At 42.1% G+C, this 140,710-nt stretch overlaps 5 protein-coding genes and 1 long non-coding RNA gene across 8 annotated transcripts; 5 read left to right on the forward strand and 1 right to left on the reverse strand.

Annotated features, from left to right (window-relative positions):
* The first annotated feature begins 3,735 nt into the window (after positions 1-3,735).
* Positions 3,736-20,015, forward strand: LOC115164516 (DNA-directed RNA polymerase III subunit RPC4). The gene is made up of 9 exons (XM_029717072.1): positions 3,736-3,901; positions 14,713-14,881; positions 14,984-15,027; positions 17,789-17,946; positions 18,073-18,197; positions 18,300-18,468; positions 18,558-18,808; positions 18,897-19,049; positions 19,364-20,015. Exons 2-9 carry the CDS (start codon positions 14,714-14,716, stop codon positions 19,481-19,483), a joined length of 1,188 nt encoding a protein of 395 aa, XP_029572932.1. The 5' UTR covers positions 3,736-3,901; position 14,713; the 3' UTR covers positions 19,484-20,015.
* A 3,070-nt stretch (positions 20,016-23,085) lies between these two features.
* LOC115164517 (glycerol-3-phosphate acyltransferase 4) lies at positions 23,086-65,011 on the forward strand. Its single transcript, XM_029717073.1, has 13 exons — positions 23,086-23,249; positions 27,951-28,634; positions 35,537-35,606; positions 35,722-36,022; positions 51,111-51,185; positions 51,311-51,400; positions 54,631-54,724; positions 54,956-55,071; positions 55,657-55,712; positions 55,847-55,932; positions 58,174-58,302; positions 61,038-61,117; positions 63,162-65,011. The coding sequence occupies exons 2-13, from the start codon at positions 28,461-28,463 to the stop codon at positions 63,268-63,270; spliced, it is 1,380 nt and encodes a 459-aa protein (XP_029572933.1). The 5' UTR covers positions 23,086-23,249; positions 27,951-28,460; the 3' UTR covers positions 63,271-65,011.
* A 3,844-nt stretch (positions 65,012-68,855) lies between these two features.
* On the forward strand, positions 68,856-93,146 carry LOC115164518 (type I inositol 1,4,5-trisphosphate 5-phosphatase). Of its 3 annotated transcripts, none has more exons than XM_029717076.1 (16): positions 68,856-69,342; positions 76,206-76,247; positions 76,594-76,694; positions 77,009-77,096; positions 83,524-83,587; positions 84,216-84,319; positions 84,577-84,629; positions 87,115-87,234; positions 87,449-87,533; positions 87,661-87,756; positions 87,854-87,928; positions 88,983-89,056; positions 89,149-89,260; positions 89,378-89,446; positions 89,582-89,639; positions 90,406-93,146. In XM_029717076.1, the coding sequence occupies exons 1-15, from the start codon at positions 69,283-69,285 to the stop codon at positions 89,621-89,623; spliced, it is 1,185 nt and encodes a 394-aa protein (XP_029572936.1). In that variant the 5' UTR covers positions 68,856-69,282; the 3' UTR covers positions 89,624-89,639; positions 90,406-93,146. The 3 variants fall into 3 exon arrangements, with proteins under 3 accessions (XP_029572936.1, XP_029572937.1, XP_029572935.1); XM_029717077.1 differs by having other exon boundaries at positions 90,410-93,146; XM_029717075.1 differs by having other exon boundaries at positions 89,582-93,146.
* Positions 93,147-96,838: 3,692 nt separating this feature from the next.
* On the forward strand, positions 96,839-98,053 carry LOC115164519 (uncharacterized). The gene is made up of 2 exons (XR_003869939.1): positions 96,839-96,895; positions 97,662-98,053. It is a non-coding gene; the product is annotated as an uncharacterized LOC115164519 (long non-coding RNA).
* A 10,583-nt stretch (positions 98,054-108,636) lies between these two features.
* LOC115164520 (homeobox protein Nkx-6.3-like) lies at positions 108,637-111,937 on the reverse strand. Its single transcript, XM_029717078.1, has 3 exons — positions 110,786-111,937; positions 109,818-109,987; positions 108,637-109,676 (listed from the first exon to the last, which is right to left on the reverse strand). The coding sequence occupies exons 1-3, from the start codon at positions 111,189-111,191 to the stop codon at positions 109,446-109,448; spliced, it is 807 nt and encodes a 268-aa protein (XP_029572938.1). The 5' UTR covers positions 111,192-111,937; the 3' UTR covers positions 108,637-109,445.
* A 2,866-nt stretch (positions 111,938-114,803) lies between these two features.
* On the forward strand, positions 114,804-118,192 carry LOC115164521 (E3 ubiquitin-protein ligase NEURL3). Its single transcript, XM_029717079.1, has 4 exons — positions 114,804-114,920; positions 116,052-116,552; positions 117,040-117,225; positions 117,604-118,192. Exons 1-4 carry the CDS (start codon positions 114,860-114,862, stop codon positions 117,756-117,758), a joined length of 903 nt encoding a protein of 300 aa, XP_029572939.1. The 5' UTR covers positions 114,804-114,859; the 3' UTR covers positions 117,759-118,192.
* The last annotated feature ends 22,518 nt before the right edge of the window (positions 118,193-140,710 follow it).

A 140,710-nucleotide genomic window follows, 5' to 3' on the forward strand; every position in this document is an offset into this window, starting at 1 on the left:
GGTGTGCTTTTTTGGTAAAGCTTTTTTGAAATCTGACACATCGGTTGCATTAAGGAGAAGTGTATCTATAATCCTATGCATAACACTTGTATTTTCATCAACATTTATGATGAGTATTTCTGTAAATTGATGTGGCTCTCTGCAAAATCACCGGCTGTTTTGGAAGCAAAACATTACTGAACATAACGCGCCAATGTAAACTGAGATTTTTGGATATAAATATGAACTTTATCGAACAAAACATACATGTATTGTGTAACATGAAGTCATATGAGTGTCATCTGATGAAGATCATCAAAGGTTAGTGATTCATTTTATCTCTTTCTGCTTTTTTTTGACTCCTCTCTTTGGCTGGAAAATGGCTGTGTTTTTTTGTGTATAGGCGCTGACCTAACATAATCATATGGTTTGCTTTCGCTGTAAAGCCTTTTTGAAATCAGACACTGTGGCTGGATTAACAAGAAGTAATGCTTTAAAATGGTGTGTAATACTTGTATGTTTGAGGAATTTTAATTATGAGATTTTTGTTGTTTTGAATTTGGCGCCCTGCACTAACGGGATTCAAGCCATAAGAAGTTTTAACCAACACAAAAACATCCTGTGGCGTTCTGCATTAGCATCGAACAGCCCCCGTGATATGCAACTTTTCAGGGAAGTTAGAAACCAATATACTCAGGCAGTTAGAAAAGCCAAGGCTAGCTTTTTCAAGCAGAAATTTGCTTCCTGCAACACAAACTAAAAAAAGTTCTGGGACACTGTAAAGTCCATGGAGAATAAGAACACCTCCTCCCAGCTGCCCACTGCACTGAGGATAGGAAACTCTGTCACCTCTGATAAATCCACTATAATTGAGAATTTCAATAAGCATTTTAATACGGCTGGCCATGCTTTCCACCTGGCTACCCCTACCGCGGTTAACAGCACTGCACCCCCCACAGCTACTCGCCCAAGCCTTCCCCATTTCTCCTTCTCCCAATTCCAGTCAGCTGATGTTCTGAAAGAGCTGCAAAATCTGGACCCCTACAAATCAGCCAGGCTAGACAATCTGGACCCTTTCTTTCTAAAATTATCTGCCGAAATTGTTGCAACCCCTATTACTAGCCTGTTCAACCTCTCTTTGGTGTCGTCTGAGATTCCAAAAGATTGGAAAGCAGCTGTTGTCATCCCCCTCTTCAAAGGAGGGGACACTCTTGACCCAAACTGCTACAGACCTATATCTATCCTACCCTGCCTTTCTAAGGTCTTTGAATGCCAAGTCAACAAACAGATTACCGACCATTTCGAATCCCACCGCACCTTCTCCGCTATGCAATCTGGTTTCAGAGCTGGTCATGGGTGCACCTCAGCCACGCTCAAGGTCCTAAACGATATCATAACCGCCATCGATAAGAAACAATACTGTGCTGCCGTATTCATTGACCTGGCCAAGGCTTTCGACTCTGTCAATCACCACATCCTCATCGGCAGAGTCAATAGCCTTGGTTTCTCAAATGATTGCCTCGCCTGGTTCACCAACTACTTCTCTGATAGAGTTCAATGTGTCAAATCGGATGGCCTGTTGTCCGGGCCTCTGGTGGTCTCTATGGGGGTGCCACAGGGTTCAATTCTTGGGCCAACTCTTTTCTCTGTATACATCAATGATGTCGCTCTTGCTGCTGGTGAGTCTCTGATCCACCTCTACGCAGACGACACCATTCTGTATACTTCTGGCCCTTCTTTGGACAATGTGTTAACAACCCTCCAGATGAGCTTCAATGCCATACAACTCTCCTTCCGTGGCCTCCAACTGCTCTTAAATACAAGTAAAACTAAATGCATGCTCTTCAACCGATCGCTGCCTGCACCTGCCCGCCCGTCCAGCATCACTACTCTGGACGGTTCTGACTTAGAATATGTGGACAACTACAAATACCTAGGTGTCTGGTTAGACTGTAAGCTCTCCTTCCAGACTCACATCAAACATCTCCAATCCAAAGTTAAATCTAGAATTGGCTTCCTATTTCGCAACAAAGCATCCTTCACTCATGCTGCCAAACACACCCTCGTAAAACTGACCATCCTACCGATCCTCGACTTCGGCGATGTCATTTACAAAATAGCCTCCAGTACTCTACTCAATAAACTGGATGCAGTCTATCACAGTGCCATCCGTTTTGTCTCCAAAGCCCCATATACTACCCACCACTGCGACCTGTACGCTCTCGTTGGCTGGCCCTCGTTTCATACTCGTCGCCAAACCCACTGGCTCCAGGTCATCTACAAGACCCTGCTAGGTAAAGTCCCCCCTTATCTCCGCTCACTGGTCACCATAGCAGCACCCACCTGTAGCACACGCTCCAGCAGGTATATCTCTCTGGTCACCCCCAAAGCCAATTCCTCCTTTGGCCGTCTCTCCTTCCAGTTCTCTGCTGCCAATGACTGGAACGAACTACAAAAATCTCTGAAACTGGAAACACTTATCTCCCTCACTAGCTTTAAGCACCAGCTGTTAGAGCAGCTCACAGATCCCTACACCTGTACATAGCCCATCTATAATTTAGTCCATACAACTCCCTCTTCCCCTACTGTATTTATTTTGCTCCTTTGCACCCCATTATTTATATTTCTACTTTGCACTTTCTTCCACTGCAAATCTACCATTCCAGTGTTTTACTTGCTATATTGTATTTACTTTGCCACCATGGCCTTTTTTGCCTTTACCTCCCTTATCTCACCTCATTTGCTCACATTGTATATAGACTTATTTTTCTACTGTATTATTGACTGTATGTTTGTTTTACTCCATGTGTAACTCTGTGTTGTTGTTGTTGTATGTGCAGTAGAAAGGAGAAAGGATTATCTACGCATTACGAGCAGCTCATTTTATATACACAAGATGCAACACCACAGACCAATCCAAACTCATCTCTCGGCATGTCCAGCCCACTCATTATCTCAGCCAATCATTGCTAGCGGGAAGGTTCCTGCTTTCTCTGTGACTAAACCAACTAGGCTCGTAATTTAACCATTTTATTTGTATTTACAGATGACATACAAGTTTGATATTAAGGCACATGAAAGTTCACATGTTCGAGAAGGCCTTTCTGCCCAAAAAAACACATTTTCATTTAAAAAAATGTTTTATGTTCAAAAGGCTCTCCTGTGAAGTCTTGACTAGCGACATATGCCTAGTTTCCTGAATTGGGTCACATTTTAGAGGGATAGTTCATCCAAATTAGTGATATATTTACATGTTGGTTTCTTGTAGACAACGAGAGACTGCAATCCATCATAATGCTACAGTATCATTAATATTAGCATTTTCTAATGAAAAACCAATCTAATTCAATGTCCCCCAGTTAGCATACTCTAAATAATGCTAACTGGGACAACTTCAAACCAAGTCATCGGGTTTTGAGTGTGCATTCAATTTTAAAAGAATTGTGACTACACCTGACGTGTGATTTTTAAACATTTGTATCTCACCTAGGTCATGGGCCTAAGCCATATGACAATATGTAGAATTGCACGAAATTATCTTTAAAACTGATTTTTTTTATGGTGGGACCTCTAAACCCCCCGGCTAGGGGTGGTGTCAATGACATTCACAATTGAAAATATCACTCCAAGCAACGGGATTTTCAAAAGTTAGCAGCATTGGTGATTGATTTACACACTCCAGTACAGTAGGTGGCGACATACACCTCCAACCAACGGCCATAATATTATTGAAGTAGAAGAAGAATTCCGCGCACGTGATCCGCGAAAAACACAAGTATGTCAGGTCTAGCAGTCATGTCGCTGTACTGCAGATAACGCTGACCAATGACGTAAGATATCGCCACGGTTTTGCTTATTGAAGGGGTGCAGTCAATTTAAACGCAATTCTCTTGGTTTGGTGAACATCAAAAGAAGCAATCAGGTAATTTGAATAAGGCAACAATATCGAAAACGCATTGTCAGAGTCCTAGCTAGCTAGATAATGTAACCAGCATGCATTGCTGACATGTGTTGACAGTAACTCCTTGATTATACCAATGGCCTAACAAAAAGGCCCTGTAAAACTTGAAGATTTTGGTATCAAAGACAAACATTAACGGCGCGCTCTGTATTAGCGCAATATATACTTTTAAGGAGCCTAACTTCACCCTTACTCCTCAAGGTCCAAATACCTTGTACGTTAGAGGTAGACTGGCTCTGGCAGCCAAATACTTCATATAAACGTAAATCGATTATTTCAATTGCGATACGGTTCTAGAAACATAACGCCAAAGGCGGTGCATGAGTTTCAAGTTTGGGGGAGTACATTTTCACCATAAAAATAAAGCATTCCATGTATCATCGCATTTGCTGACTTATGTAAGATAGCCTACTATTCGTAATGTGATGAATAGATTGGATCGTCATGATTTAGGCTAATAATATAACTCAATCACTGTTAGCAAAAAAGACCGTTAAATGCATGGCTCAGTGCATGCCTTCATAAAGTATTCATATCCCTTGCCTTATTCCACATTTTGTTGTTACAGCATGAATTCCAAATGGATTAAATGAAAAAAATCCCCTCACCCATCTACACAATACCCTATAATGACAAAGTGAAAAAATGTTTTGCAGATGTATTGAAAATAAAATACAGAAATATCGAATTTTAATAAGTATTCACACACCTGAGTCAATTTGTAGATGCACCTTTGGCTGTGATTACAGCTATGAGTCTTTCTGGATAAATCTCCAACAGCTTTCCACACATGGATTGTGTTGCAATTCTTCAAGCTCTGTCAAATTGGTTGTTGATCATTGCTAGACAACCATTTTCAGGTCTTGCCATAGATTTTCAAGTAGATTTAAATCAAAACTGTAACTCGGCCACTCAGGAACATTCACTGTTTTCTTGGCAAGCAACTCCAGTGTAGATTTGGCCTTGTGTGTTAGGTAATTGTCCTGCTGAAAGATGAATTCATCTCCCAGTGTCTGATGGAAAGCACCTGTATCTTTGTTGTGACTGGGTGTATTGATGCACCATCCAAAGTGTAATTACACTGAACAAAAATATAACCTTAACATGCAACTATTTCAAAGATGTTACAATTCATATAAGGAAATCAGTCAATTGAAATAAATTCATTAGGCCCTAATCTATAGATTTCAAATGACTGGGAATACAAATATGCATCTGTTGGCCACAGATACCTTAAACTAAGTAGGGGTGTGGATCAGAAAACCAGTCATTATTTGGTGTGACCACCATATGCTTCATACAGTGCAACATATCTCCTTCGTATAGAGTTGGTCAGGTTCTTGATTGTGGAATGTTGTTCCACTCCTCTTAAATGGCTGTGCGAAGTTGCTGAATATAGTCCGGAACTGGAACACGCTGTCGTACACGTTGATCCAGAGCATCCCAAACATGTTCAATCAATGACATTTTTGGTGAGTATGCAGGCCATGGATGAACTGGGACATTTTCAGCTTCCAGGAATTGTGTACAGATCCTTGCGACATGGGGTGAAACATGAGGTGATGTCGGCGGATGAATGGCACGACATTGGGCCTCAGGATCTCTTCACGGTATCTCTGTGCATTCAAATTGCCATGGGAAAAAAATGCAATTGTGTTCGTTGTCTGTAGCTTATGCCTGCCCATACCATAACCCCACCGCCACCATGGGCCACTGTTCACAACGTTGACATCAGCAAACCGCTCTCCCACACAACGCCATACACCCTGTCTGCCATCTGCCCAGTACAGTTGAAACCGGGATTCATCCGTGAAGGGCACACTTCTCCAGCGTGCCAGTGGCCATCGATGGTGAGCATTTGCCCACTGAAGTCGGTTACGACGCCGAACTGCAGTCAGGTCAAGACCCTGGTGAGGATGAAGAGCACGCAGATGAGCTTTCCTGAGATGGTTTCTGGCAGTTTGCGAAGAAATGTTTTGGTTGTGCAAACCCACAATTTCAGCAGCTGTCAGGGTGGCTTGTCTCAAACGATTCCGCAGGTGAAGAAGTCGGATGTGGAGGTCCTGGTCTGTCGGGGTTACACGTGGTCTGCGGTTGTGAGGCCGGTTGTACGTATTACCATATTCTCTAAAATGACGTTGGAGGCAGCATATTGTAGAGAAATTAACATTACATTCTCTGGCAACCGCTGTGGTGGACATTCCTGCAGTCAGCATGCCAATTGCACGCTCCCTCACAGAGACATCTATGGCATTGTGGTGTTTGACAAAACTTCACATTTTAGGGGCTTTTATTGTCCCCAGCACAAGGTGCACCTGGGTAATGATCAATGTTCCCACTAAGCGCGCAGCTCACCAGGGACTGCCACGTAGAGCAAAGAAGCAGGAGATTGAACTTCACTCAAATTTCTCGAGTTTTCCCCGTTACTTAACACTATCAACGTTTCACTTTACTGTGGGAATTGTGATCGAATCAACGCAATATCAGCCACTTTAAATGCAACCTACCGAAAGAAAATGGACTATGCAAGACTAAGTGTAAAACTAACAATGCAAGAGCTTTTGTTGTAGGCAGAGTGCATTGGAGTAGGATTCTATTGCATTGACAGGCACGGCTCAGGCCCGTACTCTACACAGACCGGTGCGCCATAACCAATCGGAGCTGCAGTAGGCCTATATGCAAATAGACCATTGCCATATATGGATTTGTGCCATTCACTTTGAACTGGACTATTTTACAGCATGAGCGGTCGTGATTATGCGCTTGTTTTGAGATCAAAGCAAGAGCTGTATGTAGTCATGTGTGCACATTTGTTCATATTCTTTGCTATTTAATGAGTTATTAGCCCAGTTATAGCTAATTTGTAGTCAGCAATGTGGGAGTGATTGCTTCCTACAAGAGCACAAAACATGTACAATCTAGCCATCTTTGAAAAGCATGTCAGTTAAAGAGCTTTTTTGTCTTAAAGGGGCAGTGTTAAAATCAAATCAAATTGTATTTGTCACATGCGCCGAATACAACAGGTGTAGACCTTAACGTGAAATGCTTACTTACAAGCCCTTAACCAACAATGTAGTTCAATAAATAGTTAATAAAATATTTACTAAATAAACTAAAGTAAAAAATTAAATCAATCAATAGGTAACACAAGAAATGTACATAACAATAACGAGGCTATATACAGGGGGTACTGGTACGAGTCAATGTGCGGGGGTACAGGTTAATCGAGGTAATTTGTAAAGTGACTATGCATAGATAATAAACAGCGAGTAGCAGCGGACACACACACACACACACACACACACACACACACACACACACACACAATTAAAAAATAACAATAACGAGGTTATAAACAGGGGATACCTGTTCTCTTGCCATAACTGATTTGACAGAGAAATATCAGGTAGATAGGATAGCCAGCTGCAGCCATAACCAAGCTATGCTAGATAGCTTCTGTCAGCTTGGCTAAACACAAGGTCAGCGCAGGCTTTAGCCTAAGCATAGAACTGAATTAGCTGACCATCTTGAGATGGCGAGTCACACCATACCCAAACCGGACGCGCACCATCGTGCGCAAATTGATTTTGTCCCTCCTCACCAAACGTGATCACGACACGCAGGTTGAAATGTCAAAACAAACTCTGAACCAATTATATTCATTTGGGGACAGGTCGAAAAGCATTAAACATTTATGCCAATTTTGCTAGCTAGCTTGCAGTTGCTAGCTAATTTGTCGTGGGATATAAACACTGAGTTGTTATTTTACCTGAAATGCACAGGGTCCTCTACTCCGATAATTAATCCACACATAAAACGGTCAACCGAATCGTTTCTAGTCATCTCTTCTCCTTCAGGCTCTTTCTTCTTTGGACTTTATATGGTGATTGGCATCTAACTTTCATAAAGGTGTATTACCACGATCGACCAACCTCCGTTCATCTTTCAATCATCCACGTGCCATCTCCTCATTGGTTATCTGCTTCTATAAACCAATGAGGAGATGGGAGAGGCAGGACTTGCACTGCGTTCAGCTTCACAAATAGAACTGACTTCTATTTTAGCGCTTGGCAACGCAGACGCTCGTGCACGAGCAGTGTGGGTGCAATGATTGACTAACATGTATGTGTACATTTATTTTGCAACGCTCACGCAAGCGACGTGAGCGGTGTGGTCAGCATGTCAGGGTCCTCAGCTTCTAAACTTTGTTCTTTCCATTGCAAAGCTAGCTTCGCTTACCTTGCTGTACACACTACTGCCCTGGTGTGTATCTTTGCCATTCAATCACAACAAACATCAAACCACACCCCCAAGACAACTCTTGTTTGCCTGCAGCCTTGGCCTTTCTTAATGAACATTGATGGAAAAACGAGGCCAAATCAGGAAGTGCATTCGCCCTTTAACAAAACTCGCCCGGCCAGAACATACTATGGTCTATAGGCGCTAAAGATAGTAGCGTCTATGAATGGGTTACATGCATATACACTCCCCGTCATATTTATACTCCAACATTTTGGATGTCAGATACAATGTTTAATATGAGGCAACAGTATAGAACAGTGTTTCCCAACCCTGGTCCTCGAGTTGCCCCAACAGTACACATTTGTATTGTAACCCTGGACAAGCACACCTGATTCAACTTGTCAACTAATCATCAAGCCCTCAATGAGTTGAAGTTCTTTTCTTTTTTTTCCCATAAGTATTTGGACAAATTCACTTAGTGTATTAAAAGTTTAGTATTTTGTCTCCTATTCTTAGCATGCAATGACTACATCAAGCTTGTGACTCTACAAACTTGTTGGATGCATTTGCAGTTTGTTTTAATTGTTTCGGATTATGTTTTGCTCAATAGGAACTGAATGGTAAATAATGTATTATCATTTTGGAGTCACTTTTATTGTAAATAAGAATAGAAGATACTTCTGAACACTTCTACATTAATTTGGATGCTACCACAGTGGTTGGCTTATGATTTTCTGAAGCAGCGGTGTCAAAGTTGGCGTGGGAGGGTGGTGGGCATGGCTAATGGCACAGTCTCCGACCAAAATTTGAGGTCCCCTCTTGGCCGCAGAGGTATAATGTTGCCCTTTTAAAGTACATTTCCTTCAAATCAACACGTTTTGCATGTTTTTAAATTATGTCAGCAAAAAAATATATATTTATATATACAGTGCATTCGTAAAGTATTCAAAAGGCGAAATCCATTAAAGCCAAGATAATGGAATTCATTGCCCTTGACAATCAACCGTTCTCTGTCGTGGGTGATGTTGGCTTTCGCCGACTGGTCGAACACCGGTACACACTACCAAGTGCACTATTTCAGATGTTTCCCTACCGGAGTTACACTGTAATAGCGTCACTGCTATTAGCTTCACAACATACATACTATGGAACGCCGTTTGGGTCTTTGCGTGTCAAAAAAGATACAGTAGCACTGTCAAAGCTGTACAAAAAAGTCTGCAAACACCGCCCACGAGAACGATGTGTTTACAATAACGCATTGGTAATAAAGCATCATTTGTTTGACTGCAATTTCTGGGGTAGCTAGCTTTAGCTTGGTACCTAGCTAGCACCATTACAACCAGCCTGAAACAGTGACCAGTAGAAACTGCAGTCATTTTCATTATTCTTAGCAATGATTTAGGAATCCTTGTAAGTATTAGCTAGGTTGCAACTTGTTGTTCGCCTATTGAAATTGAACTTCAGTTCATGAAAAAAATAGCTAGCCAGCTACTTAACCCTGTTGCCCAAAACTAACATTATAAGCAGCCACCTAGCTTGGTCTGGCTAGTGAGGCTCGACCGGACCGGGTTATGTATTGTGAAGCTAGCCACAATAAGGATTACGCACAATAGTGGAATTTGCGGTTTGCCTTCAAAATATGTCATTGACAGTGATGCAAATGAGTACAAATAGTAGAATTATGCCATACTTTTATTTTGAAGGCTAACCCCAAAGTCCACTACTGTGGCTAATCCTTATTGTGGCTAGCTTCACATAGATGGGTCTGACCACCATTAATGAAATAAGAACTGTCTTATAAATGTGGGTTATTTTAGATGACGCCTAGCTATATAGCTAACTATAGCTATTGAAACAGATTGTTGTGTATTTGATGTGTGTTTTTTGACACGCAAAGACCCAAACGGCGTTCCATAGAAATCATGGTTGAAAATGAAATAACTGAACAACGAAACATTACAGCAAGTAAGTGAAAGAAATAGGTTTTGATTTATGTTTTACTGGTAATGGGAACATATGTAAATGCCAACAAATTAACTTTTTGGTGTGTGTGTAACCTTTTATTTAACTAGGCAAGTCAGTTAAGAATAAATTATTATTTATAATGACGGCCCGGACGACGCTGGGCCAATTGTGTGCCACCCTAAGGGACTCCCAATCACGGCCGGATGTGATACAGCCTGGATTCGAACCAGGGACTGTAGTGACATCTTTTCCACTGAGATGCAGTGCCTTAGACCGTTGCGTCCATTTGTGTGTGTGTGTTAACTATTTAACTGTACTAGAATGCTTAAAAGGCCGGTAAAATTTTAAATAGCGGTTATCGGTATCAGGTTTTTTTGGCAAGGAAAATATTGGACATAGGTATCGGCCAAAAATGTCATATTGGTGCATCACTAATTCAGACCCTTTACTCAGTACTTTGTTGAAGCACCTTTGGCACTGATTACAGCCTCGAGTCTTCTTTGGGTATGACGCTACAAGCTTGGCACACCTGTATTTGGGGAGTTTCTCACATTCTTCTCTGCAGATACTCTCAAGCTCTGTCAGGTTGGTTGGGGAGCGTCACTGCACAGCTATTTTCAGGTCTCTCCAGAGATGTTCGATTGGGTTCAAGTCCGGGCTCTGGCTGGGCCACTCAAGGACATTCAGAGACGTGTCCCGAAGCCACTCCTGCGATGTCTTTGCTGTATGCTTAGGGTCGTTGTCCTGTTGGAAGGTGAACCTTCGCCCCAGTCTGAGTTCCTGAGCGCTCTGGAGCAGGTTTTCATCAAAGATCTCTCTGTACTTTGCTCCGTTCATCTTCCCCTCGATCCTGACTAGTCTCTCAGTCCATGCCGCTGAAAAACATCCCACAGCAAGATGCTGCCATCACCCTGCTTCACTGTAGGGATGGTGCCAAGTTTCCTCCAGACGTGACACTTGCCATTCAGGCCAAAGAGTTGAATCTTGGTTTCATCAGACCAGATAATCTTGTTTCTCATGGTCTGAAAGTCCTTTTGGTGCCTTTTGGCAAACTCCAAGTGGGCTGTCAGGTTCCTTTTTATTGAGGAGTGGCTTCTGTCTGGTCACTCAACCATAAAGGCCTGATTGGTGTGCAGAGATGGTTGCCTTTCTGGAAGGTTCTCCCATCTCCACAGAGAAACTCTGGAGCTCTGTCAGAGTGACCATCAGGTTCTTTTTCACCTCCCTGACCAAGGCCCTTCTCTCTCGATTGCTCAGTTTGGCTGGGTGGCCAGCTCTAGGAAGAGTCTTGGTGGTTCCAAACTTCTTCCATTTATAAAATGATGGCGGCCACTGTGTTCTTGGTGACCTTCAATACTGCAGAAGTTTTTTTTTATACCCTGCCCCAGATCTGTGCCTCGACACAATCCTGTCTCGGAGCTCTACGGACAATTCCTTCGACCTCAGATGTTGCTCCACTTTTATCAAGGGGCCCAATGTGTGCCATGAAAACGCACCCCACACCCAGGGGCGAAAATCTGATATCAACTTTGGAGGGGACAATTACATTACATTTTCTCAAGAGCAATTCCTGAGAGGGACACCAAAATTAGTGCTGTAACACATAGCCTACATTGTAATATGGTAAATGTATATTGAGGAACCAAAGAAGTAAGGTGTTTGCCATACTCCTAACTACCGGTACCCAAAACTACACAACTAATCACAACAGCAATACCATTGCCTATAACAAATCTTAGTTCAGTCACCAGTTTAAGTTGAGAGTGGGGGTATCCATGGCATTTTCCAATTATGTTCCTATTTTACAAGTCAAAAAAATGGAGAACCTTTCATAATGTTGCCAAACAAAGACTCAACAAACTTACCTGAGACTCCCTGTCTCTGCCAGTCTGTCCCTGCATATCTGTCCCCAACTCTGCTGTCTGTGTGCCATCTGTTGCCTGCTCTGCCTAATGACATCATTGTGAAACATTTCCATTAGAATTTCATTTCTTTCTTATGAACATTTTATCAACTAGTCTGCGATATTAGGCTACTAGGGTTCTTACTTTGCGTTTTGGTGTACTGAAAAATACTCTGATGTCCGTCTTTTATTTTTCTGCCATTTTTCTGCCATTTTTCTACCTGGCTGACTGGCTGGCTACACACACAGTGTGTAGGTTATTTACAGTAGGAGATGGGCTTCTATCATCTTATCTTTTATCATTCTATTTGGGCTTCGATCTAAAAGGTAGCTAGCAAATGTGAAATGGATTAAAATGACAAGAGTTGACAGCTGTATGAGTTCACCATTTACACAACATATGCTGCAACCTTTTGTAATTTTAATAGTTTGTTTCATATTGGCTGGCTTCCAACAATAGCTGAATTTGCAAAGCTAGCGAGCACCAATTCCGTTTCAGTGGTGTTTGCTATAATCTTTGCTACCCGGGTTAAATAAAGGTGAAATAAAATAAATAAATAAAAGTTCCCTTGCGACAATTTAGCTTTTGCAACGAGACCATTAAATATATTTAAGACAATGGTAGAAGAGAGTGTAGTTCTGTTCAGTTTGGACTTCAGTTTATCGCTAACCTTATCGCAGGGACTTTGAAGCACTAACTTACATCATCTGCATGCTGATCTTGGAATAAATTGACGATAGCAAAGATTCCATCTTTGACGAGGCCACATAAATGGAATAGGTACTAGCTAGCTTAATAGTTCATATTTGCGTGCTAGCTCTGCATATTCAGCTAGTGTGTGTGCGCGATTGACTGGATTAACCTCACTTCAGTTACGTTCATTGAGTGCCTTTCAGACAGTAGACACGACCCCTCTGTTACCTTGCCAACTAAGGATCTGGCAGTGGATCAAAACATTGTGAGGCAAAAAGTGGGGGGGGGTCGCAATCTTTTGAAACTTAAAAACGCGCTATTAAGTGTCTATAATCAGCACAATTGCTTTCATTGCGTATTATTAATATTATTTAAATTACATAGTTATGCTTCAGTGATATATTGGGGGGGACAAATCATATTTTTCCAAGGATGGGGGGGGTCGTGTCCCCCCTGGGATTTCCGCCCCTGCCCACACCACCAGCCTGCAACGTTGACACACAACATGATGGGTGCATGTATTGTTGTGTTCGTCATACCCTTGTCCTCCCATCAGCGTAAAACAGCAGGATCTGGGATTCCTCAGTCCAGGCAATGTTTTTGTTTTCATTCCTTAGCACACTGCAACCGCAGTTTCAGCAAAAAAACAAGAAAAAAGTGCAACTCTGGAAAGTCATCGGCTGCCATACCCCATTTGTGTCAAGGCACGACAAATTATTTTATGGGTCTTTGGGCACCAATGTTGTACTGGACTGTTAGTTGACTAACTAGCCCATCTTTTGCTCTGCACAAGTCAGCCTCCTTTGTCCTTTTTCATCAGTGAACTGTTTTTCAACCACTGGCCTGCCCGTTGGCTGGATGTTCTTTGTGTGCTGAGACCACTCTTGATACACACGGGAAACTGTTGAGTGTGACAAACCCAGCAGCGTTGCAGTTCTGACACACTCAAACTGATGTTTCTGGCACATAATACCATACCCCCGCTCAAAAACACTTGTCTTGCCCATTCACCCTCTGAATGGCATACATACACATCCATGTCTGTTGTCTCAAAGCTTAAAAATCCTTCTATAACCTGTCTCCTCCCCTTCATCTTCACTGATTTGAAGTTGATTTAACAGGTGACATCAATAATGGATCATAGCTTTAACCCGCATTCACCTGATCAGTCTGTCATGGAAAGAGTTTTGTTTTGTACACTGTATATCATTGGTTTTGCCAAGGGCCGAGAAGATCTTTACAGTTTGAGCTAGTTTCGTGCAATCCTACACATTTGCCATGAGGCTGAGAGAAAATGTGCAGTTTGAGCCAAATTTCCTGAAATTCTACACATTTTGCCATAGCGTATGCCATCTTATACCATCTGAATGACTCAAATATAATAACAAAATCAATGGGGCCTCATGCCATGACATTTTGGGAATTTTAGATTCTCCTTGACAGTCTAGTTTTTTTATTTTGGTGATTGTAGGTTCTCAAAGATCTTATTGAAAAATAATTAGCTCCAATATATTTTCTACTTTATATTTGGTTTGAGTTGTTTAAGTTTACACTGAATGTGTTAGTTACCATCCGAGTGGCCCGCCACTGCTAAATTAAAATAGGGGAAACAATGTACCATGATTATGGATAATTATGAATGACAAAGAAAGACGAACAATGATCATACCCCCTAAAACATTGTGACCTCCACTGTTTTTGGCAATGGTGAGAGGATAGCATTTTTGGGGGGGCATGATTTTCAAATAAAAGGTGACATTCTGTACTATCGCCTCGTATGAAACATTTGATCTCAAATCCAAAATGCTGGAGTATAGAGTCAAATCTACACCTTTTTAGCTTAACTATCCACATAAATACGGAGGGGATTGTAGGTGTTCTTATGAAGACTTCTTGAATAAAGGTGTGTGGATAGTTGTCATCTGTTTTTAGCTTTTCAAATAAATGATTTCTAATTGCTTTGTCCAGGATGGCTGAGCCAGGCTCAAGCAACCCCGGTGGCCCTTCTCACACTCCGGCAACGCCCGGAGGGAGTGGCAGGGGTTTGGTGATGGGACGCCGGCTACCAGCTACTATCTCCCCTGGCCGTCTCCCTTCCATGCGCTCCAGAGACCTCACCCTGGGAGGTGTGAAAAAGGTAGGCTCAGTGAATTGTATACAGTGTTTGTAATGGTCTATCACCAGAACTTTTTTATTTGTTTAACGAAGTAAATCTTGACTCCCATGTTTTATCTTTCAGAAAACTTTCACCCCTAACATTATTGGCCGCAAAGCTAAAGAAGAGTAAGTTCAGTTGTTCAGTCTGTGACGATATATGAAGCTCTTCCTTTGTCCTTTGTGGAACGAGAAATTGCAAAGAAACTGAAGATGTCGTACAACGCTGTGTACTACTCCCTTCACAAAACAGTGCAAACTGGCTCTAACCAGAATAGAAAGTGGGAGGCCCCGGTGCACAACTGAGCAAGAGGACAAGTACATTATGACTCCGGGATGCTGGCCTTCTAGGCAGAGTTCCTCTGTCCAGTGTCTTTTTTCTTTTTATTGGCCAGTCTGAGATATGGCTTTTTCTTTGCAACTCTGCCTAGAAGGCCAGCATCCCGGAGTCGCCTCTTCACTGTTGACTTTGAGACTGGTGTTTTGTGGGTACTATTTAATGATGCTGCCAGTTGAGAACTTGTGAGGCGTCTTTCTCAAACTACACACTCTGTGCTTGTCCTCTTGCTCAGTTGTGCACCGGGGCCTCCCACTCTTTCTATTCTGCTTAGAGTCAGTTTGCACTGTTCTGTGAAGGGAGTAGTACACAGCGTTGTACGAGATCTTCAGTTTCTTGGCAATTTCGCATGGAATAGCCTTAATTTCTCAGAACAAGAATAGCCTGACCTGTTTCAGAAGAAAGTACTTTGTTTCTGGCCATTTTGAGCCTGTAATCGAACCCACAAATGCTGATGCTCCTGATACTCAACTAGTCTAAAGAAAAACAGTTTTATTGCTTCTTTAATCAGAACAACAGTTTTCAGCTGTGCTAACTTCATTGCAAAAGGGTTTTCTAATGATCAATTAGCCTTATAATTTAAAAAACTTGGATTAGGTAACACAGCGTGCCATTTGAACACAGGAGTGATGGTTTCTGATAATGGGCCTCTGTACACCTATGTAGATATTCCATAAACAAATCAGCTGTTTACAGCTACAATAGTCATTTACAACATGAACAATGCCTACACTGTATTTCTGATCAATTTTATGTATGTGTGTATATATATCACACACACACACAGTTGAAGTCGGAAGTTTACATACACCTTAGCCAAATACCTCTAAACTCAGTTTTTTACAATTCATGACATTTAATCCTAGTAAAAATTCCCTGTCTTAGGACAGTTAGGATCACCACTTTTATTTTAATAATGTGAAATGTAAGAATAATAGTAGAGTGATTTATTTAAGCTTTTATTTCTTTCATCACATTCCCAGTGGGTCAGAAGTTTACATACACTCAAGTAGTATTTGGTAGCATTGCCTTTAAATTGTTTAACTTCCACAAGCTTCCCACAATAAGTTGGGTGAATTTTGGCCCATTCCTCCTGACAGAGCTGGTGTAACTGAGTCAGGTTTGTTGGCCTCCCTGCTCGCACACGCTTTTTCAGTTCTGCCCACACATTTTCTATGGGATTGAAGTCAGGGCTTTGTGATGCCCACTCCAATATCTTGACTTTGTTGTCCTTAAGCCATTTTTCCACAACTTTGGAAGTATGCTTGGGGTCATTGTCCATTTGGAAGACCCATTTGCAACCAAGCTTTAACTTCCCGACTGATGTCTTGATGTTGCTTCAATATATCCCCATAATTGTCCTTCCACATGATGCCATCTATTTTGTGAAGTGCACCAGTCCCTCCTGCAGCAAAGCACCCCCACAACATGATGCTGCCACCCCAGTGATTCATGGTTGAAATTGTGTTCTTCGGCTTGCAAGCCTCCCCCTTTTTTTTCTCCAAACATAATGATGGTCATTATGGCCAAACAGTTCTATTTTTGTTTCATCAGACCAGAGGACATTTCTCCAAAAAGTACAATCTTTGTCCCCATGTGCAGTTGCAAACCGTAGTCTGGCTTTTTTTATGGCGGTTTTGAAGCAGTGGCTTCTTCATTGCTGAGCGGCCTTTCAGGTTATGTTGATATAGGACTCGTTTTACTGTGCCTATAGATACTTTTGTACCTGTTTCCTTCAGCATCTTCACAAGGGCCTTTGCTGTTGTTCTGGGATTGATTTGCACTTTTTGCACCAAAGTATGTTCATCTCTATGAGACAGAACGCGTCTCCTTCCTGAGCGGTATGACGGCTGCGTGGTCCCATGGTGTTTATACCTGCGTACTATTGTTTGTACAGATGAACGTGGTACCTTCAGGCGTTTGGAAAATGCTCCCAAGGATGAACCAGTCTCGTGGAGGTCTACAATTGTTTTTCTGAGGACTTGGCTGATTTCTTTTGATTTTCCCATGATGTCAAGCAAAGAGGCACTGAATTTGAAGGTAGGCCTTGAAATACATCCACAGGTACACCTCCAATTGTCTCAAATTATGTCAGTTAGCCTATTAGAAGCTTCTGAAGCCATGACATTTTATGGAATGTTCCAAGCTGTTTAAAGGCACAGTCAACTTAGTGTATGTAAACTTCTGACCCACTGGAATTGTGATACAGTGAAATAATCTGTAAACAATTGTTTGAAAAATTACTTGTCATATTACAAAGTAGATGTCCTAACCGACTTGCCAAAACTACAGTTTGTTAACAAGAAAATTGTGGAGTGGTTGAAAAACGAGTTTTAATGACTCCAACCTAAGTGTATGTAAACTTCTGACTTCAAGTGTGTGTGTGTGTGTGTGTGTGTGTGTGTACACACACAGATCTCAAGATGAATGCACTAGCTGTAAGTCTGCTAAGTGACAAATTGAAATACAATGCATGATTCTGAAATGTTTTCCAGCACATACTGGATCTTAGGAAAGACCATATGTTGAGAGTTTGACTTTCTTCAACCGTAGGCAGAAGGTTGAGGGTGGACAAAGGAGGGAGAGGAGGGAGAACGATCGGGGTCGTGAGCGAGGTGGTAGGGGCGGTCGGGGTCGGGGACGTCCAGAGGTCATCCAGTCCCACTCCATCTTTGAGCAGGGGCCTGCAGAGATGATGATTAAGAAAAGGGGTATGGCTGGGTCATTCATTCATGGGATTTCATAACATGTTATATGGTGTAATATTTTGTGTAGACCATATTGATGTATCATGATTTGTGTTTTAACCCCCGAGTTTCTTCCTGTGCTCCAATCAGGTGGCTATGAAGGTGAGAGAGATGCACCAAGTGTGGGGCCCTCACCCATCATCAACATCAAGAAGGAGAAGAGGGAGACCGAGGAAGAGACCAAAGAAATTTTGCGTGCTCTGGAACGAGACAATGTGAGTCCTCCATGTACCTATGTCTCATCATGCTGTCGGCCTTTGCATTTATTTTCTAGTTCCTTGCCCACTTAAATGTAATTTTCAACTAATTTCCACCAGTTCTTGGACGACCCTCACCTAAGGAGTGATGTAAGGAGCTGTCCTGTTCAGCTGCCCCTGGCTGTGTCAGGGTGGGGATTCAAGGAGGAAAGTGATGTGACAGCCTCCTCCAAACCAGACAAGACTGAAGAGGATAGTGAGGCCATGGACGGCACAAATGCTGTCAATGGTAACAATAATCCATGTCAGTTAAAATGAAACAAAATGGCAAAGCAATGGGCTCCAACTGTCTAGCCATGTGTCTCCCTCCCTCTTCAGTGAAACAGGAGCCAGAAGATGCGCCAGAGGTAAAGAAGATGGAGCCCACTTTCAGACCACCTCCGCTCCCTGAGCCTGAAGTTTTACCTGAGCTGCTGGAGAGCTGGAGTCAGACCAAAGAAGAGGAGCTGTTCTTCATTCAGCTCCCTGACTCCCTACCAGGGCAGCCGCCCACCCAAGAGGTCAGGCCAGTGAAGACAGAGATGCAGTCAGAGGATGGACAGTCCATGCTTTTGAAAACGGAATCTCAAGTAGGTATTTGGGTATTTAAATATATGGTTCAGAGAGCAAGGCTACTGTGTATACGATCACTTTGCATGTCTGTCCTCTGTGGAATAGGAGGAGCAGCAGGAGGAAAACAGTTGTCATCTGAGGGACCTGCAGGAGGGTCTGGTTGGACGGCTGTTGGTGCGGAAGTCTGGTCGGGTTCAGCTCATACTGGGGCATGTCACACTAGATGTGGCTTTGGGAACCTCGTGTGCTTTCCTCCAGGTCAGAGAGAACAACCTTTGGCTGCTCATAGTTGGTTAAAGTCATATGATGCACACCAGATGATATCAGTCTCAGGATGATGTTACTGGAAATACTTATCTTCCATCTTTTTTACTACAAAACATAGAAACCTGCTGTTTTCATGTTGATGTTGGGGGTGGTGCTGATGTTCTTTCAACTTGATGTTGAAAGAAGTTTAATTTCCCTTTAAATCTTCACTTCTCTGTAGTTTTATAGTTGTACAGTATATACATATTATTTTATGTTTGTCTTGTATGTCATTGTCTGACAAGCCCCCCCTCTAATTGCATTAGGAGCTGGTGTCAGTTGGAACAGGAGAGGGCCGGACTGGTGACTTGTCAGTGCTGGGACACATCAAACACAAATTGGTCTGCTCGCCAGACTTTGAAGCCCTGTTGGAGAACAGAGTGTGACGAACCATTAGGCAATTTCTACACTACAGTGGGGACCTAATCCAGAAAGACACATAGACCATGCAGTGCTGTATCAGGTCTATAAGGACAGTAGTACCACAAGCAGACAACACCCAGCTTTTTTCAAGTGTCCATTGTGGTTAATTGGTCCTGGAAAGTCGCAGAATGTGTAATAGAAAGTCAGATCTCCTACCACTATTTTGTAAGAATAGACAGCTTGTTTACAGAACATTGTATTTATTTTTCTCTCTGCAGAAAGTGATGGGAGAATATATTTTGAGATGTGTTCTAAAAAAGATGTGCTAAGTGACTCCAATAAATGGAAGGTACAGTATTCTCTTCATGAATGTGCCAAATTCCAAATGTCTTAGTCCAGTGTTATAAGCAGATCATACTATCAGGTCTATGCTCTGGATGGATAAGTGGGAAAAGTAATATTGCCCCTGTAGTATCCTGTAAACGCATACCTAAATTACTGGATGTAGGATTACATTTTACTTGGATGTAAGATGAATAAATAGAACAAAGAAAAGTTCCTGTGTGCTTTATGTATTCTTCAGACCCCTTGACTTTTTCCATATTTTACGTTACAGCCTTATACTAAAATGGATTAAATCCAAATTGTTCCTCATCAATCTACACACAATACCCCATAATAAAAATAGCAAATGTATTAAAAAGATAATTCAGTAAAAATAATAAACAGATACCTTATTTACATAAGTATTCAGACCCTTTGCTATGAGACTCAGGTTCATCCTGTTTCCATTGATCATCCTTGATGTTTCTACAAGTTGATTGGAGTCTACCTGTGGTAAATTCAATTGATTGGACATGATTTGGAAAGACACACACCTGTCTATATAAGATCCCACACTTGACAGTGCATGTCAGAACAAAAACCAAGCCATGAGGTCGAAGGAATTGTCCGTAGAGCTCAGACAGGATTGTGTCGGCACAAATCTGGGGAAGGGTACCTGCAGCATAGAAGGTCCCCAAGAACACAGTGGCCTCCATCATTCTTAAATTGAAGAAGTTGGAACCACCAAGACTCTTCCTAGAGCTGGCCGCCCGGCCAAACTGAGCATTCGGGGGAGAAGGACCTTGGTCAGGGAGGTGACCAAGAACCCGATGGTCACTGACAGAGCTCCGGAGTTCCTCTGTGGAGATGGGAGAACCTTCCAGAAGGACAACCATCTCTGCAGCACTCCACCAATCAGGCCTTTATGGTAGAGTGGCCAGACAGAAGCCACTACTCAGTAAAAGGCACATGACAGCCTGCTTGGAGTTTGCCAAAAGACACCTAAAGGACTCTGACGATGAGAAACAAGATTCTCTGGTCTGATGAAACCAAGATTGAACTCTTTGGCCTGAATGCCAAGCGTCACATCTGGAGGAAACCAGGCACTGCTCGTCACCTGCCAATACCATCCCTACAGGGAGCATGGTGGTGGCAGCATCATGCTGTGTGAATATCTTTCAGTGGCAGGGACTGGGAGACTAGTCAGGATCGAGGGAAAGATCAATGGAGCAAAGTACAGAGAGATCCTTGATGAAAACCTCCTCCAGAGGACTCAGGACCTCAGACTGGGGCTACACTTGCATTAACATCTGCTAACCATGTGTATGTGACAAATAAAATTTGATTTGAAGTTCACCTTCCAACAGGACAACGGCCGTAAGCACACAGCCAAGACAACGCAGTAGTGTCTTCGGGACACGTCTCAATGTCCTTGAGTGGTCCAGCTAGAGCCCGGACTTGAACCCGATCAAGCATTTCTGGAGAGACCTGAAAATAGCTGTGCAGCGACGCTCCCCATCCAACCTGACAGAGCTTGAGAGGATCTGCAGAGAAGAATGAGAGAAATGCCCCATATACAGGTGTGCCAAGCTTGTAGCGTCATACCCAAGAAGACTCGAAGTTGTAAACACTGCCAAAGGTGCTTCAACAAAGTACTGTGTAAAGGGTCTGAATACTTATGTAAATGTGATATTTCCATTTTTTTTTAATACTTTTATACAGTTTATAAAAAACTGTTTGCTTTGGCATTATGGGGTATTGTGTGTAGATTGAGAGAGGGGGAAAACGATTTAATCAATTTTAAAGTAAGGCTGTAATGTAACAAAGTGAAAAAAGTCAAGTGGTCTGAATACTGTAGACTTTTCATCACCATGGAGAAAAACGATGCACAATACAGTAATTGAGTACATTGAGACATCAAGTGTTTTGTGACATAGCTCAGTTAGTAGAGCATGGCGCTTGCAATGCTAGGGTTGTGTTTTTCAATTCCCATGGGGGACCATTACGAAAAATGTGTGCACTCACCGCTGTGAAAAAGAGTGACTACTAAAATGAAACAGGAATTAATAGACCCATTTCAGTTTCACATAGAAATAAGTTGCATTTGCAAAGTATTTCAAGAAACTGGAAAACATATCAAGCAAGTATTCATATATTCCACAAGTATTATCAGACTCAAATTTCAAATCCTGGTAAACTCTCAAATACATTTAGTTTACATGTTTTTCAGAAAAGTAGTGCACTGGGCCCAGACCAATATAGACATTCATCGGCATTGCAAAGAAGTTGCAGCACTCCCACCCCGAAACTACTTCCCGCGGCTATTTGGTCAGCTCTTGTCTTCCATAAAAAGGCGCTGTAACATATGGTCATGTGGGAACACTAACTGCCATTAGGTACCGATATGAGATCCTCAGACCCCTTGTGAGACCATATGCTGGTGCAGTTGGCCCTGGGTTCCTCCTAATGCAAGACAATGCTAGACCTCATGTGGCTGGAGTGTGTCAGCAGTTCCTGCAAGAGGAAGGCATTGATGCTATGGACTGGCCCGCCCGTTCCCCAGACCTGAATCCAATTGAGCACATCTGGGACATCATGTCTCGCTCCATCCACCAACGCCACGTTGCACCACAGACTGTCCAGGAGTTGGCGGATGCTTTAGTCCAGGTCTGGGAGGAGATCCCTCAGGAGACCATCCACCACCTCATCAGGAGCATGCCCAGGCGTTGTAGGGAGGTCATACAGGCACGTGGAGGCCACACACACACTACTGAGCCTCATTTTGACTTGTTTTAAGGACATTACATCAAAGTTGGATCAGCCTGTAGTGTGGTTTTTCACTTTATTTTTGAGTGTGACTCCAATCCAGACCTCCATGGGTTGATAAATTGGATTTCCATTGATTATTTTTGTGTGATTTTGTTGTCAGCACATTCAACTATGTAAAGAAAAAAGTATTTAATAACATTATTTCTTTCATTCAGATCTAGGATGTGTTGTTTAAGTGTTCCCTTTATTTTTTTTAGCAGTATATTTTCAACTGTAAATCATGATGTGAGATTACGATTTATATTGAGTCTAGTGTGGATTGCTTTAACTAAATAAATTAGATGTATGATTGCCCTCAATATTGGACCTACCGTTACGCATTGCAAATTTGTATTTTGTGGTCAGTACTCAGCCATGCTTCAGTGTTTCCACGTCCCACCACCAGATGTCAGTTTAGACACAAGGAGGGAGGGTGTTTTTGTTCCTTCTGATAAACACGAGACACCAAAACCAACGAGATTATCGCAGGAACATCTGATGCGCAGCATCATAGTTCATCCAGAAATTCTTTCATCACGTTGCATCCACGCAACTATCGGATAACCACCGGGTGGAGACAACAATGTGAGAGGTCCGACACAAAGCCCGATACAAATACGGCTAACATCGTTGCTGATCGGACAACCTTGGGTACCAGTGAGTACATTCATGCAACTAAACACGTTTCAGTTAATTGTTCGTATTGTTACAACGTCGTCTTCCATGATAGAAAGCTAACGTTAGCTAGCTAGCACTCAAAACCCGACAGTTTAATACTAGCCTAGCTAGTTAGCTTGCCAGCTAGTAGTGTGATGTTGATATATGGGGATGCATGAATCGTGACACATTACTGTAGCTAGCAACTCTGTCAAATCTGTTACTAATAATTTTTTGTTAAATGTACCTGCATCATTTTATCGATTATCATACGGTACATAGCAAGCCCCCTCTATTTCTACACTCAAAATAATGTAATTATACTGTAAATAGCCAGCCTAGCTAGCTATCGAGCTTTCCTGGCTAGCTATAACACCAGAAACGGCTGGTTAGCTGTACGTTAGTCTGATTTGATCTGGCGGTGTAATACACAATTAATTGGTATGTAATTACAGCCTGAAACGAATACCTGTATAATCGTGTAAATATTCATACAAGCCATAACGTTAAATACAATTACATTTAAACTTACTACATCGGTTTGTCCGAAATTTCAAACAATACCCACAGGAAAGTAAACTTTTAGAGAGCATAGGTATATGGAGCATAGGTAAAATGTGTTTTATATTTGGATATTCGGTACTCTCTCTTCGACAGCTATTGAAACAAGCATGACAATGAACATTTTATATTCGGAATCGGGGGAGGATGGAGAACAATCAAATTTTTTTTTAAATGTCCATTAAAAAAAAAATCGAATTTCTAACTTTATTAAAGGTGCACTATGCAGAAATCGCTCCGCTATTACCTGGTTGCTAGAATTCTAATAGTTTGCCTAATTTCAGTTTGTGACGAAACAAGCAAGTATAGTGTAGATAATCACTGTACCATTTAAACCACTGTGAAATATATTTTCCATTAACAAAAATATTTTATTTTCAGCTGTTTGAATCTAGTGTACAAAACTGGAAGTAGAAGACGCAAAAACAAAACTTAAGAACAGGAAGCATAGAACAGCAAACATAGAACAGATCTATCACTTATGCTTGCTTTCAATGAGTGACTGATCTACAACACATTTCTATATGAATTTGGTCATGTTGCCCAAAGATGTACATATGGCAGTTTTTATTATTATATATATATTTTTAAGTGTAAATAGTTCTCCATCCTCCCCTGATTTAAAATATAGTATTTTCATTGTTATGGAATGCTTGGTTCAATAGTCAATGAGGAGATAACCAAATATACAATATAAAACACATTTTACCTAGGTGCAGAACCAAACCATATAGATAGATAGAGCGCCTTCAGAAAGTATTCACACTAAGTTACTGCGTTTTGCATTTGTAGGGCACTACACACGATACCCAATAATGTGGTGTAATTTTGTTTTTCGAAATTTGTACAAATTAAGCTGAAATGTCTTGAGTCAATAAGTATTCAACCCCTTTGTTTATGGCAAGCCTAAATATGTTCAGGATAAAACATCTGCTTAACAATTCATATAATACACTATATATTCAAAAGTATGTGGATTCGGCTATATCAGCCACACCTGTTGCTGACAGGTGTATAAAATCGAGCACACATCCATGCAATCTCCATAGACAAACATTGGCAGTAGAATGCCCTTACTGAAGAGCTCAGTGACTTTCAACGTGGCACCGCAAGTGCTGTTATTGTGACGTGGAAACGTCTAGGAGCAACAACGGCACAGCTGCGAAGTGGTAGGCCACACAAGCTCACAGAATGGACCGCCGAGTATTGAAGTGCATAGCACGTAAAAATAGTCTGTCCTCGGTTGCAACACTCACTACTGAGTTCAAAACTGCCTTTGGAAGCAACATCAAGAACTTCGTCGGGAGCATTATGAAATGGGTTTCCATGGCCAAGCAGCCGCACACAAGCCTAAAATCACCATGTGCAATAACAAGCATCAGCCGGAGTGGTGTAAAACTTGCCGCCATTGGACTCTGGAGCAGTGGAAACGCGTTCTCTGGAGTGATGATTCACGCTTCACCATCTAGCAGTCTGACAGATGAATCTGGGTTTGGTGGATGCCAGGAGAACGCTACCTGCTCCAATGCATAGTGCCAACTGTAAAGTTTGGTGGAGGAGGAATAATGGTCTGGGGCTGTTTTTCATTGTTCAGGCTAGGCCCTTTAGTTCCAGTGAAGGGAAATCTTAATGCTACAGCATACAATGACATTCTAGACGATTCTGTGCGTCCAACTTTGTGGCAACAGTTTGGGGAAGGCTCTTTTCTGTTTCAGCATGACAATGCCCCAGTGCACAAAGTGAGTTCCATACAGAAATGATTTGTCGAAATCGGTGTGGAAGAACTTGACTGGCCTGCACAGAGCCCTGACCTCAACCCCATCAAACATCTTTGGGATGATTTGGGACGCCGACTGCGAACCAGGCCTAATCGCCCAACATCAGTGCCTGACCTCACTAATGCTCTTGTGGCTAAATTAGAGGTCAACCGATTATGATTTTTCAATGCCGATACCGATTATTGGAGGACAAAATAAGCCGCTACCGATTAATCGGCCGATTTAATTTTTATTTATTTATTTGTAATAATGATAATTACAACAATACTGATAACGTAATATAATACATCAATAAAATCAATTTAGCCTCAAATAAATAATGAAACATGTTCAATTTGGTTTAAATAATGCAAAAAAAAGTGTTGGAGAAGAAATTAAAAGTGCAATATGTGCCATGTAAGAAAGCTAAAGGGGGACCAACTCCATATGAATGACCATGATTTTGGAATGAGATGTTCGATGACCAGGTGTCCACATACTTTTGGTCATGTAGTGTATGTTGGATGGACTCACTCTGTGTGCAATAATAGTGTTTAACATGCTTTTTGAATGACTACCTCATCTCTGTAGCCCACACATACAATTATCTGTAAGGTTCTGCAGTCGAGCAGTGAATTTCAAACACAGATTCAACCACAAAGATCAGGGAGGTTTTCAAAGGCCTCACAAATAAGAGGTGGTAGATGGGTCAAAAACAAATACACATTGACTATCCTTTTGAGCATGCTGAAGTTATTAATTCTACTTTGGATGGTGTATCAATACACCCAGTCACTACAAAGAAACAGGGGTCCTTCCTAACAGTTGCTGGAGAGGATGGAAAGCGCTCAGGGTTTTCACCATGAGGTCAATGGTGACTTTAAAACATTTACAGAGTTGAATGGCTATGATAAGAGAACTGCGGATAGTTACTCCACAATACTGACCTAAATGACAGAATGAAAAGATAAAAGCCTGTACAGCAGGGGTTCCCAAACGTTTTTGGCTCACGATCCCATTTTGATATCTGAAAATTCTTGCGACCCCCAACTATGTGAAAAAAATTATGTAGCCTAATTATCAGCCAATGTTAACTTTTTTTATTTGGGGCTATGGAAGTCAATTGAAAAACATTCTAACCATATTTCTGATTGGTCTTCTCAACTCACCATCACATACTTTTAATGTGGGGCGATGACAGTCCATTGCAAATTAGTCAGACATAAGATACATTATCTCACCACCAATAATGAGATGGGTGTGCTTGATGCATGTCGAGTCGGAGATTCTCAAAGTCAGGGGGCGTGGTCGACAGTGCGCACCTCATCTCTGCTGTCAAATCCAACCTGGATCGATATTTGGTTTTAATGCAGACGAGAGCACTGAATCCAGCTTCACACAGATATGAGATGGCGAAGGGTACCAAGAGTTTTATGGTGCTTTCAAAACAAATGGGAACTTGGAAAAATACATGGTCAAATCATGATGACAGTGATCTTTAGGTCGGAAAGTTCTAGAATGAGGCCTGTGTTCCCGAGTTGGATGACTGTTCAAAAATAACCCATTACTTATGCAAATAAGGTAGTTCAGTTTTTTATTTTTAATACATTTGCAAAAATTTCTAAAATACTTTTTGCTTTGTCATTGTGGGGTATTGTGTGAGGAAAACAGATCATTTAATCAATTTTAGAATAATGCTGTAACGTAACAAAATGTTGAAAAAGGTAAATGGGACTGAATACTTTCCGAATGTACTGTTTTACTGAAGCAGAAGAAGTGAAAACAGCATCATTGTCATCAACATTGTTGCTTGTGCTGCATTGACCATGCAGACTGAATGCAAGTGTCTCATGGTCAAGCAACAACAAATGCGCTCCTTGAGTGACGGGGCGCGGCTTGGTCTGTGTGGAAAGCGGCATGAAGAGGGAGAGCGGAGAGAGATAACTCAGGTAGCAGAGTAAACTATAAAAACAGACATTACACACGGCGCATCACATTTAACAATCCAAACATTCAAATACCGTTATAGAAGGTCAAGTAAAACCCCAAACCGTTCTGTGCATCAATACCGGTTTACCGTAAAATGCGGTATACCACCTAACCCTGGGCCAGGGGTATTCAACTTTTACCCTACGAGGTCCGGAGCCTGCTGGTTTCCTGTTCTACCTAATAATTAATTGCACACACCTGGTGTCCCAGGTCTAAATCAGTCACTGATTAGAGGGGAACGATGAAATGGAACTGGCTTTGAGGTGCAGAGTTGAGTTGAAGGCCTAATACCTTTGGGACACCTGGGAGTTTTCAATGGTTGTAACCAGAGTCCTTTGCCTTTGTTAACTAACAGAGTAGACTAACCTTCCGTTTTTGTTTAAATTTCTTACAGGTGCATGGGATGCTCAACTGAAGAGACTTGCTACTTTTGGATCATTTCAACACAATATTCTCAATCCCTTTCAGGCTCCAAAAGCAAAGGCTTTTGTTCTATTGTTGACACATTTTAAACAAATGGATAATTTTTTTAGAGTAGTGCAGGATGGAATTATTATTTTTTGTTGAGTTCTTCTCAGTTTTTCATTGTCGACCAATGCACCACAATAAGTTTGAATGATAGGAAGCTAAAGAAAATAACTTGACTGGAAGGCCCAGTTGCTGTAACATATTTATAAAGCTGGGAGAGGCAGTAGCAAGATGCTGTCCTCTACAGCCATGGATTCACTGGCCAGTTGGAGGAGGAGTCTGGTCCCTCAGACGTCTTAATGAAGGCCCTGTTCTGGCTGAGAACTGAGACCAAGGTCCTAAAAGGCTAACAAGTGAGGCACTGTCCTCTCCTGCTGTTGGCTAGCCTTTATATTCTGTGTAGTACGATCCCCACATTTCCCCCTAAAGCCTCAAGATGGGCCTGTTCTTAGACTTCAACCCCTTTGATAACCTGCTGTGCATTCTCCTGGGCATCTCCTTCACGGTGTGGTTCACCCTACTGCTGGTCTTCATCATCGTGCCTGCAATCTTTGGAGTGTCCTTTGGCATTCGACAGCTCTACATGAAAACACTACTGAAGATCTTTGAGGTGAGTGTGAACCACTTGACTGTTTGCAGGGGTTCGTTGATGTTATCAGTTTGTGGTCAGAGAGGACATCACATCTGACATTTGCACATGTATGATTAATATGAATGATCACTAATGGATGCTAGGCATATACATTTCACACAACATTTATGACTAAAGTAGACTTGAGTGGAGTGCATGGATTATGCTCACCGTGCAGTGATGTGGCAGTTTCCTGTGTGAACGTGCACTTGACCTAAACTGGGGCTTAGGAATGGGAATGCAGTTTTGTGTAGGTCATGCGCTTCCTCCCCACCTCCAATCCCTCACCTCCTACATCAAAGCTCCATTGTGTGAGTTCATTTCAGGTTTGTATTTTCACTGTGCTTCATTTCCTTCCCATGAAGTCTTGCCAAACCCTTATGTTGTCACAGGGAGGCTGAGGCAGAACATGTGGTGTACACTGTATATAATGAGTGTGTAATAGCACACAAGAATAAAGTTAGCAGTCTCACTGAAATCAATGACTCAACAATGTCATGCTTGTCAATATAGGTTTTGGGTAAATCCATTTGAATTCCGTCCGTTTTCGACAGCACCCATTTTGATTTGTACGAAACCTTCCATACATATTTCCCCATTGTAGAAGTGTTCAGAAAGTGACTTTTTGGACCTGAATGCCAAAACATTTGAGAGATAAAGATGCTCAAAGTTTACCATGAGACATGTCTAAATCACTGGGAAATATAAACGGTTGAGATTTATATAAATTAAAAGCTTATGAACAGGGTTGTCAAACTACTTTATAATTTCTTTAAAAAAAAGTTTTAAATAAAAATGGTGCAAAAATAAACGTGTAAACTCAAATTCATGTTCACATATGTTATAGTTTAGACCCTATTTTATATAATCTATTTTTCTGTTGTGCCAACCATTTCTTTAGACACAACATGCTCTTGAATACAGGGTGGGTGTCATGTTTTGGCTGATAAATGTACTAAAATGGAATTCAATTGAAAGTTCAACTTTCAAATGGTACCACTAAGATGGTTAGAGGTCCACACATCAGAGAATGTTGACTTGAATGGGAATATATGTTGTTAAAATTATGCTGTCAATCCTTAGGAAACGTATTGAACTATAGATAATAGAAAAAATGGTCATGTCAAAAGTTGACATTTGACGGTGGGTGGAATGGCGGCCATCTTTGTGGTAGTCAATTCAATTTACATTTCAATGATGTACCAGCTTAATTGCTGTGGTCTGAAGGAAAGGTTCATTTTATACATTATATTTCTATGATTGTAATGACATCGACCCTGTATAGGTCGTTATCAATAAAACGTCACAATAAGGTGCAGAACATTCAATTTGCCTACAGGGTGGCAAGGAGACCCCCAGGTTCCGCTAAAACGATTGACAACTGCATGCCGTTTTCAAGGGATTGTTAAATAAATGTTAACTATTTGGTTGTAATATCATCACCTCGAGGAGCTTAGTCAGAACTACAAATTTCCGATTATTTCATGCAAAACAATTGCGCACATTTAGCTCTATCAGAGTTAGAGCCCACAGCAAGTAATTGCATTATTTTTATGATCAGTAAACAAGTTATTTCTGATACGTGAGGATAGCCTACAAAAACTATTTTATTTAGGAACTCAGTCTGGGTCTCAAATTACTGTTGAGAGTTAGAATAGTAAAATAAACAATGTGCAATTTCGAAACGTACACTACATGGCCAGAAATATATGGACACCTGCTCATCGAACATCTCAGTCCAAAATCATGGGCATTAATATGGAGTACTATAACAGCCTCCACTCTTCTGGGAAGGCTTTCCACTAGATTTAGGAACATTGCTGCTGGGTCTTGTTTCCATTCAGCCACAAGAGCTTTAGTGAGGTCGGGCACTGATGTTTGGCGATTAGGTCTGGCTCGCAGTCAGCCTTCCAATTCATCCCATAGGTGTTCGATGGGGTTGAGGTAAGGGCTCTGTACAAGCCAGTCAAGTTCTTCCACACCGATCTCGACAAATCATTTGGGTATGGACCTCGCTTTGTGCACAGGGGCATTTTCATGCTGAAACAGGAAAGGGCCTTCCCCAAACTGTTGCCACAAAGTTGGAAGCAGAGAATCGTCTAGAATATCATTGTATGCTGTAGCGTTAAGATTTCCCTTCACTGGAACTAAGGGGCCTAGCCCGAACCATAAAAAACAGTTAGTTACTCTCACTCAGATATCAATAACATGGCATAAGTCATGGCAAAATGTGTATAATTGCAGAAAATTAGCTGCAACAAATCTTGTTTTTCTGAAATGCAAACATTTGTTTACTTTTTGTTAATGCAATCCTGTTAACAGATCCCTCTGTACATATTACATTATAGTTTTAATATTATAGTTTTGCATCCAAATATTGTTTGATTTGCTTGCCATCTACAGTGGTGATGACTATAGTCCAACTGACAACTTTACCAGGACGAGGACTCGCCGATGTCAAGCTCTTTCCAAAAGCCTAATCTCTGACTAAGTAAGCTAAATGACACATGTTGTTTGCTTAGCTAGCTAGCTACATGCCAAATGGATAGGATATGTTTACTGATCATGAAAAGCAGGCAGTTACTTGCTGTACAATAATTTAACTACAACCGCAATAACATCTGCTAAAAATGTGTATGTGACCAATAAAATTTGATTTGTATAACTCTGATAGAACTTAATGTTGACTGACTATCCTCTTAAAGAGGTGATGATATTAAAAACCAAATATTTATAATATTTAACAATCCCTTGAAAATGGCACGTTGTTGTCAATGGTTTTAGCGGAGCTGGGGGTCTCCTTGCCCCCCCAGCAGCCAAATTGAACGCTCTGCACCGTATTGTGAGGTTTTTTTTATATCGACCTATTCAAGAGCATGTTTTGTCTCAACCTATGGCGGGCACAACACAAAAACCTTAGAACATGTAAGGTCTAAGCTACAACATATGTGAATCTGATAATTGACGTTAAAGGGATACAGTCAACAAGTGATTGAATTCAAATGGATTTACCCGTTTTAAATTCTTATGTCAATCTCAATAGTGCTGAGACTGGAGCAAAAAATATGGTCAAAGGAAACTTTCTCTAGCCCATGTTTACATCAATCCAATTATTTTTAACTTTAGCAGTACATCTAAGAACAATCAAGTTAGCTACCTAGATAATGTTTAGCTAGTGATGGTGATCAAAGATTGTCTATATGCTGACAATATACTGACCACTCTAACAATGGGAATAAATGTCCACAAAAGCAGAAGGCAGGCGGGATCAGGCGAGACATTCTAGATGTTCGATCGGGTTCAAGTCCAGGCTCTGGTGGGCAGTACACGTGTAAAAAAGATGATAAAAAACACCGTTATATACATACAGTATGTACAAAAGCTAGCAATATCTATACCACAATGCAGTTGTGAGCATACTAGGAATTCTATATTATACTACAACGTCAGTGTAACTGAATATGGATTTTGTGTTGGTTTAATGTTCAAGGCAGGTTCCAGAATGTTCTTCAGCTGGTGAATTTTTTTGTGTGTTTGGTAATAATGGCAGCTGGCTTTGGCACTGTGGCGATGTTGGCAGAGATGTTGGGTTTTGGGGGCAGTGACTCTGGCTTCTTGTAGACAACAGACTTGTCCTTTCTGCGCTCCACAGCCAGGTGGACAATCCTCTCGTACACTTTTTTCATCACCCACTGCTTCGAACTCTTGCAGATGATTTATTTGTACACGAATTAGCTAAATGTAGCTTGCAAGACAATAACACAGCTAGCTAAACATTCTAGCAAGTAACGTTAGCATATCAAACATGAACGTTTACACCTCTCATACGAATATAAAAGTATAGTTTCAGCTTATTAAAATGACCTTAAAACAAATTACGTATGAATGTTGGGCTCAACGAAACAAATCTGTTTACACTGCCCTGCTTAGAGGGGGGCAACTGTCGGGCGAGTGTTGTGTGCAACCTCCAGAGGTAGCTAGAATGTTTAGCTAGCTGTGTTATTGTCTTGCAAGCTACATTTAGCTAATGCGTGTACAAATAAATCATCTGCAAAAGTTCGAAGCAGTGGGTGATGAAAAAAGTGTACGAGAGGATTGTCCACCTGGCTGTGGAGCGCAGAAAGGACAAGTCTGCGTTTAAGATGTGAGAAATACGCAAGTTAACATTGCAGTAATGTCTCTCGACAATCGATACCTCTCGAGAATCTCAAAAAATTATTCTAAATTCTTGTCAATGAAAATAGACCTTTAGGCATGAAGTTTACTTTGTAGGATCTGTGCTTCTGACCCTACTTGACCAACCATTCTGGCCTTGTTTAGCCTACTGATGGGTTAAAAAGCGTCTCTCAATATGATGAATCTGAAGTTTCAATGGTTGGTGGGAGCCTAGCTGCCTGGTCACATCTCACTAGTGAGCCCTTGCTAAAACTGAACTAGAGCTGAAACCAGAGAAGGTTATCACCCTCTTTCTTCCTTTCTTAAGTGTCGATAGTAAGCCTGTCAGCAGTTTCCAGCGAACCCCTTTGAGAGAGAATTCTAGTGCCAAAAATAAATGGTCTGGAGGGAGATGGCAGGGGCTTGATATATGAGAGCTTTTCAGCTCGCAGTAGTGCCTAGTCTAGTCAACCAGCATTTTTATGGTAGAAGTAAAGGGTTAAAATGACAGATTGTTGGAAACTAGGTGATTGTATGACAGGTTATTTTTCACTTGGTTTCTGCAAATACAAGACCTTGGTATTGCTTCAATGATTAAAGTCTCCAACATGTGGAAATCACATCCTGTGCTGCTGGTAACTTGAGTCAAGAATGTAACCTCATAACCAGTATATGTGCATGTAGCAGCCTATGTGTGAGCTGGGCTCTGGGAATCGTCTTGCTATCCAGGGCAGGGTCTCCAACTGGCAGCCAGCGGGTGGTTTTATTTGCCCCCCCCCCCCAAAAAAAACCGTTTATTTTATTATTATTATTTTTGGGGGACATAAAAGACTGTAAAACACCAGGAAATCAGCTCCAAATGATTTTAATTTAAGAAATCTGTTCCCAAGTATTCCCACTCGTAATAGAGAGACACATGATCATATACAAATGTAAGCAAGGTTTGAAAATATTATATATGTTTGGGCTTCTTGCGGTCAATTTGTAGACTACAAATGATTTATAATTAAGTTCCGGCCCCCCGACCATCCGCTCCAGAAAAAAATCGTCCCGCGGCTGAATCTAATTGATGATCTCTGATCTAGGGTATGGACAGGAACTTTCTCTCCAGGCTTAGTATACCAGATCTCATGCAGAGAAGGGTAATCTCGCAAAGATATACCTGGCTCTCTTTTATACCAGACTGATGACATAGCACTTTATGTTCAGCAAGATTACATCAACTGCAGAGTAGAGAATGGACAAGGGAGCTTGGAACTCAATCTAGCCTATGCAGTGAGTATGTAGAGGTATCAAACACCAGCAATGTTTTTGCATAATCATAATCATGCGCTACCACACCCCTCTGCCATAATTGATGTGTTGGCCTTGCTTTTCCTTATTCCGGTTTACTGACTCAACAGGATTGCTATTCTCCTCCTTTACTAGCCTACACCCGAACAAACACATGGGTGTCCCTATAAGCTGCCCTTTAGTCTTATGATTCACATGTCATGGTATTTCGATGTCAGCTAGGATTTTGTTGTACTCAACTGTAAAATCTCCCCTCGGTGAGCAGTGTTCTTTCAAAAGGCGTAACGGTCAATTTCAGTTTCTAAAGAGAACTGTGTCCGTCTGTAGTGCTGTTGACATTGGCCTTGCACCACATAGTAGCAAAGATGCTTTGCCTCTACCTCTGTTGAAGTGATCTTCTCCACAGGTGGTCAGTCTAGTAAATGTCCAGTTCTGTCTTGTCAGAGGAATGTTGTGCAGCAGTTGATCAGATGAACCTCAACTACTGGCATGGCCAGTTGCCTGGTAAAGCCTTTTAGAATGTGAACACCTTCTTAGCATTTTTGTTAGCGAGGTGCCCTGAGCTACTTCCATTTGGCTCTCAGAACTGTATTGGAGTATCATGGATGTATAAGATGGATGCTTGAGCAGATTGGAATGTTCTGGCAGCAGAATTCTGCTCTGTTGTCTGTCTTTGTGAACATCAGGATCTTATAAAGATGTAATGTGTTGTGTGAACTTGTGCCTGGGGTTGAGTGAAGGTTGAGAACAGCAGATCTCCTCCCACTTCATCCTTCCTGTTCTGCCTGTTATTGCTAAGGCATGGGGAACACTCTGTGCTTTTCCAGCCTCTTACTAGATGAGTATGTGTCTAGGTGTGCACATACAGATACAGTTTCCACATCTGCAGCGCATTCAGCTTAGGTGACTGTTATTTTAGGCCTACATAAAACAAACAACTACTATGTGAATGCGTTTAAAAATGGAAAATAAAATATTACAATCTAATCACTCTACTGTTCTGTGGGGACAGACTCCCCTCACAATATCTGTCTGCCCTGGAACTGTAACACCAACTAATATCAATACCTTATCACTATAGTAGCGTTAACAGATTTGATGTTCTACTGTTTTAGTTTCTGAAATATAGGCCTATTGAAAATGGCACTTGTTGAGATCATGTCTGAAATGTATTGCAAGTCTTTATGAACTCAAGTGTTGTGGATAAAAGACAGTGGACATACCAATACAGGCCTAGCTGTCATTTTATTATCTAATCTGTCAAACCGCCCTATCATTTCTGTAATAAGGCATGAAGCTGTTAGTCATTTTATGACATTTTATTTGGTCAGTCTATTGTTTAGAATTTGATTATTGTCTGAATGAGCCAGAAGGTTTTTTTCTCTACAAAATGTAAGCTAACATCAGTCTACTTTAAATGACTCTGCTTTTAGTGGGCCACGCATAGGATTGAAAGAGGAGCCAAGGACAACAACCATCTCTTGTACAAGCCTTACTCTAATGGTGAGTGACGGGCTCTGTGTATGAGTGTGTTTTGTGTTGTTGTTGTTAATGAGTGTGTCTGATGGGTAAATTGGTAGTGGTTAACCATTTCCCATGTCTCCCGGGTGCATTGCAGCCATCATCGCCAAGGAGCCCACCTCCCTGGAGGAGGAGATCAAGGAGATCCGGCGCAGTGGCAGTAACCGGGACCTGGACCATGCCTCCGAGTTTGAGATGTCCGACATTTTCTACTTCTGCCGGCAAGGAGTTGAGAGCATCATGGACGACGAGGTGACCAAGAGGTTTTCTGCTGAGGAGCTGGAGTCATGGAACCTGCTGACCCGTAGCAACTACAACTTCCAGCACATCAGTCTGAGGCTGACGGTCCTGTGGGGGCTGGGGGTGGTGATCCGCTACGGCTTCCTTCTGCCTCTCAGGTAAGTCCGGGTCAAGGTTAGGGGAAGGGATCAGATGTGGTGCTGGTTGGTTCAGTAATAGCACTCTCTGTTTTCTGACATGTGGAAACAAAGATGGACAGGCTGACCTCAGACACTCCTTGTTTCTCCTAGAGAACATATGACACACTCTTATTACATCATGGGAATTCATTGTAATCTATGTACAGTGCATTCGGAAAGTATTTAGACCCCTTGACTTTTTCCACATTTTGTTACGTTACATCCTTGGTTAAATGTTTTTTTTCCACTCATCAATCTACACACAATACCCCATAATGACAAAGCAAAAACAGGTTTTTAGAAATGTTTGCAGATTTATAATTTTTTTTAAACAGAAATACCATATTTGTGACCGACCGGCTCGAGTCAGTTTTATTCAGCAAAATTTGAAATTGTGTTTTTTACATTGGATAGAAGTAGAGACTCAGAGCCAGAAAATGGTATGTCATGCACTACAGTTGAGGAACAATGGGAAAGTAATTCTGCTTTGAAAGTTGATAAACTTGTAACCTCACTTTTGACAAAATGGCCCTTGAATGTTTCGTTCACACCCTCTTAAAAGCTTTTGCCCCACCCATCTCTTTAAAGATTTACATATGAGGCTATGTACTAAACAACCAAAGACTTCAAGACACCTAGGTTGGTGTATACTATGGGTGTGTTCATAAATTTAATCTGGAGTGCTAGTGTGCTCTGGGCTTTCGTAAACTCAAAGCGTTGTCGGATTGGCCGTTTGTAAATTCCGAGCATTTCGCTCTTGGAGCGTCCAGAGCACACACTGGATGCTCTTGCTGAAAAGTAGGGTTGATCCGAGCGTTCTGACCTAACAGCAACAGTCAAGCATCCAAGCTAACTGGCTAACGTTGGCTAGCTTGCTAGATACTTCTAGACACAAACGAGAGAACAGCTCATTCTGACCATTTTACTCGCCCTATCAGAGCTGTTTAGGCTGTTTTTATGTTATCCAGAGCTTTGGTGACTGCAACTGTGCTGCTGGCAACAATTTAATTACGCTTATAAAATTTAAAAAAATATATATATACCCTTTATTCTCCACAATTTCGTGGTATCCAGTTGGTAGTTACAGTCTTGTCTCATCGATGCAACAATCGTACAGACTCGGGAGAGGCGAAGGTCGAGAGCCGTGCGTTCCCCGAAACACAACCCAACCAAGCCACACTGCTTCTTGACACAATGCCCATTTAACCCGGAAGCCAGCCGCACCAATGTGTCAGATGAAACACAGTACACCTGGCGACCGTGTCAGTGTTCACTACGCCCGGCCCACCACAGGAGTCACTCGTGCGCGATGGGACGGACATCCCTGCCGGCCAAACCCTCCCCTAACCCGGACGATACTGGGCCAATTGTGCACCGCCTCATGGGTCTCCCGGTCGCGACAGAGCCTGGATTCGAACCCAGAATCTCTAGTGGCACAGCCTTAGAACACTGCGCCACTCGGGAGGCCCCCTAATTACGCTTTTTTGCCAACGTTTACTGACACAGGCCATATTCAACCGGTGTTGAGCGTTTGTAAATGTGTCAGATGTTCTGCGCTCTGGCACACTCAGACTAGAGTGCTCTGAAATCGGAGTAGATAGCCAGAACGAATTTACCAGCTACGTCTATCGACAGTTGTCGCAGTGACATCATAAACAATCTATTGAAATAGTTACTTGCATAGTGGAGTCTTTTGTTTAGACATGTAGCTAGCTAGCTAAACAATTAACCATAATCCCAACTCATAACGTTACTACCCTGCATGAATCTGCAGGTAGCTAACCAACCAGGTTTAATGTTAGCTAGCTAACATTAGACTATAACTAGCAATGCAAATGGCTCTGCGATAAGAATAATATTACTAAACAGATCATACAAGTAACGTTAGCTAGCTAGACAGCCATCTAACATTAGCTAGCTAGCTAACAGTACACTTTAACTTGTAATGAAAACAACTTTCTGACTAAATTAGAAACGTGTAATATCTGGAAATGTAGCTCGCTAGACTCTCTTACCCGTATACATGGATGGACGCTTCTCCCTCTCTGTCACGGATGCCATGGTTGCCCTTAGTTTGAAGATGTAATCCGGAGATGGGTGTTTTATACAACAGCCTTCTGTGTGTTCTCTTTTCGACTCTGTCTGCATATTTGCAATCAAACGGCAGAATTCTCTCACTTTCCTTACGTATCATACTCTAATTCCATTGATTTCCAAACTCGGTCTTCCAGAAAGTGGAGAGCAAAACTTATGCAGTACTATCTTTCAAAAAAGCAGTGTAAGAAAGGATTATCTACACATACTGCCCAGCTCATATTATAGACAGAAGCGCGCTACATCGGAGACCAATCCAAACTAATCTCTCGGCATGTCCAGCAGACTCATTATCTCAGCCAATCATGGCTAGCGGTAATGTTGCTGTCTTTTTCCATGGCTAAACAAGCTAGGCTCGTAATTTAACCATTTTATTCGTATTTACAAATGGCATACAAGTTTGTTATTAAGGCACATGAAAGTTCACATGTTCCAGAAGGCATTTCTGCCATTACGTTCAAATGGTGCTCCTGTGATGTAGTGACGCGCGACATATGCCTAGTTTCCTGAAACTAGTCACATTTACCTAAGTATTCAGACCCTTTGCTATGAGACTCGAAATTGAGCTCACGTGCATCCTGTTGCCATTTATCATCCTTGAGATGTTTCTAGAATTTGATTAGGGCCCACCTGTGGTAAATTCAATTGATTGGACATGATTTGGAAAGGCTGACACCTATCTATGTCAGGTCCCACAGTTGACAGTGTGTCGAGACACAAATCTGGGGAAGGGTACCAAAACATTTCTGCAGCATTGAAGGTCCCCATGAACACAGTGGCCTCCATCATTCTTACATTGAAAAAGTTTGGAACCACCAAGACTCTTCCTAGAGCTGGCCGCTTGGTCAAACTGAGCAATTGGGTCTTGGTCAGGGAGTTGACCAAGAACCCAATGGTCACTCTGACAGAGCTCCAGAGTTCCTCTGTGGAGATGGGAGAGCCAACCAGAAGGACAACCATCTCTGCAGCACTCCACAAATCAGGTGAGGGAAAGATGAATGGCGCAAAGTACAGAGAGATCCTTGATGAAAATCAGCTCCAGAGGACTCAGGACTGGGGTGAAGGTTCAGCTTCCAACAGGACAACGACCCTAAGCACACAGCCAAGACAATGCAGGAATGGCTTTGGGACAAGTTTCTGAATGTCCTTGAGCGGCCCAGCCAGAGCCCGGACTTGAACCCAATCAGACATCTCTGGAGAGACCTGAAATAACTGTGGAGAGCTTTCAAGGATCTGCAGAGAAGAATGGGAGAAACATCCCAAATACAGGTGTGCCAAGCTTGTAGCGTCAAGAAGATTCAAGGCTGTAATCACTGCCAAAGGTGCTTCAACAAAGTACTGAGTAAAAAGTCTGAATAGTTATGTCAATGTGATATTTCAGTTTTTTATTTTTAATGTGTTAAAATGTCTAAACCTGTTTTTGCTTTGTCATCATGGGATATTGTGTGTAGATTAATGAGGGGGGAAAACAATTGAATCCATTTCAGAATAAGGCTGTAACATAACAAAATGTGCAAGAAGTCAAGGGGTCTGAATACTTTCTGAATGCACTGTATGTACGTTTTCACTGCGTTCAGCTGAGAGGAAGCCATCACTTTCCATTAAGTATGGAGATATCCCCCCAGGACCAGGAGTGAGAGAGTTGGCTGGGCAGACAAAAGGGCAGTGACCCAGGACTAAACCAGTCTGGCCTGAGTCCAATCACCCATGAGCCAGCCAGGCCACCATTGTAGTCCCAGACACACAGTCTCCCTCTCTATAGGCTACTAATAAGCCCCTGCTGCACAGAGACTGACCTGATGCACTTGGCCTCGCTGTCCCATGCTTGCAGTTGCAAGAAGTGGACATAGAGAGAAAAATCACTTTCCCATAAACAGCTGTTTTATCTGAAAAACAATAAGCAACTTTTACTCTGATAGTATTTGTTCCAGATACAGCCACTAAGGGTTTGTTCTCATTGATGAGAATTAAGAAGAATTTTGAGAGGTAGCGATTCTCAAGAGACATGTAAACTTTGGTATTTCTCACATCTCTAACACTACTTCTAGAGGTCTCATCCAACAGTTGACCCGCTGTAAGCAGGGCAGTGTGAACAGAATTGTCTCGTTAAGGCCAACATTCATACAGTACAAATACTAATAGCAGAGCAATGTTTTTGAAACAACATGTATAGACATTTTCATTATATTTGTGACTTGTTTTATTGAGTTTTCACCTGAATCTGCACTAACAGCCTCTTACATTCTAAAAATGTTGCTGTATCTGTAAGAAAACGGAAGCACAACTGTGTTTTTCCCCCACTTGGCTGCTCCAGGAAAGAAGTATGCAGCAAGACGCTGATCACCAGGGGAATTATCGCCGTTTTCAAATCAAAATGAAAGTTTATTTGTCGCGTACACAGATTTGCGGATTTTATCATAGGCGCAGCGAAATGTTTATGTTTCTAGCACCAACAGTGCAGTAATATCTAGCAATACAATAACAATACACACATTCTCCAAAAAGTAAAACAAATTATAATAATGATTATGAAATATCAGAACGAGCAATGTCGGAGTCCGGAATATAAATGTATATTTAAATGGTGTGTATAGATAGTATGGACAGTATATGAATAGAAAAAGTGTGTACAGCAATAGTTATATAGGATGAGACATGACTAGAATACAGTATATTCATATAAAGTGGGTAAAACAGTAGGTAAACATTGCTAAAGTGATCAGTGTTCAATGTCTCTCTATACGTACACGGGGCAGCAGTCTCTTAAGGTGCAGGGCAGAGTACCGGGTGGTATCCGGCTAGTGATGGCTTTTCAACAGTCTGATTGCCTGGATATAGAAGCTGTTTTTCAGTGTCTCTGGCCCTTCTTTGATGTACCTGCCCTGTCTCCGTCTGCTAGATAGTAGCATGGTGAACAGGCCTTTGCTCGGGTGGCTGAGGTCCTTGATAATCTTCTTGGACGTCCTATGACACTGGGTGCTGTAGATGTCCTGGAGGCAGCGTGCCCCGATGATGTGTTGGGAGAGCCATGCGGTTGTGGGTGGTGGAGTTGCCCTGCAAGGCAGTGATGTAGCCCCTGGCACCACTCTGCCAAGGCACTAACCTCCTCCCTGTAGGCTGTCTCGTCATTGTTGGCTATTAGGCCTACCACTGTTGTGTCGTCAGCAAACTTCATGATGGAGTTGGAGTCGTGCGTTGTCACCCAGTCATCAGTGAACAGGGAGTACAGGAGGGGGGGCTGAGCTCACACTCCTGGGGGGGCACCCGTGTTGGTATTCCTCTTGTCAAAGGTGGGATAGGGCAATTTTGCATTTACCTTATGGAATTACTTCCATATTGATAGCATTAAGCCTGGTTTGTTCGAATGTAACTTTAATACACTGAAACTGTACTTTTATGAGAGGGGTAAACGTTCAATATGCTAACGTTACTTGCTAGCATAGCTAGCTAGCAGTGTTATTGTCTTGCAAGCTACATTTAGCTAATGCGTGTACAAACGAGAAAATAAACCCTTTAATTGTCTGCATATGCTTGTGAATTGTTGCATTATTCAAGAGCGTAATATGGTTTGGTTGCATTATTCAAGAGTGTAGCTAATGTTTTAGAGCAGTTGCTCATGTAGTTTAATAATTTGCAAGCTTAGTGGCTACTGTGATGCTGATAATTACGGTACATTTGGAGCTGCAGAGCAAGAATGTCACATTGCCAGACACAATGAAAGGTAAGGCAAAGATGTAATGTAAATTGAAAAGTTTATGTACATATTATGTAAATTGAAATCTCGTCGCACTGCCTTTCCTTAAATGTACGTCAATGAGAATAGCCTCTAACTCTATAGCCTAGTAGGCTACAGTTTGTCCCATATGAAAAGTGTTCAGATTGCATTGCAAAGTATCTGATCATAGTATCAAGTATTTTATGGCTTGACCAATGCCATGGAATTCCTGGTAATATCTCATAGGTGCCTCTTGTTCCCACGTTAGTTTGTAAATTTAGTCACGGTGCGGACTACTGATGGCCTCTTTCTTTCATCTTACTGTGGTCATTTTGTGGTGAATCTCTAGGAAAATGTAGCTTTAGGCTAAGTAGCTTTATCTAATGACTAATTACATGGCAATAGCTTTTCATTTAAGCCCCCTCAAAGCATGCCCAACAGCTGTCATCTGGCTGTGGAGTTGGAAGAGGTAGAGGTGTCCTTTTACTTCTTTAGGACATCAGGGGTGAGTTCAGATTGTAATCTGGTTTATGCCTGGGGGGGCAGGTAGGACTCTCCCCAATCAGTGACTTTAATTAAAACCACCAGGCAAGCCTCCCGAGTGGCGCAGCGTTCTAAGGTACTGCATCGCAGTGCTTGAGGCGTCAATACAGACCCGGGTTCGATCCCGGGCTGTGTTGCGACCGGGAGACCCATGAGGCGGTGCACAATTGTCCCAGTGTTGTCCGGGTTAGGGGAGGGTTTGGCCGGCCGGGATGTCCTCATTCCATCACGCTCTAGCGACTCCTGTGGCGGGCTGGGCGCATGCATGCTGACACAATGGCCAGTTATACGGTGTTTCCTCCGACACATTGGTGCGGCACGCTTCCAGGTTAAGCGAGCAGTGTGTCAAGAAGTAGTGCGGCTTGGCAGGGTCGTGTTTCAGAGGACGCATGGCTCTTGACCATCTCCTCTCCCGAGTCCGTACAGGAGTTGCAGGATGGGACAAGACTGTAGCTACCAATTGGGGAGAAAAAGGGGTAAAGAAAATAAATAAATAAACACCAGACAGTGAACCCCTACAACCACTTTAGGTCAGTGTTCTGAGTCTGTTAGCCTCGATCACCTCCTGCTTACACACTCACCTTTCCTCAAATGCGATATGGAGCTAATGAGCTCTGCTAAATCCATATATGCACCTTCTCCTCCAGCCCAGCCGTGTGTAGTTGGGATTCACCTGGATTAGACTTGCTGCCTGCCTGCCTGTCAGCCAGCTTTACCACACATGGCCTTATGGGCGCAGGATAACATGGTTCTTATTAATGAGAGTAGGCTTCACTTGGGTAATCAATACATTTATGTGTATCCAGAGAGTAATCCATGTCCACTTGACAGCTACCGTTAGTAAGAGGGTAAATCCATTTGAATTCAATCGCTTTTTGACAGCACCCTTTTTGATATGAACGAACCCTTCAATACATATTTTTACATTGTATAAGTGCTCAGAATGTGACCTTTTGGACCTGAATGTCAGACTATTCAAGAAATAAAGGTGCTCAAAGTTGACCTATTTTGCATTCCCCACCATACCATGAAAGATCCATGTTTTCATCACTGGAAAAGATAAACGGTTGAGATTGATATCATTTAAAAGCATACAAACAGGTTGTCAAACTATTTAAAAATGTGTATTTGTATGTATATATATATATATATATATATATATATATATATATATACGGTCCATGGCGCCGACGTAATGTCTATGCTCACGTGGGCGTTGTAACGCCCTGGCCATAGAGAGGGTTTTTTGTTCTCTATTTTTGGTTAGGCCAGGGTGTGACATGGGTGGGCGTTCTAGGTTTCTTTTTCTATGTTGGTGTGTTACGTTGTTTCGGCCGTGTATGGCTCTCAAACAGGAACAGCTGTAGATCGTTGTTGCTGATTGAGAGTCATACATAGGCAGCCCGTTTTTCCTTTGGGGTTTGTGGGTGAATGTTTTCTGTTTAGTTTGTTCCTGACAGAACTGTTGCTGGTCGTTTTTTGTTTCTTTTTGTATAGTGTTCATTCGGTTATTAAAATCTTGTAAGATGAACACATCCTCCGCTGCACCTTGGTCTCATTTGAACGACGGCCTTTACAGATTCACCCACCAACAACCGACCAAGCAGTGGAGGAAGGAGCAGCACCAGGAGAGGAGCATTATGGACTCCTGGACTTGGGAGGAAATTTTGGACGGGGCAGGACCATGGGCTAAAGCTGGGGAGTATCGCCGCCCGCAGTGGGAGATCGACGCAGCGAGAGCAGAGAGGCGATGGTATGAGGCAAGGGAGCGCAACAGGCACGAGAGGCAGCCTCAAATTTTTTTGGGGGGGGATGGAATTCTGGGCCAACTCCCCGTGCTTACCGGAAGAAGCGTGGTACTGGTCAGGCACCGCGTTATGCTGTGAAGCGCACGGTGTCTCCAGTGCGCGCTCATAGCCCGGTGCGCTATAGGCCAGCCCCCCGCAAGTGCCATGCGAGTGTGGGCATCGAGCCAGGGCGGATTGTGCCAGCTCAGCGCGTCTGGTCTCCAGTGCGCCGTTTCGGTCCAGGCTATCCTGCGCCGGCTCTGCGCACTGTGTCTCCGGGGCGCTGGGAGGGCTCAGTTCGTCCTATGCCTGCGCTCCGTCCGTGCCGGGCAAGAGTGGGCATTCAGCCTGGAGTAGGGGTGGCAAGCCTACGCACCAGAACTCCAGTGCTCTCCCACAGCCCGGTCTATCCTGTGCCTCCTCCTCGGACCAGGCCTCCAGTGGGTCTCCCCATCCTGGTCTATCCTGTGCCTCCTCCTCGGACCAGGCCTCCAGTGGGTCTCCACATCCTGGTCTATCCTGTACCGCCTCCTCGGACCAGGCCTCCAGTTGGTCTCCCCAGCCTGGTGAGTCCTGTGCCTGCGCCCAGAGCCAGGCCTCCTGCATGTCTCCCCAGCCTGGTGAATCCTGGGCCAGAGCCGCCCGTCAGTCCGGAGCCGCCAGAGCAGCCCGCCAGTCCGGAGCCGCCAGAGCCGCCCGCCAGTCCGGAGCCGCCAGAGCCGCCCGCCAGTCCGGAGCCGCCAGGGTCGCCCGCCTGTCCGGAGCCGCCAGGGTCGCCCGCCTGTCCGGAGCCGCCAGGGTCGCCCGCCTGTCCGGAGCCGCCAGGGTCGCTCGCCTGTCCGGAGCCGCCAGGGTTGCCCGCCAGCCGGGCGCAGCCAGGGCCGCCCACCAGTCCGGAGCCGCCAGAGCCGCCCGCCTGTCCGAAGCCGCCAGGGTCGCCCGCCTGTCCGGAGCCGCCAGGGTCGCCAGCCGGGCGCAGCCAGGGTCGCCCGCCAGCCGGGCGCAGCCAGCGTCGCCCGCCAGTCCTCTGGCTCAGCCAGGGGCGCCACCTAAGTGGGCCAAGCCGAGGGTGGAGCGGGGTCCATGTCCCGCACCAGAGCCGCCGCCGTAGGAAGGCCCACCCAGACCCTCCCCTTTAGAGTCAGGTTTTGCGGCCGGAGTCCGCACCTTTGGGGGGGGGGGGTACTGTAACGCCTTGGCCATAGAGAGGGTTTTTTGTTCTCTATTTTTGGTAAGGCCAGGGTGTGACATGGGTGGGCGTTCTAGGTTTCTTTTTCTATGTTGGTGTGTTACGTTGTTTCGGCCGTGTATGGCTCTCAAACAGGAACAGCTGTAGATCGTTGTTGCTGATTGAGAGTCATACATAGGCAGCCTGTTTTTCCTTTGGGGTTTGTGGGTGAATGTTTTCTGTTTAGTTTGTTCCTGACAGAACTGTTGCTGGTCGTTTTTTGTTTCTTTTTGTGTAGTGTTCATTCGGTTATTAAAATCTTGTAAGATGAACACATCCTCCGCTGCACTATGGTCTCATTTGAACGATGGCCGTTACAGGCGTGGCCCCTGATTTGGTTTAGAAGGGTAACATCACATTACATCTTTTCACAAATAGTTTTATGTTTAATCACATACGTTTCACAATATTTTGATGTAAACCCCATAATTAAGAAGTGTAAACAACCAAAGACACATTAATGAGTGTTTCCTGTCCTTCATGAGATCATCAAATAAAACACACTCATCATGACTGTCCCTTAACCTCTCTGGGGTATGTGGGACACACTATTCAACAGCCAGTGAAATAGCAGGGCGCCAAATTCAAAACAACAAAAATCTCATAATTCAAATTTATCAAACATACAACTATTGTATCCCATTTTAAAGATACACTTCTCGTTAATCCAACCACATTGTCCAATTTCTAAAATGCTCTACGGCGAAAGCATAACATTAGATTATGTTAGGACAGCGCCGAGACAAGAAAAACCACACAGCTATTTTCCAAGCAAGGAGAGGCGGTCACAAAAAACAGAAATACAGCTAAAATGAATCGCTAACCTTTGATGATCTTCATCAGATGGCACTCATAGAACTTCATGTTACACAATACATATATGTTTTGCTCGATAAAGTTCAGATTTATATCCAAAAACCCCATTTTACATTGGCGTGTAATGTTCTGAAAGGTTTTGCCTCCCAAAACTTCAATCAATTTACAAAAATACTCATCATAAACGTTGATAAAATATTAAACTGTTATTCAAAGAATTATAGATACACTTCTCCTTAATGCAACTGCTGTGTCAGATTTCAAAAAAGCTTTACAGCGAAAGCACACTTTGAAATAATCTGAGTACGGCGCTCAGTCACAAAACCAAACCCGCCATTTTGTGGGGTCAACAAAACTCAGAAATAGCATTATAAATATTCACTTAGTTTTTCCTAGGGAGTTTTTCCTAGCCACCGTGCTTCTTTCACATGCATTGCTTGCTGTTTGGGGTTTTAGGCTGGGTTTCTGTACAGCACTTTGAGATTTCAGCTGATATACGAAGGGCTATATAAATAAATTTGATTTGATTTGACTTACCTTTGATGATCTTCATCGGAATGCACTCCCAGGAATCCCAGTTCCACAATAAATGTTCATTTGTTTCGATAATGTCCATCCTTTATGTCCAAATACCTCCTTTTTGTTTGCGTGTTCAGTCGAGTAATCCAAATCCACTGTGCTCGCGCAGTTAATTCAGACGAATAGTCAAAAAAGTTATATTACAGTTTGTAGAGACATGTCAAACGATGTATAGAATCAATCTTTAGGATGTTTTTATCATAAATCTTCCATAATATTCCAACCGGACGATTCCTTTGTCTTCAAAAAAGACAAGGAACACAGTTAACTCTCACGGGAGCCTGCGCCACTGAGCTCATGTCATTTTCTCAGTCATCTGATTCCAATGGCTCTTATTCTCTCCCCATTCACAGTAGAAGTATGAAACAACGTTCTAAAGACTGTTGACATCTAGTGGAAGCCTTAGGAAGTGCAAAATGACCCCATTGACACTGTATACTGGATAGGGAATCGCTTGAAAAACTACAAACCTCAGATTTCCACACTTCCTGGTTGGATTTTCTCTCAGGTTTTTGCCTGCCATATGAGTTCTGTTATACTCACATACATCATTCAAACAGTTTTAGAAACTTCAGAGTGTTTTCTATCCAAATCTACTAATAATATGCATATCTTAGCTTCTGGGACTGAGTAGCAGGCAGTTTACTCTGGGCACCTTCTTCATCCGGACGTCAAAATACTGCCCCCTACCCCGATGAAGTTAAGTGTCCACGGACCACTCCCACATTCTCAAAAATATAAATATTGTTTAATTATTCAAAGTTTTGATGTCCAAGGGTCTCTCTGTGTTCCACAGTTTACATTCCATCGAACACTACAGAGCATAGGGGCAGCATATTTTATGACCGACCATAAAACAGCCGACTTCCCGCTCTCCCCCTCTACGAGAGAGAGCACACTGTAGAGCGGAGCCACTAACCTGATCCTTCAGATCGTCACAGGAGAGTTATTATTAATATCACCTCCCCTGTCTGATATCTTGACTTTCTCTATACCACAAAATCTAAAGGTAGAAATGCCACCCCCACACAGGAAAACGGTTTCAAATTAACGATATCATCACGTGTACCACCACCCATGTTATTTACATTATTAAATGTCCATGTGGGCTCTGCTATGTCGGTAAAACCTCCCGCTCTCTCAAACAGAGAATTAGTGAACATAAAAGTTCAATCAGGAGAAACGACAGGGATTATCCAGTCGCAGTACACTTTAATGACCTAAAGCATGACATTTCTACCTTTAGATTTTGTGGTATAGAGAAAGTCAAGATATCAGACAGGGGAGGTGATATTAATAATACTCTCAGCAAAAGAGAATGTTTTTGGATTTTCACCCTCCAGACATTATTTCCTAAAGGACTTAATGATGAAATGCCTATGCATGTTATGTTGTGAATTAAAATATGCTCCTATTTAAGATCACTTTGTTTTTTCGCATGATGTACCCAATGATTAATGAAAACTTGCTATGTCCTTGTTGTGATTTTATGGACGTGTTCGGTAGTCTTGTCTATACACTTTTGTTATATTTGTGAAATACATATTGTTATGTTTGGTAGCGCTTATTTATTTTTCCTTTGCCTCCAACTCCTTTCCATACGTGGAACGGATGTGGGTGGGGCTAGGTCTACATAGAGGTGCTGTTTTAGAAAATTCACAAAAGCTCTGACGAAGGCCGTGAGGCCGATACGTAAGCTTATTAAATATCAGTGATACTATCAAGAACAGTGTGCGGTTTCCTTTTTTTCCTTCACTATTATTCTACAATGTAGAAATAAAGAAAAACCCTTGAAAGAGTAGGCGTGTACAAACTTTTGATTGGTACTTTATATATATTTTATACTGAACAAAAATATAAATGCAACATGTAAAGTGTTGGTCCCATGTTTCATGTGCACAAATTTGTTTACATCCCTGTTTGTGAGCATTTCTCCTTTGCCAAGATAATCCATCCACCTGAGGTGTGGCATATCAAGAAGCTGATTAAACAGCATGATCATTACTAGGGATGCACGATATATCGGTGAACATATCGGAATCGGCCGATATTAGCTAAAAATGCCAACATCAGTATCGGCCCGATATCTGGTTTAACGCTGATGTTAAAAACCGATGTCAAAGCTACTGTGCATACCTATATAACGTAGGTACGTGACGTAATGACGCCACGTAGAATTTTGCGCTACACATACAACACAGCATTCCTAACCTAGCCCACAATGTCTGCTGTGTGGATCAAGCAGTCAACAAGTCGAACAGTCATTTGAAAGAGTAATAACATTTCAGCGAGACAACTCAAAGGAGAAATCCGTTAATGCCAAGATAATGGAATTCATTGTCCTTGACAATCAACCGTTTTCTGTCGTGGGTGATGTTGGCTTTCGCCGACTGGTCGAGCACCGGTACACACTACCAAGTGCACTATTTTTCAGATGTTGCCCTACCGGAGTTGCACAGTAATAGCGTCACTGCTATTAGCTTCACGACATACATACTATGGAACGCTGTTTGGGTCTTTGCGTGTCAAAAAAGATACAGTAGCACTGTCAAAGCTGTACAAAAAAGTCTGCAAACACTGGCCACGAACGATGTGCCTACAATACGGCGTTGGTAATAAAGCATCATTTGTTTGACCTCAACTTCTGGGGTAGTTAGCTTTAGCTCGGTACCTAGCTAGCACCAATACAACCAGCCTGAAAGCAATGACCAGTAGAAACTGCAGTCATTTTCATTATTCTTAGCAATGATTTAGGAATCCTTGTAAGTATTAGCTAGGTTGCCACTTGTTGGTCAACTATTGAAATTGAACTTAAGTTCATGAAAATAAATAGCCAGCCAGCTACTTAACCCTGTTGCCGAGAGCTAACATTATAAGCAGCCAGCTAGCTTCATCTGGCTAGTGAGGCTCGACCGGACCGGGTTATGTGTTGTGAAGCTAGCCACAATAAGGAATAGGCACAATAGTTGACTTTGTGGTTAGCCTTCAAAATAAAACTATTTAATCGACAGTGATGCAAATGAATACAAATAGTAGAATTATGCCATACTTTTATTTTGAAGGCTAACCGCAAAGTCAACTATTGGGGCTAATCCTTTTTGTGGCTAGCTTCACATAGATGGGTCCAACCACCATTAAGAACAAATTATTATTTACAATGACGGCCCGGATGACGCTGGGCCAATTGTGTGCTGCCCTATGGGACTCCCAATCATGGCCGGATGTGATACAGCCTGAATTCGAACCAGGGACTGTTGTTACGCCTCTTGCACTGAGATGCAGTGCCTTAGACATTATCGGAAGTTTTTCTGTTGTGCCCACAATCGGTTGAGACACAACATGCTCTTGAATACAGATCAGGTGTCATGTTTTGGCTGATAAATGTACTAAAATGGGAATAAAATAGAAATTTCTACTTTCAATTGGTACTACTAAGATGGTTGGAGGTCCACACATCAAATAATGTGTGGACTGTTTTAAATGATACTGTCAATTCTCCATAGGAAACCTATTGAAATAATATAGATAATAGAATAAACATGACTATTAAGTTGGCATTTGACATTGGGGTGACCAGCGGCCATCTTTGTGGTAGTATTTAGAAGTTACAATTTCAAATCAATTTACATTTCAATGGTATACCAGCCAAATTGCAGTGGTCTGAAGGGATAGGTCCATTCTATGAATTATATTTCTATGATTGAAATGACATCCACTGTATTCAAGAGCATGTTGTGTCTCAAGAAATGGCGGGCACAACACAAAAACCAAAGATGATGTTAAGTAGGGTCTAAGCTACAACACATGCGAATCTGAAAAGAAATCGGAATTTACGCGTTTTAGATAACTGATGTTGATGGTTAAAATGTTTCATAGTTTGTATAAAAAAACGGTATTAAATTATAAAATAGTTTGACAACCCTGTTTGTAAGCTTTTAACTTATATAAAACTCACCCATTTATATTTTCCATGATGAAGACATGAATGTCTCATGGTATGGTGGGGTATTCCAAATGGACCAACTTTGAGCATCTTTATCTCCTGAATGTTTTGGCATTGTGGTCCAAAAAGTAACTTTCTGAACACTTCTTCCATGGTCAAACTTGTATGCTAGTTTTGTTTAAATCAAAAGGGATGCAGTCAAAAAGTGATTGCATTCAAGAGTGAAAGCACTGCCAGCTGTCAGTTTAGAAACCTTGAATAGGCCTATACTCGGTGTGCTCAGTGATATGCACAGACGTCTATGAATAGACAGGGTTGTATGGGCTGTGTTTGACTGGAGCTCTGTGTGTGTTCTCTAACAGGGTAACTCTTGCCTTCACCGGGGTGGGTCTTCTGGTCGTACTCACCTCCATCATCGGGTTTCTTCCAAATGGGAGGTAAGACAGGATTTCTCATAATTGTAACACTTTCATTATTACCTGAGTAGTAACATTGTAATTAGGGTAGGAACAACATAGTAAGTGTTGAGACTCAGGCCCTGTTTTCTGTGTTTTTCCTGAAGGATGAAGAACTTCCTCAGTGAGCAGGTGCATCTGATGTGTTACCGGATCTGTGTAAGAGCTCTCACTGCCATCATTACCTACCACGACAGGTAAGCAGCAGAAACGGCACTCAACACACAGAATATTAATGCAAAACACGTGGAAAGCATTATTAGGAACGACATGCACTATATACCTTTGTTGAAAGATGAACACTATTGGTCTGTGCACTACAACCCACATCAATAAATCAGTTTGAATTCTTGAGCAATGAGTGGAGTAGTCGCTGAGAGCCAGTAGCAATCTACATTCATGTCCACTGTGCTGAGCAGAGTCCGCTTAGGTGGAGTTCAAAAGCCTGTAGCCGCGACCGCCCGGCGCCCACACACACAAAGCAAGGGCTGCTCCAACAAGGCCATCACATTCTATTTAGGTCTGGGATAGAGTACCCTTAGAGGCATCCAGCACAAACTGCTGCCCTGGACTTTACCAGGCTAGGTGTCACCAAAGGGAGCAGGGGCAGAGAAACATGCAAATCCATCATTGTTCAGGCACTAACACCCACAGTGTGATAGTCTGTACTGTGGGAGAACAGTCCAGGCACAGCTCAGCAGGAAGTAGTACTGGAAGTTAATCGGACTAATTACACTGCTCAAAAAAAATAAAGGGAACACTAAAATAACACATCCTAGATCTGAATGAATTAAATAATCTTATTAAATACTTTTTTCTTTACATAGTTGAATGTGCTGACAACAAAATCACACAAAAATAATCAATGGAAATCCAATTTATCAACCCATGGAGGTCTGGATTTGGAGTCACACTCAAAATTAAAGTGGAAAACCACACTACAGGCTGATCCAACTTTGATGTAATGTCCTTAAAACAAGTCAAAATGAGGCTCAGTAGTGTGTGTGGCCTCCACGTGCCTGTATGACCTCCCTACAACGCCTGGGCATGCTCCTGATGAGGTGGCGTATGGTCTCCTGAGGGATCTCCTCCCAGACCTGGACTAAAGCATCCGCCAACTCCTGGACAGTCTGTGGTGCAACGTGGCGTTGGTGGATGGAGCGAGACATGATGTCCCAGATGTGCTCAATTGGATTCAGGTCTGGGGAAAGGGCGGGCCAGTCCATAGCATCAATGCCTTCCTCTTGCAGGAACTGCTGACACACTCCAGCCACATGAGGTCTAGCATTGTCATGCATTAGGAGGAACCCAGGGCCAACCACACCAGCATATGGTCTCACAAGGGGTCTGAGGATCTCATCTCGGTACCTAATGGCAGTCAGGCTACCGCTGGCGAGCACATGGAGAGCTATGCGGCCCCCCAAAGATATGCCACCCCACACCATGACTGACCCACCGCCAAACCGGTCATGCTGGAGGATGTTGCAGGCAGCAGAACGTTCTCCACGGCGTCTCCAGACTCTGTCACGTCTGCCACGTGCTCAGTGTGAACCTGCTTTCATCTGTGAAGAGCACAGGGCGCCAGTGGCGAATTTGCCAATCTTGGTGTTTTCTGGCAAATGCCAAATGTCCTGCACGGTGTTGGGCTGTAAGCACAACACCCACCTGTGGACGTCGGGCCCTCATACCACCCTCATGGAGTTTGTTTCTGACCGTTTGATCAGACACATGCACATTTGTGGCCTGCTGGAGGTCATTTTGCAGGGCTCTGGCAGTGCTCCTCCTTGCACAAAGGCGGAGGTAGCGGTCCTGCTGCTGGGTTGTTGCCCTCCTACGGCCTCCTCCACGTCTACTGATGTACTGGCCTGTCTCCTGGTAGCGCCTCCATGCTCTGGACACTACGCTGACAGACACAGCAAACCTTCTTGCCACAGCTCGCATTGATGTGCCATCTTGGATGAGCTGCACTACCTGAGCCACTTGTGTGGGTTGTAGACTCCGTCTCATGCTACCACTAGAGTGAAAGCACTGCCAGCATTCAAAAGTGACCAAAACATCAGCCAGGAAGCATAGGAACTGAGAAGTGGTCTGTGGTCACCACCTGCAGAACCACTCCTTTATTGGGGGTGTCTTGCTAATTGCCTATAATTTCCACCTGTTGGCTATTCCATTTGCACAAAAGTATGTGAAATGTATTGTCAATCAGTGTTGCTTCCTAAGTGGACAGTTTGATTTCACAGAAGTGTGATTGACTTGGAGTTACATTGTGTTGTTTAAGTGTTCCCTTTATTTTTTTGAGCAGTGTATATATACCCAGACTCTACACTACACCACTCTACACTAGACAGTTTATGCCACAGTGGACATTCCCTTTGACATGATGCAGGCAGTTTTCTGTCAGGTTCAAATATCCTCTGATGATGAATTTGTATTGATCCTCAGTTGTTGTGGTGCGAGACAATGCCAGACACTGCCCCCAGACCTGTCTTGATGTGTTGATTTGAATAACTGCTGTAGAGCACCGCCTTTACAAAACCACTAGTCACATGTTTGTTTGACAAAGCCCTTACTAGCCAATGCTGATTCAAACGAGATAAGGTAAAGAAGAACATTTGAGGAAATGTTGCGAAACCGAAACGTCTCTATCATATTGAAAAAAATGCAGTCCTTCTCATCCCCAACTCTAGGTCAGAGAGGGAACTTGTCATATGAACTTGTCAAGATACCCTTTGTTTTGCAGTTTAAAAAAAGAATGAGTCGTCATAGTCAGGGAGTGTAATTAAAGAATAGGCCTACTCATTCAAATAAACCCTTAAGTCCAGGACCAGAAGGGTTAGGCTAATCTCTGTCTGTGAAATTGTCCCTCAGAGCAAATGTTTTGAAAGATTTATCCATTGGGATAAAAATAACTGATCATAAACTAAAGACGTTTCTAATAGGTGATAGACGTTTACTAATAATAATAATAATAGACAATTCTTTATAGGAATGTGGTGTGTTCAGTATGAATTATGTCCCGTCTTGCTCTGCCTGTTAGCCCTGAAGGAATCTACATGTAGTGCTGGGCCTGTTACACCATGTGCCTCTCTCTCTAGTCTGGGTGGGGCTAAAAATACAGAAGTGGTGTAAGATGGGCTCTCTCTTTTAGTAACACGATCAGCAACATTATCTCCTCGGAATTTGGGCTCCTACCAGAGTCCAGCATGCTCAGGGGGTCTGGCTTTGAACTCCAACATCATTAGCCTCCTCCCACTTTCATGTTAATTAGGGAGAGGTGAAGGAGAGGGCGCTGAGTTTCTCCCTCAAACCCATTAGGACTACATTTTCCATAATCTACTGAGTTGTTAGGCTCTAGCTTACACTGGAATAGTAATTTCCTGATACTCATCCTGTTCCCCTCTGTCTGTCTCTCTCTCGATCCTCCCAGTGAAAACAAGCCCAAGAATGGAGGGATCTGTGTGGCCAACCACACCTCACCCATCGATGTCATCATCCTGGCAAGCGATGGCTGCTATGCAATGGTAAGGCCCAACACCCATGATAAATGGCACAGCAGTCAAACACAAGGCTACCTACTACAGCACTGAATTACTGAATGATATGTGTCATATTTATAAAGTTATTGGTGTGCTACTACCACAAAACAAACTTTTAGACAGCTGAAGCAAACACTCCAATTCTGTGAGATCTGAGACCTGTATCATCAGATGTTTGTTAAACCACACCTGTATGTGTGTCTGTTTGTGTTCCAGGTTGGGCAAATCCATGGTGGTTTGATGGGTGTGATCCAGAAGTCTATGGTGAAAGCCTGCCCACATATTTGGTTTGAACGCTCTGAAGTCAAAGACCGGCATCTAGTGGCCAAAAGGTAGTAATGCATATGTGCACTTTGTTTAATGCATTTTAGCTGGAAGTCTCTCAGCTGTAGTCTGGCTGATACTAAACTCAAAGTCCTTTTGACTTTAGAGTCTGGGGAGGCTGTTTAAAGTTGTCGGCACGATGCGTTGATAACGAAGCTGTGCTTTTACTGGTTGGTTCTCCTTTGTGTCTTTCTCACTTAAACACACACATGTACAACCACACACAACTGTTGGATTTTCAAATCCAAATAACCACCCAGAAAATAATTGTTTTGTTGAGAGAACCAATCAAAGCTTGCTTTATTTCTGAGTGAATATTGCACCAACAAACCAAACTCCTGTCCAGACAAGTGGGGCACAGCACTCCTTCGCTGTGTACCACATGGGTCGCGTCAGCCAGACTAACTCAGCTGTACCTTAGCAGAGACATTTAAATAACTTAAATGGATAATTGACAACTTTCAATTAAAGGTTACTGTGACAAAGATGTTTTGATTAGACTTTATATGGGGATTAGTGTTTGTGTATTGATAAAGCCAGTCAAACTGGATTGAATCAATGTACTGTAAACATACAAAAACATATTGTTGCAGATTGAGTGATCATGTAGAAGACAAAACTAAACTGCCTATTCTCATTTTCCCTGAAGGTGAGTAGTTTTAGTTTTTTTCCTTACTGCTTTGAACATTACTACAGTAGTTTCTATTACTGGCTTTTTACTGTTACTCTTACCTTAATATAATTTCCTATCCCCATTTGTAAACACTAACCTTTTCCCCATAGGCACCTGCATCAACAACACTTCAGTAATGATGTTTAAAAAGGGCAGCTTTGAGATTGGCTCTACAGTCTACCCTGTGGCCATCAAGGTGAGAGTAGATCTCTCTCTCTCTCTCGTGTGTGTGTGTGTGTGTGTGTGTGTGTGTGTGTGTGTGTCAGTAGGGCTGTGGAGGTCACAACATTTTGCAGACGGTTATTGTCAAGAAAATAACTGTGGGTCTCACTGTAATTGATCTTTAATTAACATAAACACATTTAGCATCTCCTGGCTTCCACACAGCCTACAAGCCACTGATGCAGACCTTTGGAACATCTACATTTTTAAAGGTCTAATAAATCCATGTAATATAGCCTACATCTTCACAATACATCTATTATTTATTGTAGACAGGTCTAAAGAAGCATGATATGAAGAAAATGTAGTCTATTTCAGAAGAACAGAATAGCATACTCTGAGTTGTCCTTATGTTAGGTCCTGATCTGGCTATGCCAAATGGCTGTGGGCTACACTAGTTAATTTAGCAGACAAGATTTGTTTAGAATTCCGTGGCATTATTTTATAGTATGAAGAATACAATTGAACAAAGCTGAATAAAATAGAAAAATATATTCTCCAAACGATTTGGAGTGTGCTCATTCAGCTATTCTGTGTTAAGGGGTTAACAAAGAAATAAGTACTCCTATATGCTTAATTTAGAGTTATTAATGTAACTTTAGTTGTTCTACAAACGTTGGCCTATATGTTTAGATTTTTAATACATTTTAAGGCTGCATGATGCATGACTAATGATGATTTGAAAAAAGTCGCTTGGAAGGCATGAGCTCTGCTTTGTTTTTTTGCGCCGGTTGTACACACTACATCAGTCTGTCATTCACAATTTGACAAGCCCTTGATAATGCCCAGAATTTCAGGGTGGCATCCCCTTTGTGTGGCTGTAATGCATCCTAAAAAAATCCATGCCTTTTGCGGCCAGTGGCCATTGTGCGCTTCTCCCTGACTGCTGAGCTCTCTGAATCACCTCTAACTCACATGGCTCTCCATCACATGATCGGGTCTTTCTCACAGGCTACAAGTGAAGACAGACACATCGGGATGCAACTGTGCGCGTCCTTATCCAATTCCAAGGTGCATATTGAAGATATTGGAAGAACTGTCCACATTTACTTTTCGTTTGCCAACAAGATGAGTAGGCCTAACGAACAGCAAAAGCACTAGCCTATGTCAATAGTACAAAAATCGATGCAACAGATCAGAATATTTAGCTTAAAATGTTGATAAACTATTAGGCTATTTCTTCACATTATAAGCGTAGCAATGCTCACATGGTAGTAGGCTAAAAGCGCAAATGTCCCATTAGCGGAAAACGCCATTATCAAAAGTGACCGCAAATGCAACTATTCATGTAATGCTTTTATTATAAAGGTGAATTTTTATGGTGAAAGTGATCTTTCCCAAACTTGAAACTCGCGTGCTGCTTATGTATGCCAGTTAGACTCTATGCCCGTTGTAAAGCAGATTAATGTGCTTAATTTTAAGAAGTTATTTGGCCACTTTAGTTGTGATACAAACCTTATCAAAACATATAGTGGGCTAGGCTACATATGGGCTAGGCTACATGAGGTGTGCGACTATGATTAGAAAAAGTCACACAAAAAAAGGCATTGTTTCTTATGCTGGGAATCATTCACGAGTGAGAATATATAATTCACAAGTGATAGGCTAATATTGTCACTCATCAGACTATTCTTGATTTAATCTGGTCTTTACATATACTAAATAATATATGTGTGAAATTTGTTGTGATTTAGAATGGACCATTATCATATATCGAAACGGGCGGCGGGAAAAAATACATGTCATCTATGCACTCAAATAGCGAATGGAGGATGCTTTTCGCGTGGTTCATTTTCATGCCAGCCAGGAAGGCTATACTCCTGTTGTAAATATAAGCAATGTGCTTAATATTAGGAAAGTTGAGAAATAGATATAGTAGGCCTAGCCTATAGAAAGCTAATGAGTGCTGAGTACCAGGCAGTTAGCACGTTTGGTAGGCTACTAATGACCATCAGTAGCATCAGAGCTTGGAGAAGCCTAATTACCTTGGCTAAATGGTCACATGGAATTTGACTGCCTTCATGAGTCGTGACCGCCGGTGTGGCGGTAATACGGTCACCGCAACAGCCTTATGTATGTATGTATGTATGTATGTATGTATGTATGTATGTATGTATGTATGTGTGTGCATGTGTGCATGTACATGGGTGGTGTGTTTTCCCCTCTGTCTTCAATATTAATCAGTATTAAGTTCCTGTCCCTCCGGTCCCAATAGTACGACCCCCGCTTTGGAGATGCCTTCTGGAACAGCAGCCAGTTTGGGATGGTCAACTACCTGCTGAGGATGATGAGCAGCTGGGCCATTGTGTGCAGTGTGTGGTACCTGCCACCCATGACCAGAGAGGTTAGTTTGGGAAAAACCTCACCTTTTTTATTTTAAAATAAATTTTTTCATTGATTCAACCCCCAAACAGGCTGACCACACCGCTCGCGTCGTGTGCGCAAGCGTTGCAAAATAAATTTACGAATCTTATGTCATTCAATTATTGCACCCACACTGCTCGCACGCGACAACGAGCGTCTGCGTTGCCAAGGGTTAAAATAGAAGTAATTCCTATTTCTGACACAGATCGCGCTGCAAGTCCTGCCTCTCCCATCTCCTCATTGGTTTATAGAAGCAGGTACCCACGTGCCATTTCCTCATTGGTTATACCCATGTGGGTGATTGAAAGACGAACTGTATTGCCGGTTGGTGTAGTAATACTATGAAAGTTTAGATGCCAATGACCATATAAGTTCAAAGATGAAAAAGCCTGGAAGGAGAAGAGATGACTAGAAATTATTCGGTTGACCGTTTTATGTGTGGATTAATTGTCGGAGTAGTGGACCTTGTGCATTTCAGGTAAAATAACAACTCAGTGTTTATATCCCAGGACAAATTAGCTAGCAAGTGCAAGCTAACTAGCTAAATTGCCATAAATGTTTAATGCTTTTCGACCTGTCCCCAAATTAATGTAATTGGTTCAGAGTTTGTTTTGATATTTTAACCTGCGTGTCGTGATCGCGTTTGGTGTAGGGGGACAAAATAAATGTATGCACGATGGCGCACACGCGCAGCCGGTTTGGGTTCCGTCTAAGAGCTTATGTTTTTTCCTGGCCATTGTGCATTGTTTGATGGCAATAAAATTACATTTTATTAGCACGCTCTAGCCCCAGTGAAGTTAATACTGTCAATATTTTAGAAGGTGTAGTCAAGCTAACCTCCCTGAAGTTAGCTGTTTCGTGTGGATAATATTAGTACCATTGCACAGCCTCTCATTTCAATCCACCAGTGTTATTAATATTGAATGGATGCATATGATGCACTCCTTTCTTTGACCTCATCTTGGCATGATTTACCTAGGACATGCTCAAGTCACCCAGAGTTTGCATTTCTGATGCAAATAAATCCTGGTTTGAGTCGGTTTTCAAATCAGCATTCACCTCCTTTAATATTTAAGGTTAAGATGGCCTCTCCCAGCTCCCACCCCTGATTTAAGGAAATGTGATTCAAAGCAGTATTTTGAGAGGCTAGTATGGCTGCCTCCTTTAGACATGCAGGCTTATACAGTTGCTGGTTTGTCTCATGTTGGGTTGTCTTTCAAATCAAATGTTATTTGTCACATGCGCCTAATACAACAGGTTTAGACCTTACCTTGAAATGCTAACTTACAAGCCCTTAACCCATAATGCAGTTCAAGAAATAGAGTTAAGAAAATAATGTAAATATTACGGGTGGCCATTTGATTAATTGTTCAGCAGTTTTATGGTTTGGGGGTAGAAGCTTTTAAGGAGCCTTTTGGACCTAGACTTGGCGCTCCGGTACCACTTGCCGTGCGGTAGTAGAGAGAGCACTCTGACTTAGGTGACTGTCTTTTTGGGCCTTCCTCTGACACCGCCTAGTATATAGGTCGTGAGTGGCAGGAAGCTTGGCCCCAGTGATGTACTGGGCCGTACGCACTATCCTCTGTAGTGCCTTACGGTCAGATGCCGAGCAGTTGCCATACCAGGCAGTGATGCAAACAGTCAGGATGCTCTCGATGGTGCAGCTGTAGAACATTTTAAGGATCTGGGGACCCATGACAAATCTTTTCAGTTTCCTGAGGGGGAAAAAGTGTTGTTATGCCCTCTTCAGGACTGTCTTGGTGTGTTTGGGCCATGATAGTTTATTGGTGATGTGGACACCAAGGAACTTGAAACTCTCGACCCGCTCCACTACAGCCCTGTCAATGTGAATGGGTGCGTGTTCGGTCCTCCTTTTCCTGTAGTCCGCGATCAGCTCCTTTGTCTTGCTCACTTTGAGGGAAAGGTTGTACATTAAGGCTGATTGCACAACCAGAGCTTGACAAAGCCATTTGTGCTAGGATTGTGGATGTGCACTTAATGTATGTGACTTGGTATAAGGAATTTAGATAATGATTTTAGAGTCTTTTGAGCCGGGTGTGGATGTGAACTTGGTCAGGCCACGCTCATGAAAAACAGGAAAGGGTCGTGTACAACCATCCACTTCTAAAACATGATGTTCAGAGGCAGGGGTTGGCCAGCTTTGGGGCTCTGGCCATTGACTGACCGACCATCCCATCTTGATGTAGAAAGCAGAAGGAGGGAAGTTTGGGAAGTTTTCCTTTCTCTAAATGTCAGAGTGGAAGGAACTCAGTGGGCTAGGATCCAACTGGTCCTCAGAGGTATCCTGCCCTTTGATCAAATGTTCCACCTGCTGTTTGAATGGAAACTAGTACTTAGAGCAGGCTTCTGGAGCAGCCTCCAGTCTCTCTGTCACCAGGGGATCCTAGTTACACAGCATCACACAGAATCAGATCAATCCATATTTAGAGATTATTCTCTTTCCTCTGATGCATGGCCCATGAAATGCATTGTGCTTTATTCAATATCCCAGTTTATCAAACTGTACTTGATACTACACTACATGCCAATTTTGCCCATTAGTGGCTGTAGCCAATAGAAAGGATAGCTGTTGGTCATTTATACAATATGTGCAATAAGACCCTTTCCAGGACATGTCTGATGCTCAGATGGGCAAGTCCCCTTTGTGTGTCGATCTGGTCTTCATCTATGATCTTTGTCTTCCTTTCTGAACAGGAAGGAGAGGATGCAGTCCAGTTTGCCAATCGGGTTAAAGCAGCTATCGCCAGGCAAGGAGGGCTGGTGGACTTGCTATGGTGAGTAACCCATAGCAAACATCTGAGAACATATGTTCACATGGGTTATACAGTGCCTTTACGAAAGTATTCACCCCCTTGGGATTTTTCCTATTTTGTTGCCTTACAACCTGGAATTAAAATAGATTTTTTGGGGGGGTTGTATCATTTGATTTACACAACATGGCTACCACTTTGAAAATGAAAAATATGTTTTCTTGTGAAACAAAAAAACAGAAAACTTGAGCGTGCATAACTATTCACCCCCCCAAAGTCAATACTTTGTAGAGCCACCCTTTGCAGCAATTACAGCTGCAAGTCTCTTGGGATATGTCTCTATAAGCTTGGCACATCTAGCCACTGGGATTTTTGCCCATTCTTCAAGGCAAAACTGCTCCAGCTCCTTCAAGTTGGATGGGTTCCTGCTGGTGTACAGCAATCTTTAAGTCATACCACAGATTCTCAATTGGATTGAGGTCTGGGCTTTGACTAGGCCATTCGAAGACATTTAAATGCTTAAGCCACTCAAGTGTTTCTTTAGCAGTATGCTTAGGGTCATTGTCCTGCTGGAAGGTGAACCTCCATCCCAGTCTCAAATCTCTGGAAGACTAAAACAGGTTTCCCTCAAGAAGTTTCCTGTATTTAGTGCCATCCTTCAATTCTGACCAGTTTTCCAGTTCCTGCCGATGAATAACATCCCCACAGCATGATGCTGCCACCACCATGCTTCACTGTGGGGATGGTGTCCTCGGGGTGATGGGAGGTGTTGGGTTTGTGCCAGACATAGCGTTTTCCTTGATGGCCAAAAAACTTAATTTTAGTCTCATCTGACCAGAGTACCTTCTTCCATATGTTTGGGGAGTCTTCCATATGCATTTTGACGAACACCAAACGTGTTTGCTTATTTTTTTCTTTAAGCAATGGCTTTTTTCTGACCAGTCTTCTGTAAAGCCCAGCTCTGTGGAGTGTACGGCTTAAATTGGTCCTATGGACAGATACTCCAATCTCCGCTGTAGAGCTTTGTAGCTCCTTCAGGGTTATCTTTGTTCTCTTTGTTGCCTCACTGATTAATGCCCTCCTTGCCTGGTCCGTGAGTTTTGGTGGGCAGCCCTGTCTCGGCAGGTTTGTTGTGGTGACATATTCTTTCAATTTTTTAATAATGGATTTAATGGTGATCCGTGGGATATTCAAAGTTTCTGATATTTTTTTTATAATCCAACCCTGATATGTACTTCTCCACAACTTTGTCCCTGACCTGCTTGGAGAGCTCCTTGATCTTCATGGTGCCGCTTGCTTGGTGGTGCCCCTTGCTTAGTGGTGTTGCAGACTCTGGGGCCTTTCAGAACAGGTGTATATATACTGAGCTCATGTGACAGATCATGTGACACTTAGATTGCACACAGGTGGACTTTATTTAATGAATTATGTGACTTCTGAAGGTAATTGGTTGCACCAGATCTTATTTAGGGGCTTCATAGCAAAGGGGGTGAATACATATGCACGTACCACTTTTCCATTTTTTAAAATATTTTTAAACAAGTTATTTTTTTCATTTCACTTCACCAATTTGGACTATTTTGTGTATGTCCATTACATGAAATCCAAATAAAAATCCATTTAAATTACAGGTTGTAATGCAACAAAATAGTAAAAACGCCAACGGCGGTAAATACTTTTACAAGGCACTGTACATATCAGGTCTGTAGCATTGTTAAACCCACCTTAGTTTTCCTCTAATGTATCACCTTGTGGGCATCACAGAATACTGTGTAGTGCAGGGTTCCCCAAAATAAGACTGTAAAAACACCAGCAAATCACCTTAGTGATTTGAATTTTGGAAATCTTTTCCAAATGATTCCCACATATAAGGGAGAGATTTTAAATGAAATTATTATGTTTTTGTAAAATATTATATATGTTTGGGCTTCTTGTGGTCAGTTTGCAGTCTACAAATGATTTGTAATTATGTTTATGATCCCTTTACCCCTTACTCGGCCCTTAGCTAAATCTAGTGGATGATCCCTGGTGTAATGGATTTGTGAATTATGTTGTTGTTTCTTTGTAGGGATGGAGGTTTAAAGCGAGGGAAGGTAAAAGACACCTTCAAAGAGGAGCAACAAAAGTTATACAGCAAAATGCTAGTGGGAACCCAAGAGGACCGCAGTCGTTCTTGAAGACAAATGCAAGGAGTTTAAGATGATCAGAGACCCACTTGGGGACCACAGAATGGACAGTCTAAAGGAGGTTTTGACTTGGAATACTCCCACCCTCATGTCAGGAATATTTCAGTTGGCTTTCTCGGTCACTGCCTCAGCTTGGCATTTCAAGTTCTCATTGCTGTTACAGCCCATTCTAGGCCTTGTCTCTGTCCTCTGTTTCTAATGATTTGACAATGAACTGGCCTCTACTGTACCAGTGTGTCATGAAGCTGCTCACTAAGATGGTTTGTTGTCTTCCCTGATGGTGACAAAACTGTCTTTTGAGTGACTAATGTATGTCCTTCATTGAGTTCATGTATATGTCTTGTTCTTATTTCTCTTTTTTGGTTTTATTATTGTTAATAGTAATAATGACAGTTATTATCATAATTGTTCTTTAAGTTACAAGAGATATGTGTGGGGATGTACTGTAGCAATGCAACATAGAGAAGTACTGTAAAGTTTGTACTGAAGGGGAAAACTGTGACCATGTTGGGAAATGCTTGAATGGCTTGTTCCCAACACGACCAAGATGGTGAGGTGCCACGTAAATATGTTTCACTTTTTTTTTATTGTTTGTTTTTTTTAGATGAAAAAAGCCTTTTGTTTTAAAGGTCCAATGCAGCTGTTTTAATCTCAATATCACATCATTTCTGGGTAACAATTAAGTACCTTACTGTGATTGTTTTCAATTAAAATGGTCAAAAAGAAACCAGGAAAGCTTCTTAGCAAAGAGCAATTTCTCAAGCAAGAATTTTGCTAGGACTGTCTGGGAGTGGTGAGTGGAAAACAGAAAACTGCCTGTTATTGGCAGAGAGGGTTAGAACTCTTATTTATTGGTCTATTAACTAATTTACCTCCTAGTGATGTTACCAGGCAGGCCAAGACTCCATCCCACCAAAACTTCAGGCATTCTTTTGAAACAGCTCTTACACTAAAAGGGCATTATTATCATTGTCACAATTTCACAGTATTATTCCCACCTCATAATGTGGAAATATATATAGAACACAGGAAAATCACATTTGACTGCACTGGGCCTTTAAGCATTGCATTCATGTGTAAAATATGGGAGTTATGTTAAAGTGGAGCTATTTTTTTTTTTTCCTGTTGTGAAGAATATACATTCTCAGTGACTGGTGGGGGATGTTGAAATGTAGTAGATACTCAACTTTCGTCACATCTAAACTAGCCTACCTTATCTCAATTAACACTTCTGCCTCCCACCCTTATCTACCGTGAAGCTACTTTCTGAGCTGTGTAAAGACTGAGGCCTCTGCCATCAACACCTCACGATAGCTGTGGTTTAAGCAGCATTGTGTGCTTTTAATTTGTTTACTTACTAATTATTTGTTATAACATGGTTAAAACGTGATATCATACCGGGCCATGGATGTGAAAAATATGCCTTGTTCCCTAGCTGCTCTATTAATACTTCCATGAAGGCTTCTCATCGTCTACTGTGGGAATTCTCATGCCAAATGCACTCCAGAAAGTGAGGGGGCCTGAAGGAGAAAATTAAAGTACAGCTGCAGAGTTAGACTGATTCCCTGCGAGGCTACAGTGCAGGCCTAGTGGAAATCCCTGGCCATCGCCTTCCTCAAACTCCTGTTTGGTTCTCTCATCCCTTTATACATTGCTGTACCAAGGGTATAGACGTTTAGATCAAAGTCTGTCCAATGTTGACCAATAAAAACCCAAGGAAGAAGATATCAAAGTTGTGCAAGTTTCATTGATGTAAAATTAGATGCTAAGAGCTCTGTCAATGCAAGCCATTCTTTTCAGTACTCCTCATTAGTATACAAGAAAACACACTTGGCTTGTTGAAAAGAGTGGCCTTAGTGACCTCTGGAACCAATAAGAAGAAGGATTCCATCAGCATTCAAAGCATGAAGCTTGCATTCAGGTAAGGAAGGTTGCCAGTTCTGGCTTAGTTGACCTTACCTTTTATCCTGTACCAGGTTCCTTTCAATATTTTGTTGGCTACCTGACCACTTTTGCTTGGTGTGTTATTGATGGGATATTTGGTGTTCCTTCATACAGTATGTTCAACGAGACCCTTTCCAGAACATGTCTAATACTCAGGGAGCCAAGTCCCCTTTTGTGTGTGGTCTTTATCTATGATCTGTGTCTTCCTTTCTAAGCAGGAAGGAGAGGATGCAGTCCAGTTTGCCAATCAGGTGTTACATGAAAACACACTTGGATAGGCATGTTGAAAAGAGTGGCCTTTGTGACATCTGGAACCCCTAAGAATCAGCATTCCATCAGCATTCAAACCATGAAGTTGGCATTCCATTATGAAAGTTTGCCAGCATTGGGCCTGCTGGCCGGGTGAGGCTGTACTGCTTTAATAATGGTTGATTGGGTTGAATAAATACTTTTTTTGTGGGGATCTGAATGGTTGATAGGTTTGTGCTAACCCTTGGCTTACTGAACAATATACTGTGCCCAGTTGTCCACTGCGGGCAGAGTGCCTACCTACTGTTAATTCATTTATAATGCAGTGGGCTGTGGGCCAGTAGTGCAGTGTAAGTTGTGAGGATTGAAAACCTTCCTTTTGAGGGTGATATATTCTATATCAATCCAATATCTGACCATGCACTCAGGGACGTGTTGTCCAGCCAGGACTCCTTTCTGCCAGGGTAAATTATTGCGAGTGATTTTACTGAGTACCCAGCCTGCATCCCAACAGTGAGGAACTGCCTCAGTAGCCTTTCAGGGGGAATTTCCCTTTTAGGTGGTTTTGTTTACACTGCTGATGGACAGGGCAACATAATGCTCAGCCAGGCTTCAAAGGGATTTATTGACACGGCAGGACAAAGCACACAATATGCAGAGGAGCAATAGGAAGCAGTGTGCAAACCTCAAAGGTTGGTTGTGTAAACCATGCCATGGTTTAGCAACTCGCAGCAAGCACTATTAAGGGTCCTGGGCCTCTGCCCCCTTTCGGTGCTTTACTCTGAACTATCTTTACTCTTTCTAAGCAGATTCAGACCGAGGCTAGTTCAAGACCAAAATAATGCAGCCCCCCTTGGAAGCAAATGACATGGTAAGGACAGTGGCGGGCATATCATTAGGCAGAAGAGGCAATTGTCTCAGACCTTGCATCATCATGGGGCCTTGGGAACTGGGCATAATAAAAAAAAATACTAGTATTTTTTTTCTAATATCTCAGCAGCAGCTAAATATGCAAGAAGCTTCAAAGTTGCAAAGGAAATGGGGAGGGAGGGGGGTTTTGCCTGGCCGCTGTACCCAGGTTAATGAGGCCACATTGTTGACACAAAAGGCCCCCCAAAAAGTAAATGAATCCTTACAGCCGAATAATAATTAATAATAGATCAATTATTTATTTCATATCAATATACGTTTTTCTCATAACAGTAGAAACAAGTAATAAAAAAATTATATTTAATTTTAACAGAAAAATTACCTAATGCATTTAGTAAAAAGAAAGGTGCTGCTGATAATACTGCCATCGTCAGCTGGGCAGAGGACATGTACAGTGGGTATAGAAAGTCACCACCCCCTTTCAAAATGTTCACCTTTTGATGCCTTACAGCCTGAAATGAAGGAGCTTCAGGCCTTTATGGCAAAGACTGGTCAATGTGTTCAAGTGACCACAATATCACAAGCTCTCCACAAATCTGGCCTCTATGTGAGGGTGGTAAGAAAAAAAACACTCCTCAAAAAAAGCCACTTCAAGTCTCATTTCAGCTTCACCAAAAAGCACATTGTAAATTCCGAGGCTAAGTGGCAAAAAGTGGTCAGATGAGAACAAATTGTAACTTTTTGGCGTGAACGCAAAACGATATGTCTGGCGAAAACCCAATACATCTTTCCAGCCAAAGAACACCATTCCTACAGTAAAGAACACCATTCCTACAGTAAAGAACACCATTCCTACAATAAAGCACGGCGGTGGCAGCATCCTGCTGTGGGGGTGTTTCTCTTCAGCAGGGACTGGAGCACTTGTCAGGATAGAAGGGAAAATGGACAGTGCAAAATGCTGACAGATTCTTAAGGAGAACCTGCAGCCCTCTACAAGGAATTTGAAAATGGGAAAATGGTTCACGTTTCAACATGACAAGGACCCAAAGCACACCGCCAAAGCAACCGTACAGTGGCTGAAGGACAAGAAGGTGAATGTCCTTGAGTGGCCTAGTTCGAGCCCCGACCTAAATCGCATCGAGAATCTGTGGAATGACTTGAAGAGTGCAGTCTGTGAGCTGTCACCATGCAATTTGACTGAGCTTCAACAATTCTGCAAGGAAGAATGGGTCAATATTGCATGTCTGTAATTCAAGCAAAAGGTGGTTCCAACAAGTATTAACTCAGGGGGGTGTTCACTTATCCAAATAGGGTATTTTACTGTTTTAATATTAAGTTTTTAAAAAAGTAAAAAAATTTGCTTGGATATTGTGGGTTACTGTGTGTAAATAAAGCTGAGAAAAGTCTGATTTTATGTGTTTTCATTTCTGGCTGTAGTGAGACAGAGGTTTGCTGTTTCGCTCGCTCGGATGCTTTCTCTGGTGAGATAGTTTCAGCCACTTGCGAATTGAGGTGGCTGTTGGGATGCTGGAATTATTTTGGATGAATGTGTGAAGATAACCTACTGTTTGAAGTCATTTGTTTGACACAAGTGAAAACATCATGACTGTGTCATTAAAAGGTATTACATTTTTACAGTTAAATTGCGTCTTTACTATAAAATAAGGTCTGACCTGATTGTTCAACAGCTCACCATAATAAGTGGTCTGTAGTTTGTCCTGTTATCAAGTAACAGAGTAGGCTGTGAGGTCAGTGAAAAGCTGAATGTGGAGTCAGAATTATGATCTTCACAATATCAGTGTATCACTAAAAGTGTGGCTGCTCTAGTGCAGCACTGTCAATGTAGTGTCTGCTCAAAGATCATAGCATAAGTGTAAAACAAACATATTTCTGTCTTGTCATGCATGGTGACAGACAGTGCTGGGCACACATCCAAATGGTGCAGGTTACGAATAAAGGATGGTGAGATGGGGTCAATCCAATTAAATCACACAGCTCTGCTCTTTTGTTTCCATCATTGAAATGAGTCAGTTATGTTTTACAACAGCAGTGTCAGAGCTTGATGGAGTAGTTAATCAGAACAGTGCCTGGTCTTTTATCTTGTGCTCTTTGAACATTTTGCGTAGCGCAAACTGTTGCCAGCCCACTGACAATAACAGATTGAACATGATACACAATCTCTATAAATGAATAGGCTACGTGTTTAAAAAAAATGTTTTATGTAGTTTGTTTTATTATTTGTGAAGTAGCCTAATATCTGGTATTTCACAGGCTAACAGCTTTCAGGCCCAACCATTCATAATCATTCCCCCCAGTCTCAGACTAGTCACAGACGTGGGCTATAATTAGAAGGTATACCCTATAGTTGGCTACACTAGCCATAGCTTGTATATAAATTCTACTAGCCTATATTTTTCGGTGTTTTGAGGTCTGGATTAGGCGTCTGTGGTTTTTCATAGTAAAAGGTAGGCTTATTTGTAAAATATAAATACCGGTATAAAAGAAACTGAGCGCCGTGGGCGGAGCTCCGGAGTTCATGACACAACAAGATCTGGTCGCGCTGTTCTGGCGCAAGCAGCACATGCACCGTTCCAGGTTTAAATCGGTTAAGAACCTAGTCCAATTACCATGGAGAGATATACAAATCCTTTCCTGCCTGCTCTGCCATTTCTTAGCAGACATGGGAAATAACTCCTTCCCAAGGATATAGAATCAAGACGGCGAACGACACCAGCCATCAACAAAAAGCGGGCAAGAGAAGAGCAGAAATACATGATCAGGATTAATTAATTATACGACCGACTTCTTAAGGGCAGGTTATAGCGACCTATACAATACACCACCATAATCAGTAAACTGTTTGTAGTTAACACACAACATTTGACCATCGCGTGTACAAGAGTTCTTCCTGCAGACTATTTCTGGAATTCGATCGTAATCATGGAAACGTACACTGACGTTCTACTTGTCACCGCAAATGTTGGGTCATTATTCGACAATGTAAGTATTAACACCATTTCACCTAACGATATTCTGTTTTAAGTCACTTTGAATGGTGAATCAAAATGTCCAAGTGGAACAGCGAGATTCCTATGTGAGCAGTTACTACACCTGCCAGAGAGCACCAGAACCGTTACAAGACCAAATTCTACTACCTGTAACATTGTAGTTAACTACATTCGAATAGAGAGTAGTTCAACTCCCACAGGCTGGCATCGGGCACGCAATCCAATATTTAATTAAATTATTATAGGCCCTATAAAATAATATTTTTTTTAACATTAAATACTTCTTTAGACTATTCAATTTAATCATGACAACCATGATTTCTGTAGCCTAAATGATTTCTTCTCAAACTTTGTTATTGTGGCTTCTGACGACACATTGTTTTCACTTCGATGGGCCTATACAACTGAAAGTCCTCTGTCTATAGTTATACTCACCCCGTATGTATCGTGAGCTGTTGCGGCATGATTCTTGAGGCGCGTGCGTGTTCTCACATCATATTGACAGATTCGTGGAGAGAATCTACCTATCAAGGAACAACGGGTCCCAGTTCAAATCAAACAGGAAATTGATGGCGTGCAACAACGACACGTTTAAAGTTATTGCCGCGAAAGTGCAGTGCGCAACTTTTTATCATTCACTGAGCTCCCGCTCAGCTACTGCAGAAACAAGTGATTTGATATCATTTGTAGCCTAGGCTACATTGTTGGCAATTAGATGTGTGTGCCTATATTGTTTCAATACTGTGGGCCTAACACCTGTTAGGTTACTACGAGTTAACAACATATCAATACAATGCTGGTACCACAGTAGGCCTTACTGCATAAGTATTTTACACATGATCACTGAAATAGGCAATGATCATGGTCAGCATGGAATTGTCCATATTTGGGTGTAATTTTAAATGGGCTAATTTTGCTGCACAATAACAACTCACATTATGCACAGTAGCCTAAAGAAGGGTTTCCCAAACTCGGTCCTGGGGCTGACCCTCTTGTTTACATGGTCGGACAGCATTCCTGTGTAGATTAAATTACAGCAGAGCCAACACAAGATATGGCTTGGAAAATGTACCTCAATCCATGGATCAGAAATGCGTTGTACTCAGAATTGTCCAATTATTCCAATTGAAGATTAAACAACTGGTAGTTTTCCCAAAAACTGGCCTTTTGGTCCTCATGCTAGGTAGCAGAAGCCACAGCAGGCATTTTGGAACGCGTTTGTCATCCCTGGATCGAGATAGGTTTTCGAGGAAGTCCCTGTCAATGGCTGTGAGGCTGAAAAGTTTGCACAAAATACACGTCAGCTTGTTTTCTTTTAACTAATTGTCATTTTCCATGAAATCTGGTTAAAATATTTGTAGAGGCAAGTATTGTGAGTTGAGATCATGGAGACAGTTGCCTTGATGATATAGTAATTTGTATATGTGGTAGTAACAGGATGAAATCAATAATATATGAGTAGACATACTTTAAGTGGTTGTGATGTGATGAAAAATGCAAACACCAGTGCATTAGTTTTGTGCTGTGGTGTCTGGGAAATCGGGGCTTGGCTGTCATTGTGACTGAGGGGGAGGGGGGTTACACTAATGGAAATGTGGCTCAGGACCATGTTTCCGGTTGCCCTATCTGGCCTAGTTGAAAACATGTCAGATCCCATTGTGGGTTCAAGAGATCTGTAAACAGATGATTATCTTCCCAGGGGTTTCTTCATGCTTTTCTTCTTATATGGTCGCCTAATACTTTTAAACAAACCCTTCCAAACTTGGAGAAAAGTTTATGCCTCACATTTTAGGGCCTTTAGTCGCACTAGAGACTAGTAATCTTGTAGACATATTTACACAAGAAAGATGGAAATCCAGGTTTTCTATTATAGGGATATACTTCTAGATCAAATCAAATTTTATTGGTCAGATGTTATTGTGCTTGTAGCGAAATGCTTGTGCTTCTAGTTCTGACAGTGCAGCAATATCTAACAAGTAATATCTAACAACTTCAAAACATATACCCAAAACACACAGATCTAAGTAAGGAATTGAATTAAGAATATATAAATATATAGACCAGCAATGTCAGAGCGACATAGACTAATATACTGTAGAATAGTATAGAATACAGTATATACAGTTTGTCTGAAGTTTACATACACTTAGGTTGGAGTCATTAAAAGTCATTTTTCAACCACTCCACAAATTTCTTGTTACCAAACTAGAGTTTTGGCAAGTCGGTTAGGACATCTACTTTGTGCATGACACAAGTCATTTTTCCAACAATTGTTTACAGACAGATTATTTCACTTATAATTCACTGTATCACAATTCCAGTGGGTCAGAAGTTTACATACACTAAGTTGACTGTGCCTTTTAAACAGCTTGGAAAATTCCAGAAAATGATGTCATGGCTTTAGAAGCTTCTGATAGGCTAATTTACATAATTTGAGTCAATTGGAGGTGTACCTGTGGATGTATTTCAAGGCCTACCTTCAAACTCAGTACCTCTTTGCTTAACAAAATGGGAAAATCAAAAGAAATCAGCCAAGCCCTCAGAAAAAAATTGGTTCATCCTTGGGAGCAATTTCCAAATTCCTGAAGGTACCATGTTCATCTGTACAAACAATAGTACAAAATGATAAACACCATGGGACCACGCAGCCGCCATACCGCTCAGGAAGGAGACGCGTTGTTTCCTCGAGATGAACTTGTTTTGGTGTGAAAAGTGCAAATCAATTCCAGAACAACAGCAAAGGACCTTGTGAAGATGCTGGAGGAAACATGTATAAACATATCTATATCCACAATAAAACGAGTCCAATATCGACATAACCTGAAAGGCCGCTCAGCAAGGAAGAAGCCACTGCTGCAAAACTGCCATAAAAAAGCCAGACTACGGTTTGCAACTGCACATGGGAACAAAGATCATACTTTTTGGAGAAATGTCCTCTGGTCTGCTGAAACAAAAATAGAACTGTTTGGCCATAATGACCATCATTATGTTTGGAGGAATAAGGGGGAGGCTTGCAAGCCGAAGAGCACCATCCCAACCGTGAAGCACGAGGGTGGCAGCATCATGTTGTGGGGGTGCTTTGCTACAGGAGGGACTGGTGCACTTCACAAAATAGATGGCATCATGAGGCAGGAAAATTATGTAGATAATTGAAGCAACATTTCAAGACATCAGTCAGGAAGTTAAAGCTTGGTCGCAAATGGGTCTTCCAAATGGACAATGACCCCAAGCATACTTCTAAAGTTGTGGCAAAATGGCTTAAGGAGGCCTACAAACCTGACTCAGTTACACCAGCTCTGTTAGGAGGAATGGGCCAAAAATCACCCAACTTATTGTGGGAAGCTTGTGGAAGGCTACCCAAAATGTTTGACCCAATTTAAACAATTTAAAGGCAATGCTTCCAAATGCTAATTGAGTGTATGTGAACTTCTGACCCACTGGTCCACTGCTGTCCCATCGATGTGGATGGGGGGTGCTCCCTCTGCTGTTACCTGAAGTCCACGATCATCTCCTTTGTTTTGTTGACGTTGAGTGAGCGGTTATTTTCCTGGCACCACAATCCCAGAGCCCTCACCTCCTCCCTGTAGGCTGTCTCGTCGTTGTTGGTAATCAAGCCTACTACTGTTGTGTCATCTGCAAACTTGATTATTGAGTTGGAGGTGTTCTTGGCCACGCAGTCATGGGTGAACAGGGAGTACAGGAGAGGGCTGAGTACGCACCCTTGTGGGGCCCCAGTGTTGAGGATCAGCGAAATGGAGGTGTTGTTTCCTACCTTCACCACCTGGGGGATGGCCCGTCAGGATGTCCAGAACCCAATTGCACAGGGCGGGGTTCAGACCCAGGGCCTCAAGCTTAATGATGAGCTTGGAGGGTACTATGGTGTTGAATGCTGAGGTCACAAAAAGGTCACCAGGCCATTCAATTAAAGGAACTTTACTTGTCAAGGAGAGAACCGTGCAAATCACCTCTAGGTTTAGAATTGTTAGGCCTACTTTTTTTTAGAGGGTATGATGGAACAGAGAGTGATGGTGGTACAGGACATGTACAGTGCATTCGGAAAGTACTCAGACCCCTTGACTTTTTCCACATTTTGTTACATTACAGCCTTATTCTAAAATTGATTAAATTCATGTTTTACTCATCAATCTGCACACAATACCCCATAATGACAAAGTGAAAATCGTTTTTTGAAGTTTTAGCAAATGTATTAAAAATAAAAAAAACAGATACCTTATTTACATAACTATTCAGACCCTTTGCTTTGAGACTCGAAATTGAGCTCAGGTGCATCCTGTTTCCATTGTTCATCCTTGAGATGTTTCTACAACTTGATTGGAGTCCACCTGTGGTAAATTGAATTGATTGGACATGATTTGGAAAGGCACACACCTTTCTATATAAGGTCCCACAATTGACAGTGCATGTCTAAGTAAAAAGCCATGAGGTCGAATGAATTGTGAGCAGAGCTTCGAGACAGGTTTGTGTGGAGGCACAGATTTGGGGAAGGGTACCAAAACACTAAGCAATCAGGGGAGCCAAACTGAGCAATCAGGGGAGAAGGGCCTGGGTCAGGGAAGTGATTCTCTGGTCTGATGAAACCAAGATTGAACTCTTTGGCCTGAATGCCAAGTCACGTCTGGAGGAACCCTGGGACCATCCCTATGGTGAAGCATGGTGGTGGCAGCATCATGCTGTGGGGATGTTTTTCAGTGGCAGGGACTGGGAGACTAGTCGGTCGAGGGAAAGATGAATGGAGCAAAGTACAGAGATCGTTGATAATAACCTAATCCAGAGTGCTCAGCACCTCAGACTGGGGTGAAGGTTCACCTTCCTACAGGACAACGACCCTAAGCACACAGCCAAGACAACGCTGGAGTGGCTTCGGGACAAGTCTCTGGTGCTTCAACAAAGTACTGAGAAAAGGGTCTGAATACTTATGTAAATGTGATATTTAAGTTTTTTATTTTGAAGAAAAAAAGTGTTTTGCTTTGTCAGTGTGGGGTATTGTGTGTAATTTGATGAGGGAATAAGGCTGTAACATAACAAAATGTGGAAAAAGTCAAGGGGTCTGAATACTTTGTAGGGGGCACCGATTGGTGTCACCTCTTTAGTCCGTATGTGTTATACCTGTACTGGTTGCCATGTCGTTAGTGGGAAGGTGTTTCACCTGTGCTGGACCAGGTGCTATTTACTAGTGGCTGGCCGGTGCTCCAGTTGTCTTGAGAGATGTGGAGGGTCAACACCTTTAGTTTGCGCTCCCTATTTGAGTTCTAGAAAAACATACATTTTGCAGATTTGTTTTGTTCCACATTTTTGGTTTGTTTCCTGTCTTTAAGTTTGGTATGGGTTCATCTTTTTGTCTGCCTCTTCTTGGGTAAATTTAGTGGGCGTTCATGGTGGGTGTCTTTTAGGTTCCAGTTGTTGTTGCTAGTCAAATTTCAGTGGACACCCCTATGAGTGTCTTTCAGAACCCCGTCTAAAACCCCTGCTCTTTTGTTTTGGTTGTTGTTCAGTGACTTTTTGTTAGTTCCCACTTTATGTTTGAGCGACATTTTTGGTTTTCTTGATGGGGAACGTAACAATAGCAATGTAAATAATATAATTACCATTAATAGTCATCAATGTTAGATCGACATATTTATCTTGGTGTTCTCTACCTTTTTAAAGAGCATTGTGTAAATTCATTTGGGTTGCCATGGTGTTTGGATCAGCATAAGGAAACAGCAGGTTGCCAAGTTTCACTTTCTTTGGCAAACACTTTCTCTTACTTGGAAAGGACTTCAGATGGACTTACAAGGGTGCCTTAGGTTGGAGTACCCAAAGCAACTTTCACGCAACTTTGTCTGCTTGCGCCCTGAGAAACTGAAGGGAATGGACATAAGGCACTGTAATGAAATGTTTCAGACACCAAGCCCTTCAGTAAAAACCTTTGCAAATAAAATGGCATCTCAGCATCTGTTTTAGGCCTAATCATGCTTTTTTTATGGATAAGATTCGTTGGGAAAAGACAGTACAGGACACATGCAGTTGGGTTTCTTCAGTCAGACACCTGTATTATGGATGAGCTGCTCTCCTGTCAGGCCATGGTGCCTAGGCAGCCGGGCATGGTGGGCAGCAGCAGTCATTTGGCCATGCAAATGCACTATGCAAAGCCACTGCTGTGCTGCTACAGCTCTGGCAGATTGGCCTGCATCCGGCTGGCCCTGGAGAATACAGCACAGTCTGTATTCTGGCCTGGCCCTGGGGGAAACACAAACACACACTGTACTCTGGATACTTAGTAGCTCACAGAGGTTCCCTGGAAATATTTTGTTGAAGAACAGACATTAAACAAAATGGAAGGATGCATGTTAATTCAATCTCACATTGTTAGTGTATACATCAACAGGCAGGCTTGCTAATAATGTTACAGATTAGAGTCTGATTCTTTATGCCACTTATGTAATAAACATATTACAACCATTCCAGAGGGACATTTTGTTTTTTAATTGCATAGGTTAAGTGTTAAACACACCAACAGGTACAATTATATGTTAATCTGCATAAATCTTACTGTATGTCCCAACAAAACATTTGACAAGACTGCCGTGTTGTGCTTATCCGCCTGCCTACCTCATGCATGTTTTATATCTTCCACTGTCAAGTGCTAATATATAATTAAACATGGCCTTTTGTCAGTGTATAGGAAAGGTGCCTGGCAGGGTTGACTGGTAAACCTGGGTTGACGAGTTGCACCGTAGGATCTCATTTAAACCATTCTGTTTATCCCCTTTGTTTTCAATATCTCAACTGTTCCGTTATTCTTTTTGGTAGAAACCATGTGTGAATTGAAATGTTTTTTTTTTCAACCCACAGGTGGGTGAGATTGAGAGTGACTGGCTTCGAGAATTATTTGGGGTGAGTTTGGGATCCCTCTCAGGTGTCCACTCTGGATTCTCACATTTTTACTGTTGACATGCAAACACCTTAAGCCATCCTCTCATGTTGAGGCTGAACCATGAACCCTCCTGGATGGTAGACTTATAAATCAAATAGATACTGTCTCCATTCCCAAAGAGGTGAAGAAGACACTTTCCACTATTTAGCCAACACATTACACATAGTCAAATTCCAAAGTTATATGTCATCTTAAGAAATAACATGTACTTACCAGAATTCAGTAGGATGCCCCACATTTGACCACCATTATGGCACATGATTGTGGTAGTTTAACGGCTTGCCTGATGTCTATATCTTGTCACAGACTGTCCAGAGTCACAAACCACGCTTCATCGCCCTGCACTTCCAGGAGATTGGAGGCAAGGACTACATGGTCAATATGGGCCATGCAGAGAACTTCTTCTGGTAAGACATCACTGTGCTACACTCTCTATGGGACACTTTCAAAAGTATCCACAAATGCTGCCCAGACTCCTTACAGTTTTATGACCAACAGATACAGTTTAACTTCATGATTCGTCGGGCAGGTAATGTGGTAGAAGGGTTTTGAACTGTGGTCATGAAATCTGTGTCAAAGACTGTATAATGTTATTATAACCTCAGGACAACTTTCATTATCTCAATAAGAGAGTTCCCAAATACAAGTGTACAGTGTTAGAGACAGTTACTTCAGTGTATCAGATTCTGAGTTGTTCAGTTTATCCTCTTCTGGTCTTTAGGAACATTGAGTCCAGTGAGGAGATGAGGGACTTTGACAGGGTCTGCATCTATGTGGACAACCACTTTAAGAATGTGGACAGCTTCACGGTGAGTACTACAGGACTGCACTGATCAACTGACAGAAGTTGAATTGAAAGACTCTATAACCACCGTGTCTGGTTACACTAGCTCAGTTAATAACATCTATATAGTGGAGCTTGATGTACAGGAGGCTTAGGTAAAGCAATAACATGTTGCGAAAGCCCTTACAAGGGTTACCATTGGTGTCTTTGCCTTTAGAATACCTAGTATCTCCTACAGCAGGGATTCCCAGACTTTTTTTGCATAGGCGACCCCTTTTGTGATAGCAAATTCATCAGGGACCCCCTCATAATATCAGAACACAACTCCTACTTTCGAGTGCGATTAAAAATATAATTTCTTGCAGTTTTACTACGACTTCCACAGTGCATGGTTGGACTAATCAAGTCTCGGGCCTTAGGAAATATTAAAGCTCCCGCACTTGGCATCAGAGAGAACATTTATTAGTGTATTAATATTTTGAGATCTGGCCGTGGACCCTGCAGTACCTCCAAAGACCCCACATTCTTTAGACGGCAATATATCTCTGTGACCACAAGGTGGGGCCCTGCTCCACACTAGAGCTCCAATGAGGGCCAGGGCTTCCCATCAATGCTATATTGGCTATTTTTAGACTGAGAAACAGGGATTCTGTGGTAGATATAGCATAATAGAACATTACAAGTACATGGTACTGTACATACACATGATACATTTACATTTTCTGCTTTCCAATGCAAAATTCTATGTTCAGGATGACATCCATTCTGTACAGGTTATGGTCTAATGCTTTTTGGTTTTATTTAAATAATATGACATTTAAGTGTACCCAATACAATGTGTTTAACATGACCATAGGGTGAGGCTTTAAATTATTGTTTCATCACAAAGACAGGGTAGCAAACAATTTGGCCTGAAAAAGTGCATGTATCCATGTTGTGACATGCTTTTCTCAATAGTACAGTTCAATAAGAGGAACAAACTCCTACAACATGAATGAAGTGCATGGTGGACCCTAACCCACTGGACAGTTCAGATTTATCATTGACTTAGGAGATCATAGTATATTTGACAGTTGGAACTAGGGTGATATTAGTTTGACCTCAGTGTGAATGTCACAGGGCAAGGCTTTAGGTAACGTGCTGAGTTTGTTTCACCTGTGAAAGGACACTGTTGATCCTCCCATATAGTTAATTACAACATGACAATGTGTGGGGGGTGTCTAAAAGAGAGTATAATGTACAGTACACTCTGAAAGTTATAATGTGTGAGTACCGACAGAGGTGCTGTGTTTAAAGGCTGGTTTATACACTTGCTCTTGACTCTCTGCTAGTCTTATATCCTCATCTATTCTTTGGCCGCCCATCTCTCTCTTTATGTGACTACAATATATACGGCTGTGTGTTTGTGCAGCACTAAACTGTCATTATAGAGTTGTCAGGAGGCTGTCTGGATCCTAGACAGTGTCTCAATCTCCACACCTGTCCAGACCAGCTCCATCTTCAGCTTCCTCTCTCATGTCCTCTGTACCTGGAATAAAGACTGTTTCCAGTGTTGCTTGTTCTGACCCTCCTTAGTTCTAAATGAGCCATGTCATGTCAGAGCCTGGTTCATAAATGGGCTGGTCAACACAACACACAGGCCTAGTTGTTGCTTAAATCCAATCTTGGGAGGGTCCATCCCCAACATGTGCAGAGTGGCACAGGATTAAACCCACCCAAGCTAGACCCCAACACTGGAGCCATGACAGTGGGGTCAATGGATCTGTCTACACTCGGTGTGTGAAGTGGAGGGGAAAGTCAATGTCCAGGTGTGGGGAGACAGGCCAAAGTCAATAAATGTAACTCTAGATTAAAACTATTGATCCCTGCCCATTTGTAAACAATAAATAAGGGCTGAGGGGAGTGGCGGACATCTGGGACTATGTTTCCCCTGTGCTTGGGTGTCTGTGCCCCCCCCCCCCCCCACCTGCCCTAAGAGGGCTGCAGCCCCCAATGCCACATTCTCATTTCGCCTGTGCCACCAGCATTGATTTTCAATTTGTTTCCCCTCGGCTGTGGATCAGCAGCTCCCTGGCCAGAAGAGGCTAGGGGGGGGGGGGGTCTCTGTGTTCAGAGGGGCTGTGAGGAGGGGGGCAGGCATGCATGCATTCCCTGTATAAATGGTGTTTTGATAAAAAATCACTTGTAAGTCAATCGTTTTTTATTAAACTGTGCACAAACCTGATTGATGAAGATGGGTCCTTGGCAGCGTATATGGAGGAGAACCTTTGTGTGTTTTAAAAAACAAAAGGCACAGCAGACTTCTACAGTCATAAAATTGTTTTACAGTTTTAAGAATATCCCCCCAAAATGTAATTGCTATTGATAACGTCACTATATAGACATTAGACAATGTTTATTAGTCGCTAAACACTCAAACCTGCCTACCATGTTTTCTTTCAAACTGAGCTAATGCATTCGATTTTATTTAATAACTGCTATAACTCAGGTTAGGGATTCAGCTGAAGTCAGCCGATGTTAGATTTAACTTGCAAAACCGTCACTTTAGTCCGAACCTCCTCTTCCTCCTCTAACCCCCGTCCCCTCCTTCCCCAACTTGGACAGGTCCGTCCCTAATCGCTGGTCACCCTGGCTGGTCGTAATAGGGACAGCTCCGTCCCATTAAATGAGGATCGCTCTGGCAGTGAAGATGAATGGTCTCTTCAGGGAGCGATCTCTCATGCCGGGGGGGAATAGACCGGCCAGTCACGCCTAGGGTTGCACGTTTTGGGGAATATTCAGAGGTGGAAACTTTCTGTGGGAATAAATGGGAAATAGATGCAAATTAATATTAATACCATTTAAATATAGATGTTTTTTGCATTGGATATATTTACCATATCATATGGAGACAGAAATATAAACCTTTTACCTTATCATAAGTAGACATAATTGCAAATGATTAAATCCTTCCAATATAAACAAAACAATTTAGTTACAAATTGGACTTTAATTAAATGAGTTGACTCTTCACATGGGATGATTTCACTGAACAACAAAAGAAAGGGAATATTGAATGATCCCCAATGATCCATCGCATCTCCCAAAAAATTTTTCAACATATATCTGTAAAATGATAGTCTAGAAACTAAAGCTTTGGTTGTCTTCCTCTCAGGCTTCCATGTCTTCTCCCTGGACCTCCTCAATGTCAACCTCTTGAACATCAGACTCTGAGGCCTCATCTTCACTGTCAGTTTCCAACCTTGTTGAGGATGGCTCATTGTCAGGCTCAAAAAGCTTCAAATTTGCCCGGATGGCCACCAATTTTTCAAGTCTTGCATTGGTCAGCCTGTTGCGTGCTTTGTTGTGTGTGTGTGTTCCCAAACAAGGACCAGTTGCGCTCTGAGGCAGCTAATGTTGGTTGGATTTGGAGGATGATGGAGGAATCAGGAGAAAGAGCCTCAGATCCACAAAGTCCCTTCCACCAGGTGGCTGATGAGATATGTTGGCACAACTGCCATATTGCATCTCCATCCCAAAGCCCTTGCTTGGAAGTGTACTTCACCAGACTGCCAAGAACCTTGCCCTCATCCAGGCCAAGGTGGTGAGACATGGTAGTGATGACACCATAGGCCTTGTTGATCTCTGCACCAGACAGAATGTTCTTGCTAGCATACTTGGGGTCCAACATGTACGTTGTGGCTTGTATGGGCTTCAGGCAGAAGTCTTCAGGCTTTTTGATGTCTCGGAACTGCAGTTCTTTGCTTGGAGTAACAGTGAAGTGGGCAGGGCAATACGGATTTTTTCTCTTACATCTGCAAGCAGAGTCTGAACATCAGACAGGATGGCATTGTCTCCCTCAATCCGTGCAATGGCTACTGCTATAGGTTTCAGGAGTTTCAGGGTGCTTACCACCCTCTCCCAAAATACATCATCCAGGAGGATCCTCTTGATGAGGCTGTCCATATCGGCAGACTGTGATATGGCCACTTCTTGGAGAGACTCCTTCCCCTCCAGGAGACTGCCAAACATGATGACAACACCACCCCAACAGGTGTTGCTGGGCAGCTTCAATGTGGTGCTCTTATTCTTCTCACTTTGCTTGGTGAGGTAGATTGCTGCTATAACTTGATGACCCTTTGCATACCTAACCATTTCCTTGGCTCTCTTGTAGAGTGTATCCATTGTTTTCAGTGCTATGATGTCCTTGAGGAGTAGATTCAGCTCATCTGCAATGTAGCGACCGGTGTGTCCCTTGTGTCTATGCTCTTGTAGAATACTGGTTGAGGGGTGCAGATGATTTAGTTAATTATTCCTTGCCCACGAACATTCGACCACCCATCAGAGATGATTGCAATACGTCTGCTTTCTCTATGGTTTGCCTGACCTTCACTTGAACTCTGTTGAACTCTGCATCCAGCAAATGAGTAGATAAAGCATGTCTGGTTGGAAGGGGTGTATGCTGGGCAAAGAACATTCAGAAATCTCTTCCAATACACATTTCCTGTGAGCATCAGAGGTGAACCAGTTGCATGCACAGCTCGAGCAAGACATTCATCAGCATTTCTCTGACTACGTTCCTCCATTGAGTCAAAAAAAACCTTCTGATTCCAGGAGGACCATGAGCCGTTGCTATCGAAAAGGTGTCTGATTCATCATTTTCACCTCGAATAGAAGTAGAGGGACTTTTGTCAGAGGTTGCTTGTTGTGAGCTCTGAGGGAACTTTATGCATTTGGCCAGATGATTCTGCATCTTTGTTGCATTCTTCACATTAGCTGCAGTGAAATGTCTCCACACATCAGATAGTGCTGTGGCATTTTCCTGTAAAGATTAGAAGAAAAAAAATGTTAAACTCAAAATACAATTCCATGTACAGATAAATAGCTCGATTAAACAACTCCTTTGTAATGTAAGTGTTTTAAAACGAAACATGTATGGCAACAGTTGAACTCAAATCCAAGCTAAAATCCACATGGTAGCAAAAACTAACTAGCAGAAATTGTTAACAAGTTAGAAATGATTTAAACACACTTTGCTGTAGGCTACTATTTACTAGTTGACAAAAAATCATGTATGTCATAAAAAGTATATTCACCCCACCCAATATTATAATCAAAACTTAAAAGAAAGCATGTAGTCATTGGCTCAGACAGTGTAGTAGTGTGCAAGATCAGGATAATCAGCTGTACATGTGATGGAAGAATGCACTGTGCATGCAGAGGGTTGCAATTCCATTGAATTGGGGATAGTTTAACCAAAATATGCCACAAGACCTAGAATTGCCTTATGTGTATCCCACAAGAAAGGTTTACTGTTATAAGCTAACATTTTTGTTGAATTTAAGCAAAATTCCCCAAATTCCAGGGCTTAACTTTCCATGGAAAATGTCCTGAAAACTTCCAGAAATTGACTGGAAAGTTTCCGACCCTTTGCAACCCTAATCACGCCGAGACCCTCTGGGTGCCGCCAAAACAAATTCCGTCCTGCAGCCGGCACGGCAGCCCTACTGTTTAATACATTTTCAATTGTTTTAATTTTCTGTCTTTATTGATCTCAGAAGGCATGATTAATCAGAGCAGGCAGTTAGTACATAAAAAATGGTCACATCAGGGATGATTGGGTGCTAAAGTGTGTGTGGTGTGTGCACGTTTGATTGTGTACTGTGTACATGTTATTGCAGTAAAGCTATGCGTTTCTGTGGACAAGAGTGAGTTGAGCATAATATAATTGCTTGAAAGAGGGAAGGATTGAGAGACTGGGTGGGTGTGTGAAAGGAGACTAGAACTACTGAAGATGATAATGATGTAAATATTATGGAATCAGATCATGTTGCATGATACTCCTTGATGAATCAGAAATGAAGTTGTTTCTTTAAGTCAGTAAGCAAAATGGCTTAAGGACAACAAAGTTAAGGTATTGGAGTGGCCATCACAAATCCCTGACCTCAATCCTATAGAAAATTTGTGGGCAGAACTGAAAAAGTGTGTGCGTACAAGTAGGCCTACAAACCTGACTCAGTTACACCAGCTCTGTCAGGAGGAATGGGCTAAAATTCAAGCTTGTGGAAGGCTACCCAAAACATTTGACCCAAGCTAAACAATTTAAAGGCAATGTTACCAAATACTATTTGAGAGCATGTAAACTTCTGACCCAATGGGAATGTGATGAAAGAAATAAAACCTGAAATAAATCATTCTCTCTACTATTATTCTGATATTTCACATTATTAAAATAAAGTGGTGATCCTAACTGACCTAAGACAGGGAATTTTTACTAGGATTAAATGTCAGGAATTGTGGAAAAACTGAGTTTAAATGTATTTGGCTAAGGTGTATGTAAACTTCCGACTTCAACTGTATTTCTGGAAGAATGCAATATTGGAACATGAGAGAGCTTGATAATGTCTCTATAGGAAACTGACGTTCTCAGCAATTGTTTAAAGGAGCTTGTATTGTATTCCTTGTCCTTACAGGCCCTGGGAAGCATGTACTTCATCCACAAGTCATTGAAAAACATCTACCAATATGATTTTAATGGTAAGAACATTACAATCATATCTATATCACGTCAGTATTGACTTTGAATAACAAAAGATTAATGACATTTTGTTATCGCTTTATGATTATCACTTCCATTCAGGCCCTGCACGTGGCGATAATTTCAGAACATCTGTATCAGTCCTGGTGTACAAACTTGGCCCTTTGCAATGTATCATTATTATAATATAATTAGAGTTTGGCACAAAACAGTTTAGGAGGTAAGAGCAATTTGCTGTGTCAGTCTGGAGATTCCTATCTGTGTATTTTGATAATAAGTCGGAACATCTTTTGATCACTGCAGTATGATGGCCACCTCTTTTGGCTAGACGTATCAGGGAATCTGAATTGAAAGTGGGACGTGTTATCATCTTGTTGCATAGTCCAGTCACGTTAGGCATGACAAATATCTTCAGAAAAGGCTTATGGAAGAGCCATAAACATCCCAGGCCTGCCATGTTCTGTGTTGCCAGTCAGATTGGTGCACAGCAACCAAACACTGCCTAATGGCCTTATTATAGATCCTCTGGTCACGTATGCTGCTGTGATCAGCTTAACATCACTTTATTGATTGGTGTTTGCATGTTTTCTCACTCTTTTACCCTTCCCACCTCTCTCCCCCTCACAGTTAAGGATTTTAAAGCAGTGTCTGGACAAAACAAGTATGTGGGCTCCCTGGACGGGGTAACCACAATGGAGAAAGAAAAATTCCCGAAGAATTTCTGGCCCGATGTGAGTGTGTGTGGGGGGGGGGGGGGGGGGGGGGGTGTAAAGTTCAGGGTGACCCAGGAGCTGTTGCAACAAATATGTGAGTCGGGGCTAAAGGGGGAGTCTATCTGACAGGGATATGAGACAAATTGTATGGAATAATCAATAATTACCAGCATGGTCCTCCAATTAGTTAGCTACATGGTGGTACAGTATTTGGTGAACATTTAACATACAAAACATTCATCTGTTTAACTTTTTGTTTGTGATGTGTTTTGCAGTTCAAATGGTCTAGGAAGGGCTTCATGAGGACCCGGTGGATCATTCACAACCAGTACGTACTCTAGTCTTGTGGTTCCCAAACGGTGGGTCGGGTTGACATTTTTCTGTGTGTAGAATTTATATATATTTTATTTTTTACATAGATGTTCAGAATGGAAAAACGCTTTCCGTGTAAACTTAAATGACTAAAACCAAATAGAAGGAAAAGATAAGATAAGAAAAGATAAAGGACCTGTATACAGTGCATTCGCAAAATATTCAGACCCCTTGACTTTTTCCACATTTTGTTACATTACAGCCTTATTCTAAAATGGATTAAATAAAATCATCCTCATCAGTCTACACACAATACCCAATAATGACAAGGAGAAAACAGGTTTTCAGAAATTTTAGCAAATTTATTACAAATAAAAACCAGAAATAACAAATGTACATAAGTATTCAGACCCTTTCCTATGAGACTTGAAATTGAGCTCAGGTGCATCCTGTTTACATTGATCATCCTTGAGATGTTTCTACAACTTGATTGGAGTCCACCTGTGGTAAATTGAATTGAATGGACATGATTTGTAAAGGCACACTCCTGTCTATATAAGGTCCCACATTTTACAATGCATGGCAGAGGAAAAACCATGCCAAGAGGTCGACGGAATTGTCAATAGAGACAGGATTGTGTTGAGCCACAGATCTGGGGAAGGGTACCAAAAAATGTCTGCAGCATTGAAGGTCCCCAAGAACACAGTGGCCTCCATCATTCTTAAATGGAAGAAATTTAGAATCACCAAGACTCTTACTATAGTTAGCTTCCTGGCCAAACGGAGCAATCGGGGGAGAAGGGCCTTGGTCAGGGAATTCCTCTCTGGAGATGGGAGAACCTTCCAGAAGGACAATGATCTCTGCAGCACTCCACCAATTAGGCGTTTGTGGTAGAGTGGCCAGACGGAAGCCACTCCTCAGTAAATGGCATATGACAGCCCGCTTGGAGTTTGCCAAAGGGCACCTAAAGACTCTCAGACCATGACAAACAAGATTCTCTGGTCTGATGAAACCAATATTGAACTCTTTGGCCTGAATGCCAAGTGTCACGTCCGGAGGAAACCTGTGAAGCATGGTTCCTTTTTCAGCAGCAGGAACTGGGAGACTAGTCAGGATTGAGGGAAAGATGAACGGAGCAAAGTACAGAGAGATCCTTGATGAAAACCTGCTCCAGAGCGCTCAGGACCTCAGACTGGGGTGAAGGTTCACCTTCCAACAAGACAACGACCCTAAGCACACAGCCAAGACAACACAGGAGTGGCTTCGGGACAGGTCTCTGAATGTCCTCGAGTGGCCCAGCCAGAGCCCGGACTTGAACCCGATCGAACATCTCTGGAAATAGCTGTTCAGCGATGCTCCCCATCCAACCTGACAGAACTTGAGAGGATCTGCAGAGAAGAATTTGAGAAATTCCCCAAATACAGGTGTGCCAAGCTTGTAGCGTCATACCCAAGAAGACTCGAGGCTGCAATTGTTGCCAAATGTGCTTCAACGAAGTACTGAGTAAAGGGTCTGAATACTTATTTAAATGTGATATTTCAGTTTTTTTATGGGGTATTGTGTGTAAATGATGAGGGGAAACAACTATTTAATCAATTTTAGAATAAGGCTGTAACGTAACAAAATATGGAAAAAGTCAAGGGGTCTGAATACTTTCCGAATGCACTGTGTTTCAAAATAATAGCCTAGAATCTTTGAGAACTTACAATCAACAAAATAAAAGCTAGACAATCAGGCCCCCATTGATTTTGTTTTAATGCTTAAGCATAAGAACACAGCAGTAGCCATGGCAAAATGTGTAGAATTTCAGGAAAGTAGTTTTAAAACTGCACAATTTTCTCCTCAAACAAGATGATATTCTTTACTTATTTTTTGGTCTGTGTATGTTTTTTCACCGCTCAACCCTCATGGTGGGTCACGACTCAAAAGACACCTCAATTGATGGGTCACGTTCCCAAAAAGTTTGGGAACCCCTGCTCTAGTCTACTGACCTACTGCTCTACTCTTCTCGACTCTACGTACTCTACTGTCTACTGTCACAGCTCGTCAATAGACAGAGAGCCGGCTGTCATCCCGTTACTCAATGAATGCAGTAGTTAAAGCTGAAGCTCAGCAAAAGCCCTCTGTTTCCTCTGCACAATAGTTACTGCTTGCTCTCCTATGTCACTACCACCAGTTCTTAGGCAAAAGGAGTCCATGGGCAGAGTGCTACAAGGTCACCCTGTGAGTCAACATAGCCCGTCTGTTGGATGCACATTCATTGTTTTCAGGTGGCAGCAGCAGAAAAGGAGTGAATGCTCAGCACAGAAGACTAATGTGTTTGTTTGTGGACTAGCATTACCTCAAGTGGCCTCACTAATAATTAAACTCTTCCTAACTGACATCACTGAACAGCACACACACAGCGTCTAAATCGAATAGGAGGACAAATATCTTCCCAATGCTTCCTTTTTTCATAGATATGTCTGCCAATTCTCATTTTGTGTGTGTGCTCTCTGCAGGGGTCTGGACCTAGTCAACGTACACCTTTTCCATGATGCCTCCAACCTCATTGCCTGTAATGCCAGTCCCTCCATCTACTCAGCCAACCGCCAGAAGGCCCTCAGATATGTCATCAACAGGTTAGCCTGCCCATTCTCAGCCTTGAAGAACAACTCAAGTGCACCTACTTGAGAGATATACTCTAAGCCCACTTGGGAATCTAGATTAAAAAAAATAGTTGTCTGCAAGTTGGTTTGCAAGTGTATGTAGATCTGCGTTTACAATCATTTTAAAATAGAGGACTCAATTTATAGGCTAAAACATTTGACTCATACCGGTGTCATTTCCTTCTAGGATATCAGAGAGCAGCTACACTCCACTCCCCTTCTTCCTGTTTGGGGATTTCAACTTCCGCCTGGACACCCTTAGCCTGGTCCAGGTATTATATGACCCACTTCCTCAAGAATTTAATCAGAATCAGAAAATCAGGAAACCTTACTAATGGTCAGCTGACTGTTGACTTATTTTTAACCTAACTGTGTGTGGTGTGTTTGTGTGTGTTCTAGAACTTGTCCACTTCAGCAGAGGTGCAGACAGTGAAGAAGGACAGCAGTAACGAGGTGGAGAAAATAATCTGTGAGGAAAAGGACAATGACCACAAGGTGAGCCTCCCCATCCATCAACCTCTTCCATCCTACTGTCTCCTTGTTGTTATTCAGATTCAAATGTTTACTGTATCCCCTGTTCCTTCATCTCAAGATTCTTCTCCATATTGAGACCAAGATGTTTGCCTACCTGCACCAGGCAGTGTTCAGAGAGGACAACGGCAGAGCGGTGAGAACATTTTCTACTGTACACATCAACTAATTTACACCCCACCCATATTAATATCATGGTCTACCGCTCACTGCCATGACAACAATCATAACTAAGCTAAGGACCCAGGGACTGAACACCTCCATCTGCAATTGGATGCTGGACTTCCTGACGGGACGCCCCCAGGTAGTGAGGGTAGGCAACAACGCAGCCGCCATACTGACCCTCAACACAGGGGCCCCTCAGGGGTGCGTGCTTAGTCCCCTCCTGTGATCCCTGTTCACTCTCGACTGTGTGGCCGTGCACAACTCCAACACCATCATTAAGTTTACAGACAACACGACGGTGGTAGGCCTGACCACCAACGACGATGAGACAGCCTATAGGGAGGAGGTCAGAGACCTTGTCAAAGACTCCAGCCACCCAAGTTAGAGACTGTTCTCTCTGTTACCGCATGGCAAGTGGATGCACCTTCTGGAACCAACAGGACCCTGAATAGCTTCTACCCCCAAGCCATAAGACTGTTAAATAGTTAACCAAATAGCTACCCGGACTATCTGCATTGACCCTTTTTTGCACAAACTTTTTTTGACTCATCGCATAGCTGGTACTACTGTTTACTGTCTGCCACTTTATTCCTATTTGCTGTATATGCACATATCTACCTCAATTACCTCGTACCCCTGCACATCAACTCGCTACTTGTACTCTGTGTATATAGCCAAGTTATCATTACTCATTGTGTATCTATTATTATTTGTATTATTACGTGTTTTGTTTTTCTATTATTTCTCAATTTTCTTTCTCTCTGCATTGTTGGGAAGGGCCCGTAAGTAAGCATCTCACTGTTAGTCTACACCTGTTGTTTACGACGCATTTGACGAGTAACATTTGATTTGATTACTGCCTCTAAAACAACCACAGAAGATACTTCATTAAATTCATTAATTAAATGACATCCTACAACAGAGATAGTTATGAAATTGAATTTTCACATTATGCAGATGTTTATGGTTTGCAGATTAAAGGTTTTGGGTCCTCCAGTAATTGTTAATCCTTCTATATCGCTCAGATTTTGAAATATGACAAGGAGATTGCAGCCTTTCAAGATGTCATTGCAGAGGAAGAAATCCTGTTTCCACCCAGGTAAGCCTCATCCCTGACAGCCCTGTCACTATTACTGTCACTATTACTACTACCTGAAGATGCTATGCTTTCGGTCGGTCTGTCTCTGTCAGTTACCCCTACAGTGAAGACTACACTAAACCCACCCAGTACATGAACACTCGCTGCCCCTCCTGGTGCGACCGTATCCTCATGTCTCACACTGCCCAAGACATCATCCACAGGGTGAGTCAGCTGGCAACGCTCTGCCATCCACACTTACTGACTAGTTGATTCATTTATTCATTTACCATGGAGGCACTTTCTATAGGCCTATTGAAAAAATGGTGTGTTTCATTTCAGAGGGATGAGGGAGAGAGCAGTGTGGTTTACAACATACTGGGCCCTAATGTCTGCATGGGCGACCACAAAGTAACCTTTATTTATACATACATACATGCATACATGCATGCATACATACAAATGTAACATGTCTGGTCTTGAAAATGGCCCTTGATAAACAGGACTAAACTTATGTACCATTGTGTATTCCTTCTTTTTCTCCAGCCTGTTTTCTTGTCCTTTGCACTGAAGACAAATGGCCATTGACAAGGATCCCTCTGTGGTAAGAGTATATGTGCTAGTGAGTGTGTAGTGTATGTTCTGTAGGTTTATAGGATTATATCCAGGGGGTCTCTGAAATAGCGATCACAGGCCGTAATCGTGTCCAGCTCCCGGGCCTTATTCTCCAGAGAGCCATAGGCCAGGCTGGCCCAGTGGAGTGCTGTTGGGATATGAACTAAGATGAAGTGCCTCTGTGGACAAACTGCATCCTTTGTCCATAATGTAGCTGGGCCATCTGTGGCTATAGAATCCTCTCCACTGTCGCTGTGTGTGGCTACACTAAGCCCAATGTGGGCCCTCTTTTCATTCATTACCAGACAGATCGCCGTCCAGAGAGACATTCGTTGTGCAGGGCAGTGTATTGGCATTTTTACAGCTGTGATTTTGTTTTGCTGCCATTTCTATGACTTTTTCATATGATGGTTTTCTCCTTAAAGAGGATTTCTCTTCAGAAGGTTCTAACAGTGATAAAAGCCATGGTTCAGAAGGACTTACGGCTGTCAATTAGCTTTTCAATGAGGGGACAGCATACCAAAGCAAATAATATGTGATTCTCTGGTCTGCCTTGGCTATCCTGGTCCCATCTATGAATCCAGCAGGATTTCACCCAATTTGGACTTGTATCTGTTTTGTTTTTTAGGAACTCCTTTTAGCAATCATATATCATTAATTTACACATTGAAACAATTTCTAGATGATTTTTAGATGTTACTGTATGTTTTCCTTGTTGATGGTAAAGAGAGTTAACTTTTCTCCCATTATCTAAGCCAGTGTCTATCTAACATTGGTCATCCCCATCACACACTCCCACTCCGCTATCCGTGCCAGAGGATAAACAGAGCAGCTCCTACCCAGTCACGGCACCCAGCCTCTCCCTGAAGTGCATGCAGTCAGTCAGTTTCCACCCAACCAAGTCTCTCACATTCTATTCTCCTCTCACTCCAAGTTATTAATTGCCATGACTTGGGTGACATCATCACAGATTTGATCATCAGCATTATGGATTTTTTCGACAGACAATTTGCTCTATCCTGTGCTTGGCCATACGTCTTGCCATCCAGACCCCAAAACATACACCGAGACTGTATTTTCTGGGAGTCCTCTCTTCAATGATGGATCGTTGGAATAGGATTGCTGGATGGAATAGGACCAACGTAAAGACAATAAACTATGTGACTGTGGGACTGCTGATGTTTAGGCCATGGTCTTGTCAGGGAGGGACCAACTCTCTCACAATGGGAGGAAGAAGACATGTGAGGACACACACACACACACCCTCTGGCACTCTGCCAAGTAAATAGCGTGACTTCAGCTGGTCAAACGGTTTTCAAGTGTCAAGGGTTTATTATTAAGTATTGACCTTCATTCCTTCTGACATTCCTGAATGGAATATGGATGCATGCTTTTCATTTGCATTTCAGTAGTCTTTTATTTTACTTATTTATTTTCTAACTGTTTTAACTGTTTACTATCAATATAAGCATGCTAAAAGCAAACACTCACAAACACATTAAACAAAAGCTGCTACAGTATTTCAATGCACCGTCAGCATGTTTGTCAGAATAGAGCAGTAGCGTAATACACATTTCTCTGTGCATTCTTATATTGTGCAGTCTTTTGTTGAAAGCATACATTTTACCAGTACATACATACTATCCCAGCTCATCCTTGGAACAGTGAACTCCAACAAAATGCTCTATTTGCCCCCTAATGCCAAGCTGAGGTCATTTTTCCTAACCTACAATCTCAATGGTGTTGTTATAACTCAGCTTAAATCAATAAAATGATGTAAAAGACCAGTGGGGCCAGATTCAGGCTGGGAGCCCATAAGGTCAGTATGAAATGTGGAAATGCACCTTCCTTTCCCATCAGACCTCTGCCTTGGATTCCCTCAGACTCTAAAGTATAACATCTACATGCTGCTGAATACTGATGATCACAGCTCTGCCTGCCTGCTACCACACTCTGCTGGGTATACTCTCTGGTGGCTTGGACGTTGACATATTATGGGGTGGGCCTATGTAATGTACAAACATATGGTTCAACTGTAAGGTTAGTCTACTCTATCGGACGTCAGAGCAGACATAGGTGGCTAAATACTGTTCCACATTCAGACAATATCAGCACAAAAAGACACCAAGCTTGCCAGATCAGTCACTGATAGGAGTTGATTTTGCTGCTCTCTTATAAGGCCATCACGATTATGTAGTCCATTTTCATTTCTGATGTGTATTGCCGGTGGTAGAGTAGGTAGCTATGTTCTTGTTACCATGAAGTGCTTTATTCCACAAACTATGACTGGGTCCTTTAAAGTTGCTCCTAAGAGTTTCATAAATATGTTTTCATTTGTTTTTAGAGAATTGAAGAGTGTGCTAATAGAGATTTCTCTTGTTCAGGGGAGCTGACGCAATGTAATTCTGTTTTTAATAATGCGTCCATTGTTTTACAAGGCAGGATCTTCTGGACTGTTTCAGTTACTGTGATCAGTTTGACTGTTTACCAAACAATAACTTGTTTACTATCCCACTCTTTAATTTGAATGTGGATGTGTCTGGAATGGATGTTTGAAACCACAGTCGCACACCCACGCACACGTTCACACACGCAAAGGTTGAACAATTTGAAGCTTGACACCTACGTATTATTTGGTTGCAGTTATTTTATTGAGTATATCTCTTTTTCTATGTTTTATGTTTATTTGTGCTGTAGCAACCTCTTCAGATCTTTGTTCATTGTCCATGTTCTGTTTTGTATGAAATGGATGGATAGTTTGCATAATGTTGCTATATTAGGACTAATTCAAAGACTTTTAAAATATAATAATGGATTTCTTATTGATTAATAGTTGTATCAATGATATTCAGAATGCACTTAAATGATCAATGCCTATTAATGAAGTTTTTCAAATGTTGTACTCTTATTTTGAGGTAGAAAATGCATCATTTGTAATCAATCTTCCTCTGTAGTATGGACTTTGACTGCCACTCAATCTGCTGTGAAATAATTATAGACTATGACAACGATTCATTATTTCAAATGTATAGATAGATTATCCTTGTATTCTGGACCCTGTCAAATGTCCTTAAATTAGTTTACAATCAATAATGTATGGGTCTGCGTGGAAAGTGCAAGGCCCACTCAATAATATACTTATAGTAGTTGATTCATGGTATTGTTACATTTTAGTCATTTAGCAGACGCTCTTATCCAGAGCGACTTACAGTAGTGAATGCATACATTTCACACATTTTTTTCCTGTACTGGTCCCCCGTGGGAATTGAACCCACAACCCTGGCGTTGCAAACACCATGCTCTACCAACTGAGCCACACATATTGTAATGCCCTCCAGGGATTGCTCTTGGTTTAGAGTTCAACATGAGGCCAGTAGTATTGTTAGATGGAGTGGATTAATGTCGTTTGTCAAATTTTCTGGTCGAACACAAAAAAAACACTACATTCTTCTAATGCTTCCAATTTTGTAAATAAATGTTGACCACTGCAATTACATTACCGTATTATTGTCCCTTAATGAAATTCTATCCACTGGACTCACACTGGTTGAATCAACTTTGTTTCTACGTCATTTCAATGAAATTCTGTTAAACCAATGTGGAATTGACGTTGAATTGACTTCTGTGCCCAGTGGATACCTTGTAAAACCAATGTCAACGTTATTGCTGCTAGCTTGATTCTTCTCAGTTGGCATTCTACTTGCACCTCTCGCAGGGTCATGCAAGTGTTTTTCTTTGGGTAGGTAACTATGATCGCTATTTGTCGTTATCTTTCTGTCACGGCATTTCTGTAATGGCATGTCCTGCACGACACAAACATTGCCATGTGATTTCAGATGAAGTTCTTAAGGAATTGCTTCACTCCAATGTTTACAGCCAGAACTGGATGCACCTGAAATGTAACATACTATACCATAGACGACCCATCACACAAGTTCACCTTTAATGTAGAAAAAAAAGTGGTCTGCATATTTATAGGACTTTGTGTGAAATATATGGGATATTAAAGCGTCCTCTCAAGGTGGAATGGGCTGGCTATTTTGGACCGTCAAAACTGGCCAAGTTTTTCGATTGATACTCTCAGGCTCCAGAAAGAAAAAGCCAACTGAAATTGTGAGTTGCATTTAAGAAGACAAATGTTAATCCAATACTGTTGTCTCAGATGTATTTTCGGTGCAAGGCAAAAGCTTCAGCAGAAACAATACAGTCTGCAGTGAGCGACTGAAATGTATAATGCTCACCAAAAACATGGAAATGGCCTTTCCTTGCTTGGATGATAAAAAATGTCTATGAATATGCATGTCTCATTTCTGAACCGCTTCTGCAGTTATCACAGAACTGGGCTACTCTTAAATAGACTGCATGTAAGTAAAGTGTGAATCCAATTGGTGCAATAACTGCTGATGTGCTCGGCTGATTCCACTACACTCGGGTTTCCCTTTTGAACTGCTTTCGATTGATATAAAAGTCAAAGTGAAAAAGTAGATTTCTAAGTTGACCAGTTCTACACATGCTTCCTTGATGCACACATGCACTGGTGTCTCTTGCTGCCATTGCAGCTGTTACTTACTAGCTGTTACTCTTTCTGCTTGCTGTTTTCTGATATCCAATTACCACCCCAGCCTCCACCTGTCTGGGTTCTGTTTCTTCCTTCAGGGGATTTGGTATAGCATATCGTACTGACTGCCTGTAGTTATTTTATCACCTGTGTATGATGCTTTGCTCTGGCAGTGAGCTACCCTGAAGGAGCAGAGCCTAACGCCTAGACTATGCATTGCAATCTTATCTAATAAATGGTTAAGCGTGGTATTTCCTTTCTGAAATGAAGTTGCACCAGAACGGCCTAAGGTGTTCTGAGACTTTCCTAGATTCAGTGACAGTTAACCTCCCTGGACAAGGTGGGATGTTTGCGTCAAAATATTCCATTACCGTACTTCGAAGCATGTCAAACGCTGTTTAAAATAAATGTTTATGCTATTTTTCTCATAAAATAGCGATAATATTCCAACTGGGCAACGTTATATCAATTCAAAGACTGAAAGAAAAACATGGAGTCCTCTCGTGGATGCGCACTCTAGTGTCATTGTTCCCTGCCTGACCACTCACAAAAACTCCTGCTGTTTTTCGCCCAGAGACTGCAGTGACGTCATTCCACTTTCTGGCGCCTTCTGAGAGCCAATGGAAGCCTTAGAAAATGTCACGTTACAGCAGAGATGCTGTATTTTGATAGAGATGCCCTAGAAAGAGAACAAATTGTCAGACAGGGCACTTCCTGTATGGAATCTTCTCAGGTTTTGGCCTGCCATATGAGTTATGTTATACTCACAGACACCATTCAAACAGTTTTAGAAACTTTGGAGTGTTTTCTATCCAAATCTACTAATTATATGCATATTCTAGTTTCTGGGCAGGAGTAGTAACCAGTTTAAATCGGGTACGTTTTTTATCCGTCCGTGAAAATACTGCCCCCTATCCCAAACAGGTTAAACCTCTTACATCTAGACGTTCCGCTAGCGGAACACCTGCGCCAATATCCAATGATGGGCGTGGCGCGAAATACAAACTCCTCGAAAATCCGAAAACTTCAATTTTTAAAACATATGACTATTTTACACCATTTTAAAGACAAGACTCTCATTTATCTAACCACACTGTCCGATTTCAATAAGGCTTTACAGCGAAAGCAAAACATTAGATTATGTCAGCAGAGTACCCAGCCAGAAATAATCAGACACCCATTTTTCAAGCTAGCATATAATGTCACAAAAAACAAAACCACAGCTAAATGCAGCACTAACCTTTGATGATCTTCATCAGATGACACTCCTAGGACATTATGTTATACAATACATGCATGTTTTGTTCAATCAAGTTCATATTTATATCAAAAACCAGCTTTTTACATTAGCATGTGATGTTCAGAACTAGCATTCCCACCGAACACTTCCGGTGAATTTACTAAATTACTCACGATAAACATTCACAAAAAACATAATTATTTTAAGAATTATAGATACAGAACTCCTTTATGCAATCGCGGTGTCCGATTTTAAAATAGCTTTTCGGTGAAAGCACATTTTGCAATATTCTGAGTAGATAGCCCGGCCATCATGGCTAGCTATTTTGACACCCACCAAGTTTGGTACTCACCAAACTCAGATTTACTATAAGAAAAATTGGATTACCTTTGCTGTTCTTCGTCAGAATGCACTCCCAGGACTTCTACTTCATCACCCAATGTTGTTTTGGTTCCAAATCATCCATAGTTATATCCAAATAGCGGCGTTTTGTTGTGCGTTCAAGACACTATCCGAAGGGTAAAGAAGGGTGACGCGCCCGGCGCGTATCGTGACAAAAAAATTCAAAATATTCCATTACCATACTTCGAAGCATGTCAAACGCTGTTTAAAATCAATTTTTATGCGATTTTTCTCGTAAAAAAGCGATAATATTCCGACCGGGAGTCGTTGTTTTCGTTCAAAGACTGAAAATGTAAACATGGATTCGTCTCGTGCACGCGCGCACCAGTCTCATTGTTCTCAGATCGACCACTTACCAAATGCGCTACTGTTTTTCAGCCAGAGACTGCAAAGTCATCCTTCAACGTTCTGCCGCCTTCTGAGAGCCTATGGGAGCCTCAGGAAGTGTCATGTTACAGCAGAGATACTCTGTTTTGGATAGAGATGGCAAAGAAGGCCAAGAAATGGTCAGACAGGGTGCTTCCTGTACAGAATCTTCTCAGGTTTTGGACTGCCATTTGAGTTCTGTTATACTCACAGACACCATTCAAACAGTTTTAGAAACTTTGGAGTGTTTTCTATCCAAAGCTAATAATTATATGCATATTCTAGTTTCTGGGCAGGAGTAATAACCAGATTAAATCGGGTACGTTTTTTTATCCGGCCGTGAAAATACTGCCCTCTATCCATAACAAGTTAAAGTACCAGCATTCTGTTTAACACTTTTTTGGTTACTACATGATTCCGTATGTGTTATTTCATAGTTTTGATGTCTTCACTATTATTCTACAATGTAAAAATAAAGAAAAACTCTTGAATGAGTAGGTGTGTTCAAACTTTTGACTGACACTGTATATATATAAAATGTAACATGTCTCGTCTTGAAAACGGCCCTTTATAAACAGGACTAAACTTATGTACCAATGTGTATTCCTCCTTTTTCTCCAGACCGTTTTCTTGTCCTTTGCACTGAAGACAAATGGCCATTGACAAGGATCCCTCTGTGGTAAGAGTATATGTGCTAGTGAGTGTGTAGTGTATGTTCTGTAGGTTTATAGGATTATATCCAGGGGGTCTCTGAAATAGCGATCACAGGCCGTAATCGTGTCCAGCTCCCGGGCCTTATTCTCCAGAGAGCCATAGGCCAGGCTGGCCCAGTGGAGTGCTGTTGGGATATGAACTAAGATGAAGTGCCTCTGTGGACAAACTGCATCCTTTGTCCATAATGTAGCTGGGCCATTTATGGCTATAGAATCCTCTCCACTGTCGCTGTGTGTGGCTACACTAAGCCCAATGTGGGCCCTCTTTTCATTCATTACCAGACAGATCGCCGTCCAGAGAGACATTCGTTGTGCAGGGCAGTGTATTGGCATTTTTACAGCTGTGATTTTGTTTTGCTGCCATTTCTATGACTTTTTCATATGATGGTTTTCTCCTTAAAGAGGATTTCTCTTCAGAAGGTTCTAACAGTGATAAAAGCCATGGTTCAGAAGGACTTACGGCTGTCAATTAGCTTTTCAATGAGGGGACAGCATACCAAAGCAAATAATATGTGATTCTCTGGTCTGCCTTGGCTATCCTGGTCCCATCTATGAATCCAGCAGGATTTCACCCAATTTGGACTTGTATCTGTTTTGTTTTTTAGGAACTCCTTTTAGCAATCATATATCATTAATTTACACATTGAAACAATTTCTAGATGATTTTTAGATGTTACTGTATGTTTTCCTTGTTGATGGTAAAGAGAGTTAACTTTTCTCCCATTATCTAAGCCAGTGTCTATCTAACATTGGTCATCCCCATCACACACTCCCACTCCGCTATCCGTGCCAGAGGATAAACAGAGCAGCTCCTACCCAGTCACGGCACCCAGCCTCTCCCTGAAGTGCATGCAGTCAGTCAGTTTCCACCCAACCAAGTCTCTCACATTCTATTCTCCTCTCACTCCAAGTTATTGATTGCCATGACTTGGGTGACATCATCACAGATTTGATCATCAGCATTATGGATTTTTTCGACAGACAATTTGCTCTATCCTGTGCTTGGCCATATGTCTTGCCAAGCAGACCCCAAAACATACACCGAGACGGTATTTTCTGGGAGTCCTCTCTTCAGTGATGGATCGTTGGAATAGGATTGCTGGATGGAATAGGACCAACGTAAAGACAATAAACTATGTGACTGTGGGACTGCTGATGTTTAGGCCATGGCCTTGTCAGGGAGGCAGGGGCGCCGCCAGGGATTTTGGGCCCCAAAAATAATTGGGCCCCTCCACCACAGGCCACACCAACCCTGCACAATTGCTTTAACCACACACCTCCAGAACCCAATCGACCCATTCAAAGCTTTAAATAACTCTACCTTTGCAGGCTTGCAACTCTCTTGTAGTCCAATATTTACTGTACAATATTTACTGACAGTGACCTGTGAAAATATAACACTGCAGACATGCATGCAACATTCTGCCCTCTATAAGAAATGTGCTAAAGGCCATCTTTTACAGTCCAAATGTAATTTTAATGGTAAAATTCTTGAATGAAAAAATCTCTTAACATTAATGAATAACTTAAAATAAATATAACTTAAATATACATTAACCTCTTAAATTAAAATAAATTAACATTATCATCTATAGAATGATTTAACAAACAAAATAATAAAATCAGCAGCAGATTGTTGAACTAAGTATACATACCAACTAGAAAATAAGCAGCTGTAAAAATGGAAAATGGAAAACAAAATGGAAATAAAAAGGCCTGGGGAAAGGTCAAGTGGTCACCAAATCAATAGGTTTCTTCCACTTGGGGTCTTGATTGTGCACAACAAATGTTATGGTAATCCAGCCATTACTTTGAGATATCTTGTTCTCAGTCTTGTTCTCAGCCTGTGGGCATCATGTGTAGTGATCCAACATCCATAGCCATGCCATTTAACAGTTATCAATGGCCCTTACTCAGCCTTACTCACCAAGAGCCCAGCGCTGAGCCTTCTTGTTAACAAAGTCACTGATCAAGTTTTTGAGGTCCAGCATTCTAGCTAACTGACTTTCAATGGACAGCATGGCAAGACTGCAGAGCCTATCCCTGAGCTGACAAGGTAAAAATCTGTCGCTCTGCCCCTGTTCCTTGGTCATCATTGTAAATGAGAATTTGTTCTTAACTGACATGCCTAGTTAAATAATTGTTTTAAAAAAACAAAACAGTGGACCTCAAACAGTTAAAAAAAAAAATCTGTTTTAGCTTACTGAAAGCTTTCTCGCCACCAGCAACAGTCATAGGCAGTGTGCAAAATATACGTAAAGCAATAAACACTTTGCAGTTGCATCTTACAAATTGCATTCAGGAGACCAAGAGGGGACAAGTTAGGGGAAAAGTGGCAGCATATACAGGGTCCAGGTGTCTTTCTTCATTTTGAAACTCAGGTGTAAGATCTCTGGAGTACTTCATGATCAGTGGTTGGCACACAGAAGGGACTTCATCCTCACTAATCTGCCCAACTTTCAGAACATCAGTGGTGTGGAACCTAGTGGCCAAGTCACTTATGATGTTGTCCATAGCATTAAAAAACACTGTGCTCTGAAACAGCATAGCTGCACTATCCCGAGCTGTCTCCTCTTCAGAGGTCTCATCATGGAATATCTTCCTTTTCCTCTGGCGGCTTTGTTCCTTGCTAAATCGAGGTGCAACAGACATTTGTATAGCAATCAGTGTTGCCTCAATCAGGAGAGACTCCCGTCCAACTCTAAGAGCCTGCATCTCTTCCTTTAAGGCTCTGAAATTGGCTGCCTCTGTGTCAAGTGATATTTTTTCTGACTGGAGAATCACATTCCTGTCCTCAATGCATTGCCTTTATGCCAACTGACATGTCGTTAAAACACAATGCTGCTCACCTCCTTCAGACCTGCCAACCCGGTCCAACCATTTAGAGTACCAGACACATGCGGCAAATTGGAGATTCTACTCGCACGCTTAGCACACGCCGAATTGGGTTTCTTTCCCCCGCACGCTCGACCGAGCGCTGTTTGTGAGTCTGATCGCAATTATAGAATTGTACCAAATCAATTCCATTACATGTACAGTGTAGAATGGAGATAATTATCTATAACGTTTTTCTTAGCACATGCCCCCAAGTTTAGCCTATAGTAGAGGAACGCTTGTCACCTCCCAAACAGGGCCAATCACTAGGGCCAGCTCACAAGTATTGGCTTTTTAGACACGGTTCACAATCAACACTAAAAGCAAAATCATTTTTGAAAACATAAAAACACAAACAAATGATCGCATCGACACAGACCGCAAACTGGCTACACAAAGCTTAAGTAGGCTACGGCAAAGGGAATCTGAATGCTGTTCGCTAGAAGAGTCCGGTGTTTCAGCCTATGTAAAGGTGCCTATTGCATTTCTTTGCAGCGCATACATCATTTCAGATTTTAGAAATTGATAAAATCTCGAATCTAGTGCAAAGGCATTTTGGAAGCATTGCCTCTATAGCTAATACAGGACACTCATTCATTCTTCATCGCGCAGTCTTCTAAACTCCCGACTCCATTTAATGCCAATGTGTCTATATTTATTTTCGATTATACTTTTGTAATGTTTTTTGTGACGTGGATCATAATTACAATTACAGTATATCAGTTTGCGTGATCCTCGTAAAGTAACGTGGAAAATACAACTAATGGGACGCAGAATGAAATGTATATCACACGCGCACAAATGCGACCAGTTATTTTTCGTATTTGCATTTAATTTCTTTCACGAGCAAATGCGAGTGAACTGCTGGCACTTTAGAGAAAGAAACTTTAGAGTAAGAAAAATACTAATAATAATCAGGCCCTATTAATTTCTGCGTACTTTTAACTCGAATCTCGTACCTGCGTACATGGACAGAGAATTGCGTAGTTGGTACACAAAATGCGTGCATGTTAGCAGGTCTGCTCCTTCAGTTGGGAGTAGGGCTGGTTCAGGGGTATGGGGACGGGGAGACAGGGCTGCTAACCCTGAAGCTGCATCTGTTGGGCCTGGCATACAGAGGCTCTCTGAATGTTTGTGCCAAAAACAAGAAAAGAAGAAAGAACCCGTTAGTTTTATTTACGATGATTGGTTAATAATTTAATATTAAATTTTTCTAACCTAATGTTCAATTCATTTTTTAGGGTCCATGTCAGTCACAGGCCCTTAGAACCATCCTACACCCCCCCCCCCCCCCCCAAGTAAATACCCTGACTTGCTAGTGAAACGTTTACGATTAAGTATTGACTTTCATTCCTTCTGTCATTCCTGAATGGAATATACATGCATACTTTTAATTTGTATTTTAGTAGTTTGAACTGTTTACTATCAATATAAGCATGCTAAAATCAAACACAATAAACTAAAGCTGCCACCGTATTTCAATGCACTGTCAGCATGTTTGTCAGAATAGAGCAGTAGTATAATACACTTTTATCAAATCAAATTTTATTGGTCACATACACATGGTTGGCAGATGTTAATGCGAGTATAGCGAAATGCTTGTGTTTCTAGTTCCGAGAGTGCAGTAATATCTAACAAGTAATCTAACAATTCCCCAACAACTACCTTATACACACAAATCTAAAGAGGTGAATGAGAATATGTACCTATAAGTACGTATATGGATGAGCGGTGGCCAAGCGACATAGGCAAGGTGCAATAGATTGTAGAAAATACAGTATATACATGTGACATGATTAATGTAAGATATGTATTGTTTAAAGTGACTAGTGATCCATTAAAGTGGCCAGTGTTTGGGTGCCAATGTAGGCAGCAGCTTCTCTGAGTTAGTGATTACTGTTTACCAGTCTGATGGCCTTGAGATAGAAGCTATTTTTCAGTCTCTCGGTCCCCGCTTTGATGCACCTCTACTGATCTCGCCTTCTGGATGATAGCGATGTGAACAGGCAGTGAACAGGCAGGCAGGTGGTTGCTGTCCTTGATGATCTTTTTGGCCTTCCTGTGACTTTGGCTGCTGTAGGTGTCATGGAGGGCAGGTAGTTTGCCCCCGGTGATGCTTTGTGCAGACCGCACCTCCCTCTGGAGAGCTTGCGGTTGATACAGCCCGACAGGATGCTCTCCATTGTCCATCTGTAAAAGTTTGTCAGGGTTTTGGGTGACAAGCCAAATTTCTTCAGCCTCCTGAGGTTGAAAAGGCACTGTTGTGCCTTCTTCACCACACTGTCTGTGGGTGGACCATTTCAGTATGTCTGTGATGTGTACGCCGAGGAACTTAAAACTTTCCACCTTCTCCACTGCTGTCCCTTTGATGTGGATGGGGGGGCTCCCTCTGCTGTTTCCTGAAGTCCACGATAATCTCCTTTGTTTTGTTGACGTTGAGTGAGAGGTTGTTTTCCTTACACCACACTCCGAGAGCCCTCACCTTCTCCATGTAGGCTGTCTTGTTGTTGTTGGTAATGAAGCCCACTACTGTTGTGTCGTCTGCAAACTTGATGATTGAGTTGGAGGCGTGCATGGCAACGCAGTCGTGGGTGAACAGGGAGTATAGGAGAGGGCTGAGCACGCAACCTTGTTGTGCCCCAGTGTTGAGGGTCAGCGAAGTGGAGATGTTGTTTCCTACCTTCACCACCTGGGCCTGGCCCGTCAGAAAGTCCAGGACTCAATTACACAGGGTGGGGTTGAGACCGAGGGCCTCCAGCTTGATGATGAGCTTGGAGGATACCATGATGTTGAATGCTGAGTTGTAGTCAATGAACAGCATTCTTACATACAGTTGAAGTCGAGAGTTTACATACACCTTAGCCAAATACATTTAAACTCAGTTTTTCACAATTCCTGACATTTAATCCTAGTAAAAATTCCCTGTCTTAGGTCCGTTAGGATCACCACTTTATTTTAAGAATGTGAAATGTCAGAATAATAGTAGAGAGAATTATTTATTTCAGCTTTTATTTCTTTCATCACATTCCCAGTGGGTCAGAAGTTTACATATACTCAATTAGTATTTGGTAGCATTGCCTTTAAATTGTTTAGCTTGGGTCAAACATTTTGGGTAGCCTTCCACAAGCTTCCCATTCCTCCTGACAGAGCTGGTGTAACTGAGTTAGGTTTGTAGGCCTCCTTGCTCGCACACGCTTTTTCAGTTCTGCCCACAAATGGTCTATAGGATTGAGGTCAGGGCTTTGTGATGGCCACTCCAATACCTTGGCTTTGTTGTCTTTAAGCCATTTTGCCACAACTTTGGAAGTATGCTTGGGGTCATTGTCCATTTGGAAGACCCATTTGCGACTAAGCTTTAACTTCCTGACTGATGTCTTGAGATGTTGTTTCAATATATCCACATCATTTTTCTTTCTCATGATGTCATCTATTTTGTGAAGTGCACCAGTCCCTTCTGCAGCAAATCACCCCCACAACATGATGCCGCCACCCCCGTGCTTCACGGTTGGGATGGTGTTCTTTGGCTTGCAAGCCCCTTTTTCCTCCAAACATAATGATGGTCATTATGGCCAGACAGTTCTATTTTTGTTTCATCAGATCAGAGGACATTTCTCCAAAAAGTATGATGTTTGTCCCCATGTGCAGTTGCAAACCGTAGTCTGGCTTTTTTATGGCGGTTTTGGAGCAGTGGCTTCTTCCTTGCTGAGCGGCCTTTCAGGTTATGTCGATATAGGACTCCTTTTACTGTGGATATAGATACTTTTGTACCTGTTTCCTCCAGCATCTTCACAAGGTCCTTTGCTGTTGTTCTGGAATTGATTTGCACTTTTCTCACCAAAGTACGTTCATCTCTAGGAGACAGAACGCGTCTTCTTCCTGAGCGGTATGACGGCTGCGTGGTCCCATGGTGTTTTTCTTGCGTACTATTGTTTGTACAGATGAACGTGGTACCTTCAGGCGTTTGGAAATTGTTCCCAAGGATGAACCAGACTAAGGTCTTGGCTGATTTCTTTTGATTTTCCCATGATGTCAAGCAAAGTGGCACTGAGTTTGAATAGGCCTTGAAATACATCCACAGATACACCTCCAATTGACTCAAATGATGTCAATTAGCCTATCAGAAGCTTCTAAAGCTATGACATTATTTTCTGGAATTTTCCAAGCTGTTTAAAGGCACAGTCAACTTAGTGTATGTAAACTTCTGACCCACTGGAATTGTGATACAGTGAATTATAAGTGAAATAATCTGTCTGTAAACAATTGTTGGAAAGATTTCTTGTGTCATGCACAAAGTAGATGTCCTAACCGACTTGCCAAAACTCTAGTTTGTTAACAAGACATTTGTGGAGTGGTTGAAAAACGACTTTTAATGATTCCAACCTAAGTGTATGTAAACTTCCGACTTCAACTGTAGGTATTATTTTTGTCCAGATGGGATAGGGCCGTGTGGAGTGTGATGGTGATAGCGTCATCTGTGGACCTGTTGGGGCGGTATGCAAATTGAAGTGGGTCTAGGGTGGCCGGTAAGGTGGAGGTGATATGATCCTTGACTAGCCTCTCAAAGCACTAAATGATGACAGAAGTGAGTGCTACGGGGCAGTACTCATTTAGTTCAGTTATCTTTGCCTTCTTGGGTACAGGAACAATGGTAGCCATCTTGAAGCATGTGGGGACAACAGACTGGGATAGGGAGCGATTGAATGTGTCCGTAAACACACCAGCCAGCTGGTCTGTTCATGCTCGGAGGACACGGCTAGGGATGCCGTCTGGGCCTGCAGCCTTGTGAGGGTTAACACGTTTAAATGTTTTACTCACGTTAGCCACTGAGAAGGAGTCCTTGTTAGTGAACCGCGATGGTGGCACTGTATTATCCTCAAAGCGGGCAAAGAATGTGTTTAGTTCGTCTAGAAGCGTGACGTCCATGACGTGGCTAGTTTTCTTTTTGCCATCTCTGTCGGCGCCATCTTACTGAGTCCCCCTTCTCTGTGCATTCTTATGTTGTGCAGTCTTTTGTTAAAAGGATACATTTCACCAGTACTGTCACGCCCTGACCTGAGAGAGTCGTTTTTCACTGTTTGGTTAGGTTAGGGTGTGACATGTGGTGGGCATTCTATGTGTTGCATTCCATGTTTTTGTATTTCTTGGTTTTGGGCCAAGTATGGTTCCTAATCAGAGGCAGCTGTCTATTGTTGTCTCTGATTAGAAATCATACTTAGGCAGCCTTTTCCCCACCTGTGTTTGTGGGTTATTGTTATTTGTGTGTGTGTGTGTGTGTGTGTGTGTGTGTGTGTGTGTGTGTGTGTGTGTGTGTGTGTGTGTGTGTGTGTGTGTGTGTGTGTGTGTGTGTGTGTGTGTGTGTGTGGGTGGCACAGTGCTTTACGTTTCTTGCTGCGTACCTGTTTATTGTTTTGGTTTCGGTTTCCTTCAATAAAGATGTGGAATTACCGGCACACTGCGCCTTGGCTCCTTTATGACAGGGAATTTGAAGACCGCACTCGTGACAAGTACGTACATACTATCCCAGCTCATCCTTGAAACAGTGAACTCTAAGAAAACAGTCAATTTGCCCCCTAATGCCACGCTGAGGTCATTTTTCCTAACCGACAATCTCAATGGTGTTGTTATAACTCAGCCCATAATGTCAGTATGAAATGTGGAAATGCACCTTCCTTTCCCATCAGACCTCTGCCTTGGATTCCCTCAGACTCTAAAGTATAACATCTACATGCTGCTGAATACTGATGATCACAGCTCTGCCTGCCTGCTACCACACTCTGCTGGGTATACTCTCTGGTGGCTTGGACGTTGACATATTATGGGGTGGGCCTATGTAATGTACAAACATATGGTTCAACTGTAAGGTTAGTCTACTCTATCGGACGTCAGAGCAGACATGGGTGGCTAAATACTGTTCCACATTCAGACAATATCAGCACAAAAAGACACCAAGCTTGCCAGATCAGTCACTGACAGGAGTTGATTTTGCTGCTCTCTTATAAGGCCATCACGATTATGTAGTCCATTTTCATTTCTGATGTGTATTGCCGGTGGTACAGTAGGTAGCTATGTTCTTGTTACCATGAAGTGCTTTATTCCACAAACTATGACTGGGTCCTTTAAAGTTGCTCCTAAGAGTTTCATAAATATGTTTTCATTTGTTTTTAGAGAATTGAAGAGTGTGCTAATAGAGATTTCTCTTGTTCAGGGGAGCTGACGCAATGTAATTCTGTTTTTAATAATGCGTCCATTGTTTTACAAGGCAGCATCTTCTGGACTGTTTCAGTTACTGTGATCAGTTTGACTGTTTACCAAACAATAACTTGTTTACTATCCCACTCTTTAATTTGAATGTGGATGTGTCTGGAATGGATGTTTGAAACCACAGTCGCACACCCACGCACACGTTCACACACGCAAAGGTTGAACAATTTGAAGCTTGACACCTACGTATTATTTGGTTGCAGTTATTTTATTGAGTATATCTCTTTTTCTATGTTTTATGTTTATTTGTGCTGTAGCAACCTCTTCAGATCTTTGTTCATTCTCCATGTTCTCTTTTGTATGAAATGGATGGATAGTTTGCATAATTTTGCTATATTAGGACTAATTCAAAGACTTTTAGGACTAATTCAAAGACTTTTAAAATATAATCATGGATTTCTTATTGATTAATAGTTGTATCAATGATATTCAGAATGCACTTAAATGATCAATGCCTATTAATGAAGTTTTTCAAATGTTGTACTCTTATTTTGAGGTATAAAATGCATCATTTGTAATCAATCTTCCTCTGTAGTATGGACTTTGACTGCCACTCAATCTGCTGTGAAGTAATTATAGACTGATATGACAACGATTCATTATTTCAAATGTATAGATAGATTATCCTTGTATTCTGGACCCTGTCAAATGTCCTGAAATTAGTTTACAATCAATAATGTATGGGTCTGCGTGGAAAGTGCAAGGCCCACTCAATAATATACTTATAGTAGTTGATTCATGGTATTGTCAACATATTGTAATGCCCTCCAGGGATTGCTCTTGGTTTAGAGTTCAACATGAGGCCAGTAGTATTGTTAGATGGAGTGGATTAATGTCGTTTGTCAAATTTTCTGGTCGAACACAAAAAAAACACTACATTCTTCTAATGCTTCCAATTTTGTAAATAAATGTTGACCACTGCAATTACATTACCGTATTATTGTCCCTTAATGAAATTCTACCCACTGGACTCACACTGGTTGAATCAACTTTGTTTCTACGTCATTTCAATGAAATTCTGTTAAACCAACGTGGAATTGACGTTGAATTGACTTCTGTGCCCAGTGGATACCTTGTAAAACCAATGTCAACGTTATTGCTGCTAGCTTGATTTTTCTCAGTTGGCATTCTTTAATTTATTTTTATTTCACCTTTATTTAACCAGGTAGGCAAGTTGAGAACAAGTTCTCATTTACAATTGCGACCTGGCCAAGATAAAGCAAAGCAGTTCGACAACATACAACAACACAGAGTTACACATGGAATAAAACAACATACAATCAATGATGCAGTAGAAAAAAATAAGACTATATACAATGGATATACAATTCTACTTGCACCTCTCGCAGGGTCATGCAAGTGTTTTTCTTTGGGTGGTAACTATGATCGCTATTTGTCGTTATCTTTCTGTCACACCAGTAATGGAATGTCCTGCACGACACAAACATTGCCATGTGATTTCAGAAAGTTCTTAAGGAATTGCTTCACTCCAATGTTTACAGTCAGAACTGGATGCACCTGAAATGTAACATACTATACCAGTTTTGACTTGTAATGTATATCCGAGGTTTCATTTCCCAACCTCGACATCTGACATCAATGTTGCTTTTCTCCTAGCGTCCTTGTCTCTTCTGTTTACAGTATATAACTTTGTGGTAGAAAGTTATCTGATACAGTATGTATTATTCTGGGAATATTTCTAAAAGTTTGTAGTCTGTAAAGTGTGGCCGTTAGCATTTCCTCTTTATCTGGTGATGTAGACATTGCTTGATTGTAGAGCGACCTAACGCGTGATGTTTCATTATCAACAATAGCATCATTGTTTCAACAGTAAGCAAGCACAATGCAGATTTTCCTTGGTGCTGGGAACACACTCACGCACTCCTTTAGCATCTGTCCTAATGACAAACAACACTGAGCTGCTGATGAGTCTGATTTCTTGGTCTTCTACACTGAACACTCCAGCCAGTTCAGCCACAGCTGTCAAGTCTTCCGCCGAAGTTGGTGCCTCTCCTTGTTCTGGCGTTCAGCGGTCTTCGTCACCGGCTTTCTAGCTGCCACCGATCCACGTTTCTTTTTCCATTTGTTATGTCTTGATTGTTCACACCTGGTTCCCATTACATTATTATTATTTCCCTATTTAACCCTCTGGCTCTCATTATGTTTTGTTTGTGATTGTTTCATGGTTTTTGTGTTAGTCGTTTGTGTTAGGGTTGTTATACCTGCATGGATTTGTTTGGATAATTATTTTTCAGAGTAAAGCATGTTATTTTACTCAGTCCTGTGTCCTGCGCCTGACTCCATTCTCACCTCCACACAACTGACACTTGACAACAGCACCCTGGTAACTATATAGATCACAGTGGGATTGGCCTTTGACCCCTCTCTTCTACTCAATGATTGTGCCTCCCAACCGCCGATCTGTCTTAATTGTCACTTGTAATATCTATTTCTGATATAGACTTCAGTGCCTGTTTTAATGGCAGATCCAGTGTGCTATTAGTCGTCTGTTTTGAGATTGTTGTCGTTTATCTGAAAACAATTACAGAAAAACCGAGGCATGACACAATCATTTTACCATTGTTTTCAATAAATAATTCACAATTTATTTTACAATTCCAAATTTCATCATTTATTTACACTATCCTTATGGGACTTATTTTGGATGCGCAGAAACCCTCAAATGTCATGAAAGTTTGCCAACACATTAGTCGAAATAGAATGTTAAGACTTATATTGAGATATGTGTGCCCTCAACGCCAGTATGAAAACAGCATTGCCAGGCTCTCAAGTTAAATGAATAAAGGTTAATTATATAAGTATTCTGTGTTCATAGTTACTGTACAGCAGTTGACTGTGAACAAATTCAAATGCACATTGAATCATAGGAGTACAACAAGCAAATTAATTACATAAAACAAAATAGTGTTTGTGTTTGTTCTGTACAAATAAAACAAGTACTGTAAACTGCATTATCAATGCTTTACAAATCCTCTATACAGTTTGTCTGCTATAATGTGTCTTTATACATTAGAAACAATTTCCTTTCACGTTTGATACAACCATCATAACAGATTATCATGATGGGTTTCCCACATAACAGTAAACCAGTTTCCACATTGAAACTCATTATGTTCAATTCTCAATTTAACTGTTTCACCAATCATTACATATGTAACATCTCTCTGTTTTCATTATACAGTACTGTACGTCAAGGCAACAGTTCAAGTGAACCATTACCTTTTTTCTCCTTAAACTTACTGTATTGTAAATGTGTCTTTTTTAACATGCTTGAATATTAAATTGTGGGTCTATACTACAAAACGATACCCCTTGCTACAACATGCACATCTGATTTGTGTGTGCGCTTGTGTTAGTGTGTCAGACGTGGTGTGGTCCAAGGTGGAGTACAGAAAAAGCCCGGCGGTGTTTACGCAGCAGCAGTCGTATCTTCTCGTCATCTGAGTCGGGGTCCAGAGGCTTGTTGTACTCCTCATCCTCCACCTCGTTCTCCGAGGCCTCCCCTCCCTGCTCACCCCGTGTGGCCTGGGTGGAGCTAGGCTCTGAGGCACTCTTCTTCCTCCACTTGGTGCGTCGGTTCTGGAACCACACCTGATGAAATAATTTATTTACTTAGTGGGATTTCTTGTTTTAACCTGCTTACATTACATTATACAATATTGTAATACTTTTTACAACTTCAATTCAGATTAAGTGTTTAATTGTTAGTGCATGCATGTAAATCTGTTTTACCTTGACTTGTGACTCTGTCATACCCAGGGAGTAGGCCAGTCTAGCTCTCTCTGGCCCGGCCAAGTACTTGGTCTGCTCAAAGGTTTTCTCCAGGGCAAATATCTGATGTCCACTGAATGTAGGTCTGGTGTGCTTCTTCCTGCCTGACATATCTCCTAGATGCCCACTGTCTGGAAATAAAGTATACATTACAGTTAAGTATTTTTTTTTAAATTTAAGTCATTTGGGGACTTCATATTAATAGTGAGGTAAATAATGATAACCTGGTCAATTACATAGATATGAATCTCCTAACTGTAAAATGTTAGTCAAAAATTCTTATATTTGAGGAATCAAAATGAATAAACAAATAAAAAAAATTAGGACATAGATACAACCAATTGTCCAGTAGTTTTAGGATGGTTGTTTTAAAGAATATCAGATATGATAGTAGAATACATTTCTCAATACCTAATTTCTTCCCATACATATATATAATATTTTAAAAGCAATCTTGAAAGGTTTTATGTGACTTGCACAGCATTATACTTGGATATAGTATGTAATAAGGTTCCAAATATTTGTATGTATGTCAAGTGAATGAATCAATTTTTAAACAATGACACATAAAATAACATTATATATTACAATATCTAATTTTGAGTATTTCAAAGACAACAGTACACTCTATCAACAATATATTTACACCTTTAACTAACATAACCTTGAATTAAAAACTTGAATGAGATAAATTAAGTTATTAAAATGTTTTAACTAAGATGTTTTGAATTAAATAGCAATTACAGAGAAATTTACACAATTACATTTATGAATTAGTTTGAGCTTGTAGAAAAACATGATAATAATCTAGCTAATAATACAGTTCTCTTAATATCATGGATAAGTGATAAGAGCCAATGTCATGCCTCGGGCAGTTGGTTAGTGAGTGGTGTGATGTTAAACTGACTACAGTGTGGAGTTAAACTCACTGTCTGTGGACTGCTGCCTCCCTCTCCACTCGCACCCGCTCTCTGCCCAGCAACTGCCACTGCGACCCTTCATGGGGCACTCAGTGCCAGGCTTGGTGAAGCTGCCCAGGGAGGGGTTATAGTCTGCACAGTTGTAGTAGACCCCTGGGTCCACAGTGCCAAAGCCCCCCATGGTGGGGTATCCAGAGAGCAGGGTGGTGGTGCCTGTAGCGCCCATCACGGAACGGCTGAGAATGTTGCCAATGCCTTGGGCTGTGCCCGTTGCCTGCAGCTGGCTGTTCAGGCCTGGGTTGAGCTTGCAGAAGGAGTTGGGCACTGAGAACTGACACACAGGTGTCTTTAAGTCCGAGGAGAATTGGTTCAGGCTGTTGTTAAACAGGAAAGACCCCGGTATGTTGGGATCCATGGGAAGTGGTCCCGCCTCCAGATTTCACCAACTCACCTAACAAGGTCCAGTCATGAAAAGACCCAGTGTGGCCCACAAAGGTTCAAGTTCACCTCTCTCACCAAGCTGGATGAATACAGGTTTGTTGATTGTGTTCTTATTTCTTAATCCAGTCTTTTGATGTTCAAATGATGACCTATGATGCAAATGCCAATGTCCCCTAACTGAGGACCAGATTACTCCAGGTCACTGGTATCTGCAGAGGTGTCTCTCTAGCTGGCTTTGACAGCAGAGGGCAGGTACCAGCATAAAACCTCTTCACTCTCTTCCTTCACCTGATTTGTACCATTGTACTGAACGTGGTAATTCCAAAATTAGCATCAGGTGTTGTGGCACCTGAGAAAGAGTGTTCACAATTGCTCCTCAAGACAAATATCTCCTCCCTGCTCTCTCCTCGGGGGTCATAAATAAGCAGTATCTTGAAGTGGAGTGGCACGTTGATAAAGATAGGCCACATTAGAATGCTGCTTAGGATTGGTCAGGGTCTCACAGCTCTCATGTGTTTCTATTGGCTCCCTGGTCAAAGCCAACTATTGGAAAACAGCAGATTAATAGTGTTTTGAAAAGGTGGAGTGGGAACAAGTTGCTTTTTGATGGCCTGACATGGCTGGCCCTCTGTGGTGCTGAGGCAGAAGTAGCTTCGGCACACAGATTTATATTTCCTCTGTTTTAGTTCATAGCATGTGCTGCTGCCATGTTGTGTTGTCATGTTGTTTTGCTGTCAAGTTGTGTTGTCATGTTGTGTTGCTACCATGTTGGGTTGTTATGTTGTGTTGCTGCCATGTTGTGTTGTTTTAGGTCTCTCTTTATGTAGTGTTGTGGTGTCTCTCTTGTCTTGATGTATGTTTTGTCCTCCATTTGCCTCTTGGTAAGCCATCATTGTAAATAATAATTTGTTCTTAATTGACTTGAAAAGTTAAATAAAGGTAAAAAAAAAAAAAAAAAGTAAACCATCTTTAGCTTTTTCGAGATATTTTGAATAGTGGTTATTATTATAAAGCTTCTTGTCGCCCAATTATATAATTGCATTTCTCTTTTGATGTAAGTTTGGTTATTATGTTGTTGAATTCTGTGACTATTCTCTGTCCATTTTCTGCATCATCTCTAATGGAGTCATTGTTCTGTATCTATTCATACTCATTCCATTAATAGATAAAAATCCATTTGTATTTCCCGCATCTTTATTCAAATGTATTTAATACTCTATGGAAATATAAATGTAAACAATGAATTGATTAAAAAAATATATTTCAGTTATTATTTAGGATAAAAAAACAAATTAAAATCCTCACGGCATGTAGAAGGGTATATTTATTACAGAATGTAAACTCACAAATGATTAGAGAATAATGATAATAATTATTATTAACTAGTCTGTTTGTAATATGCACACATATTGCTCTGATTTCTATAATTGTGTCTATATGTGCACATTTAGCAGAAGTCAAATTCATAACACTGGTAATGTTTGCTCTTGCCAGGACAGATTGATAGCAGTCTACGGGAAACGCCAAGAGCGTTGCATAATCTTGTGTAATCCTGACCTTTGGAGTTTTCCTGAGGCAATTTAGTGGGGGGAGGGGAGATCTAACATGTGACTATTAGGTCACTTTTCTCCTTACTTTTTTCTGGTTACTATCATTATCTCCAGTAACTTTCCAAAAGTGGTGACATGACTTTGGAATGTAAATTGGGATGGTCTGTATCCTGTCACATGATGCTGAACCTGCTGATGCCGAAACCTCCAACAGAGGGCAGCCAAATTCACCTTTTTTTTCTGACCAATTTGAGCAGTGGGTGACCAGCAGTTTGGTTTATAACCACAAATGGTTGACATGCCTTGTTTTGAATAACCAGCCTGGTCTCATAGACTAGACGTAACATAGTAAACATAAACCCGGGACACTCAAATGAGTATGATATGTTATGTTTGGTATGGTTACATAAGACAGAAGGTTGGTGGTTGGTCGGGGTCTGCGTGTTGAATCTCACCATGAACATCTTTAGCATTTTAACTAATTAGCAACTTTGCAATTACTTACTACTTTTTAGCTACTTTGCAACAACTTTGCATTTTAGAAAAACCCTTCCCCTAACCCTAACCCTTTAACCTAACTCCTAACCCCTAGCCTAGCTAACGTTAACCATCTAGCTAACGTTAGCCACAACAAATTGGAATTCCTAAAATATCATACGTATTGCAAATTAGTAACATATTGTATGAATTGCAAATCATAAGATATCATACGAATTGTAATTCATAACATATCATATGAAATGGATGATGGACATCCACAAATTAATACATAACATGCTAAACGTAACATATCCTACTAAATGGAGGGAGACAGATTTAGATCTACTATGTTACATCTACCCATGAGTCCAGGTTGGAATGACATAGGCTTTTTGAGTTACCATTGCACATTTTCAAGATAATCTCAAAACCAACAGTTTGAAATGAGGTTGAGTTGTGAGGGAAGTGATGCCATTAGCCTATTTTGCAATGAGGTCAACTCACTGCCACCATGTCAAGTCCCCTGTGAGATACCTCGCCCTGGCCCTGGCCCAATAGAGACTACTTTATCATATTACCAGCTCACTGAATCAATCATGGAAGTTTGAGCTGATGCAAAGGTTCAAATGTAGAATTTCCACTGAGTTTTTTAGTTATTTTTTAGATGTTTGAAATGGAAAAACACCAACTAGACGTTTGAAATGGAAAAACCCCAACTGATTCTCAGTAACTCCCGAGGCAGGTAGTCACCTACTTTTTAGGTGACTACTTCTTTTGTTACTGTTACAAATTATCCTCTCCCCATGAAAAAAAGATGTGGTGCATATAGCGATGGTTAGAAAGTGGAACCTACAATTCTTGGATTAAAAAAGATTGAAAGATAAGTTTTATACACAACTTAACTTTTCACAGGAGCTGAACAAAGAAATGATCCAATACGATAAACAAAACCCCAGAAGAAGACAACATTCTTTACTTGTCAACTATATACTTGTATTGCTCTATTAATAGAAATTCCAACTCCTGATCATCTCTTCTCCCCTACAGTATGTGAACCATGTAATGTATGTGGAATATTCTCCAGGCATACAACATTCTGTTGTTTGCATTGTAGGCTGTAGCTACCTGCTTTACATGTGTAGTCATTGAACATGGGGGAATTCCTTATTGTTGAAAGAATAATGTAATTTTTGGTTTAGCAGTAATTATTTTCACATTATATATTCATACTTAAAGAACCTGGTTTATTCATAACTTGAATAATGTAAAATGATAGTGAAACCACTTGGGCGTGATACCTCTGGTTGATTTCCCACAGTTTAGTTTTGTCATGCTTTAAAAATATAAAAATGTTACTGTTTTCAAAGATCTCAAATTATTGGATAAAACAGAAAATGGTGTTAGATAAAACAAATGAAAACATGGTGTCTTCTGTTAGAATGTATGTACTTTTCATGAGTACTGTCCTGCCCCATAGCCCTCCCCTTTCCTTGTGATGAGTAATCTTTTGTGTTTAAACTACAGGCATGTGGGCAGACAGAGGAGTATAAAGCCTGCGAACACTCCCACCACCTCAGAACTACTCAACCTACTGTAGGTGTACTATGTGGCTATGCATTACATTACAGAGGATACGAAGAGCAACGTGTATAAGATGGTCAGCAGAAGCCTTGGTAAGGATCGTCTCTTCATTGATGAATGATGACAACTGTGCTGTAATTGTAATAGGAGGAATGTCTACTTCTAGTATATTTTCATAGATGTAGACCAACCACTTATATTATAATGGTCTTATGTAAAGTGAATCTTTATACTGTATCTACAAACATTACAATATTTTTCCTTCATGCACATTTATGTCAAGGGATTCTGGTAGGCACAGATAACAGTAAAGCTAGTCATTCACAACACTGACATACTATACATGGCAGTTACCCATGGATATGGCAGTTACCCATGGATATGGCAGTTACCCATGGATATGGCAGTTACCCATGGATATGGCAGTTACCCATGGATATGGCAGTTACCCATGGATATGGCAGTTACCCATGGATATGGCAGTTACCCATGGATATGGCAGATCCTAGAGGAAGACCAATCTGTCATTTACGATATACAATTGAATAAGACATTTTCTGGCAACCAGCCATATAATCTGTTTTATTTTTAAAAATTGTTATTATTGTTTGACTAGGAATTAGATTTACTTCTAACAAGAACTCTGCTATGCAGAGGCTTCTCTGGTCCAGGGTGAGAGGGGGCTAAATTATTATTAATGTGAATTAAAGATTTCATTTGAGACACAAGTTTAGGACAGGTTAATGGGGAGAGACAATTTAATGTAAGACAAATCAGACAATTGTTTAGGGCACTGTAAACAGGAATGTGATGTAAACAAGACTCTTCCTTAACCAGGTCACTCTCCTGTATTTATCTATCAACATAGTGTAACTGCCTTTCTTGCTGGCAGTGTTAATGCAAAACTAAAATAATAATAAAACTAATAGAATCTCATCTCCTCTTTTGCAAGTAACATTCAGTATTTGAATGAGAATTGTTGTCATTTAAGATTTTTTGACAAAAGCCTGTCCTATACTGATGCAATGTACTTTGTTGGCTTGCAAACAATACATTCCATAAAACAGTAAAGCAGTTTCATTCTCAGTCACATTCAGATATTAATTTCTATGTTGTTTTGATCATTTTAATCATTATGTCTGCCAATCATTAATCATTATGACTGACACATACTGTAGCATTCAAATGATTAGCCCTACTTCCCCTTTTCAAATCTTCTTTAGAGCCTGAGCCAGCACACGTTTGTGGACCCCGCTGCCTGGGCCCCTTGACCTTCCATAGGGAGGCGGTGGGGGCTTTGGTGAGCCTGAGCCAGGGTGCCAGACGGGCAGACAGGACTGGGGACACCTTCAGACATGGCCTGGTGTTCAGCAGCCGCCCGGTACAGCCCCAGGAGAGGGTGCGTCTGCGAGTGGAGCGGTGTGGGCTGAACTGGTGTGGAGCTATGCGTATAGGCTTCACCACTGTACCTCCAATTGCCAGAGACTTGCCCTCCATGGCCATCCCAGACCTCACAAACATCCCTGGTCATTGGGCCGCTCCTGTGCCTGAGACGTGCTGCCAGGCAGGCTCAGAGCTGGAGTTCTGGGTCTCCTATGGCGGTACATTGTATTTCAGGAATGCCAACGGCCGACAACACAAACTGCTGGATGGAGTAGACCTCAGCTGGCCCCTGTGGGCCATGATTGATGTGTATGGGCAGACCTGTTCTGTGCTCTTACTGGGTAAGTTCAGAAATCAATGGAACATGTATGAATGAACAGTCTGTCTGTCCTTCTCATTTGACCTATTAGTTTAACTTTTTACTGCAGTTGGCTAAATCATTGTCACACAGAGTGATTCTTTGTAGTCGTAAATAAATCTACTTTGAAACAAAAGTATACACCTCACACACATGGTTATGGGCTTAAAAAAAAGACACATGTACCTTGTCAGATATAAAGTTTAAATGTTCAATTTTGAGTTTACATTCCAATATTATGCTGTATATACATCACAGAAGACTGAAATATAACAAAATTGTTTGGCATAGAAGCACTGGATTTTCCTCAGGTTTTTAATAATAATCTTTATTAATTATGAAATTATGAAAAATATGAATAACATTCCACCCATGAGGCCAAAGAGGGTGCTTTTGGTCATTGACCGCAGGAAAGGGCTTCTGATGCCCAACTGTCAGTGACTAACCACACATCTGGTTATCTCTTGTAGGTTCGGAGAAGAAATGCTTTTTGTCTAATCAAAAATCCTGTCCTGCTCCTCAACGGCATTCCTCCTGTTCTGCTCATCAGAGACATGCCTCGCTCAATGTAGACAAATATGTGAATGTGAAGCGAATTTGTGATGACAGCCATGACAGATATCTTCTTCCATGTCCAGCCAATAAGCAGACATCAAGTAAGCGTCGTGATACAACAAACTCTATCTTGTTTTAAACACTTTTAAATGAAAAATATCCTTCATTTGAATGTAATTACTTGATATCTCATCTAGCTATTCTTAAAATAATAATGTTCAATACTATTTCAAACCAAACATTTTCCCAAGGCTAACATTTTACACGCATGCACTATTGTGTAGCTAAACATTTATAGAAACATCTAAGCCATGCTGGTTCAAGGACATACCGTAGCTACAGTACATGTTAGCCTCACATAGGAGTGAGCAACCTTTTGGACACCACACCACTAACCACCCTAACTTCAAAGCCATGCCGAGCCGAGTCCCACTTGACCTTACAGGTCATGTAACTGAGCGTATCTGTTCTGATTGCAGACTGTGAGAGTGTAGAGGACTGCGCAGTGTGTATGAGCCAGAAGGCCTGTATCAGCCTGCGGTGTGGTCACCAGTGCCTGTGTCTCCAGTGTGCCACCAGAGTGATCCAAGAGTTTGGAACCTGCCCTCTGTGTCGCCAGAACATCAAGAACTAAACGCCCCAGGCACAGACCATCACTTGACAAACTGATATGATGATATGATCAAATGCTGTTGAGGTACAACCACAATAAGGCTGAGAAGAGGAAGAAATGAAAATGCACAATCTACTGAAAAGATAATGGATGTGACCTGCCAGACATGCTGCTATTGGCATAAATTGCACAAAAAGACTTGAATGTGTAAAGCTATATTTTCTTGTACATGTACTTTACTTGACTGTGATCTATTACTATAAGAGTGACTTCCTGTAGTGATAACTATTCTGTTTGATATATAACTGTTTAAGGACCATATATCAATCGCTGCCTTTGACCCATACTGTATTTTTACTGTCTACTTTTTGTATCTGTTATTTAAGACATGTTGTGTGTTGTAGAAAGATATATGTGTTTTATATGTGTAATAAAATCCATGAACATAACTGCTACTGGGCCTAGTGTAGTCTGCTCACTTCGTGAAGTAATACTTATGCAGCTCACCATGTTACATATTTCTCATTATAAAATGTAATTACAAAGACATTTAATAACACAGAGTTACTGATTATCTGCATGTCAACATATGTTCTGTCTCTGTTTAGGGCCGTACGCTTTTGAATAGCCTAGTTCTAGCTCATGTCCACATCCAGGCTCAACCCTAACCATAACCCTAACCCTAGCTTCATGTCCACACTCCAGCTCAACCCTAACCATAACCCTAACCCTAGCTTCATGTCCACACTCCAGCTCAACCCTAACCATAACCCTAACCCTAGCTTCATGTCCACACTCCAGCTCAACCCTAACCATAACCCTAACCCTAGCTTCATGTCCACACTCCAGCTCAACCCTAACCATAACCCTAACCCTAGCTTCATGTCCACACTCCAGCTCAACCCTAACCATAACCCTAACCCTAGCTTCATGTCCACATCCAGGCTCAACCCTAACCATAACCCTAACCCTAGCTTCATGTCCACACTCCAGCTCAACCCTAACCATAACCCTAACCCTAGCTTCATGTCCACACTCCAGCTCAACCCTAACCATAACCCTAACCCTAGCTTCATGTCCACACTCCAGCTCAACCCTAACCATAACCCTAACCCTAGCTTCATGTCCACACTCCAGCTCAACCCCAACCATAACCCTAACCCTAGCTTCATGTCCACACTCCAGCTCAACCCTAACCATAACCCTAACCCTAGCTTCATGTCCACACTCCAGCTCAACCCCAACCATAACCCTAACCCTAGCTTCATGTCCACACTCCAGCTCAACCCCAACCATAACCCTAACCCTAGCTTCATGTCCACACTCCAGCTCAACCCTAACCATAACCCTAACCCTAGCTTCATGTCCACACTCCAGCTCAACCCTAACCATAACCCTAACCCTAGCTTCATGTCCACACTCCAGCTCAACCCCAACCATAACCCTAACCCTAGCTTCATGTCCACACTCCAGCTCAACCCCAACCATAACCCTAACCCTAGCTTCATGTCCACACTCCAGCTCAACCTTAACCATAACCCTAACCCTAGCTTCATGTCCACACTCCAGCTCAACCCTAACCATAACCCTAACCCTAGCTTCATGTCCACACTCCAGCTCAACCCTAACCATAACCCTAACCCTAGCTTCATGTCCACACTCCAGCTCAACCCTAACCATAACCCTAACCCTAGCTTCATGTCCACACTCCAGCTCAACCCTAACCATAACCCTAACCCTAGCTTCATGTCCACACTCCAGCTCAACCCCAACCATAACCCTAACCCTAGCTTCATGTCCACACTCCAGCTCAACCCTAACCATAACCCTAACCCTAGCTTCATGTCCACATCCAGGCTCAACCCTAACCATAACCCTAACCCTAGCTTCATGTCCACACTCCAGCTCAACCCTAACCATAACCCTAACCCTAGCTTCATGTCCACACTCCAGCTCAACCCTAACCATAACCCTAACCCTAGCTTCATGTCCACATCCAGGCTCAACCCTAACCATAACCCTAACCCTAGCTTCATGTCCACACTCCAGCTCAACCCTAACCATAACCCTAACCCTAGCTTCATGTCCACACTCCAGCTCAACCCTAACCATAACCCTAACCCTAGCTTCATGTCCACATCCAGGCTCAACCCCAACCATAACCCTAACCCTAGCTTCATGTCCACACTCCAGCTCAACCCCAACCATAACCCTAACCCTAGCTTCATGTCCACACTCCAGCTCAACCTTAACCATAACCCTAACCCTAGCTTCATGTCCACACTCCAGCTCAACCTTAACCATAACCCTAACCCTAGCTTCATGTCCACACTCCAGCTCAACCTTAACCATAACCCTAACCCTAGCTTCATGTCCACACTCCAGCTCAACCCTAACCATAACCCTAACCCTAGCTTCATGTCCACACTCCAGCTCAACCCTAACCATAACCCTAACCCTAGCTTCATGTCCACACTCCAGCTCAACCTTAACCATAACCCTAACCCTAGCTTCATGTCCACACTCCAGCTCAACCTTAACCATAACCCTAACCCTAGCTTCATGTCCACACTCCAGCTCAACCCTAACCATAACCCTAACCCTAGCTTCATGTCCACACTCCAGCTCAACCCTAACCATAACCCTAACCCTAGCTTCATGTCCACACTCCAGCTCAACCCCAACCATAACCCTAACCCTAGCTTCATGTCCACACTCCAGCTCAACCCTAACCATAACCCTAACCCTAGCTTCATGTCCACACTCCAGCTCAACCCCAACCATAACCCTAACCCTAGCTTCATGTCCACACTCCAGCTCAACCCTAACCATAACCCTAACCCTAGCTTCATGTCCACATCCAGGCTCAACCCTAACCATAACCCTAACCCTAGCTTCATGTCCACACTCCAGCTCAACCCTAACCATAACCCTAACCCTAGCTTCATGTCCACACTCCAGCTCAACCCTAACCATAACCCTAACCCTAGCTTCATGTCCACACTCCAGCTCAACCCTAACCATAACCCTAACCCTAGCTTCATGTCCACACTCCAGCTCAACCCTAACCATAACCCTAACCCTATCTTCATGTCCACACTCCAGCTCAACCTTAACCATAACCCTAACCCTAGCTTCATGTCCACACTCCAGCTCAACCCTAACCATAACCCTAACCCTAGCTTCATGTCCACACTCCAGCTCAACCCTAACCATAACCCTAACCCTAGCTTCATGTCCACACTCCAGCTCAACCCTAACCATAACCCTAACCCTAGCTTCATGTCCACACTCCAGCTCAACCCTAACCATAACCCTAACCCTAGCTTCATGTCCACACTCCAGCTCAACCCCAACCATAACCCTAACCCTAGCTTCATGTCCACACTCCAGCTCAACCCTAACCATAACCCTAACCCTAGCTTCATGTCCACACTCCAGCTCAACCCTAAACTTAATCATTATTTATTTATAAATCATTTTCTTGGATCTTTAGTGTGTGTTCCTTTTATTTGTATGATACTTTATGAGGGAGGCTTCTATAGCACTTCATTTGCCTATATTAGCACTTACACTTTTCTTTTACCTTTAGTTTGTACCTCTTTTATTTCATGATACTTTAAGATCTTTGAATGTGTTTTTTTCTCTCCAAATATATGGGAGGTTTTATTAGCATTTATTATCGTTCCCTTAATGCAATGGATTTTTTCATATTAGCAATATTTTTGTTTATGGAAAAAGTTTTTCACAGCGGTTTAGATTGTACAATGACTCTCTACACGATACTTGATTGTTTTGTCACATAAACCGAAATTAGTCAAAATATTAGAATTTTAGCAACCAGGAAATGGCGGAGTGATTTCTGCATAGTGCATCTTTAAGGGTCTAGATATTTACAGATTTTGATTCTGTGGTGGTCTCTTCTCCCAGCAAAAAGGCCTTATATTGGACTTTATTTACACAGCTCCTGAATGTGTACAATATGAGCTTCATGCATTTCGACCACCTGTGTCCATAGGATGCCATCTACTGGCCCTTTGTAAACACTACAGAGAACTCTTTATTGAGTCTGGTCGGAGTTTGGAGCTTTCTGTAGGATACCCACCCATGCACTCTTAACAGCTTGTAGAAATGTTCTCTTTTAACTAGAGGTTTATAAAATTAGTTGGTCAAGTCCCTATGTGCCTGTGCACCCTGTCCCCCTTGTGGGTAACAGACCTCAGTCCCCTTTTTTAACCCTAATTTCTACTTTAGGCATCATGTTAGAAATTATATTGGGTTAATATTTAATGTGACCGCTAAGCAGTGTTAATGAAGAACAACAGTCAACATCCACCAGTGCACAATCATGAATGTTGATTTATTCCTACAAATGCCCGCATGGCAGGAGACTTAACATACGGGGAAGTGTTCAAGGTGAGTGAATGATTTGTCATTTTTAGAACAACATGATGTTAAATAGCTTACAATCTTCAGTATGTGAGAACTTCTAAATTCAAGAGGTAGCTCACAAACCCATGAGTTTAACAAGCAAACAAAGCTGCAACCAGTGATGTGACTTGAGCCACATTGAAGCCAATGCCATGACCCACTAAATAGACCTTTTTTAAAGTATGGTTAGTGTGACTCGGGTGATGGTCATGTGCCATGATGATGAAAGCCTGGAACAGTGGGTTTTCTCTGATGAGGAGATGATGTGGAGAGAGGAGAACAGAGAGGGATGTGACCTTTGGTTGTTGATCTCACAAGCTGTTAAATATTTATCTTGGATGGCAGACCAGAGTTGGGTGGAGTCAAGACAGAGAAAGAGCCAGAGAAAGGAAGAATTCACCAGTCCGATAGACCTGAGGAATATCTGAAGACTGTCAGACGCTGGGAAAGACAGAAGAACCAGCCAGCCACTCAACTGGGTTGACAGGAATACTAACAGAACTAAGGAAACTCTGTGGACTGACACAAGAGTAATAACTTAACAGAGGCATCATGCCCATAGGGGGCACAAGGGCATGTGCCATCTCAGATTTGTCCTGTTTAAAAAACGTTTTGATGTTGACTTAATTACTAAAATACATTTTCAAGCCCACATTTTATCATCATTATTTATAAAAAGATCTGTCAGCTGTATTTTGCAGAGGGGCCACACCGACCGGACAAGGCAAAGAGTCTCCCCATTCCCAGCAAACACAACTGATTAAACTAATTGCATTCTAAACTGAAGATGATGATTAGTTGATTATTATAGTTAGATGCAGGGGAGCAACTTTGGTTTTAGAAGTGAGGGGGACATAACTTCATTATTATTATTTGTATTTTTTTATCCAGTCGGATAAACACTCCGAACAGCCTACCCGACCGCTTGGAGGCGGTATCACTTTCCAATGATAAAACTGGTTGGGACTAAAATGCAATTTCAGAATGTGTGGGGGGGAGGGCTGCCCCCCCCCGTCCCCAGTGAAAGTTGCGCCCATGGTCAGATGTGTTAACTGGTGCTGGGGTAAAAGTTTGACACCAATCAGTTCCCCTAGGACTGGAGTAGCCAATCCCTGCTCTAGTGCATGCAGACACTGGTCATGTCCAAATCCCCATACTTGCGTCCTAAATAGTAGGCTGTTTGATAAGTTCAATAATATGCAACATTTTGAAAATTGAGTATACTTTAAATGTGCCCCGATGTCATACAAAAAAAAAGCTTTTTGACAAAAGCTGATCAATTAGATATGGGGATGCTATACCGGAATCAATGAATGGGAAACAACGCAATTGCGCATGACGCATTCTCAGTATGCGAAAATAATAGTAGGTGATTTTTATTTTATTTAGTATGGTTCAAATGCCAGGATGTTATACTAATTTCTAGTAGAATTTGATGCACACTTTTCCACAATGCATTGTGTTGCGGCCGTGGCATCTGCGTACTTTTTACTAAACAGTACATAGTATGCAGTTTAAGTAGAGCCTAGTTCCTCTCTAGGTTTCTTCCTGGGTCCTGCCTTTATAGGGAGTTTTTCCAAGACACCGTGCTTCTTCATCTGCATTGCTTGCTGTTTGGGGTTTTAGGCTGAGTTTTTGTATAACACTTTGTGACATCTGCTTATGTAAAAAGGGCTTTATAAATGCATTTGATTGAAGTACAATACCAGTCAAAAGTTTGGACACACCTACTCATTTCTACATTGTAGAATAATAGTGAAAACATCAAACTATGATATAACATATATGGAATCATGTAGTAACCAAAAAGTGTTAAAAGAAATCAAAATATGTTTAATATTTTAGATTCTTCAAAGTAGCCACCCTTTGCTTTGATGACAGCTTTATACACTCTTGGCATTCTCTTAACCAGCTTCATGAGGTAGTCACCTGGAATGCATTTCAATTAACAGGTGTGCCTTGTTAAAAGTTAATTTGTGGAATTTATTTTCTCCTTAATGCGTTTGAGCCAATTAGTTGTGTTGTGACAAGGTAGCGGTGGTATACAGAAGATAGCCCTATTTGGTAAAAGACCAAGTCCATATTATGTCAAGAACAGCTCAAATAAGCAAAGAGAAACGACAGTCCATCATTACTTTAAGACCTGAAGGTCAGTCAATGCGGAATATTTCAAGAACTTTGAAAGTTTCTTCAAGTGCAGTCGCAAAAACCATCAAGCGCTATGAAGAAACTGGCTCTCATGAGGACCGCCACAGGAAAGGAAGACCCAGAGTTACCTCTGCTGCAGAGGATAAGTTCATTAGAGTTACCAGCCTCAGATTGCAGCCCAAAAAAATGTTTCACAGAGTTCAAGTAACAGACATAGCTCAACATTAACTGTTCAGAGGAGACTCCGTGAATCAGTCCTTCATGGTCGAAATGCTGCAAAGAAACCACTAGTCAAGGACAACAGGAATAAAAAGAGACATGCTTGGGCCAAGAAACACGAGCAATGGACATTAGACCAGTGGAAATCTGTCCTTTGGTCTAATGAGTCCAAATTTGAGATTTTTGGTTCCAACCGCCGTCCGTGTCTTTGTGAGAGTAGGTGAGCGGATGATCTTTGCATGTGTAGATCCCAACATGAAGCATGGAGGAGGAGGTGCTTTGCTGGTGACACTGTCTGTGATTTATTTAGAATTCAAGGCACACTTAACCAGCATGGCTACCACAGCATACTGCAGAGATATGCCATCCCATCTGGTTTGCGCTTAGGGGGACTATCATTTGTTTTTCAACAGGACAATGACCCAAAACACACCTCCAGGCTGTGTAAGAGCTATTTGACCAAGAAGGAGAGTGATGGAGTGCTGCATCAGATGACCTGGCCTCCACAATCACCTGACCTCAACCCAATTGAGATGATTTGGGATGAGTTGGACCGCAGAATGAAGGAACAGCAGCCAACAAGTGCTCAGCATATGTGGAAACTGCTTCAAGACTGTTGGAAAAGCATTCCTCATGAAGCTCGTTGAGAGAATGCCAAGAGTGTGCAAAGCTCATTCAAACGGTGGCTATTTTGAAGATTCCATATGTATTATTTCATAGTTTTGATGTCTTCACTATTATTCTACAATGTAGAAAATAGCAAAATAAAGAAAAACCCTTGAATGAGTAGGTGTTTTCAAACTTTTGACTGGTACTGTATGTAGAATGCTATTCTAGGTTTTTTGACACGGCCATCATCATCAGTGGAGGAGGTGAGAAAGTGCCGAGTGACACACACAGCGTTTGATTTGATTTTAGCTGCCGGTGATGTGCAGGACTCGCAGGTTCTATGTTTGTAAATTAATTTGATCCAGGCTATTGAATAAATACATCTAAAATGTTTTGTTGTTTGTCTGTAATACTAGCCACCTAGCAATTTTATGAAGTTGGCTTTAGCTAGCCAGCGAGCTAGGTTCCCAATCTCCAAACCTCATAACTAGCTCCCAAGCCATTTCTGGCTATCAATCGAGTTAGAGTAGCTTGTCTAACTATTTTAGCTGCCATGCCTACTAGCAAGGTTGCAAGACTTTAGAAAATACAAAAATTGCTTTAATTATTGGGTTATGATACTATATACAAGCGTGGCATTTTATTTTTTAAATTTTTTTATTTGACCTTTAATTAATAAAGGTAAAATAAAGGCATTAATAAAAATGACAATTGAACAGGTAAAGAGATATGCTTAGATAACCGATGCAGAAAAATATACATTTTTTTCCAGCAAACTAGGCATAATGTTTATGCCTCTAGAATGCAGGAAAATCTGCAAAAAGCTGCACCCCCCATGTTCTTCGTGCCTTCTCTAAAATAATGAGTGCATGACACATCTTCCTGTGTACCTGAATGTGTTTATTTTTCTTCTGCATTATTGATACTCTAGAATTTAAAGCATTTACCAATGTGACCACTGCAATCTACATACTACAGTAGTTTCCTCTGCCACACACTCATTTCCAAACTGGGTGGGCAAGTGAGGCTGCCTTTGCAACATGGGCATGGCTGCTTTTGGAGCAGACTGTGGAAACACTGATTCCTCTCCTCCAGCTGTGGGCATGTGTGTATGTGAGTGTGTGACTAAGTCTGTTAGAGTGAGCCCAGGTCTGGATTTAGAATTTGTGTATTTGTGTGGAGTGTAACCCTAGTCATGTATGTATTGCTCTGTGTCAACCAACATTGTGACTCAAGGTTTATGAAAAAAAGGCTAGCTGGAGCTCATTTGAGCGGTTGGCTTTTGAGCCCTCACCCACTATGTGCTAAATACTGATCGTTAAGGTTCGAACTCACTATATTCTGTCCGTCAAGAACAGTACGGATGCTTCTCAGTCCAGGACTTTTATTTGTCTTTGTCACCACCACACATAGTATGAACACACACACACACACACACACACACACACACACACACACACACACACACACACACACACACACACACACACACACACGCAAACATTTTGTTCTTCTATCCTCGTGCAGACCTAAAACTACTTTCCATTCAAAATACTATTTTCCCTAACCCCTAACCCTTCCTCTTACTATATCCCTAACCTTAACCCTAACCCGTAACCCTAACCCTAACCCAAACCCTAAAACCTAACTCCTAACCCTAACTATTAACCCCTTACCCTAATTCTAACCCTAACCCTAATTCTAACCCTAACCCCTAAGTTTAAAATAGCCTTTGTCCTCATGGGGACGTGGGAAATGTTTTCCTTGTTTTACTATCCTTGTGGATAGTAAAAAAAAAAGGATAGAAGAACCATCCAACACACACACACACACACACACACACACACACACACACACACACACACACACACTCTTCAGTTATTTAGAATGGACTTGTGGTTCTATAAATTAAGGAAACATTAACAAACAGAGACGGAGCTTTGTATACGGTCCGTTACAAAAGTTGAGCCACACAAATGTACGTAGCTACAGTATGTGTGAAAATGACGCTCCATCATTGCGTTTGCATAGTTTAGCGTGAAGAGTGTAGATTGCAGGTCCACTGGGCGCCAGTTCAAGTAACCTCTGTAGGCTATGTGCAGGCTACAGCGCCTCTCGTGTGAATTCTTATGTGGAATATAATAAATGTACATAATTGTAGGGCTTAGATGTATTTTTTGTTCTGGAAAATCACATTTTTTAGATCAATTGTTTTATTATGTACAAAGCAAGAAATAGGCAGAATAAATTATTAGTGGCCTCAGTCGGCATGGGTTCGAATCCGGCCCACTGTCCCTTTGACTCCCCCTATCTTCCTCTTCTTTCCACCACTGTTCTATCTCTTCAACAAAATGAGTGGTACTGCCACCACTCCTTAAAAAATACCCTTAAGAAAGAATAAATCATTGGACAAATAACAATTACATTAACTGTGGGGGCACATCCAACATAAAACATGATTATAAGTAATACAAGCTAAATTTATTCATAGAACATGCACAGACCTAGCGATCATCAATAGATGCTATGCTAACTGAATCCACCATTGAAAGAGAAAACAAACAAAAAAATAGAAAATAAACTCTACAGTATATGCTGAGATTCAGGTTGGAGATTTTGAGGTGAAAATTAAAAACTTCAGAGGACTTTTAAGCCTCGATTACATTGCAAGTTTGCTCTTGGAGTTCCACCAACGAATCTTGAATTTTTAAATTAATTTAGATCGCCAATACCAGTCAAATGTTTGGACACATCTACTTATTGTCATGTCCTGACCATAGAAAGCTGTTATTTTCTATGGTAGAGTAGGTCAGGGCGTGACAGGGGAGTTTTTCTAGTTTAGTTTTTCTATGTTGTTATGTTCTAGTTTAGTATTTCTATGTTGGGTTTTTGTTTGGAATGATCTCCAATTAGAGGCAGCTGGTCATCATTTTCTCTAATTGGAGATCATACTTAAGTAGGTCTTTTTCCCCCCTGGGTTTGTGGGAGATTGTTTTTGAGTTAGTGTATGTTTCAACTCCGCGTCACGGTTTGTTGTTTTTCGTTCTTTAGTTTATGTGTATGTATTGCATAGTTTCACAGTGAAATGTGGAACGACACACGCTGCACTTTGGTCCGCTCCTTCCTACGACAACCGTGACAGAATCTTCCACCACCAAAGGACCAAACAGCGTGGAATGGACCAGTGGACTTGGGAGGAGATACTGGACGGGAAAGGACCCTGGAGGCAGGCTGGGGAGTATCGCCATCCTAAAGAGGAGATTGAGGCAGCGAAAGCGGAGCGGCGATATTACGAGGCACTATACCAATCATGAGGCAAGTGCGAGAGGCAGACCCAAAACATTTTTTTGGGGGGGGCACACGGGGAGTTTGGCAGAGTCAGGGTGGAGACCTGAGCCAACTCCCCGTGCTTACCGTGGGGAGCGAGTGAGGAAGCAAGCACCGTGTTATGCGGTGATGCGCACTGTGTCGCCAGTGCGCATTCACAGCCTGGTGAGATCTGTGCCCGCGCCCCGCATTTGTCGAGCTAGGTTGAGCATTCAGCCAGGAAGGGTGGTGCCAGCTCAGCGTTCCTGGTCTCCAGTTTGCCTTCTCGGTCCAGGATATCCTGTGTCGCCAGTGCGTATTCACAGCCCAGTTCGTCCTGTGCCAGCGCCCCGCGCTTGCCGGGCGAAAGTAAGCATCCAGCCAGGACGGGTTGTGCTAGCTCTACGCTCGAGACCTCCAGTGCGCCTCCACGGCCCAGTATATCTTGAGCCTGCCCCACGAACCCGGCCTCCAGTGAGTCTATCCAGCCTGGTACGCCCTGTGCCTGCTCCTCTCACTTCCCTGAGGTGCGTGTCACCAGTCTGGCGTCACCTGTGCCAAGCCCACGCATCAGGCCTCCAGTGTGCCTGCCCAGTCCGGGGTGTCCTGTTCCTGCTTCCCGCACTCACCCTGAGGTGCGTGTCACCAGTCTGGCGCCACCTGTGCCAGCTCCACGCATCAGGACTCCAGTGCGCATTCCCAGTCCAGAGCTTCCGGCGACAGTTCCCAGTCCAGAGCTTCCGGCGACAGTTCCCAGTCCAGAGCTTCCGGCGACGTTTTACAGTCCGGAACCTCTTGAGACGGCCCACAGTCCGGAACCTCCTCAGACGGCCCACAGTCCGGAACCTCCTGAGATGGCCCACAGTCCGGAACCTCCTTAGACGGCCCACAGTTTTTTTAGGTGCGTTCGGAGTCCGCACCTTTTGGGGGGGGGGTACTGTCACGTCCTGACCATAGAAAACTGTTATTTTCTATGGTAGAGTAGGTCAGGGCGTGACAGTTTTTTTTCTAGTTTAGTTTTTCTATGTTGTTATGTTCTAGATTTGTATTTCTATGTTGGGTTTTTGTTTGGGATGATCTCCAATTAGAGGCAGCTGGTCATCGTTGTCTCTAACTAGAGATCATACTTAAGTAGGTGTTTTTCCCACCTGGGTTTGTGGGAGATTGTTTTTGAGTTAGTGTATATTTCAACTCTGCGTCACGGTTTGTTGTTTTTCGTTCTTTAGTTTATGTGTATGTATTGCATAGTTTCACAGTGAAAATAAAATGTGGAACGACACACACGCTGCACTTTGGTCCGCTCCTTCCTACGACAACCGTGACACTTATTCCATAATTTTTCTTTATTTTTTACTATTTTCTACATTGTAGAAGACATCAAAACTATGAAATAACACACATGGACTCATGTAGTAACCAAAAGAGTGATAAAGAAATCAAAATAGATTTTAGATTTGAGATTCTTCAAAGTAGCCACCCTTTGCCTTCATGACAGCTTTTCACACTCTTGGCATTCTCTCAACCAACTTCATGAGGTAGTCACCTGGAATGCATTTCAATTAACACGTGTGTCTTGTTAAAAGTTAATTTGTGGAATTTATTTCCTTCTTAATGAGTTTGAGCCAATCAGTTCTATTGTGACAAGGTAGGCGTCGCAGTGCAGACGTTGTTTGTCATTCTCCTGTGTAAATGTTTGAAATATATAGAAAGAAAGACATTTTTAAATTAAATATACCTTCCCGGCAACCCGCCTCACCCAATGTGATATGGATCTGCTATTTTTAGACCTTATAGCCAGAACCTCCATCAGAAGCTAACCAGCTACTAGCTATTTAGTTATTGTTAGCCACTGCTAGCGGCCTTTACCTGAAAGACAGACACCAGCCGCTTTTAGCCTGGTTATTCTCCACTACGACAACGGATTCCTGCCGTAAGCCCTGGACCATTACTCTAGTTCATCGCAGCTAGCTAGCTGCTACCGAGTGGCCCAACCCCGAAGCTAGCTTTGAGCCAGGCCCATCTCCCGGCCTGCTCAGCGGACCCTATGATCACTCGGCTACACAGCTGACACCTCCCGGACTCTTCACTAACACGACTAGAATCCAATACATCACAGGATTCTTGCCGTAAGCTCTGGACCTTTGCATCGGATCATCGCAGCTAGCTAGCGGCTGCCGAATAGCTATAATGGCTAACGTCCATGTCCTGAAGCTAGCACCAGATGCCTCCAGCCAGGCACATCTCCAGGCTAGCAAACGAAATTACTCCAGCTACAATACCTCTTTTGCTAACTGGCCTGGACCCTTTGTCGACACGGAGCCCCGCCGATCCATCACGACTGGTCTGCCAACGTAATTCCATCCATTGTGCCCTCAACCGGCCATTGCCGGACATCGGTGAAGACGCTTCTACTAGCCCTGGCCTGCTAACTTTTTTTTGGAATGCCGTGTCTCCGCTTGCTAGTGTAGCATCGACTACCCAGCGGCTTCCCTGTTTCATCTATTGCTGTTCACTGGACCCTATGATCACTTGGCTAAATAGCTGATGGCTGCTGGACTGTTCATTAATAATGGTACTCCATTTTGTTTATTTTGTTTATCTGTCAGCGCCAGCCTCGAACTCAGGCCATGTGTGTAGTTAACTGACCCTCTCTGCCCATTCATCGTCATTTTACCTGTTGTTGTCTTAGCTGATTAGCTGTTGTTGTCTTACCCGTTGTTGGCTTAGCTAGCTCTCCCAATCAACACCTGTGATTGCTTTATGCCTCGCTTTATGTCTCTCTCTAATGTCAATATGCCTTGTATACTGTTGTTTAGGATAGTTATCATTGTTTTAGTTTACTGTGGAGCCCCTAGTCCCACTCAACATGCCTCAGATACCTCTTTTGTCCCACCTCCCACACATGCGGTGACCTCACCCAGCATAACTAGTGCGACCAGAGATGCAACCTCTCTTATCGTGACTCTATGCCTAGGTTTACCTCCACTGTACCCGCACCCTACCGTACCCCTGTCTGTAGATTATGCCCTGAATCTATCCTACCACGCCCAGAAATCTGCTCCTTTTATTCTCTGTCCCCAACGCACTAGACGACCAGTTTTGATAGCCTTCAGCCTTACCCTCATCCTACTCCTCCTCTGTTCCTCGGGTGAGGTAGAGGTTAACCCAGGCCCTGTGTGTCCCCAGGCACTCTCATTTGTTGACTTCTGTAACCGTAAAAGCCTTGGTTTCATGCATGTTAACATCAGAAGCCTCCTCCCTAAGTTTGTTTTACTCACTGCTTTAGCACACTCCGCCAACCCTGATGTCCTTGCCGTGTCTGAATCCTGGCATAGGAATGCCACCAAAAATTCGGAGATTTCCATCCCCAACTACAATATTTTCTGTCAAGATAGAACTGCCAAAGGGGGAGGTGATGCAATCTACTGCAGAGATAGCCTGCAAAGTTCTGTCATACTTTCCAGGTCTATGCCCAAACAGTTTGAGCTTCCAATTTTAAAAATTAATCTCTCCAGAAATAAGTCTCACTGTCGCTGTTATAGACCCCCCTCAGCTACCAGCTGTGCCATGGACACCATATGTGAATTGACTGACCCCCATCTATCTTCAGAGTTCGTTCTGTTAGGTGACCTAAACTGGGATATGCTTAACACCCCGGCAGTCCTACAATCTAAGCTAGATACCCTCAATCTCACACAAATTATCAATAAACCCACCAGGTATAACCCTAAATCCGTAAACAGGGGCACCCTCATAGATAGTATCCTGACCAACTTGCCCTCCAAATACACCTCTGCTGTTTTCATTGCCTGCATTCGCTATGGGTCCGTGGTCAAACGATCACCCCCCATTACTGTCAAACGGTCCCTAAAACACTTCTGCGAGCAGGCCTTTCTAATCGACCTGGCCCGGGTATCCTGGAAGGATATTGCCCTCATCCCATCAGTAGAGGATTCCTGGTCGTTCTTTAATAGTGCTTTCCTCACCATCTTAAATAAGCATGCCCCTTTCAATAAATGTAGAACTAAGAACAGCTGCCCTCGACCAGCACAAAAACATCCTGTGGCAGACTGCACTAGCATCGAATAGTCCCCGCGATATGTAACTTTTCAGGGAAGTCAGGAACCAATACACGTGGTCAGTTAGGAAAGCAAAGGCTATCTTTTTCAAACAGAAATTTGCATCCTTTAGCTCTAACTCCAAAAGGTTTTGAGACACTGTAAAGTCCATGGAGAATAAGAGCACCTCCTCCCAGCTGCTCACTGCACTGAGGCTAGGAAACACTGTCACCACCGATAAATCCACGATAATCGAGAATTTCAATAAGCATTTCTCTACGGCTGGCCATGCTTTCCTCCTGGCTACCCCAACCCCAGCCAACTGCTCCGCATCCCCTGCAGCTACTTGCCCTGCAGCTAAGCCTCCCCAGCTTCTCTTTCGCCCAAATCCAGACAGCAGATGTTCTGAAAGAGCTGCAAAATCTGGACCCGTACAAATCAGCTGGGCTAGACAATCTGAACCCTCTCTTTCTAAAATGATCCACCGCTATTGTTGCAACCCCTATTACCAGTCTGTTCAACCTCTCTTTCTTATCGTCCGAGATTCCTAGACATTGGAAAGCTGCCGCAGTCATCCCCCTCTTCAAAGGGGATGACACTCTAGACCCAAACTGTTACAGACCTATATCCATCCTGCCCTGCCTTTCTAAAGTCTTCGAAAGCCAAGTTAACAAACAGATCACTGACAATTTCGAATCCCACCGTAGCTTCTCAGCTGTGCAATCCGGTTTTCGAGCTGGTCAAAAGTGCACCTCAGCCACGCTCAAGGTACTAAACGATATCATAACCGCCATTGATAAAAGAGAATACTGTGCAGCCGTATTCATCGACTTGGCCAAGGCTTTCGACACTGTCAATCACCGTATTCTTATCGGCAGACTCAACAGCCTTGGTTTCTCAAATGACTGCCTCGCCTGGTTCACCAACTACTTCTCAGATAGAGTTCAGTGTGCCAAATCGGAGGGCCTGTTGTCCGGACCTCCGGCAGTCTCTATGGGGGATACCACAGGGTTCAATTCTCGGGCCGACTCTTTTCTCTGTATATATCAACAATGTCGCTATTGCTGCGGGTGATTCCTTGATCCACCTCTATGCAGACTGTATACATCTGGCCCTTCATTGGACACTGTGTTAACCTCTTATGGCTAGGGGGCAGTATTTTCACGGCTGGATAAAAAACGTACCCGATTTAATCTGATTATTAGTCCTGCCCAGAAACTAGAATATGCATATAATTATTAGCTTTGGAGAGAAAACACTCCACAGTTTCTGAAACTGTTTGAATGGTGTCTGTGAGTATAACAGAACTCCTATGGCAGGCAAAAACCTGAGATGCTTCTGTTCAGGAAGTACCCTGTTTGAACATTTCTTGCCCTTGTTGATTCTCTCTATCTATTACAAGGGATCTCTGCTGTTACGTGACACTTCCCACGTCTCCAATGAAGTCTCAGAGCCCGGGAAAAACAGGAATGACGTAATTCAAAGCCCTGGCTGAAGCACACGAGAGCAAAAGCTAAGTGGTCTCTCAGTGGAGTAAGCCTTACGCTCGCGACCCGCCCCGCCCCCGGCTTTCGGTTTTTCCCTCAGTATACAGACAGGCAGATTCCCGGTCAGAATATTATCGCTTTTCTACGAGATAAATTGCATAAAAATTGGTTTTAAACAGCGGTTGACATGCTTCGAAGTACGGTAATGGAATATTTAGAATTTTTTTGTCAAATTCTGCGTCATGCTCGTGGCCGAGATTTAGCGTTGGGATAGTGTCTAGAACGCACAAACAAAACGTCTTGATGGAACATAACGATGGATTATTTGGGACCAAACCTACATTTGTTATTGAAGTAGAAGTCCTGGCAGTGGATTCTGACGAAGAACAAGCAAGGTAAGAACATTTTTCTTATAGGAAATGTGATTTTGGTGAAGGCTAAACTGTTTGGGTGTCTAAATAGCTAGCCCTGTGATGCCGGGCTATGTACTTAGATTATTGCAAAATGTGCTTCATCCGAAAAGCTATTTTAAAATCGGACATATCAAGTGCATAGAGGAGTTCTGTATCTATAATTCTTAAAATAATTGTTATGCTTTTTGTGAACGTTTATCGTGAGTAATTTAGTAAAATCACCGGAAGTGTTCGGTGGGAATGCTAGTTCTGAACGTCACATGCTAATGTAAAAAGCTGGTTTTTGATATAAATATGAACTTGATTGAACAGACATGCATGTATTGTATAACATAATGTCCTAGGTGTGTCATCTGATGAAGATCATAAAAGGTTAGTGCTGCATTTAGCTATGGTTTGGGTTTATGTGACATGATATGCTAGCTTGAAAAATGGGTGTCTGATTATTTCTGGCTGGGTACTCTGCTGACATAATCTAATGTTTTGCTTTCGCTGTAAAGCCTTTTTGAAATCGGACAGTGTGGTTAGATAAAGGAGAGTCTTGTCTTTAAATAGCTGTAAAATAGTCATATGTTTGAAAAATGGAAGTTTTCGGATTTTAGAGGAGTTTGTATTTCGCGCCCTGCCCATCATTGGATATTGGAGCAGACGTTCCGCTAGCGGAACGTGTAGATGTAAGAGGTTTTAACAAACCTCCAATCGAGCTTCAATGCCATACAACACTCCTTCCGTTGCCTCCAACTGCTCTTAAACACTAGTAAAACTAAATGAATGCTCTTCAACTGATTGCTGCCCGCACCCACCCACCCGACCAGCATCACTACTCTGGATGGTTCTAACTTAGAATATGTGGACAACTACAAATACCTAGGTGTATGGCTAGACTGTAAACTCTCCTTCCAGACTCATATTAAACATCTCCAATCCAAAATTAAATCTAGAATCGGCTTCCTATTTTGCAACAAAGCCTCCTTCATTCATGCTGCCAAACATACCCTCGTAAAACTGACCATCCTACCGATCCTCGACTTTGGCGATGTCATTTACAAAATAGCCTCCAACACTCTACTCAGCAAACTGGATGCAGTCTATCACAGTGCCATCCGTTTTGTCACCAAAGCCCCATATACCACCCACCACTGCGACCTCTATGCTCTCGTCTAGCCCTCGCTACATATTTGTCGCCAGACCCACTGGCTCCAGGTCATCTATAAGTCTCTGCTAGGTAAAGCCCTGCCTTGTCTCAGCTCACTGGTCACCATAACAACACCCACCCGTAGCACGCACTCCAGCAGGTATATCTCACTGGTCATCCCCAAAGCCAACACCTCCTTTGGCTACCTTTCCTTCCAGTTCTTTGCTGCCAATGACTGGAACGAATTGTAAAAATCGCTGGTTGGAGACTTATCTCCCTCACTAACTTTAAGCATCAGCTATCTGTCCAGCTTACCGATTGCTGCAGCTGTACACAACCCATCTGTAAATAGCCCATCCAACTACCTACCTCATCCCTGTCGCGGTTGTCGTAGGATTGAGACCAAGACGCAGCGGGAATATGTACACTCATCTTCTTTTATTTATGTGAAGAAGGAAAAACACCAAAAATGTATACAAAACACAAAACGAACTTGACAATCTTGTCAGGCACACATAGCTAAACAAGAACAATCTCCCACAAAATACTAACACAAACACATACCTATTTATAGGACCCTCAATCAGAGGCAACTAGAAAACACCTGCCTCCAATTGAGAGTCCAACCCCCAATTAACTAAACATAGAAATACAAATGACTAGACTAAACATAGAAATACATAAACATAGAACAGTGCCTAAAACCCAGAATAATAAATCAAACACCCAACTACTAACACAAACAGCACGAACCACATAAAACAAATACCCCCTGCCACGTCCTGACCAAACTACAATAACAAATAACCCCCTTTACTGGTCAGGACGTGACAATCCCCAAATTGTTTTATTTACTTTTTTGCTCTTTTGCACACTAGTATTCCCAGTATTTCTACTTGCACATCATCATCTGCACATCTATCACCCTAGTGTTAATTTGCTAAATTGTAATTACTTCGCTACTACGACCTATTTCTTGCCTTACTTTCTTACGCCATTTGCACACACTGTATATTGACTTTTTCTATTCTGTTATTGACTGTGCGTTTGTTTATTCCGTGTGTAACTCTATGTTGTTTTTTGTGTCACACTGAGTTACCTCTGCTGCAGAGGATAAGTTCATTAGAGTTAACTGCACCTCAGATTGCAGCCAAAAAAAATGCTTCACAAAGTTCAAGCAACAGACACATCTCAACATCAACTGTTCAGAGGAGACTGCGTGAATCATGCCTTCATAGTCGAATTGCTGCAAAGAAACCACTACTAAAGGACACCAATAATAAGCAGAGACTTGCTCGGGCCAAGAAACACGAGCAATGGACATTAGACTGGTGGAAATCGGTCCTTTGGTCTGATGAGTCCAAATTTGAAATTTTTGGTTCCAACCGCCGTGTCTTTGTAAGACGCAGAGTAGACGAACGGATGACCTCCGCATGTGTGGTTCCCACCATGAAGCATGGAGGAGAAGGTGTGATGGTGATTTATTTATAATTCAATGCACACTTAACCAGCGTGGCTACCACAGCATTCTGCAGCGATATGCCGTCCCGTCTGGTTTGCGCTTAGTGGGACTAACATTTGTTTTTCAACAGGACAATGACCCAAAACACACCTCCTGTCACAGCTGTCGTGGAAGATAGAACGGGACCAAGGCGCAGCGGGTTGCGTGCTCAACATCTTTATTATAACAATGAGAACACCACGAAAAAACAATAAACAAACTAACGACAGGAACAGAGTAGCAGGCTCAACAAAAGCAGTGCTAACAAATAACTACCCACAAGTGACAAACAAAACACACACCTACTTATAGGACTCCCAATCAGAGGCAACTAGAAACACCTGCCTCCAATTGAGAGTCCAGCACCCAACCTACACATAGAAAAACTAACCTAAAACATACCCATAGAAATACAAACATAAACCAGTGACCAACAAAACCCCCACCATACAAAACAAACATCCCTCTGCCACGTCCTGACCAAAATACTAAACAACTACTCCCTCTGCTGGTCAGGACGTGACACCTCCAGGCTGTGTAAGGGCTATTTGACCAATAAGGTGTAAGGGTCGACGCTGGTAGAGACACGAAGTAGGTACAGGGATTGACATTTAATGGCGACGGACATTGAACAGGACAGGACAGCATCTGGACGTGAACACATAACAACATACATTTTTATTTGATTTGATTTATTTCACCTTTATTTAACCAGGTAGGCTAGTTGAGAACAAGTTCTCATTTACAACTGTGATATGGCCAAGATAAAGCAAAGCAGTGCGACACAAACAACAACACAGAGGTACACATGGAATAAACAAACATACAGTCAATAATACAATAGAGAAAGTCTATATACAGTGTGTGCAAATGAGGTAGGATAAGGGGGGTGAGGCAATAAATAGGCCATAGTGGCGAAATTATTACAGTATGGCAAATTAAACACTGGGGTGATCGATGCAGACACAGGGAACAAACGGGGAAGCAGACAGTTATAGACAGGACAATCAACAAAGTGAAGGAGCCCAGGTGAGTCCAATGATCGCTGCTGCGTGTAATGATGGTGACAGGTGTGTGTTATGAAGGACAGCCAGGCGCCCTCGAGCGCCAGAGAGGGAGAGCGGGAGCAGGCGTGACAGAAGGAGAGTGATGGAGTGCTGCATCAGATGACCTGGCCTCCACAATCACCCGACCTCAACCCAATTGAGATGGTTTGGGATGAGTTGGACCGCAGAGTGAAGGAACAGCAGCTGTAAAGCACTTTGTGACATCTGCAGATGTAAAATGCTTTATAAATAGATTTGATTGATTGATTATCTGGTTGGCCATAAATCAAGTGCGCATGCGCACCAGGCCGCTTAGAATCTTCCAGAACTTACTTACTAAACTGCCATATAGCACAATCTCTTGCTGTAATAGTAACATGCACATGATGATAAATACAACCATGCAATGATTAACTGGCAATTCTGTACTTCGGAGATGGCATGCATTAATTACACAGGTATTAACTTATATGTAACAAGATAACTAACACTAGCAAGGTTTCAGTAGCATGCATTAATCATAAACAACCCCCAACAATATAAAGCCCCTTTAAGAATAAACACTTAATAAAGCTTGGTTGCAAATCAAACTTGTGTCTTCTTCTGTTGATGACTAAAAACGCTCTGAGCTAGAGTGGGCGGAGCCCAAGTCCAAATGTCAATTCAAGCACCCTGATTGGCTGGAAGGAAGGGCCTTTTTTACAGTTTAGTTTAGCAAATCTGCATATCTTTCTCTCAAATAGGCCTCGGACTCTGAATGGAGCACCACACTATTACTGGATTGATCTCAAACACAAGTCTGTATATTTAGGTTGATGTGAAAATGGCCTCCTCTGTTCCTGCTCATGAAATACAAAAGGGCGGTTCCACTGAGGCTGTGCCTGCATGGGAATTTCTATTATTTCCAGCTGCAAATGGAAACTATTACAGAGTCCCTGATGAGCTGTAGAGTGGAGTGAGGGGTGTTGCACACACACAAAACACACACACACACAAGCTGAGTCACTCGCAGAAGATAAAAGACACCCTGTTGGCCAGCAGCAGTGGTTCTCTCCCTCCCTCCTTCTCTTTCTCTCTCGCTCTGTACTATACCAAGAAGTCCTCTCTACTCGGCCTGCGCTGCACTGATCTGTAAGTACGACTCTCTCTGTCTGTCTCTGCTGCTCCACGCCAAGACTAAAACACAAACAGTTCATGTTGTCAGACTCTCCCGCTCGCTCTGGCTCTATCACCTAGAGGGCTGAAGAGATCAGGAGCGTAATGACCGGATTATACACTTGAACTGTGGGAAATGGAACTGTGTTTATCTTTAGTTCTCCATGCGTGTCAATTACTTTTTGTCTGAATATTGTTGTGCAACAGTTGAGTTGCAGCCGAATAGTTCTTGTAGGGTTCTAACATTGTCTTAGGAAGGAGCTATCTGTCTTTGGTTGAGCAGATAGGAATCAGACCTTCTCCAAGGAGAGACAGGTTTCTGATGTTGTGGCTGTTGTTTTGGGCTGAGAGCTATGCTGAATGTAGCCACATCAGTACTGCACATCAGTACTGGTTATACTGTGCATGTTCATTTCTGCATACTGTATACATGAATATGTTAATTCATTCAACACATCAGTGTTTTATCATGATACATTTATTACCAAACGTAAAGGGAACTGAACCCATCTAAGGGCTTACAAGAACAGAAGTACAGTAGGATCTTCATTTGATCTCTCTTTTGTTGCTGAGAAAAATGTATCAACCCCTACAAAAATGTCCATTAATTATAATCCACATAATAATTCACATTTCCTGTTGCTGCAGGATTACCTTACTGCTGTAGGAAACTGGCTCAAATTAAGATTCTACATCTGTATTTTAAACCATAATTTCCACTTCTATGTTTGTGGTCCCTATTGTCTTTGTTTAGCTGGGCTCTTTATACTGAAAGTAGCTAACAAGCTGTAGTAGAGAGCTCCATATGGATTTCATCTTTGGGCCAACAACCACGACAAGCATATCTCCATGTGTCCATTCGTCTACTCTACTACAGCTTGTTTCTAGCCTAAAGCATTGTGGATTTATGCATTGTTTTATCTCGGTATAAACAATTGCGAATTATTATGATGATTATTATTGTTGAATTTTTGTCAAGGAAGGTCCCGCCCCCTAGCTTGGGAACCCACTGATGTAGGCAAAGGTCACCTAAGAAAGAAAAACAGATGAACTGACAGTTCTTTCACTTTATTGGATGTCTTTCAGTGTTAAGCAATATTTAGTTCCATTATACTCTTAGTTATTAAATCTCTCTAAAATCTGAATGCTTGATTGAAACCAAATGGCTTGTTTTATAGGCAGATTGTTTCCAAATGCATGATGAATGTTCAGATAGTTTAGTGCTTCACTGGGAAATGTTTTCCCCAACCAGTAGAAAAAGTACCCAGCCGTTAGCCATCATCAAGTTAGGTAGTTGACTGTTATGTAACAGAGCTTTATGTCATGATGTATTCCCTCACTTGGTATGGTCTTTGGTTGTTGCATGGGATTTTAATGACCCATGCAATGGGTATGATTGCTTCATAGAAACATACGGAACATATTGGAACGTACCACAGAGACAGAACAGGGTTTGAATGTGTTT

Source organism: Salmo trutta, chromosome 27, assembly GCF_901001165.1.
Source record: "Salmo trutta chromosome 27, fSalTru1.1, whole genome shotgun sequence".
Classification (NCBI taxonomy): Eukaryota; Metazoa; Chordata; class Actinopteri; order Salmoniformes; family Salmonidae; genus Salmo; species Salmo trutta.

What these genes read in the sequence shown, in the direction of transcription:
- LOC115164516 (XM_029717072.1), top strand. Translation starts at nt 14,714, where the DNA reads ATGGCTGAGCCAGGCTCAAGCAACCCCGGTGGCCCTTCTCACACTCCG. An exon ending in GGCCGCAAAGCTAAAGAAGA is followed by an intron (nt 15,028 to 17,788) that starts GTAAGTTCAGTT and finishes CTTCAACCGTAG; the next exon opens with GCAGAAGGTTGAGGGTGGAC. An exon ending in GTGCTCTGGAACGAGACAAT is followed by an intron (nt 18,198 to 18,299) that starts GTGAGTCCTCCA and finishes AATTTCCACCAG; the next exon opens with TTCTTGGACGACCCTCACCT.
- LOC115164517 (XM_029717073.1), top strand. Translation starts at nt 28,461, where the DNA reads ATGGGCCTGTTCTTAGACTTCAACCCCTTTGATAACCTGCTGTGCATT. An exon ending in TGCCACCCATGACCAGAGAG is followed by an intron (nt 58,303 to 61,037) that starts GTTAGTTTGGGA and finishes CTTTCTGAACAG; the next exon opens with GAAGGAGAGGATGCAGTCCA. An exon ending in GGGCTGGTGGACTTGCTATG is followed by an intron (nt 61,118 to 63,161) that starts GTGAGTAACCCA and finishes GTTTCTTTGTAG; the next exon opens with GGATGGAGGTTTAAAGCGAG.
- LOC115164518 (XM_029717075.1), top strand. Translation starts at nt 69,283, where the DNA reads ATGGAAACGTACACTGACGTTCTACTTGTCACCGCAAATGTTGGGTCA. An exon ending in CATGCAGAGAACTTCTTCTG is followed by an intron (nt 76,695 to 77,008) that starts GTAAGACATCAC and finishes TCTGGTCTTTAG; the next exon opens with GAACATTGAGTCCAGTGAGG. An exon ending in AGAATGTGGACAGCTTCACG is followed by an intron (nt 77,097 to 83,523) that starts GTGAGTACTACA and finishes TTGTCCTTACAG; the next exon opens with GCCCTGGGAAGCATGTACTT.
- LOC115164520 (XM_029717078.1), bottom strand. Translation starts at nt 111,191, where the DNA reads ATGGATCCCAACATACCGGGGTCTTTCCTGTTTAACAACAGCCTGAAC. An exon ending in GAGGCAGCAGTCCACAGACA is followed by an intron (nt 109,988 to 110,785) that starts GTGAGTTTAACT and finishes CTTTATTTCCAG; the next exon opens with ACAGTGGGCATCTAGGAGAT. An exon ending in TGACAGAGTCACAAGTCAAG is followed by an intron (nt 109,677 to 109,817) that starts GTAAAACAGATT and finishes TTATTTCATCAG; the next exon opens with GTGTGGTTCCAGAACCGACG.
- LOC115164521 (XM_029717079.1), top strand. Translation starts at nt 114,860, where the DNA reads ATGCATTACATTACAGAGGATACGAAGAGCAACGTGTATAAGATGGTC. An exon ending in GATGGTCAGCAGAAGCCTTG is followed by an intron (nt 114,921 to 116,051) that starts GTAAGGATCGTC and finishes AATCTTCTTTAG; the next exon opens with AGCCTGAGCCAGCACACGTT. An exon ending in AGCCAATAAGCAGACATCAA is followed by an intron (nt 117,226 to 117,603) that starts GTAAGCGTCGTG and finishes TTCTGATTGCAG; the next exon opens with ACTGTGAGAGTGTAGAGGAC.